The sequence below is a fragment of the Petromyzon marinus genome, chromosome 40 (genome assembly GCF_048934315.1).
Source record: "Petromyzon marinus isolate PM22_M1 ecotype Great Lakes invasive population chromosome 40, UKy_Petmar_22M1.pri1.0, whole genome shotgun sequence".
Taxonomy (NCBI): domain Eukaryota; kingdom Metazoa; phylum Chordata; class Hyperoartia; order Petromyzontiformes; family Petromyzontidae; genus Petromyzon; species Petromyzon marinus.
In genome coordinates this window covers 11,499,540-11,642,747 of record NC_133706.1, presented here as the reverse complement: position 1 = coordinate 11,642,747, position 143,208 = coordinate 11,499,540, and the positions used below count along the sequence as shown (strand labels likewise).

General features: G+C 51.8%; 3 protein-coding genes across 11 annotated transcripts in view; 1 reads left to right on the top strand and 2 right to left on the bottom strand.

The window, feature by feature from the left end:
* Positions 1–61,688, top strand: part of LOC116950763 (neogenin-like) — a 106,626-nt gene extending 44,938 nt beyond the window's left edge. Inside the window, exons 3-28 of one of the 4 annotated variants that reach the window (XM_032968805.2) lie at positions 1–110; positions 347–497; positions 1,306–1,439; positions 5,694–5,848; positions 6,659–6,779; positions 25,872–26,049; positions 26,382–26,536; positions 31,352–31,506; positions 33,439–33,577; positions 34,204–34,253; positions 40,871–41,012; positions 42,484–42,594; positions 44,534–44,728; positions 45,141–45,236; positions 47,254–47,432; positions 48,443–48,581; positions 48,720–48,827; positions 49,384–49,578; positions 50,410–50,493; positions 51,016–51,187; positions 51,615–51,922; positions 52,845–52,952; positions 53,334–53,552; positions 55,613–55,867; positions 57,471–57,598; positions 60,062–61,688. The exon at positions 1–110 is cut by the window's left edge and continues 166 nt beyond it. In XM_032968805.2, the coding sequence (XP_032824696.2) occupies positions 1–110; positions 347–497; positions 1,306–1,439; positions 5,694–5,848; positions 6,659–6,779; positions 25,872–26,049; positions 26,382–26,536; positions 31,352–31,506; positions 33,439–33,577; positions 34,204–34,253; positions 40,871–41,012; positions 42,484–42,594; positions 44,534–44,728; positions 45,141–45,236; positions 47,254–47,432; positions 48,443–48,581; positions 48,720–48,827; positions 49,384–49,578; positions 50,410–50,493; positions 51,016–51,187; positions 51,615–51,922; positions 52,845–52,952; positions 53,334–53,552; positions 55,613–55,867; positions 57,471–57,598; positions 60,062–60,181 (3,907 nt within the window). In that variant the 3' untranslated portion in view covers positions 60,182–61,688. Of the gene's footprint in view, positions 111–346; positions 498–1,305; positions 1,440–5,693; positions 5,849–6,658; positions 6,780–25,871; positions 26,050–26,381; positions 26,537–31,351; positions 31,507–33,438; positions 33,578–34,203; positions 34,254–40,870; positions 41,013–42,483; positions 42,595–44,533; positions 44,729–45,140; positions 45,237–47,193; positions 47,433–48,442; positions 48,582–48,719; positions 48,828–49,383; positions 49,579–50,409; positions 50,494–51,015; positions 51,188–51,614; positions 51,923–52,844; positions 52,953–53,333; positions 53,553–55,612; positions 55,868–57,470; positions 57,599–59,934 lie in introns of all 4 variants that reach the window. The other 3 variants (XM_032968803.2, XM_032968807.2, XM_032968806.2) reach the window with 3 other exon arrangements.
* A 14,207-nt stretch (positions 61,689–75,895) lies between these two features.
* On the bottom strand, positions 75,896–114,184 carry LOC116950786 (mothers against decapentaplegic homolog 4-like). Of its 5 annotated transcripts, none has more exons than XM_032968848.2 (13): positions 113,955–114,184; positions 110,739–111,781; positions 108,000–108,186; positions 105,774–105,803; positions 104,688–104,942; positions 99,802–99,918; positions 99,187–99,243; positions 97,755–97,868; positions 93,945–93,998; positions 92,652–92,838; positions 89,714–89,882; positions 89,441–89,579; positions 75,896–82,091 (listed from the first exon to the last, which is right to left on the bottom strand). In XM_032968848.2, the coding sequence occupies exons 2-13, from the start codon at positions 110,973–110,975 to the stop codon at positions 81,880–81,882; spliced, it is 1,758 nt and encodes a 585-aa protein (XP_032824739.1). In that variant the 5' UTR covers positions 110,976–111,781; positions 113,955–114,184; the 3' UTR covers positions 75,896–81,879. The 5 variants fall into 5 exon arrangements, with proteins under 5 accessions (XP_032824739.1, XP_032824740.1, XP_075929257.1 ...); XM_032968849.2 differs by having other exon boundaries at positions 108,012–108,186; positions 113,955–114,183; XM_076073142.1 differs by lacking the exon at positions 113,955–114,184 and adding an exon at positions 113,330–113,916.
* A 533-nt stretch (positions 114,185–114,717) lies between these two features.
* Positions 114,718–134,739, bottom strand: SELENBP1 (selenium binding protein 1). 2 transcript variants are annotated; one of them, XM_076073140.1, is made up of 12 exons: positions 134,597–134,739; positions 131,651–131,701; positions 129,541–129,653; positions 123,295–123,480; positions 121,330–121,450; positions 120,259–120,441; positions 119,617–119,798; positions 118,283–118,361; positions 117,863–117,984; positions 117,325–117,417; positions 116,086–116,204; positions 114,718–115,349 (listed from the first exon to the last, which is right to left on the bottom strand). In XM_076073140.1, exons 1-12 carry the CDS (start codon positions 134,598–134,600, stop codon positions 115,187–115,189), a joined length of 1,416 nt encoding a protein of 471 aa, XP_075929255.1. In that variant the 5' UTR covers positions 134,601–134,739; the 3' UTR covers positions 114,718–115,186. The 2 variants fall into 2 exon arrangements, with proteins under 2 accessions (XP_075929255.1, XP_075929256.1); XM_076073141.1 differs by lacking the exon at positions 131,651–131,701 and having other exon boundaries at positions 134,597–134,736.
* Positions 134,740–143,208: the final 8,469 nt, after the last annotated feature.

Genomic DNA, 143,208 nt, shown 5'->3' with positions numbered 1-143,208 from the left:
CCTGCAGATCTCCCGCGCCGAGCCCACCGACGCCGGCACCTACCGATGCGTGGCGGAAAACGCGGCGTTCTCCCGGACGGGCGACGACATCCGACTCACGGTGGTGCCTGGTACGACGCGGGGGGACGTGGTGTTTGAGGTCGCCGTCAGCATCGTCGTCATCATCGTGGTCGTCGTCATAATCGTCGCGGTCGTTAATCACAACCAGCAGCAGCAGTAGCAGCAGCGTCAGCAATAGCGGTTGCATTCGCAACAGCTTCTCAAGCTGATGAAGTTGTCTGAAACTTTGCAGTAAATCCCACCATGTACGTTTTGTGCGCGTGTTTATTTGCGCGTGCGCGCGCAGAGCCGGGCGTCGCTCGGCGGGCCGCCTTCCTGCGCGTGCCCAAGGACGTGGAGGCGCTGCTGGGCCAGGCCGCCATGCTGGAGTGCTCGGCCAGTGGGTTTCCCCGGCCCACTGTCCGGTGGGAGAAGGGAGGCAAGGCCGTGCACGAGAGGTGGGACGCCCAGCCCTGGCGGGGGGCCACACTCAGCGCTCGTAGGGCCCCGCTGCCTTTGGGCGCTGTGAGGCCACGGGCACGCGACGCCCGGTCCACGTGACGCGCCCGCCCGTTATTCGGTGCCGCGGTGGCGAGATGTTGACTACCTCGCCCGGTGCGCAGGAGGTCGTGGGTTCGATCCCGGCTCCGACGCTTGTATGTTTTCACCGTGGTTGCGTGGATTTTTCTCCAGGTTCTCCACATTTAGAATCAACGTGCGTTGTAGAGTATTTGGCTGCTATACATTTGCACATGATAAGCCATTTTATTGGGCTATATAGCTCAGTAAGCCTTACCTGGTAAAATAAAAACAACTTTTAGTTTTATTCACAGTGACTCCGAGAATGACCCTCCCCTTGACCTGATAGTCCAGCATAAATCCTGGGGTCACTTGAACGTTTTTTTTCAACCCAAATATGTTGAAAGCGTTATCTTGTACACCTTCTAAGGAACACCCACGGTATGCTGAATGCTTAATGGCATAACCGCTCGGCGGAAAGTCGACAGCTGCTGTCGTATGGATAGACGCGGCCCCGACATAGCAATGTGGAACCCTCATCAGATGGTCTCTTTAGCCGGCGGCCGAGATGGCACCACAGCTCATGAGACGCTGACTGGCGACGGTGGAGCGGCTGGCACGGCGGTGGCGGCGGTGACGGCACCCACTGATGCCAAGCGCTCAACGCACCCCCCCCACCCCACACCCCCCACCCCCCCCACCCCACCCCCCCACCCCCCACCCCACCCCTCACCCCACCCCCCGCAGCGAGCGCGTGAAGGTGGCGGGCGGGGGCCACCTGCTTGTGGAGGTTGTGACCCCGGGGGACGCGGGACTCTACTCCTGCACCGTCGGGGAGGGCGCCGACACCATGCAGGCCAGCGCCGTGCTCACCGTACACGGTGAGCCTCCACCTCCTCCTCTTCACCCAGCCTCCTCCTCACCCAGCCTCCTCCTCCTCCTCACCCAGCCTCCTCCTCCTCACCCAGCCTCCTCCTCCTCACCCAGACTCCACCTCCACCTCTTCACCCAGCCTCCTCTTCACCCAGCCTCCTCCTCCTCCTCACCCAGCCTCCTCCTCACCCAGCCTCCTCCTCCTCCTCCTCACCCAGCCTCCTCTTCCTCACCCAGCCTCCTCCTCACCCAGACTCCACCTCCACCTCTTCACCCAGCCTCCTCCTCCTCCTTACCGAGCCACCTCTTCTCTCACACCCTCACTGCCCAATCCTCCCTCGCATTCACACAGCCGCCTCCTGACACAGACAAAGACGGAGATTCCCCATGTATCCTGAACAGGCTGGTGGGACTTGTGCTGTTAGTGAGCACCTATGAAGGCCGGCAAAGCAACACGAGGGGGTTGGTGGCCAGCACTATGCCCGCCCGCCTTTGTCTCCATGATGGCGATGAGTCGACCTTATTAGAGGCTAGGGGGAGGCCCTGGTCCGGTTTAGATAATTGTCTGCACATGTGTACACGTACGCACATGCACACACGTCACCGCGGCTACCGGGTCTAGCAGAGGGAAGGAAGCGATGGCGCGGTGTGATGGCGTCAGCGGTGGGGAACGTTGTCCTGTGGTTGAAAACAGGATTTTCAAATATCCTTAGCGGTCAGCCACACACACACCAAGGTCACTTCTGTGGCCGCATGAGGTCCGCGCGGTGAAGGAAGTGACTGTGGGTTGTTTCCAACAACCGTAGGTTTCCCCCGCCCCTGATCTGTAACCTCACACGCCCCCTCCCCCCCCCCATTTGTGTTGTGCCGCTTCGTGTGACGCGGTCAGCCGATTCAAACGTCGCCAATTTCCCATTTTAGCCTCTTCGTCATCGAAAAAGACAGAAAGTCGTGGAATCGTGACTACCTTCTGTTTGTTTGTCAGCACGCCGGCTGCTATCATTTTGAACCGATTCTTGGACAGGAACCTGTAGGGAACCGTTTTGTCAGGCAACGCGCGGTCATGGCTGGGTTTGGCGCACCGAGGCACATTAATCGTCCGTCGCGGCAATCGATGTCCTGATCGGCTGCGTCATTGTACACGCGGGGTGTGGGGGGGTGTTGATCGCAACAAACGCGGGCGTGTGTGAAGAACACGAGGGGTCCTTGGATTTGAGGCTGACACAGTCTAGGGTCGTGGTAAAGCATGCAAATAAGCATGCTCTGATTAATATACGCATTAAAGGAAGGCTGTCTCTGGTATAGGCCAATCACTTTCAAAGACAGTGCATATATTATATGAGCATGCTTGTTTGCATTGTTTTGCCACAAATATGAGTGGTTAATGCAGACTTGATGCCTTGCAAAAGGGTATCTAGTTAGTGTTTGAACATCATTAACTTACTCCTGTTTTATTTCCAGAATGGGTAAAAACCTATCCTTGCTTTTTTTTCTTCTCATCATTTTGATACTGGCAAAAACGGTCCCGTAGATAATGGGTATTTAGGAAAAATTGTATTCAATAGTCTTCGAAGAGCTCAATCCAAGTGGACAAAGCCCTGAGTGGGTTGGCGACCTCGCCCCCGGCATGTCACTTGGCTATCTCCACCGCCGTTTCAGTTGAATGTCATCACGCAAATTGAATCCCTCGCGAGCAATTTGGCGCGCGATTGTTCACCAATATTACAGCGCGTTACGTCGGTTCGTTAGCAGCTTTTATCTATATAAACGCAATTATTGGGTATAAGTTGCCGCTCAATGTTGCCGAATTTAATCGTGTGAATGAAATTGTTGCGCGCACGTCTGGCTTCCCGCTGTCGGGGTTCCCGCCCCCCCCCCCCCCGTCGAAGACGATGTTTTGAGAGAAACATTTTAAAATACCGCACTCTCGTGGCAACCCAAGTTTCAGTTCCGTTCGTGGTCTGTCATTCACGATGGTGTTCCACGCGCGCCGGCTCATTCGCCGATCGCGACAGCAGTGGCAGCCCGGGGTTCGGTCGACACCGGTGACCGCGGTGGCCCCATTCCCGTGAGCGGTGCGGTGTCAGAATTCTCCGCTGGGTGCTCAAAGTTGGCCGGCAAGCGAGAGAGCCTTTAGCGATCTCGTACGTTATAGGAATTGACGAGGTGGAATTGATTACGGGGATAATTGTGACTGATGGTAATTGTGATTAGCACAACGATGAATAATAGTTTGAAGGTTTGATGATGATGATGATGATGGCGATTAAGGTAACTGTGATGATGGTAATAAGGAGAGTCATGGTGAGGACAAAGATACGGATATTGGTGAGTTTGCTTTTGGTGATGAAGGTGATGAATGATTCTGGGTCTCAGAGTCCCAAGGAGAGACTGCCCGTGAGTCATGAGAGCCCATTAGTAGCTCGTTCTCCCATTAGAATTCTCGCAGCTTAAAAACAGGGTGCTTCAAAATGTTTTGAATACTTCAGAGAATTTGCAACAACACTGCAAGAAATGTGCTGCTGCCTCCGGGCTCTGGAGACCACCTGGAGAAGGTTCCAGGCACGCGTTGTTGACAATGATGGCGAACAAGTGGGAGACTTTTTGAAGATATTAACATTACATTCGTCATCACGTTACAGTGCATCATCCACTCTTTTTCCATTAAAAACGATAGTCCCATATAAGTGTTAACATTTTTTGAAGCTCCCTGTTTTCCCCGTCCCACCGCACGTTTCCATCTCAAGGGCAACTCTCCGAGGCCTGCCTAGGAAGGCCCACAACAAACAAACAAAAATGTCCGCGCGGCCCGAGCGATCGCTTTTCATTTCTGTTACCGACCCCGCTGCACCGTCGTTGTCTTGGCCGGTGCCGGCCTCCCAGGGTCCCTGCCTCCATCAATTATTTACTCCTCGCGAGTTCATTGGGGACGCCCGCTCAGGCCGCTCCCTCCGCGGCCCCCCCCCCCCGCGCTCGGTCCGGAGGAAACCAGCTGAGCACTTTGCGAGCGGTGCGTGCGCTTTTGCGAGACGCTGTGTTTTTTTTAAACAAAATAAAAATCAATAAATTAAATTCCACAGCTGGCAATCGCGTTGTGCGGCACCACCACCACCACCACCCCCACGCACCGCCCCCGAATCTACAGGATGCCTGAAAGCCGCTGCTACCGCTACTGCCGCTTAAGTAAAGGTCATTAATTAGGTCGCACAGCATGAGCCCTGGAGCCAAAAGGTTCCTGAATTAAAGATGTGACGCGGTCGAGTGTTTTTGTTAGCGCTGCTGGTGATGGTGGAGCTCACTCGCAAATCTTAGAGGCGGAAGAAAAATGAGCGGTGTCGCGAGTGAGGCTACGGAGGGGGAGATGGACGTTTATTGATTCTCCTGTCCAGTATTCCTTCGGGGTTAATGAGAAGATTAGAGAACGTTAATGCGGGGTGGAGGGGATGGTGCTTGTGCTGCTCGTGGGGCCTCCAGGACAAAGAGGAATTTTGTTGTTCCCTTAACCCAGGAGATGAAATAGAAACATTGGGATGCTTGAAACAACAAATGTACATGTATGTGTACATGTACATGTATGTACATGTGGACATACATGTATGTCCATGCTCCTCCGCGGGCAAATCTCCGCAGGTTGGCAACCGTTCAGGAGTGGCTGGCGCTGCTCGTACGCACGGGGCACAGGCTCCATGGCTCCAGTGTATCTGGGCAGCCCTGGCATCTTGCCTCGTGCCAGCCACAGCCACATGGGCATTTGAAATCAACTCTGTCGATGCGCCCATTTACGATCGCAACTCTCCTGGCTTCGTGCGTGCGCTAATGAGCAGCAGTCGCCTGAAGATCTTTCACTATGTCGCTGAATTATAAACAACCGCTGGCGTGGTGAGCGGGTAGTCTTACGACGAGCAGCCTTCTTGATGTGAATGACTGCATTGAGACAGGCCTTGCATTGCTGTGCTCGTCAGCTGCTCTGTGCGTGGATCCCGCCACGCACCGCTTAACTAGCTAAGAGCAGGAGCATCACGGTAAGTAAATGTCCTTATGTCTATAACTGTTTCACAAGAACGCTATTATTCAGCGTGGATAATGTGACATTTTCACGACGCGATTAGCTCAATGCAAAGCATTGAATGAGAATGTTTTGCATGATGGTCTCGCTCACAGGCCGACATCAAGTGCAGACTCTGATAACACGGTAGACGGCGTGGGTCTGAATGGTCGCGCGTGGCGTGCCGGTGAATGATGCGAACGCCGCTGTCCCACAGCTCCCCCGCGGTTCTCCTTCCCCCCGCGGGACGCGCTGGCGCACGAGGGGGCGGACGTGGAGCTGCCGTGCGGCGTGGAGGGGAACCCCGCGCCCTCCATAAAGTGGCTTAAAAACGGCGACACCGTCATTCCCGGCGACTACTTCCACATCGCGGTGAGAACCGCGGCCCGTGGCCTTCACGCCCCCCCCCCCCCCCCCCGTCAATCCGCGGACGGACGAACGCCTCCCCACGACGTGTCGGTCGGAGGGCTCGATTGACCATCACGCTGGTCACCTTGCTGGTCATTGCGGGTTGGTGAAGGGGGCGGGGGGGGAGCCCCGGAACCGGATTCGATGTTGCTCGCAAGGGAGCAAATTCGGGGTGCCGGGTGCATCGCGTCATGTGTGCCAACCGTACCGCCACCACTCCACTGCGATCAATATTAATTGCCCTCAATCCAGGAGAGTCTGACTCATTGTGCAGACTCTAATTGGGCTGCTGGGCCAATTCGTTGTCGGTGTTAACGACCTGCTCCCTTCCGATGCTGCAACGCGCTCCTGACGCAGCGGGCGGTCTCATGTCGTGGAGACCTTTGCGACCCCGATTTTGACCACTTACACTTGCATCTGTTTGACGATTGTTATGTAATAATTATATCAATAATAATAATATAACCATAATAATGAGTGTAACTACACCGTGAAAATATCACGTAAATAATTCAACTAATAATAGTTAAGATAACAGCAGTAATTATAATCATCGTAATATATGATATTAACACACATGGGACAGGCAGGGGCAGAATTCCCTCGCCACCCATCGTCCGCGCAGAGCCCTTGGCGACGGAGCAAGCAGGTTAGCGAGCCCCTCGCCCGCTCGGCACCGATATGTTCGCGGCCGTGCCCGCGACTCGAGCGGAACGTGCGAGGGAGAGACGCGGGCCTCGTTCGTTGACGGTTTCCGCCGCCGCCCCGGTCTAGGAGGAGCACACGCTCAAGATCCTCGGCGTCGTCAAGTCGGACGAAGGGATGTACCAGTGCATCGCGGAGAACGAGCACGGGAACATACAGGCGGGCGCGCGGCTCTTCGTCGCGGACAGAGGTGAGTGAGTCGCGGCCGTGGCACCTGGGACTGTCGGGTCGCAGTACGGAGGGGGGGAGGGGGGAGAGGCGGCGGAGGTTAAGAAGGGATGAGTCTAGCCGCGACCCTTCGTGCCGCGGGACGGAGATTCATCTGGACGCGACGCCGCATTTATCCGACTCTCAAATAGCCTGCTCGACGATGAGGCCTGCACCGCTTCTGCTGCTACAAAAAGAAAAATGCGGCAACAAATGGCGGCTTAATGGCGTGTAATTGTGCCTCCCGGAAAGTCAAATTGCGAGTGCTTAATAGCTTTTAAGAAATGGCCATTTCAAATTCTTCGTTACAGAGTGGCTCGCGCAAAAAAAAAAGGGGGGGGGGGGGGGGAGGAGTTGAAACAACATCGCAATAAAGGACACGTGACCCGTCGTCGCTCGCCACATTTGCGGCTACCGCGGGGGTGTGTGCGGCACGAACGCAAACAACAGCGCCTCTTCACGGCGGTTGCACTCAAGTCGTGGGTCCCCTCCCCCACCACCACCACCACCACCCCCATGAGCCGGCCTGGCGAAGGCGTTTAGAATTCTTTAGCTTCGGAGGAAACGGCCAAGACCGATAACTTGGAGAGCAAATTAAGGAAGTCTATCGGCAGCAATCAGGGTTATGGGAGGAGCACTGGGAGCCAGACTGCACAGCTGCTTTGCTCTACATGCAACAATGAAAGTGCGATCTACAGCTGCGGCCATCCCACCAGTCCTTGCAGGCATCCCTCTCTCTCGCGCGGGCTCGCCGATGATCGCATTTACCCGTGAATCCGGTGATGGCGTTCAACGCGTAATCACGTTCAGCACGCGATCGCTCGACGTTAAATTGCCCCGTCCGTGGGAATGGTGTGAGAGCCGACTGGGCGCGGAGAAATACCAATCCATCGCGGCGCTTAACACCAGCGCCCAAAGAGAAACCCGACTCCGTGTCCCTCTGCCGTTGGTGCCCCCTGCTTTTGCCTTCGATGTCACGGTTTGGGTTCGTGTCTTGGGATGGCCGTGCGGGATCTGTTTTGGTTTTTGGGATCGCGTCCGTGTCTGCGTGTGCGTGTGGGGATCGGTGTGCACATAGCCTGGCACAAGCGCCGTGGTGACGTCACCTCCACCGAGTGGCGAATGGCGGTTGTTGTTGTTGTTGTGGGGAGCGGTGGCGCAGCGGTTAGCACGCCGCGCTGCAAACCCGGCAACCCCGAGTCCGATTCCTGCTCACGTCCGACACCGGTGACGATTTTCTGAACTGGTCCTGGGTCCTCCCCTAGGTCCGTTCGCCCTCAAACGAGTAACCGGTGTGGCGCGTGGTAAACGTCGCCACTGGGGAGACAAAGGCGGCCGGGCGTGGTGCTGGCCACCCACCCCCTTGGCGCGCCGCGCCGCCCTCCGTAGGTGCTACTCGTGAGGACGGCACCTTGTCCGAACCGCCTGTTCCAGGCTACACGGTGGAGGGGGGGGGGGGGGGAGCCTTTGTCTTCTGAGCGCAGGCTCTCGCGTTGGGCTTGTTCGTGTGTTCAGTTTTAAGAAGGGGAAGGAAAAAAAACACTGCGGTGGTGGCGGCGGCGGCGAAGGAATGCGGCGGCGCTTCCTGGCCGCTGCTGCTCGCAGGGCGGCGGGCGCTGTGTGTGGGGGGGGGGGGGCGGGGGGCTTGGTGGGGGGGGGGGGTTACGCCGTGTCGCCCCCATTAGCTCCCATTACGAAGCCCTCGTCGGGACGGTTCACTCGGCCTCACTCGTCGCGAGCGCCAGTTCCCGGGGCCGTGCCAGAGAGTTGTGCGCCGCCCTGTGCGTCGAAGGGTACTGGCGGGTGTTGGGGTTGTCGAGTCGTTTTTCCAACCCAGTTAAAAAACGACGACAACAACAACGACAAAGACAATGACAACAAAAACAACGACAACAAAATCAACAACCCCACGTGTTCCTCGCGTCGTCGCTACCGCTCCTAAGGCCGCTTGGCCGCATTGATTTTCTTTTTGTTAAATGGAGTTTTGCCCAGAAGGCGGATTGTTTACAAAGAATACGAATTAAATCGAGACGCAAAAGCCGTGCTTTTTATTTCTTCACCGGTTCTTTGGTGTCAGTCTACGCGGAGCAGCGCAGCTCGATGGTGGCTTTGGTGGTAATCCGATCCGGCCCCGGCGTCTTGGCAGTTGCGAGCGGCAGTCGGGACGATGGGAGCTCGCATTCTGGTTGAGGGTTTACTCGGCGAATAACTCTTCCGGAGAATGATAAAATGAGCATCGCTTTTTGGGGGAAGTCAACAGTGGTTGTCCAGTGGAGACATTCGCTCCCGCCAAAGGAATGTGGAATTTCCGCCCGCTGCAGCGGGAGATTGCTTGGACTTTTTTTTCCGTAAACCGTACGTGTTCACAGCTACACGAGAAAACCTTCTCTCAAATCTCGTTTCGACACTCCCCAGCACCTCTGATTAGCACGGTTGGCTTCGTGCGGTGCGAAACAAGTTCCGCATAGAAATAAACACTCGACCATGTGGCCTCCCACGTGCCGCATGGCGTGGCTCCTCTGGCAGGCGGCCTCTCCCTCGGCCGCGAGAGATGCGGCCTTCCGGCTCGTTGGGCCGATCGCTCGCTCAGGCGCCGACGCCCTTGGCCCCTGGCAGGGCTCCACGCCGGCGGTGGGGAGCGGCGGTAACGGTCGGCGGCGGTGTTTTGACGCTGGGCGCGAGCACGGAGCGAAGGGGCTGAGCCTGGGGAGGTGGCTCCTGAGTCCACAGGCAAACCCCGAGTTGATGTGACGAGTCACTTCTCAGCCACCGTCTCCTGAAAGAAAAAAATACCGTGTCATAATAATAACTCACAGCCCTTTTCCAGTCCACTGCCGGATGAAGGCCTCCCCGAAACTGTGTCGGTCACGAGGGTTGCGTTGGCCGTACTTCACCACGCTGGTGAGTGCGGGTTGAAGGGTGGAGGCTCAGGACTGGTTCAGATATCACCCCGCCGCTGATCTTAGCCGCGGCCGGGAATCTAACTCGTGCTGCTCGCCCTCCTTCAACACCCGTGGCCCGCGTAGTCGAACAACTCCCCCCTCTCCCCCCTCCCCCCATGACCGACGTGGCATGGGGAGACGTTCGCCCGAGGTGTCGCACCACCCGTGGCCGAGGGCTGGGCACGTGTGCTCCCACCCCTCGCGCTCGAACCTTCACTGCGCAGATGGAACAGGGGATCTGAGAAATCGCGGCCGTGCACGTCCGAATCGATTTTTGGCGGTGGCCGCCGCCGCCGCGACAGGCTTAGCCCCGTCGTCACGTTCTTTTGAACGGTTTGGATTAAGGTTGCCGCGCCCGTGCTGGTTCTCTCGCTCGTGCATCGAGGGTTTTTACCTGTGGAATTGATAGAGTGGGGGTGGGGGGGCAGTTCCATCGGCAGGCTGAGAGAGAGACTAATATTGGCGTAGGCCTTGTAACGCGAGCCTCGCTCTGCGCCCGGAGGAGGCTTCTCAGCTGTTGGTCCCAGCATCTACTTATAAGCGAGCAAAATTCTTTATAAACGATGTTTATTTAACCAGGTGAGACCCACTGAGCTATATAATAGCCCTTTTATTTCAGAAGCGACCTGGCTATTGCAAATTATTGATGAACGAAAATGTGTCTCATCACGTGGAAATTTATAGCAGCCAAACGCCCTCTAAACGCACGATGCTTCTGAATGTGGTGGGAACAAACCGGAGGACCCGGAGAAAAATCCACGCCACCACGAGGAGAGAGAGAGAGAGAGACACGCAAACTCCAGTCGTCAGGGTCGGGACCGAACCCACAACCTCCTGTATACCAGGCGAGGTAGTTAACACCTCTTAGCCACCGAGGCGCCCCAAGCACCTCTGGGGTTGAGCAGCTGCTGCAGTCCGCTTTTGTTGACGTGGGTTCCGTCCGCCTCTCGCAATTCCCTCCTGCGGCTTTGCTCAAGATAACAAACAAGGACGTCGTTAGTTCTACGGAACAATCTCCGTTCAACGGCAACAACAACAACAGTGAAAACGATAGCGCCAACGATAGCATCAGCGATGAGGTGACAGTGGTGGATTTTATTTGAACGCGGAATTCGTATGTGCCAAACGAGCCGTGTGCACGGGGGGGGGGGGGGGGGTGGGCACTCGGCACATCTTTTCGCTGGCTGACGTGGAAATCTGGCCCTGGCCTGAAGCCCCCCGTGGAGTGGCGAGTTTGAGAGCTCCGGGCCAGAGAGCTGCCAGTTGTCCTTTTGGCACAAACATCCCCCCCACTCCCCGTTTCTCACCCCCCCCACTCCCCGTCTCTCACCCCCCCCCACTCCCCGTCTCTCACCCACACTCCACTCGCCGCCGCCCCCTCAACGCAGTGCCAAAAACCATCGCCGCACGGTAACAACTCTGCATTTACTGAGTTAGCAGCAGCAACAGTAGCACCAGTGGCCCCGATTGCTACATGGATAAACCCTCACGCGAACTCCGGTCATCCTCGCAGCAGCTTCTGGCTAACCATCGAAGTAAGACGGTCACTGCATCGCGCGCCTTCATACGCGCTTCTGCGGCCGTCTGGAACGCTCTGCCTTCCGGTATTAGGAAGCCACTGGAGCTATCCACTTTTAAATCAGCGAGATTGACAACTCATCTCTTTTAGAACTGCTTTCTGTGTTTAGTTTGTTGTCCTTCCCCTGCACCTCCGATTAGCACGTTTGGCTACGTATGGTGCGAAAGAAGTTCAACGTACTGTACATATATATGCGCAGCAGTTGCCCACAGAGGTGCTCTCAAAAATGTGCAAAAAACCCCCAGCACCTTTCAGGTTCTTAAGACTCTCCCGAGCCGGTGTCGGGTTTCTGTGATCCTCGTTGATAAGGCAGGGTCCGGTTCTCGCCCGCCCGCCCACCCGCCCGCCCGCCCGCTCGCCCGCTCCCTGGCCGTGTCGTGCCATGCCGAGCGCCGGGCTTGAGTCCTCGCTTTTAAGCACGGGCGCGCGGGGAGTTATCACCAGGGAACATCGCCGCGGCTTCCCGGGGACGCGCAGTCGTAACCCGACACACACACACACACGCGCGCGCAGGGCCCGCTCGGCGCACGCTGATGGACGCGTTCACAAAGCGACATCGCACAGAACACAAAAAGAAAAGAAGCTGAACGCTTTGTCTGTGGTGGGGGGGGTGCAGAGAGACACGCAGCGTGGACGGAGGGTTGCGCTAGCGAGCGCCGATCGCTTGACTCTTCATTTAGCGACAGGCCCTCTCTATCAACAGCAACGGTAATAAGTGCGATTCATATCCGCGCGCAGCATTCGTGCGGCGAGCTGCCAAAGGCCCAGAGGCGAATGCCGGAGATGTGCTTGAGGGCAAAAATCGATCAAAAGCGTTCTCAAGGGAATTGCCAATAACAGAAGTGACTTTTTATAACGTCGACCGCGCGGGGAAGACGTGGCACTCGCGAGGACCTACGCTGAGATTTCATTGGAGCGGGGCATTGTGGGAAGTGGAGCACGGGCGTTGACCACGAAGACTTTGGGATGGATGACATTGGAGGATGTTTAACGTTTCGAACTTACGAAGAGGTTGTTGGGAGAAAGGCAGAAAATATGGAATCTTAAGAAGAGCACGATTGTCATCCTCTGAGTCGAAGATGGAACTCGAACTGGTGAGGGTGGGGGCCTCGCTCCCCTACTGGTGATGATGCGGGCCTCGCTCCCCTATTAGTGATGGTGGGGGCTCGCTCCCCTATGTCCTGAGCGTGTACATCACCAGCGGCGCGTGTGGCATCGCCGTGGGGGTCGTAATGGGACGCCCTCGCTTGCGCGTGTGTGTGTGTGTGTGTGCGGTCGCCGCCTTTGTTGTGGGCTCACGTCTCCGCGCGTCGTTCCCATCGTGCCTTTTTTTTTTGCCTAAAGTTCGGAATGTTGTGCATTTGTAGCCGCGCGCCCGTGACCCTATTTCCACGCCCGGTCGCGCAGCCCGCGCGCCCTGCGTCCGCTCCGTGCGTTCGCGTTGAGGCCGACGGGAGGGTGTGCGGTTTTGATCCGCAACTCGTTCATCGGCGGTGTTGTCGGGGAGATCTGGCGAGGAGAAGAAGGCGAAGAAGGGGTGCTAATGGGGTGGTAGACGTGCAGTGTGGGATGCTGGGCGCGTCGGCTAAGCCCTGGAGGGGGGAATGGGAAGAATGGATTGGGGGGGGGGTGTTGGTGGGATGCCGGGTGTGAGGAGGAGGAGGAGGGGGTACCTGTGGGGGAGGGGAGATGAGGCTGTAATAGTTTGGGGGGGTGGGGAGGACTTGAGGGTGGGGGGGGGGTTGTGCCGGATTGCTCAAATTAGAGGTGCCTGCCCCCACACGCTCATTTTGCCTAATTAGTCACGCCCGTGCGAGCAATGGCTAGCATCTGGCCTTGCCAGGGACAGGAAACAGCAGCAGCAGCAGACTCTCCTCCGGGTGCACTGCCAGCCCACGTGTGCTGCTTGCTGCTGGCCGTGCCATAATCGCATTTTCTCGGGCCGCAGAGGGGCGATCGGCCCAGGTCTTCCGTGGCGAGATGTTAACTACCTCGCCTGGTGTACGGGAGGTCGTGCGTTCGATCACGACCCCTGACGCCCGCTGTGTATTTGGAGTTTGCGTGTGACTCTCTCTCTCTCTCCCCCCGTGGTCGCGTAGATTTTTTCCTCCGGGCCCTCCGTTTTTTCTCCCTCCGCATATAGAATCAACATCACTGCGCGTCCAAAAATACAGGTTTTTTGGGTTAGGTCGCGTGAATATATAGATGTGTGGTTAAACCTGCTACAAGCCGACACAGCCAATTAGTAAGGTTTGTCAAGTAAACAGAACGTACCAATTCGTTACTGGTACAGCACACCGGTGTGTTGGAGAGCAAACCCACAACATTCACAATCTGAGTTTGACGTTTCGCCAGTAATTACAACTAGCTTCATCAGGCGACAGCCAGATTTTTGGATAAATCCTCCGCAAAAAAAAAACTGTTTTATGGGCGATATTGGTCGTGAAAGCCTGCTCCGTGTCAAAGTCAGTCGGCGTGTTTTCGAGTATTTGCCTGTTGATATAAATGAGCCACTTTGTTGGGCTATCATTTGTGATAGTCAGGGCTCTTTCTGAAAATGAGCCTCACAGACGTGAACACACTCCGTGAACACACTCAAACGGAGACCGTCTCAGCCACGCACGTGACACTTGACACGCTGACACCCAGACACGCGCCCAGACACCCACAGACCCTCACACAAAGAGCCACACAAAGACAAAGATCCCCAGTGTAGCCTTGACAGGCTGTACGGGTAACTGCTGTTAGCGAGCACCTATCAAGGCTGGAACGGCACACGAGGGGGTCTGTGGTCAACACCACACCCGGCTGCCTTTGTGTCCTCAGTGGCGATATTTACACACCGTACCAGGTACTCATTTGAGGCTGAGTCGACCTAGGGGAGGCCCAGGACCAGATAATCGCCACTGGTGTTGACCATGAGCGGGAATGGAACCCGGGATGGTCGGGTTCGTAGCGCGAACCGCCACACCACCACTACACACAGACACACACACAGACACACACAGACACACAGACACAGACACACAGACACACACACAGAGACACAGATCCTTACACGCTCACCATAGGGGACTGTTTGTCCAGCTTGAAGCTCAAATCAATTTTCACCCACAGCCCCTGGGAGCTAATCTCCCGGGCTCCCCCTCCCAGCAGCCCCCAACGCTTCAGGGGGACCACGAGGCGGCGATGTTTTATGCATGAGATGATTAGCCCTGCAGGAACCGAGGGAGGGTGGGCGATAGGTGATGCGAGAGATATAGGTACAAAGGCAAAGATCCCCCGTGTAGCCCCTAACACACTGTTGGGGCAATTGCTGTGAGGGAACACTTTGAGCGAGTGGCCAAAACCATTCCCGGCCACCAGTGCTGATGTTACACATCACACCAGGTACTACTCATTTAAAGCTGATTCGACCTCGGGGGAGGCCCAGGACCGGTTCAGATATTTGGCACTGGTTAAGCGGGAATCGGAACCCAGGTCGAAAGGGTTTTGTAGCACGTCGCGCTAACCGCTGCACCACCGCTCCCTCCGCACGCACGCACGCTCACAGATGCTGAACAAAGACACACAGCACAATGCAGAGGCGTGCATAAAGGCCTCAAAGCCCTTTCCACGATATGATCATGAGTGTCGTTGCGAGGCCGCAGGCGACAAACGTAAACATTCTGACAATTCTCTGCGCCACGCCGCCGCGCCTGCCTTGCACACGTCTCTCGATTACCGCACCCCTGCGCGTTTACAGGCGTAAGTGCGCGCACACGGACGCGTTGACACACACACACACACACACGGACGCGTTGACGCACACACACACACACACGGCGCACGCGTGCACTGGCGCGTGCATGCACGCACGTCGCGTCGCGCACAAACAGACCGGTAAGTAGACTCGCGCGGCACGTTGGTGTGCACGCATACGCACGGTATGGCACGCATACGCACGGCACGGTAGCACACGCCACGGATGCGCACGGCGATGGATTCGGACTGGACACGTTGGTGTGCTGACAGAGGAACAAAAGAAGACGACAAAGATAATCCGAATAGCCGAATGCAGACTGCTGGGGCAATTGCCGTTAGCGAGCAGCACCTACGAAGCCCGGCGCGGCATGTGAGGGAGTGCTGTTGGCCAGGAACATACCCCACCACCTTTGTTCTAGAAAGTGCTGATGTATGCCCACTACACTAGGTAGTGGGTATACATCCATTGAAGCTGAGTCGATCTAGGGGAAGCCCAAGACTGGTTCGCTGGCATGGTGACACACATGCACACGCACAGAATGGTAATAAGGCCGGGGCATTTTGCATCAACAAATAATCTAATGCAACAAAGGCCCCTTTGTTCTGATCCATTATTAATGTGCTACTCGGGGGCCTATAAAGCTGCTTGTGAATTATGCGTCAGGCAGCAGATGATGGGTTGGCGTTATGGGTTAGCGAGTGGCACTGCTGTTTTCATCGTTGAGTATCGTCTGGCTCGGGCGCGTCAATTGCGACATGAATTACGGCGCATTAATTAACGATGGCCCGCTAAATGGGGGCCCGTCTGAAGCGCAGCACTTTTCCGCTCACTCCGACGAGGCTCGTCGCAGTTGAGTGCGCCGATACGAGAGGCCCGCTTTGTCCGCGGTTGCCCCGTCGGCACCGGCCTCCACGCGGCACCGGGGGCCTCGGCGGCTCTTGGGCGCCCGCCTGCCCGTTGAAGGGCCGGCGCGGTAATTTTTTGGGCAAGCGGTTTGAACCCCCCGGGGGTCAGCGCGGGGTTTAAACTTTAACCTCTCTTGAGGCCTGAGGGTCTCGCCGTGCTCCACGCGGGAGCGGGGGGAGGAGGGATGTGGCGGTGCAAAAAAAGGCCAACGCGGGTGATGCTCTGCCGGCGGACGCTTCGTGCCCGCTCACTCCCCGGCGGGAAGGAAGATCTCGCGGTGAATTTGGCTGGCTGATGTTGGTGCTTGCCTCTGCAAACGCTCGCTAAGTGCGGGGAAAGGGCGCGCCGCTTTCCTCGGGGTGTGAATAATTCATCGCGGCGATTATTGTGATTGCGTACAAACGCAACGTAGCCGTGGACGCACGGTACGGCGCCCCGCGTCGAGGTTGCTCCGGGCGTCGGCGCGCGCCCCCAGCATCTCCGCTGCAGCTGGCGCTCACGACAAAGGCGCCGCTCGCTGCGCTAATCGTGATGAGGGGCCCGCCTCGCTGGTAACGCGCACGCGTGCTGGAGGGGCTGTAACGATTTCGTGCGAACAAGATTTCGATCGACGCCGTGGTGTTGCGATCGGTACGAAGAGGCGCTGTCGTACGTCGTGCCGCGCCCAAAGTGATTGCGACGGCGTTGGCCTCGTGTGCGCGCTCACTGGCAGCGCGCACACCCAGCACGGCGGTTCTGTCTCGGCGTTGATGTGGCTGAGACCGACCACCTGGCGGTTGAAGTGGTGTAACTTCCTGTGGTGACTCTCTACCGAAGACATCGTCACCAAACGCAGATGTCTCTCCTTGGGTGCACAAAGAGGAAAAAAAAAAACCCCCACTGTGTGTCATCACGCAACAGATATTGCATTGCTCCAGCGTCACATGCCCTTTCACTTTTAATAGATTTGACCTCGGGTGGTGTACGAGTCCACTGATTACATGCGTATGAGTGAACGCACGAAGGACGGCATCAGCAGCAGCAGCACTGGGCAATGAGCGGGGCAGCCTTGTGTCTCCCCCTCCCCCGTCCCCCCTGCGTTGAAACGCAACGGGACACACGCCCGCCGCGCCCGTGACTTCACGTCGCAGATTATGAGCGCAGACGAATGTCATCGCTGCCAGTGATGGACTCGAGCCGACAGTAGAAATTCCATGCCACTTCCTGGGAACGATTAAAATGATGCATCGTCGAGTGTCCTGGCTGGCTGCTGGCTGGGCTCCTCACCACCCCAACGATAATTCTACTGTTAGTAGCTGCTGTGGGGGCCTTTGCCTCCCAAAATTAGCTGGGTAACTGACTAGACGGGATTTTTTCGTGAAACAAGTAAACATTGATTGGAATTTAAGTTTGGAAGCTATAATAATACTACGAAAATATTTTACCAGGTAAGGCCCACTGAGCTTTTTAGCTCTTTTTCAGAAGTGACCTGGCCACAAATGACAGCTCAACGAAGTGGCTCATCATGTAGATATTTATAGCAACCAAATGCTCTAAATGCTTGTTTCTAAATGTGGAGGGAAAAACCGGAGGACCCGGAGAAGAATCCACACGACCACGGAGAGAGAAAGAGAGAGACACGCAAACTCCAAATATACAGTAGCCATCAGGGTCGGGATCGAACCCATACCAGGTGAGGTAGTTAAAATCTCGGCACTGTGGCAACAGCGAAGAGGAGGGAGCAGTGAATACAGGAGAATGACCACAGTTAATTTAAAACTTTTTCAATGTTGTGCTCCTTTTAATGTAATTCTTTCACCGGAATATTCTTCGGATCCTATGGAACGTAACAAAACTTCACGTTACGTATCATCATGGCGGTCTTATCGCGTTATACGTGCACGGTGGCGGTAGCCTGCTGGCTCGGCGAGCGGCTATCATAGCGCTGAGATGGCGCTGCTGAGATCGTGAGATTGAATCCAGGAACCCCCCCTCCCCCTGAGTCACTTGGGCTTCTCATGTGCAGAGAGATGGGCGGTGGTGTCGGTCTTCATCGCCAATAACCGCACACAATGAAACAAAAACAAAAACAACCATAATTAAAAACCGGCTTCCTCGCAATTCCACGTGCGGCGGCAAACACTCTTTGCAGGGCGTCTAGAAGGTGTGCTTCTTCCCGTGTGGATTTGTCAAAGTGACTGCCCGAATAGTGCCGATGGCATCGTCATGCTGGGTACATTATCTGACACGGGCTGGGGAGGGAGTTCTGTTACGTAAATATCTTCATGTCGTGACTTTGCACCAAGAGCACAAGCGGAATAAACTTGTGAGAGAGAAAAACGAATGGAATGGTCCTTAAATGCATTTAGTGACATTTAACAGGCTCTGAACAGCACAGAGAGAACACGGTAATTTCTCCAAATCCAAAACAAATTACTCTGGGTCACGGGGGTGGCTTTGAAAATGCGAGCAGGTGGGTTACCGGCCCGGGGCAGGGGGGTGTGAGAGGGAGCGTGGCGCTTTTTAAACGTAGTGGAAATACCGCGAGGTGACTATCTTGAGCCACCCTCGCCCTTGCGAGGCATCGTTGGTGCAGCGATACCCTGCCGCAGCACGCGACGAAGACTTTTGTCGCCTTTCAGACGGCCACTCGGCGTGTCTTATTCCGCCGGGGATCTCTCGAGCTGGAAGCGGCGTTGGCGAGGGAGGGAGACTCGCCCGCGACGAGAGGCTCGGATCTTGTAGCGAGCGATCGACGTGCGTGCGTGAAGGAAGAAGCGGACAGAACGGGACGGAGCGTGCGTTCGGTGGGAAACGAAGAGCACCGGTGGTCACCGTTGGGTTTACCTCGGCACTCGACCGCTGTTGCGATCTGCGTTCTGTTCTGTTCCGCGCCGTCGCCCCCCCCAAGCGTCGCGCGGCGCTCCGCTGGCGAGTGGCAGCGGCTTGGCGGATCTCGAGAGAGAGGCCGCCGGGAACCCCATGCTCGGAGCGCGGCCCCGTAACCGTGACTCGCACTTGTAGTCGTTGTCACTGCCAGCTGCCCACAGACATCTTGGTAACACGTGTGGTAATCACGTGGTACGCACAGGTTGTGAGTCTTCACCTCGGGCTGGTGCATGAGATATATACGGTAGATCACGTGGACTCATTAACATCTAGAATCGAAGACCCTTTCACTGTGAAGTTCAGCGAATACCCTCCAGGCAAATCCGCGTAGGCCTACGGACATATCTCGTTTCCTATTTGCTCCATCCGACTGCAGACTCGTTTAGCAGTGAAAGTATCTTGATTGCCGAGTCTTAGCAGAGCAAGAGCACATTTGGAACAAGTCTTCCTAGATCCCCGCCAGAACCAACCGGAGAGCTCCTGCATTCCGGAGAGCTCCTGCTTGAAGTGTCAAGTGAGATAATTCTAACATGCTTGTTTTTCTGTTTTTTACCGTGGCGGCCTGGCTTCTGTGGTCATCCTGCCACGCTCGGCAGCTGTCGGTGCGGGCCGGCGTTACTTTGTTACGTTTCTCTGCTCGCGAGCCGACTTCTTTCCGCGGCTTCCTCCCTCCTTCCCCGCCGCTCATTTTTCCCACGGACGCGTCCCTTCTCCCGCCGCTCGCTCTGCGCTCCGCTCACCGTTGACCCTTCCATCGGCCTCCCAGCGAGGAGGCCCAGTGTGGGTTTCGACGCGTCTTAATTAAGAGCGATGCAGAAGCGGGGGGGAGGGAGGGTTGGGGGGAGGAAGAGGGCACGCGTGGCCGAGGGGCCGCACGGGGATAGGGGGCGGCGCGTGCTCGGGTTCGGGGGGGGGCAGGTGGCGGTGGGGCAGCTGGCCCGGGGGTCGTGGCGGGGAGGTCTCGCACGAGGGACGCCTCTCGGCTCTCGTGGAGCCATCTGCCAGGCTGCCGTCTTGGCTCCGGCGATGGCCGCTCCGCTCGCGCTTGGGGCGGCGTGGCGGTCGCGATGGTCGCGATGGTCGCGATGGTCGCGATGGCCGCGATGCCGCTCCCCCGCCGAAAACGCGGCGCGACTCCGCGGTCGACGAGCGCGACGGCGACGGCGGTGGCGGCCTTCGCGCTGCTGCCGGTGCCGGTGGTGCATGATTACATTTGGGCAAATCGGCATCTGCACGTGAAAAGAAAGCAAAACAAAGAAAGGCAATGCACGTTGCTCCATTCTGTTAGCGGTCCCTTGCCGACTCAAGATGCGCCTTGGTGCTTGAGTGGACCGGAGTGCACTTGCTTTTCATTATTTTTCTGCTCTGTGGATGTGTAGAATGTTCTACACATCCACAGAGCGCAGACATGTGTGGCTCCTGTTGCTGCTGCTGCTGAAAGTAAATTTTATTTCATTGTCAGCTCAAATAATAGCAGCAGCCATGCGCCGGGTAGCACCGTGTGTGCATTTACATGATGTGGAAGCCGCACTCGGCGATTTTACAGGGCCCCGATTTTTTTAGTACTCCTTTTGCCAAGTCTTTTTTTTATCTTCGTAGGATCGGAGTGTATGTTGAACTTCTTTCGCACCGTACATAGCCAACTGTGCTAATCGGAGGTGCTGAGCATTTGGAAACTCCTCCGGCTGACTCTGTAAAACAGGATGAGCAGTGTAGGTGCTGCGGATGCTGCTGCTCCTTTGATCCAATTGCCTGATTTCCCCTCTGTGTCCAGACTGCTCACAGAGGCGGGTGACTTACTTTGAATCGGCCTTGATGGCTCAATTCACCTCCCTGGGCGAATTAATGATGAGTCTACAGCAGCGGTTCTTAACCTTTACTGCAGCCTTGCACCCCTTTGATTCTCAATCGTTACACATTTAACAAAGTAGCTGTGCTTACGTGCCCGTGCTTAATTTGTATTTCGATGATTTACCTTCTCGCACCCCCAGGTGGTGCAGCGTGCACCCCCAGGTGGTGCAGCGTGCACCCCCAGGTTAAGAAGCACCGGTCTACGGGGAGCGTTACAAATTGGGTGCCCGCGGTGGGCAGCTTCCCCTTACCACCTCTACCGCCGTCGCTGCGAGAGGCGGCAGAGATCCTAACACGGCCACGACGCTCCCGAGCGTCTCGCACGAGGGCAGCGCTCGACGCGCAGCCCTCGGCACCGTCTCACCGCCCCCCTCTCTTTACTGTGCCTCCATTGTGATGTCACTTGGGTCATGATGCGTCGCCCGCTTCTACCCGACGGGTGGGCGGCGTGGTGACGTGATGCTCTCGAGAGGCACGGGAAGCCGAAGGCGTAGGGGAGCCTCGTGCTACTTAGGGAAACGAGACCCCTGAATGCACAGCGGCCACCGTGGCGACGCGCGGCCTCAACCCGGCAACGTCCTGCGGTCGCGCTCGGTGCACACAAAGCGCGTGCCGCAAATGAACCGAAACGCCCCGCTGGTCTCGTCCAGGAGCGTGAACCATCGCGCCAACTCTGGTCGAACAAAGACGGTCACCGCATCGCGCGCTGTCAGATGCACTTTTGCGGTCGTCTGGAACGCTCTTCTTTTATACCCGATATTAGGAAGCCACTGGAGCTCTGCACTTTTTAAGTCGAGGTTGAAAACTCATTTCTTAAGAGCTGCTTTTTGTGTGCTTAGTTTGTCCCGCCCCCCCCCCCCCCGCACCTCTGATTAGCACGGTTGGCTACGTACGGTGCGAAAGAAGTTCAACGTGCAACGTGGAGCTGTACGAGCGGTCCGATGCGATGCGGTACACGAGCGGTGACCGCTGGCGAGAGGCGCGGTGCACGAGACGCCCCACCCCCACCCTGGGCGGATTGCGACGTCTGCCAGGGCCGCGAGAGAGAAGCCCGGAGCCTGAGAGGCCCCGTTACGTCGCCTTTCGCTTGCGCCGGAGGGCCACTGCGATTATTCTCTCCCCGCCTCGCAAACGCCTCGGGGAGAGCTCTTCCCGAGCATGAGTCCCGGTGATTCATCGAGGCTCTATAAACGTGTCACGTTATGATTGCTGTGATATTACCCACGTGCACACGGCTTTTTTGTTCGTCGCCATGGCCACGGTTTGTTGTCAGGCGTTTTTGCAGCAAACACTGCGGTGTTTGTTCGCAGCGGCGCGATGGCTGTAATTATGCCGCGCGCGGCTCGTGGATTACGAAGGCGAACAGAAACACCGTAGCCCCACCCGCGCTCCCAAAAAAAAAGAAACCGCTTGTTTGTGTCTCTATGTGGTTTCAACAATACACCTCTTGCATGTAACGCAAAGCAGCTGCTGTCCCGGCTGCCTGCCATTTAGCATAAAGAGCGCCCTGTGTGCAAGTTCAGAGCAATCAGGCTGCTATCCACAAGGGTGCCGCGCAATAGGGGGGGTGGGGGGGTGGAGGGGTGGCGTCCGGCTCAGCTGGGAAGAGCTCGGTTCAATTTAAAGGGGCATAAAACCCATAATAGCGCAGCCTCCTCACAGGCTCGCCTAACCGCCCTCCCCCCCTCACACTCGCCGTCCCATCTGTTAGCCCAGAGCCGCATCAACCCCGTGCCCCCTTTAATTGGCGAATGTGTGAACTCCGCGCAGTGTTGCCACCTTCGTGCGCAAAAAGTGTGGCGAGCGACGTGCGGGTCCTCCCGTCGCTCGCGGTAACGGGTCCTCCCGTCGCTCGCGGTAACGGGTCCTCCCGTCGCTCGCGGTAACGGGTCCTCCCGTCGCTCGCGGCGATGGGTCCTCCCGTCGCTCGTGGTAACGGGTCCTCCAGTCGCTCGCGGTAACGGGTCCTCCCGTCGCTCGCGGCGATGGGTCCTCTCGTCGCTCGCGGCGATGGGTCCTCCCGTCGCTCGTGGTAACGGGTCCTCTCGTCGCTCGCGGTAACGGGTCCACCCATCGCCCGTGGTAACGGTAACGGGTCTGCTCCGTTTCCTAATTTGGGGGTCGTTTTAACCCCGAGCGGCGCCGTTGAGCTCGTTGTTATGGGGATGTTGCCGGGGGGTACAGGAACACCGCGCGGCGCTCGCGGAAATTCTCGGAGCGGCCCCATGCATCTCTGCCGCGCATGGTTGCCGTGAGCCGGTGTGAGCCAGCGAGAGCCAGCGAGAGCCAGCGGGCCTCCGCTAGGCCGTCCGGTGCCCATCGGGGCCCGATCTTCTTGCCCGAATCACGACGCCGGAATCGAGATAGGAATTGGGCAAGTTCCGCATGCGAGGTGTCGACCATCTATTTCGGGAGCCACTCCAATCGATACTGGCCAGCTGGTACCCAGATTGATTCCAGTTCAGTAATTTGGCCGATATTAACCGTTTTACATAGCCATCGGCCAGACGTTACAATGGCAGTACTGGTCAGGCCCCAGGGACCATCCCTGAATACCATGGTGGGCTCCACACTGGCCACCCCCCCCCCCCCTTCCATGATTCCATGTTTTTACTGCGCCCAGGATCCACATTCTATTCTCGTCTGAGAATGGGTTCGGAATTGCAGGCTCTAGGAACCATGAGCGTCACGCAGCTCCGCTGGAGGCGTCTGTGGGAAAGAGCCTCGTAGCTCATCGGATTTCTGCAGGATAAATTAAAATATCTGATTCTGATTCGCGTCTCCTGTAGCCCGAGGCACCTCCAGCAAAGCAAGCGCAGTGTTTGTGGCGCCAATCCAGATCTGGCAGCGGTTCTACTTCCACTCGGAATGGACTTGCACGTCAACTTGCAGCGTGAAAGCAATGCCGCTTTATAAATGTAACGATCTGCAGCTATATTTCCTTTGTGCGTCGGTGCGCGCACGCTGCTGCGTGTTTGTGTTTGTGACGAGAACTCTAAGCCCTAAGGGGGATGGAGTCGGCAAAACCAATCACGGGAGGAATGCGTGATTGCAGGGTGGGATTGACGGGGAGCTGACGGTGCCCGTGTGAGTGCGGTGATGCGGTAGCGAGCAGCAGGCACGGGCGCGCCTCACAGGTGTGCCCACAGCCAGCGAGCCGTGCCGCTGGAAGCGTGAGAGCGGGCGAGCGAGCGGGTGAGGTTTGGTGGGTGGTTGAATGGGAGAGCGAGTGAGTGGGACATACGGTGAGCCGGTGAGTGAGTGAGCGATTGGGCGAGGGTGCGTGGGTTGAAGTGACGGGGAGGCAGCACCGAGCACCTCCCTTGCTTTGTCACGCTGTGATACCGCACGGACGCGGTGCTCGGCCGTCCCCGCGCGGCTTGGGTTACATGCGGGATTACCGTCTTATAGTCCCAACGTTTACACAATCGCCGCAGTCTCCCGGCCGGCCCTTACGAGTGCCGCAGTTGTCCTGGCACAAGGCTCTGGGATGGCACGCGCTGTGCGCTGACCGCCGCTACACTCGAATCCAGCGCCGCGTCGCGAGCGTCAGAAGTATCAAGTTGCCGCGGGTCTTCATAAGCGCGTGAAAAGAAACGAATGGCAGTTTGTAAAACGGTCACTCTGCCAAATGCCTGCCGACGTTTACCCTGCTTGTAAGCGAGCGGTACACACGTGGCGTCGCCGCCGTTCTGCGGAGAGATTCCGTCTGACTGCACTTGTGTCGATCTTATCATGCCCCGGCAGCATAACGCTTCCACAGTTTTGATTTTAAGCTTTCGTGACTGCAGGGATTCATACACCCAGCCATCAGATTTACCATGGAAGTCGACGAAGATGGCAAGCTACCTTTTTTGGATGTCCTAATAAAAAAAGAGACCTGATAGTTCAATGAGCCACTCTGTCTACAGGAAAGCTACCCATACGGATGCTTACCTGAAACCGGATTCCCACCACCATCCATCCCAGAAGAATTCCCTCATCAAGACTCTGCATCATAGAGCCCAATGCATATCCGACCAGGAACACATAGCCAGTGAACTCAAGCACGTACACCAAGCTCTTAAGGCTAATGGGTTACTCCGTCTACACAATCCGCAAAGATATCACTCCAACCATGAAGAAGGACCCTCTTGAGGAGCCATTCAAAACCATCACTTTACCCTACATTGCGGGGATCACAAAAACGATCTCCAAAATCTTGAATAAACACAAGATCCAGGTCCGATTCAACACATTACATAAAATCCGTGATCTGGTACAGTACCCTGGCGTCTACAAACTAAGTTGCCTTTGTGGTAGTAGTTACATTGGAGAAACCAAACGACATGTCTCGGACCGCATCCGTGAACACAAAGCAGACCTAAAACACGGTAGGACCAACACCTCGGCCGTGGCAGATCACTTATAATTCAGTAGGCTCACATGAGATTGACTTCTCCAAGACAGAAGTTCTTTGTAAGCCATCTGGCTACCATGAGAGATTCGTTCATGAGGCTATCCACATCTACAAACACAGAGACACTTTCAACCGAGAAGATGGATTATGGCTTAGCAATAATTGGAAGGATTTGATAAACCATTTCGGGTCTTAATTGATTGTTCACGCTCACAGTGGCTTTCAGACCACATCCAATATTTTCGTCTCCCCCCTCCTCTTTTCCGAACATAGATGGACTCGTCCATCTGAACAAACTGCTAAATCGCTCTCCGTGGTGCTAACGTTAAATAAAACGCCACTTTTTTAAAATTTTCTTGCTGTGGTTTTCACACCTGATGATGATTGCTTGTGTTGCAGTCGAAACGTCGTGATAATTTTATTGTTTTATATTTTTATAATTGTATTGTTTCCCTTCTACGTGACTTTACCGAAAGAACCAAGAATATGCTTCCACAGTTGTTACTGGTGGAGCGAAGAGAGCCGCTCTCTCGACTACTTATTAATAACGCACCTTTAAGTGATGTGTCAAAAACATGTGGCATCTGCATCCTAATTTCTCCCTTCGCTGAAATGAACCGTTTATGAAAGAATAAAAAGCAGTTTCCGTCGCCCGCCGATGCCTCGGCCGCATGAGAGCCTTGGCTATCGCGGCAACGGCAGCAGCTCCTCTGCTGCTCCACCCTGTGACCATGGTGCTCCCCCCCCCCCCACCTCTCACCTTCCCCCGCCATCGCGTTGTACAGCTGGAGCTCGGACCGGTGGCGGTTCCGGAGGGGCGGCCCCGGCGCCGTCGGCCCCGCGCGACCTCGTGGCGGCCGTGGTGTCGACGCGCTTCGTGCGCCTCGTGTGGCGCGCGCCGGCCGAGCCGCGTGGCGACATCACGGCCTACGCCGTCTTCCACTCGCGCGACGGCGCCAGCAGGTGAGCGACGTTTTGTGGAGCGTACGCTCGCGCGCGTTCGCAATTACACGCTCGCGCAGACCGGCGAGAGCCCGCGTGGATTTGCTGACCAACGTAGATTCCACCCCCCCCCCCCCCCCCCCGCATGATGCGCTCCTCCTTCGAGCTCTCCACTTGTTTGTCCTGCTGCTGTCACGGGTCGCACCCTTTTTGAGTCCTTGTTCGCCTCTGTCCGTGCGTGTGAGCGCTGAACACAAGTTGCGAGGTTCCCCCTCGCGATTGGTCTGACGGGTGACAATGAGGACCCAGGCTACGGACGGGCGACTCACGACCGTTTGTGCGTGCGGCTGCAGGGAGCGCGTCGTGAACACCAGCAAAACGGGCGACCTCCAGATCACCGTTTCTGACCTCCGACCCGAGACCACGTACGCCTTCCGAGTGGTGGCCTACAACAGGCATGGGCCGGGCGAGAGCTCCGCGCCGCTCAAAATCTCTACCCAGCCGGAAGGTGAGACGGCGATGAGAGAAGGGAAAGGCTGCCCTAGGCCCTAGTGCTCGCCGTGTCTCGCCAAGACGGAGGTTCTTTGTGTTTGTGTCGTGTGTCCCACTGGACAGGTGCTCGCTAACAGCACCTGTTACATCTGGCAGCCTTGAGAATCGTGCAGTTCCTTCCGCTGCCTCTCGGGGCGGCCGGCGGAGATGAGTTCTCGCTGCTCCCATTGCTCGTTTTGAATGGCGAGAAACACTGACTTTTTTACTTAATCGGAAAATATTTTTTTATAGATGTTACGTTAAAAAATAAAAAATGAACAAAGTTCGTTGTCCCCCCCCCCCCCCCACCTTCAATTAGCACGCTTGTCTACGTATGGTGCGAAAGAAGTTCAACATGCTGTACATACCTGGGTATTTTAATGCCCTGTTAGGTTCGCGGAGAGTGGAGAAGGCCGGTGTTGCTTTACACAGAGCCTGTAAATTCTGTATGGCCTTTGACCTCCTCGTAGTCGTGCTGTGGCCCCGAGGGCGAAGTCCCTGCAGTGGCCCGCGTGGCAAGGGGGGTGGGGTGTTACTCGCTGGGACCCAGGCGCGCTTTGAAGAAGTCATACTTCCTTCCATAATGCAGGATTTTTTTGGGGATAGATCGCGTAAGTACATAAATGTGTCGTTAAACCCGCCACCACCCGACACGGCCAACTAGTAAGGTTTGTCACGTAAACAGAACGTGCCAATTCGTTACCAGTACAGCACACCGTTGTGTTGGAGAGCAAAGCCACAACATTTATAGACCTTTTTCATCGACTGCGGGCGCAAAGCGACGTGTGTGCGCACGGCGGACGCTTCGCCGCCATGAAGTTCGACCCATTGGCAGCCACGCCGGCGTTGCGTCATGAGTTACCGGTATTGCGTCATGAGTTACCGGCGTTGCGTCATGAGTTACCGGTGTTGCGTCATGAGTTACCGAGGTTGCGTCATGAGTTACCGGCGTTGCGTCATGAGTTACCGAGGTTGCGTCATGAGTTACCGAGGTTGCGTCATGAGTTACCGGCGTTGCGTCATGAGTTACCGGCGTTGCGTCATGAGTTACCGGTGTTGCGTCATAAGTTACCGACGTTGCATCATGAGTTACCGAGGTTGCGTCATGAGTTACCGAGGTTGCGTCATGAGTTACCGGCGTTGTGTCATGAGTTACCGGCGTTGCGTCATGAGTTAGCGGCGTTGCGTCATGAGTTACCGAGGTTGCATCATAAGTTACCGGCGTTGCGTCATAAGTTACCGGCGTTGCGTCATGAGTTACCGCGAAAACTTTGCTTTTCCTGAGTGTAAAACTTTCTCGCGCCCACTCGCGTGTCCTTTGGTGCAATCTCGGGAACGACGTAGCGTTTGTGCGCGGCTGTCGCGCGGAGATTTTACAGCTGTGCTTGTTTAGCCCATTAAGCGCCTGGCACGTCTCCCAGTATAAACGGTGCACTTAATGTGTCCACACAGCCCAGTGGGTCACTTAAAAAAAAAGTTACTATTTTAATTTGACCAGGTAAGGCCCACTGAGCTATGTAGCTCTTTTTCAGAAGCAACTTGGCCATCATAAATGATAGCTGAACGAAGTGGTTTATGAAATGGAAATTTATAGCAGCCGTATACTCTAAACGCGTGTTTCTAAGTGCGGAGGGAAATACCAGAGAACTTGCAAACTCCAAATATACAACAGGCGTCGGGGTCGGGATCGAACCCACGACTTCCTGCATACCAGGCGAGGTAGTTAACATCTCGTCCCTGCCCCCCCCTGCGGGCCCCTGGCCGCACACACCACCGGCCACGTTAGCCGGCGGCTGCCTTTCGCGCGAGCGTCACGGCGGTGCAGGCGTGCGTGCGTGCGACCATGGGGCCGGCACTGAAGAGACGCCGTGTGCGGGATCGCGATCTGCTGAACATCGTGTTTCCTGTTGGCTGATGCACAGCGGGGGGCGGGGGGGGTAGTGGACTGTCAAACGTGTCTCAGTTGCCCTTTGCGTAATCTCGGAGCCGTTTGTGCCAGTACGACAGAGGGTTGTGAAGAAAAAAAAATTATACCAAAGAAATGACGAACAACCGACCGGTGAATGTGACAGGGGAGAACATTTAATACAAATGTGGTGTTTCCACGCAAGCTCCGTTAAAAACCCCCCGAGACGGTACTTAGCGGTGATCCCTTCCCGGGAATTGGTCAGCGTTGCGTGGCCCATGATTGTGTTACGGGCTGTTAAGTCAGTTTCATTAACCGTCCACGGTGCGTCCATCAAATCGCGCTTCATTCTAACGCAGATGCCAGCTGAGGCGGTTTGATTAAAGCCCGACCGGGTGATGTTTCATGTTCTCCCGCATTTGCCTTCCATTTAAAAGTGGGCGAGAGTCACCCGAATCTGTTTCAATGCTCCTGGGCTGCATGCTGTTCCAATTTGGCCTCAGGAGCAACTGCCGGTGGAGCAATATATTCAAAACGTCGGCTGATGCATTATGAAACCAGGGGACATTTGCCCGAGTTTAAAATGATATCACGTTGCAATACATTCGCACGCTACGAAGGCACGTAAAGCGATTTCTAAGCGAGGCATGTGGAGTTGTATGTATGTGTGCATCATGCCGTAGCCAACCACGCTAAGGAAGGACGATAAACTAAGCACAAAAAGCAATTCTAAAGCAATGAGTTTGTCAATCTAGATGATTATTTAAAAGTGCATCGCTCCCAGTGACTTCCTAATATCGGAAGGAAGAGCGTTCCAGACGGCCACAGAAGCGCATCTGAGTGAACTGATGAGGTGCAGCGCTAAGCTGGCAGAACCCTCGTCTGATAATTAGCAACGTGGATCGACACTCTGCCCCAAGTGCCGCATGAAGGGGCAGCAGCAGGGCCGAGACCCTCTGGCCCTCACCGCTACGGGTAGTTTGAGCCATCCAGCAGCGCTTTTTACCAGCAAACCAGCCGATGAGAAGTTGAGACCAGCCCAGAGTTTTGCTGCTGAGATAAATTTTCAAAAAGAAACATTGGTCCATGAAGGCCCATGAATAGATTTCTTCGTAATTTTTCGATTTGAAGCTTTCGTGACTGCAAGGATTCATCTTCTTTGGTTATTTCGGTAAAGTCACGTAGAATGAGAATAAAATAATAAAATAACACAATAAAATTCTCACGACGTTTCGGCCACAACGCAAGCGGCCGTCTTCAGGTGAAAAGTGCAGAACTGTCGGGACGACAGAGCTTCAATGTCCATCAATGTCCATTGAAGCTCTGTCGTCCCGACAGTTCTGTACCTTTCACCTGAAGACGGCCGCTTGCGTTGTGGCCGAAACGTCATGAGAATTTTATTGTGTTATTTTATTATTTTATTCTTTGTAATTATTTTATTTTGGTGATGTCACAGACCCTTTCCGGTACGGTCTGTTATGTTGTAATTATTTTGTTGCAAATTAATTTGCGGTTAAGTCGAGGAGAGAACCGGGTTAAAGTTCGTACATAATTGGCAACAAACGTGTCGTCTGCTTTAAATCGCAAAATGAACAGACCCTGCGACATCAATTCACGAACAGAGTAGGCGCCAATTACGTACCCCGGCGTCGAAAACCCAAATCCTAAATGGGACATACCTGCAAACTAAATCGCGAAAGGTGACCGCGGGGTTTTCCACTGCCCGGAGGGATCGAGTCCTCAGCGGGCTCGCTGCCGACTCGTCGTTAGGCGCGGGGGAGTATTTATGGAGCCAATAACCGCTGTCAGGATGTGTGCCCGTCTACCACAGCACAGCATGGGGGTTGCATGGCTGCCCTGTTCGGGGAGTAGTGCTGTGGTAAGGTTTAATGCGCGTACGTACGTTGAACTTCTTTCGCACTCTACGTAGCCAACCGTGCTAATCGGAGGCGTGGTGAAAGGACCACAAACTAAACAATAAAAGCAGTTCTAAAAAAATTAGTTTTCCATCTAGATTTGAAAGTGCATAACCCCAGTGGCTTCCTAATATCAGAAGGAAGAGCATTCCAGACGTTCGGATTTGAAAGCGCACGATGCAATCAATCGTATTTGTTCGATGGCTAGCCAAAGGGCCGCTGCTGCGAGACGTTCGCGTGATGGTTTATGCTTCTGTACGAGATCAACAAGGTTATAATGGAGAGCCTTCTGTGAGGGGCACCGTTTATTTGTTATTTATGGGACCGTGTTTCCCAAACACGAGTCGCAACTGCCCAGTCTGCAGCCAACTCGTTCTGCCTCGGCTGCGCGAAGTTGGAAAATTCGCGGAAAGTAAATCCCTGTCGAGAAAGTGAAGCACGGCCTGCGTCGGGCGCCTGCCGCCGTTTGGCCGCAGCGGCGTGCCCGGGTGTGGGGTCGGGTGAAACCTGGGGCCCTCGGAGGGCCCGCTACGTCGGCGTCGTCGTAAAGGTGAACGGGGGGCAAAGGCGGCGGCCCCGGTAATTGCTCGCTCGGCCCCACCGCTGCCGGCCGAAGGGCCTCCACTCGAGGGAGTCGTGGTGAACGCCTCTCGCGGGCACTTCTCCTGCTCGTCTGCACGGACCAGATGTGTAGGAGGAGGTGTGAACGCGCACACTGTACCCCGTCGCACGTGACCTGCCCACATGTCTAACCGTGGCGCGTACCCCGTGTTTTACTGCTGGGTGGAACGATGCGGTGGGCGTGAAGTAACGTGGACGGACTGATTGACATCTCGAGGAGTAGTTGCGAGTGTTATGATGGTTGTTAGTGGTAGAGTCGCGACGGCTGAGAGCCTTGCACGGTTGCGATTGTCAGACGCGGTGCGGAGATCTCACGGTGTGCCCCCCCCCCCGCCTCCTTGGTTCTCAGTGCAAGTGCCGGGCCCCCCCGTGGGCCTGCAGGCGACGGCGCTGTCCCCCACGTCGGTGTCCGTGTTCTGGCAGCCGCCGCTCTCGGGCAACGGGCCGATCGTCAACTACCGCCTCCTCTACGTGGAGCGTGGCAAGGGCCCCACCGGCGAGCAGGTCGGGGTCGCGACCTCACCGTCATGCCGCAGCCTCGGCGGCCGAAAGCGGGCGCACCGCGGCGCTCTGCTCCGCACGGCGATCGTCTGTTTCCGTTCACCGTGTACGCGTATACGGTCAACGGAACGGAATCGGAAGAAAAACTGAAGTAAAATAACTTTGTCGGTTCGTCTTCAGGTCGGAAGACGTACTGAGGCTCCCACAAGGCCATGCGGGAGGACGTGTGGCACAGTTTGGCACCTGCTATCATAGAGTGTGGTCGTGTCGCTACGGTTCTCTGCGGTGAATACAATGTCTTTAAAAACAGCGGCGCTACGCCTCTCTAAATAAAATGAATGCTGAACCGCTTGCGCGGTATTCAGCGGTGAACGGGACACCCACCCCGCAACTTGCAGAAGTCTCAGAACGGGAAAGGGTTTTCGTGCCACACTGAGCCCGTCTAGATCGCTCGCTTTGTTGCCGACCTGCGGGTGTCCTCTGGTCTAGGCAGGTTTGCAAGTTGAACGCTCGTAGAGAATTCCTGTGCCACACGCGCTCTCGCCCGACCGCGGAGTCTGGGCAGGGGGGGATAGTGGCACCCCCGGCGCGTGCTGGCTGGTCCTCGTGGCACGTGCGGTGTAGACGCGGCGCCAGCAGTTGAGATGCCTTCGTGAGCAAAGTGGTCTCCACTTGCCGTGAGCTAAACGCACTGCTCACGGCCTCAGGCTACCTTTGTTATGTTTCTAAAAGCTCTCTCCGGTTGGTTTTTGACCGTCGGTGTTTCAGTCTGCCGGGCATCTCCGGTAAACGTCTTATATTTGGTTTCACGCTCCTGTTTTTAAACACTATCCCTTACCACACCCCCTGCATTTAAACTCGGCACAAAAACGTAACCGCTCTTAAGCCGTGTTTGTGGATTTCCACAAAATTAATGTTGTTATTTTCTAGTGTATACGCAGCTTCATTATGTCAAAATTGTCTTTATTAATATCATTAAAATTTGATGTACAAACGTGGCCTTCTGTGATTAGATATCCTTCCATAATATGATTTCATAATAATTGGTAAAAACAAGGTACGGAGTAAATTGATTTACGGGATATTGATGGATGTTTTCCTCCCGTCAGGCTAATGGATAAGTGAGTTACCCTGATGGGCCTGACTATTGAGCATGAAGAATACGGGGGAGACCCCATCAATAGGAGGATAATAAAGTGGACAGTAATCTGAACGTAACAAGTTTTGAAATTGAAAATAGTAATTTGTTAAGTGTGAATTACGATTGATGAGTGGCCGTTTCCATTCACCCCCCACCGCTCCTCTCCCGTGGACGATAATGGATCGTTAATTAAGTATCTTTGCAGGCAAAGGGGATGGCACACACACACACACGCACGTCCACAACAACAAGGGGCGTACGCCACCAGGTGGCGGCGACGTCACCACAGCTCCTGTGCCAGGTTAGGTGCACCTTGAGGAAGGCCTGTTATGCAGGAGGTCATGGGTTAGATCCCGACCCCGACGCCTTTATATTTTTAATTTGCACATTCTTCCCGTGGTCGCTTGGATTTTTATCCGGGGTCCTCCGGCTCTTCCACTCCACATTTAGAAACCTGCGTTTGGAGCATATTTGGCTTGCTATAAATTTCCACGCGATGATAATCTGCTTCGTTGAGCCATCATTTGTGGCAAGATCGCTTCTGAAAAAAGAGCAACACATATATATATAGCTCAGTGGGCCCTTACCCTGCTAAAGTAAAAAATATCGCGCCAATCGACGTGGTGGTGAAACGCGGTCAAGCAAGCGTGAGATTGCGTGCGAGGCGGTCTTTCGTCCATGGACAAAGAGCCGTAAATGACAGTGTGTTTGTCTTCATCTTAAAACGTCGCCGACTGGGTCTGCGCTAAACGATCGCCCTCCGTGCCCCCCGCGCGCGCGCGCCCCCGCCCCAGGAAGTGGACGTGGAGGGCCTCTCGTTCGTCGCCCACGGCCTCAAGAGGTTCACCGAGTACAGCTTCCGCGTCGTGGCCTTCAACCGGCACGGCCCGGGCCTCTCGTCCGAGGACGTGATGGCGCGCACGCTGTCGGATGGTACGTACGCGAGCACGCACGCACAGGAACAAAGACAAAGGTCCCCTCGTGTAGCCTTTAACAGACTGTTGGGGTAAGTGCTGTTAGCGCGCACCTATGAAGGCCGGCATAGGACACGAGGTTGGATGGCCAGCACCACGCCGGTACGAGCACACGAGCGCAGACGTACGCACGCAAGGACACGCACGCAAGGACACGCACGCACGTACGCACACGCGCAGTCTGATGTGGAGCCAGTCCGGTGCTAAGCTCCATTCGCTCGCTCGCAAGGAGAGGGGGTCCCACGTCTATCCCCGTAAACTCTTGGGACAGTCGTTGGTAGCGAGCGGCCGTCAAGGCCGGCGGGCGAGGCTCACGGAGGGTGGCATGGGTAGTCACGCACCCAGCTGCTTCTCTCCCCTTGGTTCCGATGTTGATCATCACACTTCAGCAGCGAGCTTCTTATTTTTACACCGAGCGACACAGGGAGAGATGGAGGCCAGGATCACGCGAGCCATCAGCTGCTGTCCCCCGCTCCCCCTGCACTGCTCGGTAGAGGCTCTTCCTTCCGCAGCCCCGATGGTGGTGGGGTCAGGGTTTTGATCACCCCCTCCTCGGCTGCCTCTAACGATCGTGTTTGTTTGCAGTGCCGAGCGCACCCCCCCAGAACGTGACGGTGGAAGTGCTCAACTCTAAGGTAAGCTTGGGTCACACCCCCCAACTCCCACACTCCACCGCTCCCCAACTACCCCACTCCACCGCTCCCCAACTACCCCACTCCACCGCTCCCCAACTACCCCACTCCACCACTCCCCAACTACCCCACTCCACCGCTCCCCAACTACCCCACTCCACCGCTCCCCAACTACTCCACTCCACCGCTCCCCAACTACCCCACTCCACCGCTCCCCAACTACTCCACTCCACCACTCCCCAACTACCCCACTCCCACCACTCACTGTCGCCAGACTTGGCTCATGCTGGGCTCGGCTTGGGGCCGGGGTTATGCGTCTGAGCGACAGCAAGCGTAGTAACTTTCTCCGTGCGTGCTGCACGAAAACCTGCAACTCATAAACCGTGCAGACTTTTGAGACACTCCGCATCCTCTGCGTTTCATTTCCGTTCGGTCCCGCGGTAAGCCTTGCTCGCCGGCAAAAACCACAGCGTAACGTTTCGGTAACCTACAATTATCGGCGGTTTCTGATTTATGCTTTCCTACGTAACACTGAAAACCGCCTTTTAAAGAAAGGAATAATGATACCTCGTAATGGAAAGTGGAAAAAAATACAAAACCTCCGGGAACACCGAGGCGTAGGAAAATAAACTTGAAACATACGCCGTCCGGTCGCTGCATCGAATCATCGCCCTGCCGCCCTGGGCTCCGTGCCCGGAGCGACGCCCGCGGCCGCTTGCGGCATCGTGGGAGAGCGCGGCCCCTCGGGCGCGACGCCACCGGCCGGCGCTCACGCGGACTCGCCGGGCCCGCCGTGGTCGGCCAAACGTGGCGGAGAACGAGTTTTGAGAGGGGTTGGAAGCCGTGAACCTTCGCTCCCCTTTCTCCGTTCCGAGAAGCCGAATGTGGGAACGCGCAAAGCCGCACCGTCTCTTTTTTTTGTTTTTAAAGACGTCGCTCGTCGCAGAGAACCGTAGCGACACGGCCGCACTCTGCGATAGCTGGCGCCAAACTGCGCCGCTCGCCCTCGCGCGTGGCCTTTTACTTCGGTACGTGTACGTACGTCGTCGGGATGGGAAAGCGGTGAGGGGGGGGGGGAGAGGAAAGTCTCGAGCCTGGACCTGAGCAGAGGCAGGGAGTCGACAGCACAGGTGGCTGGGGGGGACATGCCATTTGTTTCTCATTAAATGCCGGAAACGTGTCACGCTTGGTGGCATCTGCCGTCATCGTTTTGAGAAGGATGCGCACCTCTCCGCTTGCCCCTAAGGGTGCTTGCAGATGAACGGCGGCCAGACTGCACCAAACCTCTGCTCTCAATCGGTGGTGGTCGTGTTCGGGTTTCGCGGCCTAGAGCTGCTGCACAGCTGCTGTCTCGGTGGGCTCTCACCTGGATTGGTTGAACAAAGGTCTTGTGAATATCCAGGGAGTGTTTGTGGATATCTCTGTAAAGCGAGGGATTGTAGTGAAGTGACTTTTGTATCGAACTGTTGTCAGGAAAGTGGCGTTTTAGGGTTATTTTCTCTCGCTCTCCACCCTCGCTCTCCCCATGCTCTCTCCCCCTCGCTCTCTCCCCCCTCGCTCGCTCTCCCCACGCTCACTCCCCTCGTTCTCTCCCCTCGCTCTCTCCTCGCTCTCCCCTCGCTCTCCCCCTCGCTCTCCCCACGCTCTCTCCCCTCGCTCTCCCCACGCTCTCTCCACCCTCGCTCTCCCCACGCTCTCTCCCCCTCGCTCTCTCCCCCCCTCGCTCTCCCCTCGCTCTCTCCCCACGCTCTCTCCCCCTCGCTCTCCCCCCTCGCTCTCTCTCCCTCGCTCTCTCCCCTCGCTCTCTCCCCCTCGCTCTCTCCCCCTCGCTCTCCCCCTCGCTCTCCCCACACTCTCTCCGCTCGCTCTCTCCCCCCTCGCTCTCCCCTCGCTCTCCCCTCGCTCTCTCCCCCTCGCTCTCTCCCCACGCTCTCTCCCCTCGCTCTCCCCACGCTCTCTCCCCCTCGCTCTCTCCCCACGCTCTCCCCCCTCACTCTCCCCACCCTCTCTCCCCACGCTCTCTCCCCCCTCGCTCTCTCCCCTCGCTCTCTCCCCTCGCTCTACCCCCTCGCTCTCTCCCCTCACTCTCTCCCCCTCGCTCTCCCCTCGCTCTCTCCCCCTCGCTCTACCCCCTTGCTCTCTCCCCACGCTCTCTCCCCTTGCATTCTCCTCGCTCTCTCTCACGTGCACATTGATTGACACCGCATGCCCCACGCGTCTCTTGGGGTGTCGCTGGAAGAAATGAACTTTATTCACGCGAGATGCGATTCTTGTCGGCAGCCCTGACAGGAAACAGGCAGCCTTGATTTAGATGGAATTTCGATGCCCTGGAGATTGGGGTCGGAGGGCAAAGGGCAAATCCATTCCTGCCAGTCATATTCTGCCATTCCTTGCTAATTACTCCAAATACCGAAGAGCCGCACACAATAGGCGTTTTTCCCTGCACTTTATTATTGTTCATCGGTGGTGGGACTTTTTCTATTTAATCATCCCGAGGCGGCACGTACGCGTCGCGTATGCGGGCCCTGGCAAGAAATCAATATGACGGGGGTGGGGGGGAGTGGGGGAGAGGTCTGGGTGGGGAGTCGCTGTCCAGCCGCGGCTGCATTATTAATCACAAACGTTTCCGTGCTCCTCGTGCATCACGAGCCGCCCTCGTTAACATTCGGGCTCGGCGAGCCGTTAGAAATCGCGGCTCCCGGAGCCTCGCTCGCCGTGGCAGCGAGAGCCGCGCCGCCGTCGCGAGCGTGATAGCCGCTGAGGACAACTCGCCAAACGCAACGACGCCAACCGTTGCCTGCCTGATGCTTCATTGTGGCCGTGATGATGACCGCATGCGGGACGTGGCAATGAACCGTTTCGTCCTCATTTTGGGATCGTCAACGAGGTGGAACAATACCCAGAGATGTTGTGGCATTGCACGTTCAAAGGCTCTCGGCCTTTACCCAGACCGGCGGCTCGGTGGCCATTTTTGTCGTTTTGAGAATTCAGAAAATGTGGCCGTCCCAACACGTGAGTTCTTTTGAGTTGGTGGTCTGGGTAAGGCCACGAGCTTTTGTACCTGCAAAGGTGTGCTTTGCAAGTGGTTGAATCCGTTTTGATTTCCGGCCTGCGCTCGTGTTTCCGTGCGCTGCACGGGGTGCGACCGCCGCCGAGCGTGGACGCGCCGTCCGACGAAGTCATTTCGATCATAACGGCGGCAAGCGCGGCGGCCTCCCCTCTCCTTCCTAATGACCTCACGCGATCTTCAATTTTCACCGTGAAGTAGACTGTCGCGTAGTTTTTTTTTACGATCAATACACCCGCGCGGCATTAACCGGGGTCGGATTTGGGCCCGAACCAACGAGCCTCGGTGAACAAGCGGGCGCAAGCGGCCTCCCGCCCGGCCAGGTCACCGTTCCCAAAGGTCCCCCGGGCCCGGCAAGGAGTGGCAGGCCGCGTATCAAACGAACGATGGGAGACGGCGCTTTACCAAGCGGAAAATAAGTCGTCATTTAATCTGAAAGGTGACATTTCACCTCCTCTTATTTTTCTCGGAGGGGTAAGCTAAATATTTAATATCGCTGCTGTCACAGGCCAAAGCCTCGAGCTCTGCAGAGGCAGCATCCAAGGCCTCCTCCCCTACCCCCACCTCCTGCCACCCCCTCCCCCCCCCCCAGGGCCTTGAGCTTCAGCCCGGTAGGGTGGCCCCGTCGGGCTTCATTCAGCGCACAACTCCGCTGGCGAGCGCGAGAGACGTTCACGTTCCTCGCTCCGTTATTAACCTTGTAGCCGTTACCGCTTGAGCCGCGTGGACCGCGTCATTATCAGCCTCGTGTTGTCTACGGCATCAATTGGATTCCGAGTTTATTTCCACTTGGATTCTTGATGGGATCGTACCTAGTCGCCGTGGTCAATTGTAGGTAAAGTGCAGCTAGGAATGCGCTCGTGATGATAAGCGTTCAACAAATGAATCGCAAAGTGTTTTTCGGGCAATCAGAGCGGAACTGCTGAGGCAGCGTGCATCAATAATGCAGGCGTCTCGGGTTCTCAGCGGCCGCCTCGTGTCGGAGGAGGTGTGAGGGACGGGTGTGGGGCAGCGCCCTCTGAGGAGGTGGTAACTCTGACCAGCGGCCCAATGGCCCAGCAGGGGCCCCAGTGTCGATAGGACGGTGGAACCTGGCAGTGGGAAAGCGTTCGGCAGGAACCCATCGCCCTCCGCGTCCACTCCGCTCACTTGCGCTCCAGGAGAGACGACGACGCCTGTCAGATCCACCGAGGCACTTAACACTCTGCCACGCGCGGCGATCGTGGGGCTTAAATATGACGAGCGACGTGAAGGGTGCATGGCACCACGTCCTCCTGCGACACCGGCGAGAGAGGGACAGACGCTCGCACCCCGCGCCCAGAGGCACCCTTCTCTCTGCCTGGGCGCTCGGCGGTCGATCGCCCCCTCCCCCCCCACCCCGTGACCTTCGCGATCTCGGGAGGAAGAGGAAGAAGACCCTGTAACCGCACAGCTGCTTTGAACAGCACTTTAATATTTTATGAACTTGGGCTAAATCGGGCCCATTGTACATTAAGCCAATAGAAAGTAATTAATTTCTGGAGATTGACATTCGGGCAGTTCAAAGCAGTCGGGGTTAAGAAAATTCTACGGACGGCATCGACCTGCTGCGCAGAAACACGGCCTGGAAATACCTCGCCGCCCTCGTCGTGATCGGAGCCACTGGAGTAGTAATAATAATAATAATAGCGCGGAGGTTCTCCTGTTACAGCTCCGTATTCCATCGCTCCCCCCCACCCCCCGCTCTGCCTGCAGTGAGGCCACTTAAGAAATGCAGCTTAATAATCGCATTATTAAGTCATCGGGCCACGTGCGAGTTCCAACTGCGGGGGAAGCGAATCCAGCCAGCGGAGGTTCGGGTTTCCTGGGCGTTTTGAGGATGACGGTGCCACGTGCCCCCGCGCGCCCGCAGCGACGTGGCGCTCCCCTCGCGACGTTTTACCCAACGGATTTTCGTGGAGCGTGGCAGGCGAGGGGGACGGTCCCCGCCGTTGTCCTTTGTGCGCACGCCATCGCGCCGGCGGCGATGACGGCGGCGGCGTTGATCGCCTTCGCTCACGACGAGGTTGGAGCTCGTCCGAGACCGAGGGAGTTTTATTTTTTTCGAGGCCCGGTTGGGAGGGGCGGGGGTGGGGGGGGGGGGCTAACTAAGTACGCGGCGCAGATTCCAGGGCGCAAACGACTCGAATCGCGGATCGAGTGTAATTGGTGGTAGCGGCTCCGACCGCTCTCCTTTCATCAGCCGCCTCTCGTTTGTTTATTGTGTATGAGCTTCACGGAACGGTGAGCACTGTTGATTTTGCATCGCCGGCATGCACGCTTCGGGAGGAATCGCCCCCCCCCCTCTCTCCCCCCCCGCTTCGTAGCCCCCCCGTGGCCCGTGGGCTCCGTCGGTGCAGTTGCACCGCCCGCGCACGGCCACTGCCCTCGTGGTTGCACGCGTGCCTCGCGACCGACGGGGTAGGCAGGAGAGTTTTCTCATCAAGTGCAAGTTTCTCGAGGGTGGTATTTGACCGACTTGCGAACACGTCGGGCCAATTGGCGAATTGCCCGTGCAGTAAATATTCCAGAGCGAAACCCACGGCGTTCTCAGATTTGCCCCGCAGCTTCGTTTTGCGTCTTCATTAACAATGATAATAATAACGGCAGCCACTCGCCCAGGATACCCGCAGTGAGTCTCGGGACTCTTATAGGAGACCCCTGCATCGGGACGTTTGGCTTAAGACCATTAACGATTTTTGGACCTCACTCACGAAAACATTTAATTATCCGGAGAAAAGCCCTGCATACTTTGGAAGAACTCTCCAGGGTCACAGACCGGGCCATATCATGAGAGCGATGGTCTAGCCACTGTTGGACAGTCGTTGAGCACGAAACTGAGAAAATTTCAGTCGCAGGACACTTTGAGAAGGAAAAGGCCCTCGCAGTATGGAGCAGCAGCGTTGAGAGTCGGCGTCGCGGAAACGCACGATGGGACCAAAGTGGCGCAGCGAGATGGAGGAGGTCACGGCGAGGCCCTCGCCCCCGCGTGTGCGTGCGCGGCCGCCGGGGCCGCCGTGAAACGACGCCGCTGGCTCTGGTGATGAATCGGCGCGGCTACTTGAGCCCCGCGCAAGAGGTTGCGGGAACGCGGCGGAGGGTTGTTGTTATGATTGCAGCTTTCCCAGGCTGATAGTCGAGTCGCGATTTAATCCGGACTCGTTTTGCGTCTGGCAATTCGGTGACCGCCGTGAAGCAATAAATTTAGGTGACGGCGATTGAAATGCGTTAGCCTGCGATAAGTCGCCATCTCTCCAAACGGAAGCCTTGGTGCTTGAAGAAACAATGATGATGAAATCCTAATTTTTTTCATGAAACTAACAATTATTGCTGAGTGAGTTTTTTTTAATTTAACGAAAGTAATGTTAAGTCGTTCGCGCATGAAGCGCTATCGTTTCGTCTTTAAGAGTTGGCGAAGCTGTGAGAAAACGGAGGCCTGCGTGTGTGAAACGTGCCTCAAAAACAAGTCGAGGCGTATGAAAAATAAGAATAGGTTTTACCCGACGGGGGCCTCACCGCCGTCCGTGTGCCGCAGGCCATCCTGGTGCGGTGGCAGCCCCCGCCCCCCGGCGCGCACAACGGCGTCATCGTCGGATACCGCATCCGGCACCGCAAGACCGGGCGGCGCAGCGAGGCGGAGGTCACGGAGAGCAGCCAGCTGTGGCACCAGCTCGCCGGTGAGACGCTCGGCGTGCACGCGTGCGCGTTCGTGCGCGCGTGCGTGCGTGTGCCTGCAGAGAGACCCTTAACGCACCCTGTAGCCTCGGCAGGCTGTTCGGGGCGAGCGCTGTTAGCGAGCACCGGTGAAAGCCGGCGCGGCACCACGCCCGGCCTCCTTTGGTCTCCTCCTCAGTGGCGGTGAAGTTTACACTCCGGCAGCAAGTGCTCATTTAAGGCTCGCCCGACCTACGGACGAACCGGAGATCGCTTCGGATATTCCCCACTCGATGTTGGGCCGTGAGCGGGAATCGAATTGGGGTCGTCGGGTTAGTGGCACGGTGGTTTTGGTCAGCCCACGCCGCCGCATACGCCGTGTTTCACGCGCGCAAGCATTTGCGCCTGCGCACGTGCAACATATATACGCTCCAGCGAAACGCGCGCACGCTCGCACGACTGAGCAAGCACAAGGCCCTTCACGTTGTGCGAGGATATGCCCACTCAGTGTTCTCTCGTGTTTATAAAAAGATGCTGCCCTTGAGAATTTCAGGCCCTCGGAACACAACGCTTGTCAGCCAGCTCCCATTACTGCTGCATGCAGCATGGCGGGGTGCGGGGAGCATTGGCGGAATGATTAGCTCACCCGCGCTGTGAAGCCTGCCCTGTTAAAGCAATGCCTCTCGGTATCCTGACGTTATAAAGCAATGTCGTCAATAGATGCCGAGTTTGACTCTGGCCAGACACATGTGGTAAAGCCACATTGCGAAGCAAAAGCATCATTACAGAATCCAGACTGCACACACATAAAAAAAAACGTTATTTTTTTTGGCGGTGTTTGCCACCCTCCAGCTCTTGAGGAAGACCGATTTCTGTTAGCTCGTCATGCAACAAAAACCATTGAGAGGCGGCATAAAGGAGTGGACAAATGCCAATTGAAGCAGCTTGAGAACTAATACATTTTCCAGAGCCGTTTGCCAACGCGGCGCGGTGCCGTGTAGTGTTGGCGGACGTGCTCCGATCGCTACGAACGGGGTGCCTCCTGTCACTTGACAGGAGGCACCCCAGAGTCTAAACTAAACTATTTTTTTTATTTTACCAGGGAAGGCCCACTGAGCTATGTAGCTCTTTTTCAGAAGCGACCTGGCCACAAATGATAGCCCAACGAGAAGTGGCTTATCACGTGGGAATGTATAGCGGCCACATACTCTAAACGCGCGTGGAGGGAAAAAACCGCAGAACCTGGAGAAAAATCCCTGCGACGACGGGGAGAGAGACACGCAAACTCCAAATATACAGTAGGCATCAGGGTTGGGATTGAACCCACGACCTCCTCTATACCATGCGAGGTAGTTGACATCTCGCCACCACGAGTCGCTGCTGACCAACCCGAAGCGCACCACGAATGAGACCAGCGCCAGTGTTTAATCGCCTGCCTGTCGCTGCACGTGCTGCTGCTGCTGCTCTTGTCGCGACGGCCGCCTTGCTCGCCAGGCCTGGAGCGGGGCACCGAGTACAGCTTCAAGGTGTCGGCGCTTACGGTGAACGGGACGGGGCCCTCCTCCGACTGGGTCTCCAGCGAGACCTTCGAGGAGGACTTGGACGGTGAGACCCGAAGCTGCTGCCCTCCCCGCGCACGTCTCCTCGCTATTGCAATCTCACGCGTGTTCCGTGAGTGAGAAAGCCAGAAACACATAGACTTATCCGTCGTAAAGGTGTTTTGGCGAAAGCCTACGTGTTAAACTGCTTGTAAACTGCAGGAAGGCACGACTCCCATGATGCTTTGCATTCACGTGACCGCCACGTTGCACGCGCGACGTTCACGTATTGTCGTGTTTTTGTTTAGTCCAGCAACTCGACAATGAGGGATGACCACTTCTCAATTATTGTTTGAAATTAGTGGTCTCAACAATAATATGGGCACTTGTTCAGCTACTTTGAGTGAGTGGCCTAGACAAGGCTGAGAGCATTGTGCATGTAATGTGTTGGTCACGTGATATGCATGCAAGGCATGATGGGAGTCGTGCGTGTGAACAGCACCCCTCTGCTTATTCTTATTTCCATGCCTTCAATATGTTTTATCTCCGTGTCTTGGGTAGGGTACGCAATGAACACACGTGTGGCTGAGAAAACACCAATCCGACCGAAGAAAACCTCTTTGTTATATTTTATTTTTGATCTCCACGACTCATCGTGTCACATCTCAGAATATACACCGCAAAGTCCAAGAGGATTTGCTGATCCTTGCAAATGCTATCGAGGCTTACTGGCACTGCGCACGGGCCGAGCGTCCAGACTGTAACCTCATCGCTGCACTAAATTTACACAGCTGCTCCTCGTGAATTCCCGCGCCGGGTCATTGTGTGAGCGCGGGCGTTTGAGTCATCGCTGCTGCCCGCCGCTGCTCCTAGCGAGCGATCCCTCCTGAAGGATCTCGCGACGGGAGTCACCGTGGCCCCGTCTCCACGGCCCTTGAAGCCGTGAGCGGATCCGCCGCGGTTGTGTGTCCGGCGCAACCCCCCCTCTTTCCACCCCCGCCCCCTGCCCCCCCCCCACCCGCCAGGGTTCGGTTTGGCTGTCCCCCGCTCGGTGGCTGAGCACGCACGGCAAGGCGTCCGTTACGGTGCGGCCACGATTGGCAGAGGGTCCTCTAGGACCACAAATAACATTGGTCCTCTGAAACCCAGAGAGTTTGGGTGGTCCGAGTGCGTTTAGAATTTCACAAAGTGTGGCAAGTTCTCCCCACCTGTTCCGCACGGGATTTCTCCGATTTTACTCCCATAGCTGCTAAATAACTTAATGAAAAGAAACGCGCAGCTTAAATGGAATTGGCAAAAAAAAAAACATCTCAATGGTGAAAAATGACCGGCGCATTGCTTTCATTTGTCACTACACCGAGCGAGCAACGTCGCTCCCCGACTGTGAAACTGCAGCAGAGACTGCGCCTTCGCGATAGCCGTGCGCAAAACGTGCCCGATACGTTGTTATTATTAAGCCAATAGTTGGATGCTTGTCGTGGGAATTTTCATCGTACTCGGTGGGAGAGGAGCACCGGTGCTGACGGGAGGAACCATGAACCGTCGGGATTTGACCGTAACATGTCTACAAACCTTCGACGGTAAAAAAAAAATAATATATTGGAAACAAATTCGCCAATCACACCGTGACCTTAAAAGCAAAAGTATATGATCGGTGAAGTTTTGGGCAATGGCTCTTCATCACAGAATCCCCCGATGAGCACGGTTGGCTACGTCAGGGTGCGGAAGAAGCCCCACGTTTACACGTACAGCACATGGAGAAGCCGGAGAGGCTATGTTGGTGCACCACCGCTAGACGGCAGCACTGATCACGTGGTGGAGGGCAACGCAAAGGATGTTTAGGGTCACTCATGGAATGTAATTTCGGTAAGGATTGAAGGTAAGAAAATCTATTTGCCCTTTCATTGGACAAGGCGGGTATTCGCACTCCCGCGTCTCCGCGCTCCCCTCCTCGCGCGTCTGCGCCGTCCCACGCTCACCAGCCGGCGTCTCTCTCCCCGGGGCAGAGTCGCGCGTGCCTGAGCAGCCGAGCTCGCTGCACGTGCGCCCGCTCACGACGAACATCGTGGTGAGCTGGACCCCGCCGGCCGGCAGTGACATCATGGTGCGCGGCTACTTCATCGGCTACGGCGTGGGCAGCCCCTACGCCGACACGGTGCGCGTGGATGCCAAGCAGCGCTACTTCACCATCGAGGGACTCGGTACGGGGCACGCTCCGCACCCTTCTTGCTGCGACGCGTAGGCCTGTTGAGGGTGAAACGGATACCAATAGCAGAGAGATGTCGATAAATCGCTCTTGTAACTTACAGCACAACGAGAACATCGTGCCACAGCGGCGCCATATTGTTGCAACCGGCGATATCAGAACAGCTCTCCGATGGATTTTCGGGTTGTACCGCGCGTCGCTTGCCGTTGTCCATGAGGCTTCTGAATAAGCTCCCAGCGCCCGGAGGGAAACTTCGGACGTCGTGCCGGGATTTTTTGTTCGGGAACGCGTGTCGGAGCGCTGTGACCTGTGGCTCAGTTTGCAGGGCGAGGTGCAGGCTCAGCGTGGGCCCCACTCCGCTTGACCTCTCCCCCACCCCCCTTGTGTGCCCGGCCATGCGGTCACAGAGCCCAACCACCAGTACGTGATCTCCCTGAGGGCCTTCAACAACATGGGCCAGGGAGTGCCTCTCTACGAGAGCGCCACCACCCGCTCCATCACGGGTACGCGCGCTCGCCCCTCGCAGATACTCACAGATTTACTCACTCACAGATACACTCACTCATAGGTACACTCACTCACAGATACACTTATTTACAGATACACTCACTCATAGGTACACTCACTCACAGATTTACTCACTCACAGATATACTCATTTACAGATACACTCACTCATAGGTATACTCACTCACAGATACACTTATTTACAGATACACTCACTTACAGATACACTCACTCATAGGTATACTCACTCACAGATACACTTATTTACAGATACACTCACTTACAGATACACTCACTCATAGGTATACTAACTCACAGATACTCACTCATAGGTACACTCATAGGTACACTCACTCACAGATACACTCACATACAGTGACACTCACTTGTGTGTGTATGTATGTATGTTGTACTTCTTTTGCACCATACATAGCCAACGGTGCTAATCAGATACACTCACTCATTCACTCACTCACAGCAATACCTACTCACTCCATGGTACCCTAGAAGGCCGCACAGCAAAGTGTAGATTAATCTCCATCTGTCGCTTCTGTCTGTCGCCGCCTCGCACGTGTAGGTTTATGTTCCGGGTGCTCCAGTTTCCTTCCACATTCATAAACAGTCGTCATTAATAATTGGCTCAAAATATATTTGTTTTCAACTTTTCTTAAATTTGTATTGTTCAAGAACGTACAAAATATCGGCGAGGGAAACGCAGGTCATGAACCCGTCACATTTGGGGGGGCGAAACCGCCCCCCCCCCTTTCAGAAAGGGGACTTGCTTGAAGCACTTGGGGCTCCTCGCAGTACGACCATCGTCGTGATGACGAGTGGCAGCGGGAGGGAAGGGGAGGCTAATAACACCTTAATCTCTGCGCCTCCGTGTGTGGCGGATTGTGCATTGTTGTGTGATTGTGAATGTTGTTGTAACTGTTCTAACCCGCGCTGCTGCGCCAAGCTGTGAACTGTTGAACTGCACACGTGACTAACTGTGACTTCTCTCTTTTTTCATGTTAACATTTTTTCGTTTGCCATCTTTACGCCCCTCGCTGTGCCTTGTCGCCTTGTCCGTGGGTTTTTTTGTTTACGTTTTCATCCATCATGGTGCGATCTGAATCGCCATCTGTCCCACGCGGGCGTACGTACACGTCTCCACGGGGCGGCCCCGCTCCGCGTCGCGCTGCCTCCGTGCACTGCGCGCCTCTCAACCCCTGCCGTGACCGCCCTGCACGCACCCTGCACGCACCCTGCACACACCCTGCACGCACCCTGCACACACCCTGCACACACCTGTACACACCTGCACACACCTGCACACACCCTGCACACACCTGCACACACCCTGCACACACCTGTACAAACCCTGCACACACCTGCACACACCCTGCACACACCTGCACACACCTGCACACACCCTGCACACACCATTCACACACCTGTACACACCCTGCACACTCCCTGCACACACCTGTACACACCCTGCACACACCTGCACACACCCTGCACACACCCTGCACACACCTGCACACACCATGCACACACCCTGCACACACCCTGCACTCACCCTGCACACACCTGCACACACCATGCACACACCCTGCACACACCTGCACACACCCTGCACACACCCTGCACACACCCTGCACACACCATGCACACACCTGCACGCACGCGCCCGCCCGCCGCCCGTGTTGGCCGCTCGCATTCCCGCTGCTGCGCCCTGCGCGTCTCCCCTGTCCGCCCCTCGTCCGCACCGCGTCACTCCGTGGCCTCCTCCTCCCCCCACCCCCCGCACGAACCCCGCGTGGTCGCCGCCACGTGGCCTCCCTCTGGCCCCACCTCCGTCCGTCCTGTTCCCGCCTCTCCGCCCGCTCGTCTGTTCCGTGCGGCGCCCGCCCCCCCCGCCCCCCCGCCCCCCCCGCCCCGCTGCCCCCCGCCGCTCTCCGCCGCTCAGACTCGATGGACCCCTCGGAGCCCGACCCGTTTGACCTTTTCTCGGACGCTTTCACGGCAGTCCCCGAGCCGCCCACGCCCATGCTGCCCCCCGTGGGCGTCCAAGCGCTGGTGCTGGGGCCCGACACGATCCGCATCACCTGGGCCGACAACTCCCTCCCCAAGAACCAGCGCATCCCGGACGCGCGCTACTACACCGCGCGCTGGAAGACGTACTTCACCAACAACGCCAAGTACAAGGTGGGCGGGTGACCTCTCCTGCGCCCGGAGTTCGGGTTCGGTTTCCTCCCCATTCGTGGTCCTGTTAATGCAGAGGCGTTGGCTCGAGAGTCGGTGATTACGTTCGAATCTGAAGGAAAGTATTCTTTCCTTCACGTGTTTTTTTTTTTTCCCCGCGTGCAATCCTCTCGGCGGCTATGTTGCTGGACTGTTTGTGCTCCACCTCCTGGTGAAATGTTAAGCACCTCGCCTGATCTACAGGAGGTCGTGGGTTCAATCTCGAATCTGACACCTGCTGCTGCTGCTGTATATTTGGAGTTTGCGGTGTCTCTCTCCCCTTGCTCGCGTGGACTTTCCTCCGGGTCCTCCGTTTATTCCCTCCACGTTTAGAATCAACGTCACGCGTTTAGAGGATTTGGCCGCTGTCCATTTCCACATGATGGATAAGCCACTCTGTTGAGCTGTCGTTTGTGATAGCCATGTCGCTTTTGAAAAAGAGCTACGAACGGGCTGCCTCCCACCATCGTCCCCTCCCTGCCACCCCTTCACCTCCGGTCCCCTCCCACGCTGCGCCGCGCCGTCCGCTCGCACACGCTCTGCAATTCCCCCCCTGCCGGGAACATAGAAAGCGTCAATATTTCTGACAATGTGATGACGGCCTGTGTGTGTGTGCGTGTGCATGCGCGTGTGTGTTTGTTTGTGTGTGCGCGTGAGGAGCGGTCGGGTAGCAGTTAGCGCACTGCGCTACAAACATGGCAGCCCAAGCTCGATTCCCGTTCATGGCCAACACAACGGTTATCTGAACTGGTCCTGGGCCTCCCCTAGATCGACTCAGCCTCAAATGAGTACCTGGTGCGATGTGCAAACATCGCCACTGGGGAGACAAAGGCGGCCGGGCGTGGTGTCGGCCACCCACCCCCTCGTGTGCCGTGTCGGCCTTCATAGGTGCTACTCGCTAACAGCACTCGCCCCAACATTCTGCGAAGGCTACACGGGGGATCTTTGTCTTTGTGTGCGTGCTGCCGCCGCAGATGGCAAACTCGACGACGCTGAGCTACCTGGTGACGGGGCTGAAGGCGAGCACGCTCTACGAGTTCTCCGTGATGGTGACGCGCGGACGCAGGTCCAGCACCTGGAGCATGACTGCGCAGAGCACCACCCTGGAGGCCGGTACGTCGCACCGAGGAATCCGGTCGCAACCAGGGGGCGGGGGCGGGGGGGGCGGCCGGGGAGGGGCGGCCGCGAGGGGCGAGCGCGCTCCCCTCCCATACGAAATGTAGCCGTCCTTTCTTTTTGTTTGTCTGCCAGTGCCCACGTCCGCACCGAAGGATCTCACCATCATCAGCAAGGAAGGGAAGCCGCGCATCGTCATCGTGAACTGGCAGCCTCCGTCTGAAGCCAACGGCAAAATCACAGGTGAGCCCGGCAACACGCCGCACGGCTGGAACTTCCGACAGCGCCCCCCCGGGGCGAGACGGGCCCGGGTGAGAGACGCTGCTCTCTCGGCGAGTCCTCTGCCGAGTCCCCGTGCGGCGGCGAGTCCCAGGGCACAGGACGGAGGGAAATTGGAGTCGCGGTGCGGGGCTCGGCTCGGGCCCGTCGACCCTCATGGGTCGGCACGGTCGCCGTGTTAACGAGCGGACGCTGTGAATTGGGACAGCGACGCGCTGGCCCTGGCGAGCGTGGTGTGACGGGGCTATATTATATAATACCGTTACATGTGTGCAATGGGGATATGATACAAACTGCTGACTTGCTGCTCATTGGCACCCGAATCTGAAGGGATTTGAACCTCTCCACCTCCCCCCACCGGTTTGTGGTGGGGAGCGTCCGGCTATGGCTCCGCGTGCCCGGACGAAGGCAACGTCCACGGTCACGTGGGGGCCACCGTTGTTGGGGACCCCGGGGGGGGGGGGGGGGTGGGCGGAGTCTACCGCTGACCGTGTCCATCCCCCCTCCCCACGCGTTGCAGGCTACATCATCTACTACACGACTGACAAGTCCGCGGAGCTGCACGACTGGGTGATCGAGCCCGTGGTGGGCGACCGCCTCTCGCACCAGGTGCAGGAGCTCACGCTCGACACGCTCTACTTCTTCAAGATCCAGGCGCGCAACTCCAAGGGCATGGGCCCCATGAGCGAGCCGGTCACCTTCCGCACGCCGCGAGGTCAGCAGCGGCCGCCGTGCTCTTCTCTATCGCACGCACGTCGTGACTCCTACTGGCCTCCAAGCTTCTTCTCGGCGCCCCGCTGCTTTAATGCAGCCGGGCTGGGGGCCCAAGGGTCACATCTGGGGTGACGGGAGGGCGGCTACGAGCGCAGCGTCTGCCGTGGACCCCGACAATGCGCACCGGGGGGGGGGGGGGGGGGTCGCCGGTGCGTTGATGTCGACGCGACCGGGCGATGGCCAACGATTCGACGTTGGCCGGAGGGATGCGGCGGTGCGCGTTCCTCGTTTTGAAGCGGGGGCTTGGGGGGTTGGGGGTCCCGGGAGAGGGAGGGGAATCTCCCTGGCGGATTTGCCGTGTTTTGATTCCGCGTGAGCAGCGCGGGTTTCTGCGCTGTCCCGAATCTGTAAATGACGACAGAGCCGTCATTTGCAAGGTTTGAGAGACGCGCGGATGGCCGAGCGCCTCTCTCAAACCCTCGATGTCACCGGTGCCAGCGGTGAGGACCTGATGCTTCTGGGCTCTGCTGGTGTCGTTTGCTTGCCACCCCACCTCCCCCCACTTCGCCCCCCCCCCCACCTGCCCGCCCCCCCGCCTCCCCCTCAGCCCCCCCAGCCCCGCAGCTTGAGGGCACTGTGTTAACACGGAGACTTGCTTCATTTTAACACGGTGACATCGTCTCTCTCTCTCTCTCGCCCCCTCCCCTCTCGCTCCCCCTGCTCTGCCACACCTGCGTGTACCCCGGACGCCCCCCCCCCCCGCCCACCCTCCCCTCCCCCCTCGACCTGCTGCCCCCTCCTCCCCCCCCCCCCGGGATGTCCCTGCTGATAGCACCAGCTTCTGGCAGGGGCGCTCCAGGCAGTGGCATCGCTTGGGCTGGGAGCCCCAGTCTCCTAAACCGTGCCACTTATAATGGTAAACTCGCTTCTTCTCCTCTCCTCTGCGCACAAAACCCGCGGTACCGTCGCGCCGTCGCGATCGTGCGCGCGCCGTGCGAGCGATGCATTTGAGTCGGTGTGCCGTGCGTGTCGCTGTGCGCGTGTTTCTGTGTGTTGGGGAGCGGTGGTGCAGCGGTTAGCGCGCTGCGCGGTCAACCCCGAGGACCCGAGTACGATGCCCGCCCACGGGCAATATCTGAACCGGTACTGGGCCCTCCCTTGGGTCGACTCAGCCTCAAATGAGTACCTGGTGCGGTGTGTAAACATCGCCACTGGGGGAGACAAAGGCGGCCGTGCGTGGTGCTGGCCACGCACCCCCTCGTGTGCCGTGCCGGCCTTCGTGGGTGCTACCCGCGAACACAGCACTTGCCCCAACAGTCTGTTGAGGCCGGTCATGGAGACGCTGCGCCACGCGTCGTGTCCATCGCTCCCGGCCACGGGCGCAAGCGAGAGTTCTCATGCCCCCCCCCCCCGCCCCTCCCGCTCCCCCGCCCCGCAGACGGCCCCACGGGGCAGCAGCACCCCCTGCAGAGCAGCCGCGGCTCGGCGCTGGACAGCAACAACAACCTCCTCCTCGTCATTGTCATCGTGACGGTGGGCGGCCTCACCGTCATCTGCGCCATCGTCGTGGCCGTGGTGTGCACGCGCCGCTCGGCCGCCGCCGTCAAGAGGTGAGGGCCCCCCCCCGGCCCAACGCGCTCACGGCTACAGCCAGGGCCTCGTGCTCGCCCTCCACCTCGTCATCATCACTCTCCCTTCTTCCCAGCATAACCACGGCTCCAGTCAGACCCTCCCTCTCCCTCCCTCCCACCCCCCTCCTCCTCCTCCTCCCCATCTTCCCACCCCCACTCCTCCCTCTGCCTTCTTCTGGGCAATCACTGAGCCCTTATTGGATCTGTCTGGCTCTTACTGTCCAACCACCTTGCTCTGACTTGCATCTACCTTGCCCCTGTACGGTCCACGTAGCCTCCACATTTTACCGTTAACGTGGAGAGGGGAGGGAATGCCTCGAGGCGAGAGTCGTCCATCCCAAGCCGCACCGTGTCCGCGGTGCCTAACGACGTCACGCGACGCCCCCCCCCCCCTCCGCCTCTACAGCAAGCGAGCCGCGCCAAAGTCTCCAAACGGTGTGGGCAAGCGCAAGGGCAGTCCCAAGGACCTGAAGCCTCCGGACCTGTGGATCCACCACGAGACCGTGGCTCTCAAGCCGCTCGACAAGGCCCAGGGCCCGGGCGCCGGCGGGGGCCCCGTCGGGGGCGGGCCCGGCGGCGGTGGGCCGGGCCCCTCCGGCCCGTCCGGCCCATCGGGCCCGGCCGGCCCGCACGCGGCTCCGCAGGGGGGCGGCGGCGGGCCGGACGTGGAAGGCGGCGACGCCTTCACCAACCACCGGAGGGGCTCCTACTCAGGTGCGGTAGCCGCCCCCCGCCGGGGCCCGGCCTCCTGCGAGCGCCGTGGCCGGTCGCACACGACGTCGGTGGGGGAGGCGGTCGAGTGGATGGCGGGGAGGGGCCCCGGTGTATTTGTTGGTTAGCCGGTTAGCCGCGCGTAGCCGGAGGGGAACCCTCACCGAGTCGGGGCTCGGGAGCCCTCGTCAAAGTCGTTTAGCGCTGACGATTGGTTTTGTATTCGGGCCTGCTCTTCTTTGTATTTTGCGGTTGACACACACCCGCAGTATTAGCCACGGCCGGCCCGTGAGATTAAAACCGCAAACCACTGCAATTAATGCTGAAGAACAATCAGCGTGGACCGGTGAGGTCCCTGGTTTAAATGAGGAGCCTCCACTAACAAGAATAATGATGGGACCAGGTTCTCACGTGGATGGTCTCACGGAAAGAGTTCCTTCCGAGAGCTTCACGCACTTTCAGGGGCTAGCACGTTCGAAGGCCCGGAGGGCGCCCGACGCCGCTCGCGTCGGGCCCCGCAGGGCGGCACCGCGGGTCTTATTTTGGTAACGCGGCGCGGCCAAAGAATGCGCTTCGTCTTGAGCACGGGCGGAGCTTTGTCCTGCCGCCCCATTAGCGAGCGTCGTGGGTCGCACGCAGCGGCCGCACGGCGAGCTCCGTCTTACGGAGAGGCTGTCCAGAGGCGCGGCGCGGGTCACCGCGGTCACATGGCACGCGGCCGCGCGTGTCGCTGTGCGACACGCACGCCGATGACGGCGGCCGTAGCGAGGGTCTCCGGCGAGCGACGGGGTTCCCGAGTAACCGCGCGTGCGCGCGGGCGGGCACGACCTCGAGGCGCCGGTCCGCCCGGAAGCGGAGGCGGTGGAGGCGGTGGAGGCGGTGGCGGCCCCGGCTGAGGGCGGCGCGTGTTGTGCCCCTCGCGCAGGCAAGCGAGGCGAGGACGGCATCTCGTCGTCTCTGGAACGCTCGATAGCGGCGCGCCAAGCCATGCGCCTCAAACTGGCCGTGCCCTCCGAGCACAAACACACGGCGCGTACGTACTCCCACACCGCCGCTCTCCTTGCCATCCCATCGTCGCGAGCACCTTTGTGTTTCTGATTTTATTTTTTATCACGTCGATGTTTGGTTTTATTAATATGTGTGTTTTCCTGCTCTCTCTCTCTCTCCCCACCCCCTGTCCCTCGCCCCCTTCCCTCTGTGCATCTCATTCTGTCTCTGCGGATGTTTTTCTGTTTTTAATTTTAATTTTATCCATACTTCACCGCCACCCTTTTCAAACCACAAAATCTTTCAACGCCCACTTCTTCAAATACGTACAAATACCGTGCATTATTTTACCAATAACGCCCCTTTCGAAAATTGGTTGCCTACTACCCGACCGTTCAAATTGACCCAACTTGATAACCCCTCACAGCGCACCACCACCACCAACAGCAGCACCACCACCACCACCACCACGCGCATCTCGGCCACTCGGCCGCGCTGCTCCCGAGCCCGGCCCCTCCCCCCGTGCCGTCCCCCCCGGCGTCCCCCTTGCGCCACCACTACCCCCCCTGCCAGCCGCCGCACTACGGCGCTCACTACCCGGGCTCCCCCCCCGGGGCCCCGCAGGAGCGTGGGAGTCACCTCGTCGGTGAGGCCTTCCTCAGCGAGGGCGCGGCGCACGCGAGTGTTGTTGTCGTGTTTGTGTGTTGTTGTCGTCGTGTTTGTGTGTCGTGGTTGTCGTGTTTGTGTGTGTTGTGTGTTGCATTCCGTGCATGCTATGAAGCATGCAGAGGCCGCTAACCAGGGCAGCGCTGTGATTTTCGTGGTGGTGCTGCGTGTTAAGTTTTTTGTTGTGGTGCACGGGGAGCGGTGGTGTTGCGATTAGCGCGCTGCACTACGGACCCGGCGACCCGAGTTCGATTCCCGCTCACGGCCAACACCAGTGACGATTATCTGAACCGGTCCCGGGCCTCTAGGTTGACTCAAATGAGTACCTAGTGCGGTGTGTAAAATCATCACCACTGGGGAGACAAAGGCGGTCGGGCATCCTGCTGGCCATCTTTACCCCTCTTGTGTACCGTGCCAGCCTTCATCGGTGCGTCCAGAGAACAGCACTTGCCCCAACAGTTTGTTAAGGCAATACGGGGATACGGGGGATCTTTGTGTTGTGGTGTATGCGTGGTACATGAGGGTGGTTACCTTAAGATGGAAAATCTGCAAAAGGCTTTGTGTTGTTTTCCCTTATTTCCCGTTATGTGTATAGAGGTCACTTTGAGCAATCGACCATTCCATTTCACAGAGGTGTGTTTCGGCCAACTGTCAGCATTAATTTAACTTTAATTACCAAATGCATCGGTGCCCGTGTACACAAAATGATCTTAAGATTTGTCGTGAATCCAGAAGGCTGCTTGTTGTAGCGCGATCACGAATGTTCCGTAGGAGAAAGCTGATCGTGAGTCAGAGTGAAGAAGTGTCAAAGCGAGATTGTGACTCTTACGCGCATAAGGGCCGTTGCTCGGTGAAACGTCATCATAGCTCCCGCTGCCAGTAGGAGACAAACATGGCCAGCATGACATCATAAGCCAGTTGGTGGCCGAGGTTGATGCTCTTAATGTTATTTATGTTGATGATAGTGTTGTTACTTGTGGTGACTTCAAGAGGCCCTCACCACTCACGTTTCTCGTGGCTTCACGGACACGCTCCATATAGCTCCCTTATTTGCTTGGAATTACGGTGAAACTTATCGTAAATTGGACTTGCAACATCGCTACGGCCTCGGCTTTGGCTTCGAATCGGTACAATACAAATGTACCGTACAGTGCTGCGGAGGTGATTAGAGTCTTGTAAATACCGTTTTACTAAGAGACCTCGATGAAAGCGTCGGCAAAATTGCTTTCAAATATCCCTAAGGAAAGTCAATTGAGATTCGTGAATCCACAACAAACCTGGTTTTTTTCTTTGCTAAATCTCACAAAAGCTAGGAGGCCGGATGTGTGCCGGGTAGAGGGTGGGAAAACGGCGCCTCTGGCCTTGATGGTCGCTACATTCGACGTTTGCTTATCTTGCCGCTGCTTGCAGCTCGGCGATATCCAGCCAGGATCGACCGATTCTCACCGCTGCATCACTAAAGCAACCTGTGTGTAGGCAGCAGTGTGGATCTGGCGTGCAAACCGTGCGGGAAACTCTTATTTGGTTTTTTTCTTGCCTTCACTATTCCCCCACGTTGTAATTTGTGTTTTTGGGCGGCAGGGTGGCGCAGTGGTAACACTTCGTGCCTCGCAGCAGGAAAGAGCCTCGGTTCGATGCCCAACTCGGGCGCCTTTCCGTGTGCAGTTTGTGTTCTCAAACTGCACACCGGCGTTTCCTGCGGGTTTTCCGATTTCCGTCCCTTCAGCTACAAACACCACACCACGTGACCTGGTGTAGGCCCAAACATTCCCAATGCTGAAACATTAATCCATCGGGATCGCAAACTTGGCTGGAATAAAAGAATAACGAGGCTCAGGGAGGCTTTTCCCGAGCAAACGAGCGGAATAACAGCAACGATATTAGTCGGCGCCCGGGAAGCCACCGATAATCCTAAGTGAGTTTGCATCGTTTGAGTCCGACGCAGCGGGCGGTGCTAACCAACACGAGTCTGCTCTCCTGACGTACGCCCGTCGCCCCCCCCCCCCCCTTCCCGCGTGTGGCCCCCCTCGGCGCGAGCAGAGATCGTGGGAGTGGACGTGGAGGAACTGCGGAGCGGGGGGCTGCCCCCCCTCCCGCCGGCGGGGGAGGGCCCGTCGAGCGGAGAGTATGAGGAGCCGCGGCCCGTCGTGCCCACGGCACACGTGCGGCCCACACAGCCCCTGCGCAGCTTCGCGGTGCCCCTCGTGTCGGCCCACGGGGGGCTGCGCCCCTCCGACAGCCCCCTCCTGTCCCACCACGCAGGTGGACACAGCCCTCTCGTGTCCCACCACGCAGGTGAGACACGGCCCCCTCTCGTGTCCCTCCACGCAGGTGAGACACGGCCCACCCCCACTCCTGTCCCTCCACACAGGTGAGACACGGCCCCCACTCCTGTCCCACCACACAGGTGAGACACGGCCCACCCCCACTCCTGTCCCTCCACGCAGGTGAGACACGGCCCACCCCCACTCCTGTCCCTCCACGCAGGTGGACACAGCCCCCACTCCTGTCCCACCACACAGGTGAGACACGGCCCACCCCCACTCCTGTCCCTCCACACAGGTGAGACACGGCCCCCACTCCTGTCCCTCCACACAGGTGAGACACGGCCCCCACTCCTGTCCCACCACGCAGGTGAGACACGGCCCCCACTCCTGTCCCACCACACAGGTGAGACACGGCCCACCCCCACTCCTGTCCCACCACGCAGGTGGACACAGCCCTCTCGTGTCCCACCACGCAGGTGAGACACGGCCCCCATTCCTGTCCCTCCACACAGGTGAGACACGGCCCCCTCTCGTGTCCCAACACACAGGTGAGACACGGCCCACCCCCACTCCTGTCCCTCCACACAGGTGAGACACGGCCCCCACTCCTGTCCCTCCACACAGGTGAGACACGGCCCCCACTCCTGTCCCACCACACAGGTGAGACACGGCCCCCACTCCTGTCCCTCCACACAGGTGAGACACGGCCCACCCCCACTCCTGTCCCACCACACAGGTGAGACACGGCCTACCCCCACTCCTGTCCCTCCACACAGGTGAGACACGGCCCCCACTCCTGTCCCTCCACACAGGTGAGACACGGCCCCCACTCCTGTCCCTCCACACAGGTGAGACACGGCCCCCTCTCCTGTCCCACCACACAGGTGAGACACGGCCCCCTCTCCTGTCCCTCCACACAGGTGAGACACGGCCCCCACTCCTGTCCCTCCACACAGGTGAGACACGGCCCCCTCTCCTGTCCCACCACACAGGTGAGACACGGCCCCCTCTCCTGTCCCTCCACACAGGTGAGACACGGCCCCCACTCCTGTCCCTCCACACAGGTGAGACACGGCCCCCACTCCTGTCCCTCCACACAGGTGAGACACGGCCTACCCCCACTCCTGTCCCTCCACACAGGTGAGACACGGCCCGCTCCCGTCACCTGCTGGGAGCCATTCACCGAGTCGACGTAGTTCTCTGCCCGCTGTGAGGATCTCAGACTCGTCCCTGGTGGTGTCACTCGGTCGGGTCCTGTGCCTGAACCAGGCCCTCTGCCACTGCCAATCTCTGTCAGAGTGGTCTCGCTCCAGGAACGCAACTCGTTTCTGAAAATAAAGAAACAACTGCTGTTTGTGCTAAAATTGTTGCCGTAACGTTCTGACCCGCCCCTACTGGACATCCGTGAAAAAGAGCTTTATAGCTCATCGGATTCCTCCAGTATAAGTGACCTCCTGCACATTGCCAGTGGAGTTCCACGTTAAATGTCATTTTGTACACCCGTATTTATAAAATCTACGCATCCCAAGGGTGTTGCATTGAGCTGCGATCGATCCGCGTGCGGAGAGCGCTCCGCTCCGAGCCCCGAACGCCGAGAGCCGTGATCAGCGACGCGTTCCCCGTCGTTGCAGGGAGCGGCTCGCCGAAGGTGGCGACGCTCGGAACCCTGGGACGGCTGCGCGTGCCGCTGCCCGTGATCCTGCCCAGCGCCCCGGACTCGTCGGCCCACGACTCGCAGACCTTCGAGGACTCGGACAGCGTGAGTTCCCGCGCGCCGCCTCCCCCGAAGAGCGTCGTTTTCGCCGCTCTCATTTTTTTTGCTCTTGCGGCCGCCCTCTGCTTCGCCGCCGCTTCGCCGCCGCTTCGCCGCCGCCCGCTTTTGTCGTCCGCTTCGCGACGCGGGCCGCTCGTCCCGTACGGCCGCGCTGTTGGCACCGCCGTCGAGTGGCGTTCGTTTGCCCCGCTCGGCGTGCGCGTGACGGGCAGGTTCCGCGTGCGCGTTTCGTTTCGGCATACGCTGCCGCTGATCCCCAGCGCTGACCCTGAGCAGATGACCCCCGCGTAAACCACTCGCGCGTCCGGAGAAACCCCATCGTGGGTGGGGGGGTTGGGGGCGAGTGGGAGGGATACGTCTGTCATGGTGGCAACACGCCTGATCGTACAGATCTCGGGGCGCCACGGTGGTGAAATGTTAACTACCTCGCCTGGTATACAGGAGTGCATGGGTTCGCTCCCAACCCTAATGCCTGCTGTATATTTGGAGTTTGCGTGTCTGTCTCCCCGTGGTCGCGTGGGTTTTTCCCCAGGTCCTCCGGTTTTTCCCTCCATATTTAGAATCGACGTCACGCGTTTAGATCAATTGGCTGCCACTTCGTTGAGCTATCACTTGCGGCACGCGTCGCTTTTGAAAAAGCGGACCTTACCTGGTGAAATAAAATTAAAGCAATTGTGACATCCTCCAACGGCAGTTAAACCTTGTGGTCGTACGGCAGCTTTTGCCGTGCCGTCGCTCGCTCCGGACCGTGAACTCTCGCGGGGTCTCAGTTTGCGTTGAAGCAAACTTTTGCAGGGGATGTTTCCTGCGTACGACCATTCGTGTGGTGAGAGCGTTCGGGAGCTGAGCCGCGGTGAACATTGCCCTGGAGAGAGGTGCGGGAGGGGGAGAGTCCGTGGGTCACCGCTGCTGTTCGCCCTGAGCATTTGCAGGCTGAGCTGGAAGTGGGCACCCGTTTGCATGCGGCTCAGAATCTCAATCTTTATTTATACTGGAGGAATCCGATGGGCTAAAAAGCAATTTTTTCACAGTTGTCCAGGAGGGGCAGGTCAGAAAGTTACAACAACAAACAGTACGGAAATACGATAGGAGTGCAAAGTATAGGAAAGGTAAGGAAATCACTAAATATATCTATGTTTATTTTACCAAGTAAAGCCCACTGAGCTCTTAGCTTCTATATCAGAAGCGACCTGGCCACAAATGATAGCACAACGAAGTGGCTTATTGTCATGTGTGGAAATTTATAGCAGCCAAATAATCTGACTGCAGCAGACAAGTGGACATTACAGGATGACTTCATCCACCAGTAGATTGACAAGGGCTATAGATCCGTTTAACACTGGCTTTCGCGACCAATATCATCCATAATATAGGGTTTTCTTTTGGGTTAGATCATGTAAATATTGGATTATAAAAGCAAAACATTCCATGAGAATGATTGGCAGTCCTTTTGTCAGTCCGTTGGTGGATAAAGGTCTCCCCATGCCATGTCAGTGACATGGGCTGCTTGACCATGCTTCACCACGCTGGTCAGTGAAGATTGAAGTGCCAGGGCTGGGTAATGGCCGGTTCAGATATCAGCACTGCAGCGAGCCATGACTTGGAATCAAACTCGGCTCACGGTGGGGGGGGTGGGGGGGGAGGTCCATTGCGCAGTGCGCTAACCGCGGCACCACAACTCCGTCCCTGGGAATGGTTTATACAGTAGTAGTGAATGGTTGCCAAGAAATGAAATTTTCATCAGTTAGAAAACGAATGTCCCAGCTTTGCCGTCTCTTGGAAGGTTTGGTAATGCGTCAGCACGCAGGCGTTTTTTGTCGTTGAACTAAATCTTTTTATGCCGCTTTGCGCACTGCTTGTTGTGGACTGAGCTGCCCCCATCATCTCCCCCGCTGCTCCTCATCCTCCTGCTGCTGCTGCTGCTTCTGCTGCTGCTGCTCACGCCCCTGCACGCTTCGCTCCTGCTTCTGGCACTCTCTCTCCTGCTTCTGCACCCCTCCGCTCCTGCTTTTGGCGCTCGCTCCTGCGCCGTGTGAACTCGAGCGTCGTCCCCCCCACTTGATAATAATCAAAGTTTCTTGTGGTAATAAAACTGTTACGATCCACGAACCTGTGCAGTGGAGGCTGCATGTTCTAACCATGTTCTCTTGTCTCTCTTGTCTCTCTCTCTTCACATTGTTTACCTATTTTTTATTTTTGTCAATCCGACATTTATTTAACGTCCTTTTTTCCATGCCCCCTTTTGTCTGTCTCACTCTCTTCCCTGTGACTCTGTCTCTCTCTCTCTCTCTGTCTCTCGCTGTTGCTGCCAATGACGATAGCCGGCTTGGTGAGTCACATTGCTCGAACCAGTCGCCCGTTTCTCCCGACGGCAGCGAATCGGCATTGCCATGAGACCCGTAAACCGCCTCACGCTGTGGCTTTGGTGGCGATCCTCCTTCCTTGCAGACCTACGGGCACGACGACAACGACGACGACGACGACGACGAAGACGACCTCAGCGCTGAGATGGCGAACCTTGAGGGCCTCATGAAAGACCTCAACGCCATAACCTCCGCGGGAATCTGACCCATTTCTTTACAAATGGATCTCTGGGCGAGCGAACGACAGTCGCGTTTATAGTTCACGTTGCACGTCGTTCTGGCGGTGTTTTTCATAGCTCTGGGAATCATAAAGCAAGCCGCCGCTCTCCAGGAGATCTTGAAAACTCGGGAAATCGCGTCGCTCTGCAAGATGTTCACGACGCCGACAAGCATGTAGCGCGCGCGACGGAGCAGCGTCTTCAGAGAGATCCTTCGAGACGCCTTCCGTCCCTGCTGGGGGGGGGGGGGGTGGGGTGGGGGGCACGCGGGCGATCGGCCACGGAGGAGGAAGTGGAGCTGCGGTGGAGCGCCGACGGAGGAGGGAGCCGAAGCGGGGCCCTGGAGCTCACGTCCGATCTCCTGCCCCGGCTGCCCCCGGGAGGCAAGCCCAAGCGATGGCAAATCGGGAATCATGCCGTGAACTTTCTTTATACGTCGGAGGACATTTTATAAATAGGTGTTTTGCTTCCTACTCAAGCCCCGTTTATACTTGTACTTTTATTTTTAAAGCTTGTAGATAGCAGTTGTTGTTGTTTTTTTTATAAATTGTTAAATGTACATAATTATTAAGTGGGTGTTGTTGTTCAATGAGTGCTTTGCTACATTGCATAAAGGCTAACGGTTGGGATTTGCCAGCAGCTTTGGGTGTTACCACCACCTCTGACGTTGCGCCTGTACCGCCGGGGCATGTACAAAGCCATACCGTGAGGTCCGCCGTGATTGTGTTCCCAATATCGCCGTGCGTGTGTTGTGGTTTTTTATACGCAGTGAAACGGATTTTTGATATGAAATATTTCGTTTTTTTTGTTATCATTTTTTTGTTGTAAGTTATACTATGTATAGAATTAGTCTTTACGTAAGTGTTTTAAAATAACTTGTATAAACATGTTTTTTTGTTAAAGGATGTAAAACAACAAACATTTTGAGAAATGTAATATGCGGTTAAAGGGAGTAACCGCGGGGTGGATTCAATCAAGTCAACAAACATTTGGAAAAATATAATATGCGGTTAAAGGGAGTGACCACGGGGTGGATTAATTCAAACCAACAAACATTTGGAAAAATTCTAGATTTGAAGCTTTCGTGACTGCAAGGATTCATACTCTTTGTTTTTTTTTCGGTAAAGTCACGTAGGTGGATCAATTCAAACAAAACAAACATTTTGAAAAATAAAATATGCGTTTGAAGGGAGTGTGAGCGCACCCCGAGCGTGTTGGGTTCGTGCCGCCCTGCCGTGCCGTGCGCGCCACGCCGGGAGTCGTCACCCACGTGGCCGGTGACGATCTCCAGGCCACGAGCGCGCGGCGGAGACGCAACGCGGAGCGAACCGGTGGGGGGGGGAGGGGGAGGGTTTGTGCTAAATTAAAAATTTGTGTTTTTTTTGTTTAAAAGTTGCTTTAAAACAAACGTGTTGTCGTGCAAACCGCCCCCACTACACCCCCCCCCCCCCACAAGTCGAAATAAAGAATGAATATGCAATTGTCTTTCCGCAAGAGACGTATGCCGAGGTGTTTTTTTTCCCCACGTGTTGGTAAGATGGACCACGAGCGTCGCGCCGTTGTTCTATCACTTTGCTGGGGTTTATTTTTTTTGCCTCATTCCACTTTTGCTCTTGTCACTGATGAGCTGCCGGGACACACCGTTAGGGTGGCCGTATTCAATAGGCACTGGAGGCACCTGTGCCTAGGGCCTCAGAAAACTTAATGGCCTACGAAAAAAGATGTGACCGTGTATTTTTGTTTGCATGATAAACAAAAATATTACCAAGATATTCTTGAATAAATATATTCGTATAGCAAGGATAGCACAGTGTATACACAAAGAGGCAGGGTCATGTCAATCTTTAATTTTTTTATATATAAGGTGAGAGAAATTAACACCGGGGAGGAACTTTTCGAGATTTTTGTTCATTGCAAAATTAGCAGGGACATCTTCAAAAACGGTGTTTTTCGCACATTCTCAATAGAGTCGTGCGAGAGAAGACAAAGGCGGAATTGTCCGATGGTTGATCGGGGACAGTTTTAGCTTCGAAAAAGAACGCTCCCCTTCACAATTGGTTCCCAAGATGGCAAGCTACATCCTACAGCAATGTAAACATTCGGAAAGATGCTCATCATCTTTTCAGATATTTGGGCTTTGAGCATATCTATGTAAGGTAAACTGGGGGAATATGGTAACTCATTTTTATATACAGTAATTTTTCACAAAAGTTTGTATTTTAGAAAATGTGTTCATTATTTTTGCCGCTTGATTTATTGGCTGCTCGTTGCGATTTCTTTGTAGTGGTAACAAGTCATTGACTAGTTGGAAGTGAGGCATATTTACACCTAAAATAAGAGTCAAATCTTTAACGAAAGTCAAGCAATATGGCGCTCGCCATTCGGTTGTCCCGTCAGAACATTTAATTTATTATCGATAAAAATGAACGTCGTCCTTATAAAGCTGCTGCGTCATCTGATATGATAATCATAGTTAAAAAAAATAGTTGGAGAAATTTACGCTTGCAATATGTTTTGTCTTACGTTGTTTTTTTGTAATAATTTTAAATTAAATATGCTTATCTGCGGCACCACAGCGCGCAAAGACCAAATAATGAATGTATCAGTCGCGACATCTGTCCAGCGGCTGGACGAAGCCCGCATAAAACAAGCGGAGTGACAGCGACGGTAGTCGTGGCGTGGGGCAGCAGCAGCAGTACCAACTTGTAGAAACATTATCACTGACGGCCTCCGAAACAGAAGTGCCTAGGGACTACAATAACCTGAATCCGGCCCTGAGGGTGAAGGCGTTAATGAATCGTACACACGACACAAATTACAACCGGCATAGACGCAGCTGCCGGGGGAAAAGAAAGCATTTTTAAACAACTTACATTGTGGTCTAATGAACATGGAAAAGAGCAGAGGCTGAAACTGCACAGAGGAGTTTGCATCCAAGGGATTTCCAGACAACGGGAGCAGAAGCCGAGAAGGAGCGACCTCCCGTGGGACGGAGGCTGACTTGCCGGACCTTCAGCAATCCGCACCGAGGGCTTCCCCCCATTCAGTCCAGCCAGCTGAGGTTTTACTGCATCTTCTATTTCGCATTCAAAAGGAACCTATCCAACTTTAGCCATTTCAGCCTCTGGTGAACAGCATTCCAAAGGCATTGCCCTCAAATCAACCGCTTACCACCAACCACCACCAATCCCCAAACATCAACGAACACCGATCAAACTACAGGAGACCTCCATGCAGGGCGGGATTAACGTTCTTGTTGGCCCAAGGTACTTGTGTGTCGTCGGCCTTCAGTGATCACTCTCTACGGTTGGAACTGCCGCCCCATGTTGCTACGACCACCGCTGCCACTCCGCTTGTTTCACGCGCAGAACAACAACGCCTTTGTCTTCTCTTGCACTACTCTCTATTGAGATATGAGGTCCGAAAAACACAATTTGAAGATTTTATTTGATAATTTTGCAGTGTAAAAATCTCGATAAGTTAAAATCCGGTGTTCATTTCACTCACCTTAGGACAAAAAAAGTCGATTGACATGACTCTGCCTACCTGTATACACACTGTGCCTATCCTTGCTAAATAAAACATTTATTAAAGAAAATATCTTGGTTTTAAATGTTTTATCATACGTAAACATTTTTTTTCGTAGGCCCTCGGCAGAGTGCCCGTTGGACTATACGGCCCTGACTTCGTGTCGATGTGGGGAACTCATTGCATTTCATCATCTGCGGGGGTGGCGAATTAAACAACTCCACTTATCCACGGGAAGAAACATCGCAGCTAGTAGAATGAAGCTGTCATGGGGACTCAACTTTGCCTGCAAAAGAAATCACGGGTAAGATGAGTCTCAACTACAGGGGGCCCCTAAAGATATATATTGTCAAAGATGCCTCTTTCTGCAGAGACCTGAATATTCCGCATCTGCAGGAATAGCAGACTCGACCAATGTGTGTGTGTCTATGTGGAGTGTACATATGTTGAACTGTACTCTTTGGTTCTATTCACGTAGGTAAAAATAAAACAACAAAAATCATGACGTTTCGGCCACAACACAAGTAGCCTTCATCAGGTGAAGTAACAGGACTGTCCAGAAGACAGCGCTTGAGTGAACCCTGCCAAGCTTGGCAGCGTCTTTTAAGCTGTGTGGGAGGAACAGAGCCGAAACGTCGTGAGAATTTTATTCTGCCCCCCCTCCCTCCCTTGCCACCCTCCCTCCCTCCCCTGCCCCCCCTCCCCTGCCCCCCTCCCTCCCCTGCCCCCCCCTCCTGCCCCCCTCCCTCCCCTGCCCCCCTCCCTCCCCTGCCCCCCCTCCTGCCCCCCCTCCCCTGCCCCCCCTCCCCTGCCCCCCTCCCCTGCCCCCCTCCCCTGCCCCCCCCTCCCCTGCCCCCTCTTTCCCCGCTTCGCCGTGAATCTGCGCCCCGTCACTCGGGCGCGCTGCTTCAGGAAGACCCCGGGGAGCGGGGTGGGAGGGGGGGGGCTGCTGAAGGAGATGGGGGGCGGGGCTTAGAGGGGCGAAGAGGGAAGGGGGAGGAGGGGGGTGGGGGGGGCAGAAGGGGATGAGGAGGGGAGGAGGATGGAAGAGGGGATGAAGGAAGGAGGGTGAGCGGAATGGAGCAGGGGATGAGGAGGGAACGAGGGGAGGCGGTGGAGGGGGGGGGGGTGAGGAGTAGGGGGAGGGGCTGGAGGTTGGAGAGGGGGTTGGGTGGAGCCGTGGGGAGCTGCAGTGATGAGTTGCGGAGTCGGGGGGGGAGCAGTCTTGTGGAGGGAGCGGGGAATGGTGGGAGATGGAGATGGAGGTGGGGGAGGTGGAGCGGGGGGTGCAGGGCCCGGATTGCCCGAAGCGTGGCGGTGAAGTCTGAACCCTCACGCGTGGGGCTGCAGTCGCCTCAACCTGCGACTCGTGATCGAACCTGGCCCGCCGTGGTTCGTGGCTCGAGTCTGGTGGCCTCGTCCTGGGTCTGGAGTCTCCAGGCCGGGGGTCGGGGCACGGTTCTTGACTTTGCACTTCCCGGCGGCATCGACGTTGGAGTCCGGATTGTGAATCCGGAGTCTCGGACAACAACAATCAGGGACTGGAGCCGCGATCCTGGGTTGGATGTTTGACTCGGGATGAACTCGAGAGGCGTGAGAATCAACTCCGGGGAGTAGTCGCTCGTGACTCTTGAGGGCGAGCGTCACTTGAGACGCGGCACGAAACGTTGACGCCAAATCTGAGGTACAGTAAATCCTCTCAAAGCCAGACCACAGTGATTTTGGGGGGGGGGGGGGTGGGAGGATCCCGGGTTGGATTCCCGACTCATTTGCTTTTCTGCGTAGTGTGTGTATGTGTGTATGTGTGTGTATGTGTGTGTGTATGTGTGTGTATTTGTGTGTATGTGTGTGTGTATGTGTGTGTGTATATGTGTGTGTATGACGTCTCCTGGCCAAACCTCAATTGGCGGAGCCAGGAGATTGAATATCTACCCTCGGGGCTCCTCCAGAAACAGCGAAAAGCCACTACGGGTGGCCACGTGGAATGTTCGAATGCTCACTGCGGAGGAGAGGCTGCCACTCCTCTGTCGAGAGCTGGACTGGTACCGCCTGGATCTCTGTGGCATTCAGGAGGTCTGGTGGACCGGCTCTGGCTCCTGCCACCATGAGGGGTGGACAGTCCTCTACTCGGGGCAGCAGACTGCCAAACAACAGGGTGTGGCTCTTCTTTTGAACAAAAGAATGAAGGGGGTGTGGGAGCGTGGCGGTGAGGTGTGGGAAGCTGTAAGTCCCAGGCTACTTTGGCCTCGCCTTCCCATCAACCGGAGGCGAGGAATGGTGGTCGTGGTTACTTATGCCCCCACCGAAGATGAACATCCGTGGAGGGATGCAGGCAAAGCCGATGAGTCAGATGCCTTCTATGACCTCCTGTCACAGGTGATGGCTAAAGTGGCCCCTCGGGATAGAGTCATCATGTTAGGTGACTTCAATGCCCGAGTTGGTCATGATACTAGCACCTGGTCTGGAGTGATGGGAGGGCATGGGCCAGAGCAGCTCAATAACAACGGTAGAAGGCTGCTAGATTTTTGTGCAGCCCATGGGCTTGTAATTACCAACACGCTGTTCCGGCATCGGCGCATCCACACAACATCATGGATGCATGCCGGGTCCAAGCAAGAACATCTGCTGGACTACATAGTGACGGACCAGCGGATGCGAGCCCATGTCCTTGACACCAGGACCTACCGTGGAGCTGATCTGCCCTCTGACCATCGACTAGTCATCTGTAAGATGCGCCTGCCATTCTTCCACTCCGGTGGTGGGTGTACACCCAGGACCCCATTCCAACCTAAAGTGGCCTGGTCTCAGTTATCTGATGAAAGTTGCAAGCGAGAATTTCATCATCGCTTGCAGCTGGGATTGGCATCGTCCCCGACTCCTCCTGATGTCGAGGGTAAATGGGCGAGGTTTAGGACTGTGACTCATGCAGCTGCAATGGCTGCTTTGGGTACGCGGTCCAGACCTCCCCAGAGACCCTGGCTGACAGAGGAGGTGTTCAGGATGGTTGAGAAAAAGCGAAAGGCCCACTGTCATCGGCTACAGAATCCCACGTCAGAGAATCAGGAGGCTTACTGCAGCCTTCGCTCGGAGGTTCGGAGAGCCGTGAGGCGCTGCAAGGATGGGTGGTGATCGCGGGTTGCTGAGGAGATGGAGTCTGCCTCAGTGGCCCGTGATCACAAATCTCTATTTAACTCCATCAAAAAAGTTATCTGCAGCGCCACACCTATTACCATCATTAGGGAAAAAAACGGTGACCCAATCTCCGACCCCCAGGAACAGGTTTGCAGATTTGCTGAGCATTTCTGTGAGGTCCTGGGGGAGGAAAAATCCCTCAGCCAGGAAAACATCGTGGCACAAAGTGAGGATGACCCTGCTGAGGCTGCGGTGCCTCAAATATTGGAATAAGTCACCCCCTGTGAGTGGCTGGCTGAGGTGCCATCTGTTGAGGAAGTACTCAAGGCGATCCGGAGTCTGAGACCAGGAAAGGCAGCGGGCAGAGATGATCTCCCAAGCGAAATGCTGAGGGAGGGCGGCGTTTGTGCACAGACTGCCCTATATGACATCATAACAACAGTCTCGACCACTGGACGGGTTCCGCAGGATTGGAAGGATGCCCTGGTGGTCCCCCTTTTTAAGAAGGGGGACCACCAGGACCGCACAGACTGTAACAACTACAGGGGCATCTCACTCCTCAGTGTGCCGGGAAAGGTCCTAGCAAGGATTATTCAACATCGCCTTGCCAGGCACGCTGAGGAGAGGCTTGTGGAGCCCCAATGCGGTTTCAGGAAAGGGCGGTCCTGCACAGATGCCATATTTTCTGTCCGTCTGCTACAGCAGAGGTGTAGGGAATTCCAACAAGACCTACATCTCTGCTTTATTGACCTGGTCAAGGCCTATGATACCATCAGTAGGCCTGGGCTCTGGGTTGTTCTTCGTGCTTTTGGAGTACCTGACCCTCTGCTCACGATCATCAAGGACCTTCATGATGGTGAGCGGGCCCGGGTAAAACTACGTGGCCGGGAGTCAGAGCCATTCCCTGTTAACCTTGGGGTGCGACAGGGATGTCCTCTGGCTCCCACATTATTTAACATCTATTTTGACCACGTAGTTCGTGAAGCCTTCAATAGCTGTACCGGGGGAATCTCCATATGGTACAGATATAATGGGAGGCTGATCGACGCCCAGGTGCGGTCAAGGGATGGTTCCCTATTGCTCAACCACGTTATGTATGCTGATGATTTGGTAATAGCTGCTCATTCAGAGGAGGAGTTGGAGACGCTGCTGCTGAGACTGGAGCGTGCCACTAAGCGGTGGGGCCTTACCATCAGCCCCACCAAAATTAAGCACCTGCCTGGGTATTTTGTACCATCGGACACTCCACCCCCACAACTCCCAATCGGTGATGGGGCAGTTGTGGAGAGAGTGGAGAGTTTCCCATACCTGGGCAGTGTGCTTATGACTGGCTCCAGTTTAACAGCAGAGGTCTCACTCCGAATCAGTCGAGCGGCAATATCTTTTCATCGGTTGCGTAACGCTGTGTAGAAGCTACCTGGTCTGTCGCTCCGCACTAAGCTTCAGGTCTTCTCGGCCACGGTCATTCCCTCCCTTCTCTACGCTTGCGAAACGTGGACCCCCCTAATGGAACATCTTCGCGGTTGGAAACATTTAGGCTGGCCTGCCTACGATCCATCCTGGGTTTAACCAGACTGGATTGTGTGAGGAGCTCACAAATCCTTGAAAGATCTGGGCAAGGTCCCATCGGTGAACTCCTCTGGCGGGGAAGGCTGTGATGGCTGGGTCATGTAGCCCGCATGCCCAGCCACCGCATGCCAAAACAGCTTTTGTTCGGCCGGATTGAGGGGGCTAAGCGGGCGCAGCACGGGCTAGAGAAGAGATGGAGTGATGTGGTACAGGAGGACGTGGAGCTGAGTGGACTTGCCGATGACTGGTACCAGCGGTGTCAAGATCGGCCTCTGTGGAGGAGGCTCGTGAAGGACGCTACTGAGCAGTTGGAGGTAGTCGCCCTCCAACAACAACGGAGGGCGGAGGAGCGACGCTCAGAACAACGAGCGGAGCGCCGGGTGGCTAAAGCACAGCAGGTTGGCACAGTAGGGGGCACAGGTGGTGCATCAGCCAGTCATCTCAGTCAGTCGACCCGTGGCACCTGGGTCTGCCCCGTGACCTCCTGCCAGCGGGCGTTTGACACTTCACGTGGCCTCAGGGTGTGCATAGCCTGGCACAAGCGTCGTGGTGACTTCACCGCCACTTAGTGGCGAATGGCGGTTGTTATGTCTGTGTGTATGTGTGTGTATGTGTATATGTGTGTGTGTGTATGTGTGTGTATGTGTGTGTATGTGTGTGTGTATGTGTGACCACGTAGTTCGTGAAGCCTTCAATAGCTGTACCGGGGGAATCTCCATATGGTAGATATATAATGGGAGGCTGATCGATGCCCGGGTGCGGTCAAGGGATGGCTCCCTATTGCTCAACCACGTTATGTATGCCAATGATTTAGTAATAGCTGCTCATTCAGAGGAGGAGTTGGAGACGCTGCTGCTGAGACTGGAGCGTGCCACTAAGAGATGGGGCCTTACCATCAGCCCCACCAAAACTAAGCACCTGCCTGGGTATTTTGTACCATCGGACACTCTACCCCCACAACTCCCAATCGGTGATGGGGCAGTTGTGGAGAGAGTGGAGAGTTTCTCATACCTGGGCAGTGTGCTTATGACCGGCTCCAATTTAACAGCAGAGGTCTCACTCCGAATCAGTCGAGCGGCAATATCTTTTCATCGGTTGCGTAACGCTGTGTGGAAGCTACCTGGTCTGTCGCTCCGCACTAAGCTTCAGGTCTTCTCGGCCACGGTCATTCCCTCCCTTCTCTACGCTTGCGAAACGTGGACCCCCCTAATGGAACATCTTCGCCGGTTGGAAACATTTAGGCTAGCCTGCCTAGATCCATCCTGGGTTTAACCAGGCTGGATTGTGTGAGGAGCTCACAAATCCTTGAAGGATCTGGGCAAGGTCCCATCGGTGAGCTCCTCCGGCAGGCAAGGCTGCATTGGCTGGGTCATGTAGCCCACATGCCCAGCCACCGCATGCCGAATCAGCTTTTGTTCGGCCGGATCGAGGGGGCTAAACGGGCGTGGCACGGGCTAGAGAAGAGATGGAGTGATGTGGTACAGGAGGACGTGGAGCTGAGTGGACTTGCCGATGACTGGTACCAACGGTGTCAAGATCGGCCTCTGTGGAGGAGGTTCGTGAAGGACGCTACTGGGCAGTTGGAGGCAGTCGCCTTCCAACAACAACGGAGGGCGGAAGAGCGGAGCGCCGGGTGGCTAAAGCACAGCAGGTTGGCACAGTAGGGGGCACAGGTGGTGCATCAGCCAGTCATCTCAGTCATCTTAGTCAGTCGACCCGTGGCACTTGGGTCTGCCCCGTGACCTCCTGCCCGCGGGCGTTCGACACTTCACGTGGCCTCAAGGTCGTCACCGCCACTTAGTGGCGAATGGCGGTTATTGTTGTTGTGTGGTGCAAGTGTGTGAGGATGGCTCGGACATCAACCACAATTGTATCATACACACGACACTGTTTGTGATATCCAACCACTTTTATCATACACACGACACTGTGTGTGATATCCAACCACTCTTGTACCATACACACCACACTGCGATATCAAACCACTTGTATCATAAACAAGACACTGTGTGATATCCAACCACTGTTGTATCATAGACCCCACAGTGTGATATCCAACCACTCCTGTATCATACACACCACACGGTGTGATATCCAACCACTGTTGCATCATACACACCACACTGTGTGATATCCAACCACTCCTGTATCATACACACCACACTGTGTGATATCCAACCACTCCTGTATCATACACACCACACTGTGTGTGATATCCAACCACTGTTGTATCATACACACCACACTGTGTGTGATATCCAACCACTCCTGTATCATACACACCACACTGTGTGTGATATCCAACCGCTCCTGCATCATACACACCACACTGTGTGATATCCAACCACTCCTGTATCATACACACCACACTGTGTGATATCCAACCACTGTTGTATCATACACACCACACTGTGTGTGATATCCAACCACTCCTGTATCATACACACCCCACTGTGTGTGATATCCAACCACTATTACAGGTGGAAGCTCCACTCTGCGCGAAGGCGACACGTCCCGGTGGGGACGGCCGAATGTAATTGTCTCAAGGCGTACGCGACATTACCTGGCACTTAACATTCATCACTGACCGAACCCTAACGTGGCGAGTTCCGGGCATGATGGATCTGTCCTGCAGTAATGAAATCCCCATCATGTTTATGGTAATGAGCTTGGGGAAATTGCCAAAGGGATGGAGCGGTTCGGAAGCAATCAGTGTACAATTTGGGTTACGTGCCCTGGGGAATGTGAAATATCCATTTAAAGTTAGCAGGCAATCTATTCGTAACAAGTGCATTTGTGAACTCTTTATATGCAATATTATCGAAATGCAGATTGATAATTATCAAGTACCCATGTACGTACGCACGGCTATTTTAAATACATTTCAAGTGACCGGCATTATGTGGGGTTAATTTGCTGGTATTCATACTCCCACTATTCACTTTGGGAGTCCCGGCATGCGGTGGCATGTAAACCCATCATCCTGCGTGCCCATACCCACCACCAACGAAGATGGGTAGAGCGACTTGCCGACACCACGCTCGCCGGTAAACTCTGACCCTTGCCTCCCTCGCGGCGAAAGGGAAGAACCCGCCAGCCGTGGATATGGATCACTGAAGCAGAAACGGTTGCTCGGCCTGGCCTGCATGAAGCCTGGGAGGCCAACACCCGCCCGACGCGGCGAAGCAACAGTTGTGCTACGCAGCTTTTATTTCCGAATCGAGCACAAGAGACGACAGGGCACGTTCCAGATGTTAGTCTGTGGTGCAACTCAGCTGTCACCGCATCCCTGACGTTTTGCAATTCTTAATGCCACGTTAAACGTTGTTGGATGTGCCGTACTGGAGGACTGGCGGTGGGCCAATGCACGATTTCGTGTCTGACTGTTCTGCCCCACGACAGATATGGGGGTGTGTTTACACAATATCTTCCTGATATGATGGTGCCGAGTTTGGTAACGTGACCAGGACGTTACGAGTTAATGGTGTCGAAGCCACAAGGCAAGGCAGGGGTTTCAGCCATTACAACGAGTACAAAATGGAGGCACAATTAGCGTCTCAATGAAGACAGGTGCATCTGTTCATTGTGGGACTTTAAGAAGCATTGTCTGTAAGTTCGTTTATGTTCTTATAATACTAGGAATGCTGTTATACTGTTATGATTGCTGTTATAATGCTCTACATGCCTTTATAATGCTTTATAATGCTGTTAAATTGTTATGATAAATATGACGCCTAGTTAACAACGAAGCCTGCCACTTGCATTATTGTGAATGTTATTTGTAGTTGGAAAGTCGAGCCAGACTTGTGCCCATGTAACTTTAATGTGTTCTTGAGAGCAAGGACGAAGAAGTATCTCATCCACAGTTCAGTGTTATGTGCAGCACTGTCCATTTGCGCTGCAGTATGGTGATTACACAAAGTGACCTTATTTAACACAGTAGATTATTCTCTTGTTACAGCTATTCAGTGCTAATGTAGGTGCCTGGTCCATCCAGGACCTATTATTCAGATTCAAGTTATCTAAGACAATGTTATGATGCTGCAGTGTTCATTCATTGTATTGATATTGCAAGTATTAATGGATGCTATATTTTGTGCTGTTTTTCCATGAGTTTTACTTCGTTTTAGTCATTTAATACGTTGGAGTCGGATGTTCACCCTGGCTCTGAAAGTTTATTGAATGCCAGGTTAACTACTCGGATAGTGGTGCAACGCCGCGCACAGCAAGACCGAGACACCGACCGACCCCCACCGATGAGTGTGGGTTTGGGGGCATTGAGCAGTGCCGATGTCGGCTGGCGGTTCTGACTCAGCGGTGGGATGGACGCGATGAACCTTATTCCCCCCCGTCGTTTAAACTCTTGACCTTCAGATTGGGCGTTCTGCCAGGGCCGCTACCTCTGTCCAAACGTAATTGCTACAGTAGTTAAGTGGTTTGACATCACTCGGTGAGATGGTAAATGAGGAGACAGAAATGGGAGTGCTGTTTCGACAGGTATTTGCGTTTACACGTAACGTGTAAGCGCATTGTTTTAGCCTGGCAATCCCCTCCATTTCTGAACAGGAATGGGGAGATAATTGTCCGTGGATTTTTCTCTGCCTTGCGGAGGCGGCTGACCTATCTCCAGCACCGCTGAGAGGACTGCGGGGGAACGTGCGGATGCTTTTGATGATTTGTGACACTCGCTCCACCGAGGAGGCACAGTCAACTGAAGGCCACAACACGTGCAGAAATTTGACTGGCGATGTGGGATTTGTTGAAACCGGGGACGGGAGTTACCTCATATGCCAAACAGCTATAATAACCTAAGTTCGATGGCTAACATAGGTTAGTTAATGTTTATCTTGCCACGTTATATTTCCCACTTTTTTTTATTTAATACATCGCATATTAAGCCCAAACACAATGGAGAATGTGAATATATTATTGCGATTTTCACACTTTTTATTTCATGTATAGAACACTATGCTTAAACACAATAGAGAAATTAACTTATTGAAATACGAAGCTATGAAAAAAAAAACGCGGCCGATTTTGGCCGATCTTTGGGTGTGACAAATTATCGTGAAACTTCCCACCTGTTATTTCATGGACAGCATGCGAAACCTGCACACAATGGAGGAGTTCACTTTGGTCAAAACTGCATTGAGAAACCCTACACACAGATTCCGTCCCTCAATACACTTGCATCGATGGTACAAACAGGAAATCAAACGTTCTTATTAACATGTTTTATTTAGTGTATTTAATCTTGAACATTTTACATGCAAGATACTAAAACTGCTATGTAGAGTATTTCAAATACAAAAAAAAAAACTTCTCTCCAGTTCCTTGTTTGTATAAAATGTAAGAAAGTTGCACACATATCTGCGCGAAAAACAACTTTATAATACCTGCAATAAGTACAATAACTTCAAACAATGCACATTCCCTGTAGCAATATACATATCATATCTCAATTATACTGATCATATAGTTAGCAATAACAAGTTTTTATTCGTCAAGAACATAATTTTGTCCATTGGTTGGGTGGAGGGGATGTGGGCACCCAGAGACAACACAGAGCGGCCATCCATTGGTTGGGACGCAGAAATCTGTCAAAACTTGACCCTTCCCCCCCTCCCTGTACGCACGCGGACTTTTTACCCCCCCCCCCCCACCTGCGTACGTACGCCTGACGCAACCCCCCCCCCCCCTCCGAATCCTATAGAACGGCCGATATTTAATCCACGCAGAAACGATCAAGGATTAATAATATTAACGCGTTTAAAAGATGAGATAGTTCACCACCGGACTATTTAACTCATTTGAAGGCCAATGTAGACAAATAATTATTATCGAGGCTTCACCCCTCCCCCCCTCCACAGTTTCCTATGCGTACACTGTCAGTAGACCCCCCATACGCAAGCGAACGCATTTGGGTTAACCCCCCCCCCGCCCCAAATATCGCTCGCCACTCATGTTAGTCTTAACTGGGAATTGAACCAGGTCGTCGTGTTCAGAGCAGGATGTGCTGCTATCCGCTCTTCCAAAAAGAGATGTGACTTCACAATGCATCAAGACATTTATCAACTGTGTAATGAAAACCACTTCTACGCATTTCCTGCGTTATGTATATATGCACGTTTAACTGATTTTGTCCCGTAGGTAGCCAACCGTGCTAATCGGAGGTGCGGGGAAGGATAAACTAAACACAAAAAGCAGTTCTGAAGAAATGAGTTTAACCAACACTAGGACTATGCCTACCTTCTACTTAGAGGCCACAACCAAACACTTTTCGTGTAGAGGTTTCATTTCCTTTAAAAAAAATCAGCATTGGTCCAGGATTTTTAGAAGCATAACATTCCCAACACGGAACTGCCACAGAAAATCAAAGTCCTTTTTTGGGACAATTGAGCGTTTAACGCAATTGGAAAACAAAACCAGTTTCGACTCAAACGTTTCAAAAGAACAAAAGCACATGCTTGAGATCAATAACAAATCTTGATCGGAGAGTAAGATCATTTAGATAGTTTCACGAGGCACGCTATAGAACTGCAGTCGTTTTATTTCTCACCATGCGCAAGGACCAATTGATGCCAACACAGTGACATTAACGCAACCTGCGAGACAATGCTCCGTTGAAATTTCCCATCCCCGACGTGATCCAAAAATGAACACTCGACTGCTGAACATCAACAATTGCCCTCTTACAGGGGGCTTTCCCATAGTGGCCTCTCTGCCAGGGTTTTTGTACAAGACCAACACGACCTGGGCAAAACATTTTTAACTGCAGAACAGTAGCACACCACGGATTGGCTTTGCAGCTGCAGGAGAAGCCTTCTTAAAGTTAACCACCAAGTAATTACGAATGCAAAAGTACGTGGACACGTTTGATGCCATTGTTCTGTACCATACATCGATGAGCGCGATTGGCTACGTACGGCTAAGAAAGATGTGCAACGTGCATGTAATTCCCGATTTGTACATTCATCTGAAAAATCTGAACCTGTTTTTTAGTAATTCATATTAGGAAGTTCGTACCAAAATCCGGATGTTTCTGAACACGTGCCCCTTTCCTGACACAAAGAACGAGCGTCGCGTGGCACCGTCCCACGCTGTTTTTCTCATCGAGAAGACATTTTAAATGAGTACATCACGTGTCGTTAAACACGCTACCACCCGACACAGCCACTTAGTATGGTGCCAATTCGTTACGAGTACAGCACACCGGTGTGTTGGAGAGTAAACCCACAACATTTAGAATTTGATTGACGTTTCGCCGGTAATTACAACCAGCTTCAACAGGCGATAACCAGAATTCCCCCCCTAAAAAACTATTATGGACATTGGTCGTGAAAGCCTACGTGTTAAACCGAGTACATCGTGTTATCCGAAAAAGATCCACATCCGAAATCCAATTATGATGAATCCGACACGCATCGCTAGTACAACAGGCCACACTTTAAAAGACAACAGCCATGAGCAGATGCTATAAAGTTTGTTTATTCTCAGTAACACGCATCGCGGAGGTTATCAGGACACATCACGCACCCCATCCTTTGGACACTGAAAGTGAAAAACGTGTCCACGTGATGGTTTCGATTTGCCTTTGCCTCGGGGATTCGACAGCGGCGCACGCTGCGCAGAAATATACAAACGACGATTGCCAGATCACCCGCGAGAGATGGGAGCGTTACAAATAAAGGTTTCAACAAGTGAAACAAATATGTAGGCTCGATTTCACCCTACGTTTAAAAAAGTACTTTCCATTTTTTGTTTTTGTGACTGAAAATTAATTGCAGTTCAGTGTTTGGTCAGAGGGAAATAAGGCTCGTTGCATTAGAACTCAACTTTGCAGACACAACGATCTTCCTGCATTTGATGTATAATAACCCACTACCACGGTCAGACAGTAAGGCTTATGTCAAATTCGTGTGATGCTCCGACGCCGGTGATGAGCAATGTGAACTAGCCTTGAGGCTGAATACTTTGTACACATAGTTGTAATGCTGCGAACGTTAAGTACTTCAGATTATAGAAAACCGCACCAAACTCGCACGAGTCACTAGGAAACACGACAACTCAAATCGGCCCTTGTGTGCTCGTACAGAAAAAAAATGTCCATCATCAAAAGTATGGAGCCTACAAAACGTTGCATCACATTCAGGTCGATTATGTCAACAATGCATTTTCCGGTTTCAAGGCGAATTGACAATACTTTTTTTACAAGCTGATTTAATGTTCATACTTTTTAATTGACCTTTGGGAAAACGTGACTGCCCAAATTCACCAATGCACCGTTTGCTGACATGTCCAATCTGGATGATACAAACGTGCAAGTGCTCTTAAGAGTATGTCCTCTGCCTTCGGAGCCATGCGGAACAGAGAGAACAAAAACACATTTGGTAACATTTGGAGAATTTTGTCACGTAACCAAAGGAGCTTTGATGACCTTGTATTCCATTCCGCGCCACCGCGTTTTATTAATCCGTGCATGCAAAGCATGTGGCTGTAAGGTAGAGTCGGGTAATATGTAAAAATGTGGGCGGACTGCCGCACCCGTTCCGAACATGTGATTTATGCTTCACAAGTGTAAATATAGCTTGCTTGACTCCACTACTTGCGTTTTACCGTTATTGTACAATTGGGTATATGCAACACTGGTACATTTTTACGCCATTATTTCCATTAGACGGTACTGCACTGGGGTCTGCACTCGTGGTTCTGCAGCTACTGGACATCTGTGAAAAAGCGGTTCGTATAGCTCATCGGATTCCTCCAGTCTAAATACAGATTCTGCTGGAAGATTCTGGGTGAATTGTATTACCTCTGCATCTTAATAAAAAATATCATATTAAAGGAAACCACCTTTGATATGATATTGACACTGTTCGTCTGCATTCTCTTCTTCCCAGTTGTAAAATGTCATTTACAATCCAATTTTCAGATCTAGAGAGAGGTTGCCAGGTTGCATTTGCCTTCAAGGCCGCACGTCACCCACCATACGGTCATGCTCACAGATAAGTGTGCATGCCTCCGATCAGTTAAAAGGGAACATTATTCCAGGCAATTGAAAGCATTTTTTTACGTGAACTTATGTAATAGGTGGCGTTGTGCATTGTGAAGTGTGGTGGTGCAATGCATGGGATATAACGCAACGCAGAAACGGTTTAGTGGGTCTGGTGCAGACGTACTTTGGACATGACGTTTGTGGTTCGATCTCGTGTGGTGAGCATGGATGCACATGTGCAATGTGTTGCGTAGGGTACATTTTCAAATTCACTGCGGTATATAATACAGTTCAATGTATTCACATCATGAAGGATAGCCGATTATAATTCAACGCTCGGCACCGACTTGGACAAGTAACAGTTGGCACGTTAATCAAAACATAAAACATTCCTCATAAATCCTGCCTCTAAATCATATACACTGTTCAATGTCTAACACAGCTGGCTACGACGGCGGGTCACACAAACCTGCATTCGCTATTCGCTTTGTGATTTAAATTGTCATGTGCCACGTGGGGGGGTGGGGAAGGCAGTGATGCGGCCGGCGAACGGTAACGATATTTTATACCTACGTGACTCTCCCGAAAGAACCAACGAGTATGGATCGCTGCTGTCACCAAAACTTCAAATCTAGAACGAGCGGTAACACGTTGGCCGCTTCATCGCGGAGGCTCGCGGTTTCCCCCGGTGCGTTGACCATCATAAAAAAAACACTCCGCTTAACAGTGGCCGGTAAATATATCCTGCGAGGTTCATATGCAAGAGTAGGACGTTGCTTTCTGTCGGCGTCAATCGATCAATAATCGGCCCGCTTTTCCGAAGTTAATTTGGGTCGCGGGGGGGGTAGCGACTCCACCCTCGTGGTCAAACGTTCCGCATTGTAAAATGTACCCGCGAGTTTACTCTGTTGGGAATCTGCGCGACAATAATCGGCCCCTCCCCCCCACTCTTGCAAAAAAAAATTGAATTCCCTGAATTGAAAGGCACATGGCTGTACCCAACTGCCTCTATATATTAAAAAAAAGTGGGATAGCGCGCGACTGTTACTGTGCGCACAACTGCCGATACGCAAAAACACGAGCTCGTTATCGTTGAGGATCAAAGCAAATCCGTTAAGTGGAGTTGAACACCTTTCACGGCAGCCCAAATGTGTCGTGCCCGTGCACAGGGAGCGCGAGCGCGTCGGGTGTCACCACGAAGCGAGCCTCACTCCCCTCCCCACCCCCACCGCTAGGGGCAGTGCCCGTTCATCCAATGCCACGTTTCCACTGGCACATTCGGGCCGCGCCAGCACGGAGCAGACCTCAGGGGAAGGGTGTTTTTTCCCCCCCCCCACTGGTTATTTGCTGGGCCGCACCCAGAAGTAAACCCTGATACAGCTTGGCCTCGAGACATCTGAATCTGGCTCTGGGCTATGCCGGGGCCAGAGTTGTGGTGAATCATTATTTTCGTCACACGTTTTGTCAGTCAAGACAATTAAACGGTATGACGCGGTGACACTGCGTTCACCATAAGCGGCTATGATGCCACGCGATTGGTTCTTCCGCTCAGTTGTGTTAAGTTTACAAACGACAAGGCAAAGAAATATAAAATGAAGGCTTTTTATACAATTATGCTAACCTAACCTACCATTACATTATTGTCTTTAGAGCTGCTTTTTGTGTTTTCAGTTTGTCCTTCGCCCGCACCTCTGATTGGCGCGGTTGGCTACGTACGGTGCAAAATAAGTTCAACATACGTATATACATTTGAAGTTTGCTTAAACCAAGTATAAAAACAATATATTTTACCTACTACTACCACCCACCCCCTGGCCACAGCAACATTTCTACCCAGGTCACTCTTGCATATCACTCAACCTGGTCTCTGGAGTTCTCACCCCGAGCTATCCAAGAGAAGTATGCCATCTCGAGGTGGATCACGAAGGGGTGCGGAGTGGGAGCGGCAGGGGCACGGTTTGGGTAGTATCGGTGCATTCCGGCCTGTAGATGCATTCGGGGGCTGTTCCCAGTCACGAATGGAAAGAATCGGCCCATTTTAAACTGCTCATAAAACATACCATGCATGTTCTTAATGGACACGCCCATATTAATGCTCCCAGAGACAGATTCGTCGCTGTAGGATCCTATCGGAGGGTGTCTATGGCAGATGACAAATATTTAACATCGACAAGATGCCGGTGACAGGGTGAGAAGAGCTGTATGCCCGGTGCCATGAATGCAAGCACAGAGGCGCCTTGTGTGTGAAGGCAAATGCCCGGCAATGAACTCATTCACTAGCCAAACACTCGTGGCTCAATTCGTGCTACTGCACAGTTTCGTGTCCCACAGTGACATGTAGTGTGTTGCTGTACAGTTCATGAACGGGAGATATATTCATACCACACGTGGATACACGACACTCGCTGCACGATTTTGGGACGCGTTCAACCTCGGCGTCGTTGAAGACCTTTTCGGTGAACATATTAAGCACTCGCATTGCACGAGGATGTGCAGTGCCTTTTACATTACCCACGAGCAACACACGTGACGTTAGACTAACCTATGTCTTCGCGCATAATTGGGATGGATATTTATTACAAATCGCCTGGAGTGGTAAACTTTGTGATGCAGCCGCCGCCGCAGTGATCCAAATAAACCGAGTGCCAAGGGCCCCGATAGGTTCCGCTGGCCACAAGTAGAAGACACTTCGGTGCCACTCCCAAGACTGCCACACTTCCTAGAGACGCTGGATGTGTTAAAAAAAAAAAAACCTCGTTGCGTTGGTTAGAATTCACATTGCTGACGGGCACTGCTTTTTTCATAGCATCGCAACATCTGCAATAATACCTTGTACCGTGAAAAGACATTCGTAGCTGACGTGTCAGGATGGCAAAGAAACTAAAATGTATTCCAATGTGTAAAAAAAAAAGGCGCGAGGTGTCAAAATATATAACGAGCTGGAAATCCGGACACTGCAATGAACACACATCTGTTGCTCTTCACCGCACGGCAGGGCCGTTCGCTGCCTCACGCGGTCACAGAGAGCGAGGCCGGAGCAGGGGGCCCACTGGGCCGTGCAGCAGCTGTTGACAAACACTGCGGAACGCTACGACGGGCTGCGACCTCGCACGACGCGGCGGACACGCGAAGATGCAAGGAGAACATTTTCAAACAGCTCTGCTTCCCCGGGTCCAGAAGCTGAACGGGGTGAATGGAACAGAGATGAAAACGGAGCTGAACGTCGCGCCTCCGTGAATGACGACGGGGAGCAGTTACAGCGGTGCGCTTCAATTGGATTCAAGTGTGATATAGTGTAGTCGTGGTTCAGCATTGCGCAGTGTTGTGTAGAATGTATTGCGTTAAGTGTAATACAGCAACAATCCCAGTGTGATCCATCATTAACACCTAATAATAATTTGCATCGTTGTCGAAAATACGAGCAACGAAACAAGCAATGTGCCTCCTTCACACATCTGTCCCTTCTTATAATCTCCACGCTGCTCATGATTATTTTGTGTAATTTCTTATTTAAAAAAAAACCTCAATTTTATTTTATTTAAGACATATCTCTAACAGAGGATCCTTGCGCACAAATGGCAATTCAGCAGCACCTCCGATCAGCACGGTCGGCTACGTATGGTGCAAATGAAGCTCAACATACATAAGCCTGATTGGGCTGCTGATAAGACAATGAATGTTGAGAGCGGTCCAGTTTGCTTGTGATGGGATATGTAAAAAAAAAAAATACACGGAGGGATAAATATACGAAGGAGACGTATCGTCTGCTTATTTACTTTGTTCTCTATATTCTCCACAACCACGGCGAATGGTTATTCTGCTCTATGATGTGTTGCAGCGTTTGTATACACAGCAAGACTCTTGTGAGACCACACCACACAGCACATGCACCACCCAGCACGAGTGCTGGGCGATGTTTCAACTGAGGGTGCCCATGGAAGGCAGCACAGAGCCCTGTGTCTGTGTCCCCCTACATCCTGCTGCATTGCTGCTGCACCACTCCCCCCAGCCACTGCCTCTGGCACTCAACACGATAACCCTGTCCTTCTGTGAACAATCACTTTCGTCATCAATAATGCTCCCTTACCCGCGGCGCGTAGGGTCTCCCTCATCGAGTGTGGTTAAAAAAGTCAAATACAGAAGGCTGGGGGGAGTGTGTGGTGAAGAAAAGCGACACCTCGTGTTTAAGTCGACGGGTTCATATACGGTTTAGTGTGCGCTGCGTTGCACCACAATCATTCGCAGCGTCATCTTTTCACGTACTCCTCGTCTGCGAAATAAACCAAAACGTTCCCTTCTCCGCAGAAGCCAGGCGAGTGACGAATCCTTCGGGGCGCCCACCACCGCGGCGCCACATTGGACGATGACGCGGCTCGTTGGGACACGGCTCGTCGGCTCGGGCGGTACGCGAGGAGTCGCCCCCACGCTGCCGCGTGCCGTGCCGGCGCCGCCCGCGAGCTCTTAGTCGAGCGGGGTCGGGTCGGCCATGGGCATGGTGTGCAGCACCTGGTCCAGCAACTGCAGGGCGCGGTGCAGGTGGATCTCGATCCAGCACGGAGTTTGCTTGATGCTCTGCCGCGGGTAGTCGGGACCCCAGCCCTTGACGAAGCTGAGGCGCAGGATGCAGAGCCGGCGAAGGTCGTCCACCCCGATGCCCGCTGCCGCCGACAGGCCTGGGAAGGAGGGGTGGGGGGGGGGGGCGGCACGCCTCTGTCAGTTGCGTGAGGAATAATGAGACGAATGACGTTGTGGTGTCACATAACCATCGTGCTGTCAATTATTCTGGAACATAATTTTTTACGAAGCACTAGTGTGATTTGTAACAGCTATTCCCGCTCCGTTTAGAATTTTGTGCCATTTCTATTGCATACATGTTTTGTGAGACAATAAAAGATGAAAAAAAAAAACGACGATAATCCCAAAATAATGATATTTTGCAATAACAATAAACCGATACAGTGATCGCTGACCTTACATCGTACGATACATCATATTACCATATTGTGCCAGGGAGGGTGGAGCCTAACCAGTCTGCCAATGTGGCTTCTGCTATATAATCCAGCTCACAATTTATCAAACAAAAAGCTCTTGGATTTCGATTTAAAGCTTTCGTGACTGCAATGATTCATCTTCTTTGGTTCTTTCGGTAAAGTCACGTAGAATGAGAATAAAATAATAAATTGATAAAATAAAATAACACAATAATATTCTCACGACGTTTCGGCCACAACACAAGCGGCCTTCATCAGGTGAAGGGGGCAAGACTGTCTGGTAGGACAGCGCTGGAGTGAGAGAGCCACGTTCAGATCACGGCTTTTAAGCTGTGTGAGAGGAACAAAGAGCCTTGACAAAGGGATTAGCATAAAATTTAGCATTGAAATGGCTGAATGATTAGCTTGTGACTGGTCACAGAAATAGCTATGTTAAAAGTTAAAGCACACATCCGCAGAGGCACCCATTGTTAAAAGGAATTAGCATAGAATTTAGCATTGAAATAGCTAAGTTAAGGCATACACATCCGCAGAGGCACCCCTTGACAATGGGATTAGCATAGAATTTAGCATTGAAATGGCTGAGTGACTCGCTGGTAACTGCTACAGAAATAGTTACGTTGAAGTCAGAGCATACACATTCACCGAGGCACTTAGTACAAATCAAACAGGAGAAAAATGGGTGGATTCTTACCCTCAAATTTCCGTACCACGGATAGCTACGGGCCCCGTTCAGACGGACGAGTTCGTCCATGGTCGGAACAGAGGAGGGGGAGAGAGACAGCTGCGAAGCCCTAGTATACTCCATGTTGTAAACCATACCATTAACCGTGGTGTGAGAGGTATTAAGAGGCAATGCTGGCGAAAGAGCTGCGGTCTGAAGGTCATCGTAAAATTACAATTAATTAAGAACAGAAATGATTTAACACATCTTTCCAGTGGTTACTAAGCCTGAATCCATCTTCTCGGTTGAAATTGTCTCTGTGCTTGTATATGTGAATGGCCTCATGAACGAATCTCTCATGGTAGCCAGTTGGTTTGCAAAGAACCTCCGTCTTGGAGAAGTCAATGTCATGTGAGCCCACTGAATTGTAACAGTGATCTGCCACGGCAGAGGAGTTCGTCTTACCGTGTTTCAAGTCTGCTTTATGTTCGCGGATGCGGTCCGAGATATGTCTTTTGGTTTCTCCAATGTAGCTACTACCACAGAGGCACTTTAGTTTGTAAACGCCCGGGTACTGTATGTCTGGAAGAGCATCTTTTACAGATGGAACTAAATCACGGATTTTGTGTACTGTGTTGAATCGGACCTGGATCTTGTGTTTATTCAGGATTTTGGAGATCTTTTTAGTGACCCCTGCAATGTAGGGTAAGGTGATGGTTTTGAGTGGCTCCACAAGAGGATCCTTCTTCATGACTGGAGTGATGGCTTTGCGGATTGTGTAGTCGGAGTAGCCATTAGCCCTGAGAGCCTGGTGTACGTGCTTGAGTTCACTGGTAATGTGTTCCTGGTCGGAAATGCATTGGGCTCTATGGTATAGAGTCTTGATGAGGCAGTTCTTCTGGGATGGATGGTGGTGGGAATCCGGTTTCAAGTAAGCATCTGTATGGGTAGCTTTCCTGTAGACAGAGTGGCTCATTGAACCATCATGTCTCCTTTTAATTAAGACATCCAGAAAGGGTAATTTGCCATCTTTTTCGACCTCCATGGTAAATCTGATGGCTGGGTGTATGGAATTGATGTGGTCGCGGAATTGGTCTAGAGCAGGCTGGCCATGTGGCCAGATGACAAAGGTGTCATCAACGTACCTCTTCCATAAGGTCGGGCGTAGAGTGGCAGTCTGGATGGCGTCAGTTTCAAATTTTTCCATGAATACGTTGGCTACAACCGGAGATAGGGGGGAGCCCATTGGGGTGCCCTCAGTTTGTTTGTAGAAAGTTCCATTCCAGGTGAAGTATGTGTTGGTTAAGCAATGTCTCACCAGGGGGGGGTACATCAGTATGCAGTCCTTGATGAACCAGGTCTTCAATGATAGCGATGGTGTCAGGTACCGGGACTTTGGTGAACAAGGACACCACATCAAAACTGACAAGCAGGTCGTTTGGGGACAGGGAAATGTCTTTGATTGTCGATACCAGGTGAGTAGAATTTAGTACCGCAGAGGTGTTTTTTCCAGTGAAAGGTCGCAGTATATCAGCCAGAAAACGTGCCAGTTTGTAGGTGGGGGAGCTGATAGTAGAGACGATGGGACGAAGGGGTGTATCTTCTTTGTGTATCTTTGGAAGGCCATATAATCTTGGTGGTCTGGCAGCAGAGGGTTTCAACGAGAACTGTTTGATCTCATCAATTAATGCTGTTGAATCAGACATAATTTTGTTCGTTTTGGTGACCAGGCTGTTGGTGGGATCTCTTTTTATTTTTGTATAGCTGCCATCGTTGAGTAGTTCTTGAATTTTGTTGTTATATTCTGTTTTGTCCATGATGACAGTGGCATTGCCTTTGTCGGCTGAGAGAACGACAATATCATCCCTCTTTTTTAATTGAGATAATTCAAAACGTTCGTCTTTGCTGATGTTGCTAGGTGGCAACTTAGCGTTTTTGAGGGTTGCAGCGATTTCAGATCTTGCTACGTCTGCAGAGATGTGACTCAAGCCCTTGAGTGCAACGTCGACATGGGCAATGATATCATTAACCGGTAAGTGTCTCGGTGTGACAGCAAAGTTTAGACCTTTAGCTAAAACGGATTTCAGACCATCAGAAATGGAACTGTTACTGCGATTAATTACGACTTTGTTGACGTCTATCTTTTCGGTGTGTGGATCCGATTTTTTGCTGGAGAGGTGATTGAATTTGGAAGTCAAATTGTCCCTACATTTGTTCGACATAGTGGCAGCCGAAGAGGTAGTCATATTGTAGACATGTTCCCAATCCGATGTAGACATTGTTGCTGTCAATTTTAAGTGTGATTTGTAGAGTGTCTTGTCTAACTGATCGAGTTCGGTGCGTGTAAGTCTGATTTTTTCCGAGATAAGAGCGAAGCATTCAACAGACTTTGGGATAAGAAGGCTCAACTAATCGAGTCTCTCACCTTTCTGAAGAGATGCCGCGACTCTAAGGTAATACCAACCGCATTTACACTAACCTCTGCTGTTGCAACTTCTCTCAATGCAAAACGAATTCTAGCTAGAACTAGCTTCGCTCTTATCTCGGAAAAAATCAGACTTACACGCACCGAACTCGATCAGTTAGACAAGACACTCTACAAATCACACTTAAAATTGACAGCAACAATGTCTACATCGGATTGGGAACATGTAGACAATATGACTACCTCTTCGGCTGCCACTATGTCGAACAAATGTAGGGACAATTTGACTTCCAAATTCAATCACCTCTCCAGCAAAAAATCGGATCCACACACCGAAAAGATAGACGTCAACAAAGTCGTAATTAATCGCAGTAACAGTTCCATTTCTGATGGTCTGAAATCCGTTTTAGCTAAAGGTCTAAACTTTGCTGTCACACCGAGACACTTACCGGTTAATGATATCATTGCCCATGTCGACGTTGCACTCAAGGGCTTGAGTCACATCTCTGCAGACGTAGCAAGATCTGAAATCGCTGCAACCCTCAAAAACGCTAAGTTGCCACCTAGCAACATCAGCAAAGACGAACGTTTTGAATTATCTCAATTAAAAAAGAGGGATGATATTGTCGTTCTCTCAGCCGACAAAGGCAATGCCACTGTCATCATGGACAAAACAGAATATAACAACAAAATTCAAGAACTACTCAACGATGGCAGCTATACAAAAATAAAAAGAGATCCCACCAACAGCCTGGTCACCAAAACGAACAAAATTATCTCTGATTCAACAGTATTAATTGATGAGATCAAACAGTTCTCGTTGAAACCCTCTGCTGCCAGACCACCAAGATTATATGGCCTTCCAAAGATACACAAAGAAGATACACCCCTTCGTCCCATCGTCTCTACTATCAGCTCCCCCACCTACAAACTGGCACGTTTTCTGGCTGATATACTGCGACCTTTCACTGGAAAAAACACCTCTGCGGTACTAAATTCTACTCACCTGGTATCGACAATCAAAGACATTTCCCTGTCCCCAAACGACCTGCTTGTCAGTTTTGATGTGGTGTCCTTGTTCACCAAAGTCCCGGTACCTGACACCATCGCTATCATTGAAGACCTGGTTCATCAAGGACTGCATACTGATGTACCCCCCCTGGTGAGACATTGCTTAACCAACACATACTTCACCTGGAATGGAACTTTCTACAAACAAACTGAGGGCACCCCAATGGGCTCCCCCCTATCTCCGGTTGTAGCCAACGTATTCATGGAAAAATTTGAAACTGACGCCATCCAGACTGCCACTCTACGCCCGACCTTATGGAAGAGGTACGTTGATGACACCTTTGTCATCTGGCCACATGGCCAGCCTGCTCTAGACCAATTCCGCGACCACATCAATTCCATACACCCAGCCATCAGATTTACCATGGAGGTCGAAAAAGATGGCAAACTACCCTTTCTGGATGTCTCAATTAAAAGGAGACATGATGGTTCAATGAGCCACTCTGTCTACAGGAAAGCTACCCATACAGATGCTTACTTGAAACCGGATTCCCACCACCATCCATCCCAGAAGAACTGCCTCATCAAGACTCTATACCATAGAGCCCAATGCATTTCCGACCAGGAACACATTACCAGTGAACTCAAGCACGTACACCAGGCTCTCAGGGCTAATGGCTACTCCGACTACACAATCCGCAAAGCCATCACTCCAGTCATGAAGAAGGATCCTCTTGTGGAGCCACTCAAAACCATCACCTTACCCTACATTGCAGGGGTCACTAAAAAGATCTCCAAAATCCTGAATAAACACAAGATCCAGGTCCGATTCAACACAGTACACAAAATCCGTGATTTAGTTCCATCTGTAAAAGATGCTCTTCCAGACATACAGTACCCGGGCGTTTACAAACTAAAGTGCCTCTGTGGTAGTAGCTACATTGGAGAAACCAAAAGACATATCTCGGACCGCATCCGCGAACATAAAGCAGACTTGAAACACGGTAAGACGAACTCCTCTGCCGTGGCAGATCACTGTTACAATTCAGTGGGCTCACATGACATTGACTTCTCCAAGACGGAGGTTCTTTGCAAACCAACTGGCTACCATGAGAGATTCGTTCATGAGGCCATTCACATATACAAGCACAGAGACAATTTCAACCGAGAAGATGGATTCAGGCTTAGTAACCACTGGAAAGATGTGTTAAATCATTTCTGTTCTTAATTAATTGTAATTTTACGATGACCTTCAGACCGCAGCTCTTTCGCCAGCATTGCCTCTTAATACCTCTCACACCACGGTTAATGGTATGGTTTACAACATGGAGTATACTAGGGCTTCGCAGCTGTCTCTCTCCCCCTCCTCTGTTCCGACCATGGACGAACTCGTCCGTCTGAACGGGGCCCGTAGCTATCCGTGGTACGGAAATTTGAGGGTAAGAATCCACCCATTTTTTCTCCTGTTTGATTTGTACTAAGTGCCTCGGTGAATGTGTATGCTCTGACTTCAACGTAACTATTTCTGTAGCAGTTACAAGCGAGTCACTCAGCCATTTCAATGCTAAATTCTATGCTAATCCCATTGTCAAGGGGTGCCTCTGCGGATGTGTATGCCTTAACTTAGCTATTTCAATGCTAAATTCTATGCTAATTCCTTTTAACAATGGGTGCCTCTGCGGATGTGTGCTTTAACTTTTAACATAGCTATTTCTGTGACCAGTCACAAGCTAATCATTCAGCCATTTCAATGCTAAATTTTATGCTAATCCCTTTGTCAAGGCTCTTTGTTCCTCTCACACAGCTTAAAAGCCGTGATCTGAACGTGGCTCTCTCACTCCAGCGCTGTCCTACCAGACAGTCTCGCCCCCTTCACCTGATGAAGGCCGCTTGTGTTGTGGCCGAAACGTCGTGAGAATATTATTGTGTTATTTTATTTTATCAATTTATTATTTTATTCTCATTCTACGTGACTTTACCGAAAAAACCAAAGAAAAAAAGCTCTTGGGTATCATCATGAGTTGGTGACAAGTCAGAGAAATGAGGGCCCATTGAACTTAACAATTCTGAGCCACAATCATTACAGATGAAGCATCACGAGTGACGAGCACAACCTGGTGGCTCATAACGGCAACAAGTGCAAACAAAAGTCCAAATCTCCTCCCAGTTACAGCAAAAAAGAGCACCGGTAATGTAAATACCACATTTCTATGACATCGGCCAGGTTCTCCAAAAGGGGCAATCACTATTGGTTTCCAACAAAGTGGTACTCATTCAATTGTCCCCAGAATAATGATGGGCCGCCAAGTCACCCACTATCCCCTCCCGAATGGCATTTGAAGCTCATAATCGTGAGGAGTTAATTGGACCCATCATCTCTCCAAGTTGTTTTTTAGCAAGGGACTTCATTTCATTTTTCTGAGATGGCAGTGAGATTTTCACCCTAGCTGAGGATGCCGACCAGATGAGTAGCTTCCCACACCTGTCTGTGTACTGTACACGAATGCATACGAGCATAACGTGCAACAACAAAAAGGCACTTGGAAGTGTTCCTTTAACATTGTATTCAGACTATTTCTGCTATAACTTTGTTTTACCGGGTAAGGCTCACTGAGCTATATTCCTTTTTTTCAAAAGAGAATTGTCCACAAATAATAGCTCAACGAAGTGGCATATCATGCAAGACATTTCTAGCAGCCAAATACTTGTAAACGCATGTTTCTAAATCTGGAGGGAAAAACCCAGAGGACCCTGAGAAAAATCCACGCGACTACGGGGAAAGAGAGACACGCAAACTGGAAATATGTGGGCGTCAGGGTCGGGATCGAACCCACGAACTGCTGTATACCAGGCGAGGTAGTCATCTCTACTACCACCAACGTTCGCATAGACAATGCTGCGTTGCCGACGAAGACGACAGCTGCCGCTTACTGATGGCAGGAGCGATGCCCCCAACGGAGCCCGGCCCGGGGATGTTTCCGGCCACCGCCGCAGCCTGCGCCGCTGCAGCCGCCTGCGCCGTGGCCGCCTGCTGCTGCATCTGCCGGTGGCACTGGCGAAGGTCGAACACCTGGCGGGCACAGCGAAACGTCCAAGACACGGAAACGCTCGCACGCAGCGGGCGGTGCCAGAATTGCAGACAGGTTCCCCCGTTTCAGCCTTCGATAGAGGAGTTAAGGCGACGCGTCACGCCCGCCGCGGTACCTTGATGTAGGCGCCGGGGTAAATCTTGTGCACCGCGTCTCCCGGCGCGCGGCCTGCCTCGCGGTCCAGGTAGTAGCTCTGCACGAAGACGGCGTGATCGCTGAGGCAGCGCACCCACACGTCCCCCTCGCCGCGGCACTCCAGCTGAACGCCCTTGCCGATGTGCAACCTGCCAGCGTCACCCCGTCAGTTTGTACGCAAACCAAATGCATCCGCTCTGTACAAGCAGTGATCTGTGGTCCTCTTTGTTTATTTATGGCGGCTGAAGCTAAGCTCTTCCCATCATCCGCATTATCAGCAGATAACAGAAAGCATTCGGAAGAAGGCAAAGCTGAAAATATTTTTAAATGGTGAGTTTTATATCGCCCACTACATAGACCAGGGTGTCACAGGCAAAGTGCCCATAGCAACTACGATCTCATGGCGCGGTGATGTGGCCCAGCGGCGGCGCGTTCGCTGTTGAGCAGTTCGCGGTTCGAACCAGTCGATATGAGATCCGAAACGGTAGGCCGTTGCGTGCCGGTGTCAAGGTACAAATATTCCCAAATTTGAAAAATTACCCATAAATTACAAATATACATAGCAATCACTGGCTCCAACTGAGATTAAGTGAAGCTTTCCTGGGTCTAAATAATTGTAATAATTACAATAATAATCATAATCCCTTGTTGTCACATCAATCTGTCTGGTAAATTATTCTGCCACGTAAAATGTCGAGACGTTACAATCAAAATGTGTATATTCTTCAAAGGTCCTGGCTGTTTTCAGTACGTTACATGGGAGGTTTGTATTAGGATGGTGTCGGATGAACAATTACAAAGGTTTAGAGTACACAGTGATAATTAGCCAGTCTCAAAGTCACTCTTGGTTACTACTGACAAATGTTTGATCTTAATTATATTTGAAAAAAAAGTGTCTTTGCAAACTTAACTGGCATCAAATGTTTGATTTTCGTAAGCTTTCTCTTCCGTAACCCAGAACTTTAAGCCAATCTAGTTGAGAAGATGAACGTGCTTATCTCGTTCATCCAAGAAAATAGGAAAATCAATACAAGTGAACAGTCCATAACCGGTGACACAGAAAAAAAGAGAGGGCCTTCCTTTATGAGTAACAATATTCTCATGTGTAACACACTACGCCGTGAAGGACTGAAATCCTGCAGCGCCCGCAAGGTCCCCCTGCTCAAGAAAGCACATATACATGTCCGTCTGAAGTTTGCCAATGAACATCTAAATGATTCAGAGGACAACTGGGTGAAAGTGTTGTGGTCAGATGAGACTATAATGGAGCTCTTTGGCATCAACTCAACTCGCCGTGTTTGGAGGAGGAATGCTGCCTATGATCCCAAGAACACCATCCCCACCATCAAACATGGAGGTGGAAACATGCTTTGGGGGTGTTTTTCTGCTAAGGGGACCGGCCACCTTCACCGCATCAAAGGGACGATGGACGGGGCCATGTACCGTCAAATCTTGGGTGAGAACCTCCTTCCCTCAGCCAGGGCATTGAAAATGGGTCGTGGATGGGTATTCCAGCATGACAATGACCCAAAACACACGGCCAAGGCAACAAAGGAGTGGCTTAAGAAGAAGCACAGGTCCTGGAGTGGCCTAGCCAGTCTCCGGACCTTAATCCCATAGAAAATCTGTGGAGGGAGCTGAAGGTTCGAGTTGCCAAACGTCAGCCTCGAAACCTTAATGACTTGGAGAAGATCTGCAAAGAGGAGTGGGACAAAATCCCTCCTGAGATGTGTGCAAACCTGGTGGCCAACTACAAGAAACGTCTGACCTCTGTGATTGCCAACAAGGGTTTTGCCACCAAGTACTAAGTCATGTTTTGCAGAGGGGTCAAATACTTATTTCCCTTGTTAAAATGCAAATCAATTGATAACATTTTTGACATGCGTTTTTCTGGATTTTTTTGTTGTTATTCTGTCTCTCACTCTTCAAATAAACCTACCATTAAAATTATAGACTGATCATTTCTTTGTCAGTGGGCAAACGTACAAAATCAGCAGGGGATCAAATACTTTCTTTCCTCACTGTAACAGAAGATTCACCTCTTCATCTAGTTGGTTAGGTTTGTGTTTTGGACATTCAAATATGGGAATTAAAAGAAACGAGTAATTCTAATCATATTTTAGAAAGTAGTTTTGCTGGCTGACTGGCTTCCTGGCTGCGTGAGTTGTGGACAGATGAGCGTGCGTGTGCGGTGGTGACATCACCGCAACAAGTAGTTCCTGAGCAGTTCTTTAGAACTGCTTATCATGTTAAGTTTGTTGTCTTTCCCCCGCACTTTCCCCCGCACCTTCCCCCACAACCGATTAGCACGGATGGCTACGTACGTTGCGAAACAAGTTCAACTTTCATGCATACCACGCACGTCCGCGTGATGAGGTCACCCGCATCCTACAGCGTAGGGGCAGGGTTCATGCTGACGCCTCCCCTCCCACCCATCCTCCACCCTGGCCATGTATCCCTAGCAAATGCGTGGGATACGCTATCATACTATTACATCATACGCAATGAGAAAAAAGTGTGGCTGGCTCGTTGGCTGGCGGGGGAGGGAGGCGTCGAAAGAATGCGTGGGCTGTTAGTTTCATTGAAATATATTTGTCAACATGTGATGACAACCTGACTTACATGGCTCACGGGAGTGTTTATTTGGCCAGGAGGCAATGCTGGTGGAGCCACTCACAAGTTGCGAGTTCAAATCCAGGTCAGAGGTTTTCTCAGCACAAGGGTAGAGAGAATGGCTCTCACCAACAGAGGACTTTTCTGTTGTTACAACGAAAGTTTTAATCCACCGGTATACACGGTTTATTTCCCTGGCTCCGACATCACCGGTAATACAAGCAGCGGTTTCCCTATAACCATTCGCCATTGTTTGTATCGAGCCCTGGCAGCGGTAGAGCACAGGTGAACGCACGCACGCTCACCTCGCTCTCTCGCTGGCATCGGTACGGTGGACGTTGGACAGCTGGCCCAGGCAGAAGCGGTCTCCTCCCGATGGGTCCACGTAGCCGTCCACCGTCACCACGGGGCAGCTGGAGGGCACCTTGAAGGTCTCCCCCACTTGCACGTCCATTTCAAAGTAGGCGATGGAACACCAGAACTCTGGCCCCGCTGAAGGTGTTCAACGTAAACAATACACGGGTTTTACGTTGCACAGAGCTCAAATGCATGCAAGGTAACTTCCAATTGAGACCGATAGCAGGTCATTTGTTTATTCAAAGGACACCTCAAAGAGTCTTGTGGGCTGTTCCTAAGAAGGGTCCCGTTTGGGCTGTTCTGCTACGTCCTTGGCCGCCTGACAAACACCCACACGCGACGGGATAACTCAGAATCCACATCCGGTACTGCAAAACACCCAGCGGGCGATGTTCACACCGGACTCCTTGGCACGGCGTTATGTGTGACACCTCATACACCGTATGGTGCCTGGATGTGCGTGGATAACCTCGGGCCCGCACAATCTGCACAATTCCAGGCTGCAGCTGCACAAATCCAGCCTGCAGCTGAGCAGTGCTCAGCCTCACTCCCCCATGTGCCTTCACGGTGAAATAGCCAAACATAGCCACCACTTGAGCATCTCGCAAACAGGACGTTACTGTGCTCTGTTCGTTTTTTGCATCAATGCACCCAGAGCTGTGTCGTACCTGTGACCTTTCACAGGATAAGGGCATGGCAACTCCCCCTTCCATCTGTATATATTTAGAAATTTAAGCCCGGTCGGGATGACATTTTCATGCATTAAATCATTCAAACTGGGAATCTTTTTAGTGTCCACGAACTCTAAGCAGAATAACAGCAACGACACGTTCAATTGATTGTAAAACAAAAAGTGACACCGAATGTCTGTAGAGGTGAAGCCCTGTGCTCGATTTTTGACGCCAATGCTGGCGGGAGGGCCCCCCTCCGCCGCCAACTAGGACGGTATTTGGCCTACTCTTCCACACTCGTCAGATGTCTTGGAAGAGGTGGGAGTACCCAGAGCGTACCTTACCAGACGCGACTGCTGGATGTGTCTGTAATATGAATTTCCATAAGCATTTATTATTTGTAAATTTCCTGGACCGTTGCTTGTAAAACAAACGCAGCCAAGGCAAAGTAACGGAACGGCTTCACACCGCTGGCCACAAGGGCTCCCATGTGGTGTTGACGACAGGGATTGAGAAGGCCCTCGTCTCAACGTATCAATCAATGTATCGTTGCAGGCGCAAGCCCCTCACCCGGGTGTGCAGAGATTGGCGGCTGGAAGGTGAGCTCGTTGTGATGAGAGGGCCCTGAAAACAAAATGTTCCAGACAAACACGTTTAGGCACCTCGACTCTTCGCAAAAACACACGTACACACCGTTCAACACGCAGGCTTTCACGACCAATATTATTCATAAAACAGGTGTCTGGGTTAGATTGCCTAAGTATAAATGTGTCGTAACCCTCCACCACCCGACACAGCCAGTAAGGTTTGTCATGTAAACAATGCGCCAGTTAGTTACGACTTCAGCCCACCGGTGTGTTGGAGAGTAAATCCACAACATTTACAACTTGAGTAGTACGACGTTTCACTGGTAATTACATCAAGCATCATCGGGCGATTTGCCAGAATAGTGAAGCAATCCACTGTGCAATCATAAGAGGCGGTAGATAATTTTAAACGTTTGCACACTCATATTCTTGGTTCTTTCGGTAAAGTCACGTAGAAGGGAAACAATAAAATAATAAAAATCTAAAACAATAAAATTATCACGACGTTTCGACTGCAACACAAGCAATCATCATCAGGTGTGAAAACCACAGCAAGAAAATTTGAAGAAAAAAAAAACGCCACTTTTTTAAAATTTTCTTGCTGTGGTTTTCACACCTGATGATGATTGCTTGTGTTGCAGTCGAAACGTCGTGAGAATTTGATTGTTTTATATTTTTATTATTTTATTGCTTCCCTTCTACGTGACTTTACCGAAAGAACCAAGAATATGAATCCCTGCAGTCACGAAAGCTTTAAATCAAAAGTTTGCACACTCGTCGAGTGTAAAGGAACCCGCTGGGTGACGAAAGGGACAAGTCGAGTTGACGTAATTGCGACGTACGACCCACAGGGCTCTATCTGAAAGAATAAAAGCTCGACGAACTGGAGCATGAACTCGGAAATAAACTGGGACATCGTTGCCATCAGCGAGGTGAGAATGGGGGGGGGGGAGTGCATTTTCATGCATTCAATCAAGTGCAAATGTCCTAAAAGCAGCAGACACATTTTAGTAAATTACAATAATTAAGGTAACGAAAGAGATGGCTGAGAATCGTGAAGGAGTCGAATTCATTGTCTGTGAATTATACAGATAGACATGGTGAATAGAGGAAGAGGTTTTATGTGGAACAAAGCACATTTCATGTGGGCGGCAGACTCCACTGCATTCCGATTCTCTTTCAATAGCACCACGACAATTTTTTTGTAAAATGTTCTGATCATTCAACTTGCTCGTACATGCTTTTGCAGATGCCAATGAGTAATTGTGTTGCCTTGTTCCAAGGATTTTCAGAGACTCTTCAGCTACCCCATCTATATACTCAGCCTTGCTGTTTCTTCTTGTCCTTAATGGTTGCTGTTGTTTGGCTGTCTAAAGTGTCAGGCCCGTTTGTTAACAGCTTCTACTTATTCCTCTAAACCTCCACGCTTGGCCTTCCTTATCGTGAAGTGTCTCAATGAATCTACATCGAATCTCCTCTGGCCCTGTCAATATCTCCCCATTCTTCGCCTTTATTTTCCCTTCGCTTGTTTCTCGTCTCAAGATATTCCTGCACCTCCTTGAGTTTCGCAGACATCAGGTGTATTTGTTCTCTCCTGTGAAGCTTGTTATTATTACGTTTGATCAGACTCCTTCTAATCAGGCACTAGGCCACGAGTCTTTGTGAATAATGGAGGAAGGAGTCGGAGAAGAGTAAACCCAAACGAGAAACCCACCGTTAAGTTATTCATTCTTTTCTGCTTTTCATATTTGGCAATTTAAGGTAAGGTTTAATACGTTGAACACATCCTGATCTGTACGATCGCTGTGCTGAGATTTATATTTTTACAATACCCGCAATACTGTTGCCATGGTATTGTTGTTGACAGCAGTCGGTTCATGAATAGCAAAATACAATGCCTGTAAATCGGTCAAATTAACTGTAAAGAATGCTGCAATGCAGAAAAAAACTAAAATCACGAACAAAACCAAGCCAGCCCTCGTAAGCACGCACTGCATTCGCAGCCCACAGTCCAGAAACAAACAGCGCTCGTCGATGCCACTTCCATCCCATTACGCAGAAAGCATCTGCAGCAGACATTTGGCGTCCTTTTTACTCAAGAGTGAAGGTCTGCATAAAGCCTTGGGCTCTTGTTATTTCCTATTTGGCAGCGCAGTTCAATACAGGTCAGGTCCCCCGATGCGAACACAAATGCACCCCCCCCTCCCCACTTGCGCTTCGCCCGGCCGTCCCCAGCCGCCACACCGCCGTCTCTTCACCGTCGCCGCCAATCGGATGCGCGAGCGAGCGGTACACAGCCGCACGAGCGCACGGCACGTCCTCGCTCGGGTTTTAGTCAAAAAGGGGTCGCTCGAGTTTCGTCTGCCGAGATATGTCACGCGACAAAAGGGAGCGTTCCCAAACGGAACACGATGTTCTATGGCATTGTCCGAGCGTGTTTTTTTTCCGGAGAGCGCCGGGGGAATGGTAAACACTTGAATTACAATGCACGACGTAAAATAATGCCTTTGGCTCTTAACAAAAAAAACAGTCATTGAAATTCTGTAAAGTAAAAGAAAGAATCAATGTAATTACAGGCGACTATGTTGAAATCCTGTACATGTAGGATGTCACAAGGTGTTTTGATAGTGACCTTTATTTTAAAAAAGAAATTATAACATTATTTTCCAAGGGTTGACACCAACACAGATTCACAATTTACTCTCATAATTGGATGTATTGCAATTCTATACAGTTATGGACGATTTGGTAATGTTAATGGTTTGTAACAAAGGCTGTGCAGGAGACTCTGATCGTCCATTATTGAACTGCCAGATGATTTTTGGTTTTCCTAAAGCCACAATGCGTCACTAACAGCAGCGGACTAACAACAGCGGACTAACAACAGCAGACTACTCTTATCCACCATCATTGAACCTGAACACCCCTTCGTGTGCTATGGCAAGCAGCTCTCTGTGCTTTTTTAAACTGATGGTTGACATTCATTCAATTTAAATGTTGGCTATTGTGTTTGGCACCGATTACTGCATTGATATATACGTGCTGAATCTCGCCTAAATGCATACACTGAATGTTAGATATTACATATACAAAAAAAAAGGTATTAGTTTATTAAAAAAAACGTATATGCTTTTAATACTGTGTTTATAGATCTCTTTAAAACATAAATAAAGGGAAAAGATTGTTAAGTTGCATATTACATTTTTAACAGTGTTAATACAATACAAATTCACAATATTTCAAACGTAATTTGATATCTTAAAAACTCTCTCTAGCCATGCCGCACAATTAATAAAGTAACCCGCATATAACCGAGGCTTCCAGAATGGAGCATAATGATGCGTGACATAGCGTATGTCACGCATTATGACATACACTTGCCTGGCTTTAAGTTTTCCCTGTGGTAACCACCTCTGGGCACCACTCAAATGCCTGTCTTGGGAACCTGTCAATCCAGTATAGGTGCGCGCCTAGCCATTGCAACCTCCTCTTGTTGGGTCAAATTTTTTTTTAATTTCGATTTGTACCACTCATAAACTTTCAAGTTGCTTACCGTGTCCTGCCATAAAATCCTCCGAAGGCAAAACACAAATTTTATAGTTTTTTTGTTCCTGTTAAAATCAGCACGAGACAACTGACACGCCCTTAGTACAGGTAAGGAAATATGCAATTTAAAAGTGGGTTTTCCTTATTAAAATACTAAACACATATTTAACGACGGCGGTACAGTGAGCCTCCAAGAGTCAATTGTGCACACAGCCAGAGTCCACCTTGTGGGATGAGTAAAACTCACAGTAGTGGTTGGGGTGGTGCAGGGGAGGATGATGCTGCAAGGGCCCGTTCTGATGGTGGACCATCGAGGGGGTGTAGGTGGCTGTGCTGCTGCCCGTCCAGTTTGTGACGCTACCTGTATCAAGATACGCACACGCGGGAAATGTGACAAAAAGCGCACCGCCACTTCCAAAAGTGGTGTAACAAATTCTAACACACAATGCAAACCGTTTGCAACAATGCCGCCTAAATATCGCACAGATTTTAAATCAAAGCCAGCCTGTTGGAGATCTCTGGATCTGAAAGATTGCCCACGGATATTTTCCTACCATAGCCGTGGAAATGCATCTCTCTCAATGACAATTATAACGTGTTAGCACATGCCATATTGTCTATAGAAGAGTGTGGGAATGACCAAAATAATCACTGTACAATGATGGTAACATGCCACATCCTATAAAGCGCTGCTCTTTTTAAGTTCTATTTTCTTCCCACCATTATCTGTGATTGGTTTGCTGAACCTGCATAGGAATAGAGCCAAAGGGAACCACACACCTAAATTTTGATTTAAAGCTTTCGTGACTGCAGTAATTCATATTCTTAGCTCTTTCGGTAAAGTCACGTTGAAGGGAACCAATAAAATAATAAAATATATCAGTTTGTCGATGGGGAAAAACAAACACACAATGGGAGAATGTTGCATTTATCGAGCAAGCAGACACGTGCTTCTGTGGACATGGCCTTCGGTACCACTTTTCCACTCGTGCATCCGAGCCGAGAAAATGTGCGGTCACCATGGTGGCTGAGTTGGAACAAAACCCTGTTGAGATACAATGGTCAAAACAAGACATCTGTATCTCAGAATCAGAATATTTATTCATACTGGAGGAGTCCGATGAGCTATAAAGCTCTTTTTCACAGATGTCCAGTAGACATTTGGCTCAGGGTTAAGCAGCCAAGGCTAGTGACATGTTCATTGTGCGTAACATCAGTTGGTACACAACGTGAACACAGCGTCACCCATAACCTACGTGTGTCCCACGTAACCTAATTTATTGCGTGTGTTGGCAAAGGCACGGCTCGGCTTCTGCACTGGGAAAACACTACCTGGTGCCGCCTCCGTAGCCGAGCTGAGTTGGCTCGGCACAGCCCCAGCGTGGCTCGGTTGTACAGTGGAAAAGGGGTACGAGTCTGCACACCCAGCAGGAATCTCCTCCGATTTTTAGTTAACGCGTTTAAACAGATGGTAACCGGTAATTCACCAGCAGTAACGGGACCGTTATTTATGCTCCTATTGTGTTTTTCTTGGACCCAATGGTGAAACCTACATAACAGCAATGGGGTTAATGGCTGCACTGACAGAAGCAATGGGGGGGGGGAGGGGTGCACAAGTGGCTACATGCAAGCCGATAAAATTAGAAGACAGAGAGTGGAGCTTGAAGCACAGGACTCACTGGCAGGGGACGGTGTAGTTCCTGCTTTGGGGCTTACGTTGGTTACCTCCTCCTCCTCTGAGACAGCAAGCCAAAGGACTTAAGCGTTAATGTGCAATTAATCAGGGTCGATTGGTAATTAATAATTGTGAAAATAAAATAAAATGAATGCTACCGCGCGCCGGTTCTCGTTCTGCACATCTTATTTTCTTTAAAAAAAAAGAGCAAATTTAGATTGACGCAAGGCAGTGTGTGTTAAATAGCGCTTTTCAAAAAAATGTTTCATCAACCGTGCTTTTCGGTCATACCTTCTTCATAGGTAGCTACAGCTCCGAACATCAGAGTACCCAGTGAACATTGCTTCAACAGGGAATAAACCTCATCGTGACTCAATAAAATTGAATGCGGTCTAAGATTGCCTTCTTTCAACAATATTAATTTGTCATTTAAAACGGATGACGCGTATTTGATTTGATCATTAAACACTCACCTTACTTTTTTCTGTAATTAATGTTTATCTGACAATTATTCAAAAAATAATTTAAATGCCATTGCTTAAAAATTGGCAGAAACATGCCAATTAGACAACCAGCGCAAAGTGCAAACATCTGGTGTGTATGAAGACCATGCACTCACTGTGGAAAGGCTGCGATTGAGCTGCAAATCCGTTGGGTTGGTTGGCTTGTTGCTGGCTGCTCGATATGGGTAGGATCCTGTCTCCCTGGACCAAGGGCAGTAATGAGCCACTTTGGCCTGCAATGCATGTTAACTTAAAATTAAGAGGTCTGCTTTGACCATGGCCAACTATGTTAAATGTTATTATAATACAAAGGCCTTACCACAGTGCAATATGTTAAATGCAAAATCCACTTGCTGTGACTTCTTAGACATCCGCTAAAGAAGACTAACATTCATCTCAATTATTCTTGACCGGCTCGTGTGTTCAAATGACAAGTCCAAAATGTAGCAATACTTTTAATTGTATTGATTAAAAAAACACATTAATTCCTAATCACTACAATCAAATGTAAATGTGGTTACATCATGAGAAAATGCAAATGGTAGCAAACAATCCTCACGGCAGTATCAGGGAATGAATAATCATAATAAAACTTTATGCAAGAATGACATTTAAACAGAAGCAGCACATGCAGTTACAGCAGTTGAAGCAATACATTAAGTTGTTATTTGCTGACATTGGCAGTGGTGGCCTTTATTCATAGCACATATATCTCTGGCTTCTATGTGCAATGATGAAGGGCCATTGCCCAACACATCACTTATTATATATATCTTAGAGCAGTGTTATTTTACATGTGTTTAGTTGTCATTTTAAGGATAATGGTGAACAAAAATAACAATAATGGGCATCACAACAAAAAAGCAGTAAAGAATTGGCATCAGGATGGTGGCCTGGCAACTGTAGAGGACATTATAGATTCTGCTGTCAAATATGCTGAACTGCTACTTAAATTATTACAGGGTCAACCCAAAAAAAGACAAGTATAGTTCACCTATTCTGTAGATACACCAGATACACAATTGTGTCGTGAATGCTGGGCCGTCTGACCCACGTTTGAATCATAATTGAGAAAATTAAGCTTTCTATTGGGGGGAAATCCCAAAATTATATGTCACCACCACACCCTCTCTGGCTTTGAAGGCCACGTGAAATATATAAATATATATATTTTTAGGACAGGCTCGCATTTGGTGGCCCAGCTGAAGGCACATCTGCAAAAATCTCAGCAATTATGTGGAGTCAACTTCTGGGACCATCTACCGATGAAGCGATCAGTGCCATCCTTACGTATTCACCAAACCGTGCCTTGATCTGCCCAGTGTGGTTACTCGAATTCAAGGGAGATAGAGCTAAAAAAATACATACAGCTGTTATTTTGGTGATACATATCAAGGCTCTTCATCAAAAGCAGCTCAACATGGCTGTAAGCTTCTTGTCAAACCAGTCTCGGACAAGGGCCTCCATCGCTGCAATGGTCACGGGGGTTGTTTGACCATTCTTCGCCATCCTGATCAGTATGGGTTGGTTAAGCAGGGGACCCAACATCGGTTCAGATATCACTCGGCACTGAAGTTAGAAGTGGCCCGGAAACGAACTCGGGTGGCTGGTTTCACCGGGTTCATAGTTCGCTCGTCACAACCACGTGACTTTCAGGATGCACCACTAGAGCGCCGCTAGCGACATCACAGCCAGGCTAAAGTTTCCTCGCTCTCGTTCACGACGTCAGAGCCCACTTGACCCTGGCGACGTGACGGTGAGCGTGCGATGCTGCAATGTGCTCCACGTTAGTCTATGGAGCCCGGCAAGCAGCGGGGAAGGCCCTAATGTAATGGCTACATATAAGAACGTCCACCGGAATGCAACCGATCTCGTCAGGTCATGCAAGCTAAGCGGTTTTGAGCCTGAACAGTGCTTGCATTTGTGACCACCATGCACAAAACAGATGATGTGGGCTTGCTGTGGGGCTAATTTGCTAGCAGAGGGCAGTAATGCAATTAAGTGCTTGTACTGGACTATGCTCCAACGTCTATGCTTCCCACCTTCAATCAACCCACATTGATCAAGTCTTACGTAAGTCAAATTAACTTTCATGACCCGCACGGTGTTGGGAGGCCCTCATCTAGCAGTGGACTCAAGGGCTCTTGCATGAGGGCTGCACCCCAACCCTGCAGCCAGAAGCATGGCTTTAATAATTAAATTATCAGATTTTTATTTACACAAGCAGCTTTCAACTTTTTTATTTAAAGCTTTCGTGACTGCAGGGATTCATATTCTTGGTTCTTTCGGTAAAGTCACGTAGAAGGGAAACAATAAAATAATAAAAATATAAAACAATCAAATTCTCACGACGTTTCGACTGCAACACAAGCAATCATCATCAGGTGTGAAAACCAAGAATATAGCTTTCAACTTGTGCCATAGATCAATATTACTTGTAATAATGGAATAGAAAAGCACCCGGTTGTTTTATTGGATTTCTTCTTCATTCAATACCATGAAGATACATTACTAAACATGACAGCCAATTATAATTGTTAATAAGCACCTGAAATCATCAGCAACTGTAATTAATATAGCATCCTTCTAGGTAATGAAACAAAGTGCAGGATAATCATGAAGCTGAATGTAATTATAAAACATGTAGTATCAACACTCTATAGAATGATTATATATCATGTCCATTGTCATACAGTAATGCATGGTAAATGAAACGAGAAAGACAGATGTAAACAGGATCACATCGGTGGAGAATGGCAAAGTGAGCACGAGACAGGATAGCCTCAAAACTGTAGTAAATTAAATTCTATCATTCACATCTAAAACGTATTAATATTGTGCTCTACAAATGGATTTGCATGCAAAATGTGTTCATTCATATTCAGCAAGTACCATTAAAATGTAATTAAATGTACGTTCGCTCTTGTTCTGGGCTCGCTTGACAACCGCTGTGATAACTGAAACATTTCTTCTCAGCAGTTTGTATTGCGTAATACTCTCTCCACAGCAGCTACGATAAACGCGTTCCCTACATCGGAGCCAGGGGGTTCGTGCGTTGTGCCAATAAGCCCCCACGTTTAGGTCAGGTCCTGAAGAATCTCAGCACCCTGTGGGGACAGACACCGCTCACCATTTGGTCCTTTTCCTGCAGTCTGCCCTCGACTTCAGAACCCAGAAAATAAATGTCAGCATGTTTCCTGCCACTTAAGCGCATTAGGAACAATTAGCTGGCAATAAATTGGCAGTATTAGAAGTGCCACAGTCAATTAGCTACTTAGCTGGCAATAAAATGCCAACGGACACAGAGAACAAGCGCACCACTTAAAACAGTAATGGCTCTAAGTATAAAGCAATGCTCACTAATTTAACAGGGTATGGTCAATACATGTTCATCCGTCAAATATAACCATTTTCATAACAAAATATGGATCTAACGTCATTACATTTAAAAGAAGGCGTCAGTAAATGCAATCAATAGTTTCAATAAAAAAAACCTATACTTGAGCAAAAAAAGCTTAAAGCGAGCGTTTCCTCAGAAAGCTCGAGCGGAATGAACACAGTTGGCCGTGTGTAATTTGCTGTTCCATTGCAGGGCCCTGGAGTGGGCAAGCGAGAGTCGCGACACTGCCATGGTGGGGTGGAGGTGAGCCAAGGGGGGGCAGCAGTGGGGCTGGAGGAAAGTACTTTGTGCTCTTTGCACACGCGGCCCCTGTTTCTGGAGGGTGCATCGCTAAGAACAGTCTGGTTGGGCCCTGGAACAGTGTCTCGGATAGGATGAGGACCATTAATAAGATTTTACGTTTTTATATTTGTTTTGTGTTCCTGTTTAATGGTGTAAGTCTTGTTTGCCTCTTACCTGTGATTCTTAAATGTGTTTTTGTTGTAATGTTACGTCAGAAACAGTTGGGCTGCGCTCTCCAGTTGCCTGGGTGAAAATTGGGCTAAGTTTTTCCAAATTCCGGCCCAGCTGCCTCAAAAAACTAACAGCGTGATACATCCTCATAGACCGTATTGTGCATTATCACATCACATTTTGGACTATAATGGTCAAGAGTGTCAAGAGAAAGCTCAGTTAAAAGAACCACCACCATTAGGCACACGCACAAATAGCAAGCCACTGTTGCGCAGGAATCATCAGCAAGTGTGATATTTGTTGTTTAAAGGATAATACAACTCACATCTCAAACGGTGCTCATGTTGTAGCAACACACCGAGGCTCTGTGTCCAGGGCTAACTTGAATGTGAAGCTTCGTTTATGACACAGAAAAACCTTAACGCCACATCAGCCACGTCATAGAAGCACTCTAATGATATCGCTCCCGTAGGTTTTAATACGGCAATGTAGCGATGTCTCAAAGAGCGCATTATGGTGGCTCAGCAGAGGAGCGGCTCAGGGCTGCGAATTCAAATCCCAGTTTGCGCTTTGACTCAGCCCATCATCCCCCCAGGATCGATAAATGTCTATCATTTTGTTGGGAAGGCAACAGTGGCTGTCTACTGGAAAGACTTGCCTCCATCGGAATATGTAATTTCCACCGCTGGTTCTGAGATCTGAAGGGAAAAGAGCACTGCCTTAAGGCTCATTTTAGTTGGAAATTACTTTGACCGAATAAAAAACAAATCTTAAATTCTTGTTACTGTTGAGGTATGTATGTGAAACTTCTTTCACACCGTACGAAGCCAACCGCTGAGAACGCAGCCCAGGTAAGTAACTACGTCATAAACAATATTTTGTTGGGGTCGCACGTTCAGTTGATACTCTGAGTTGTTGGTAGGAAAGCAGTCTAACTTCCATCCTGATGTCTGCAACCCTTGCTGTAAAACCATTAATCGTTAACAATGCTCTCTTTGTTCAGCCGCCACTCCCTCATTTATAGATTATTTGCATGCAGGAGCGGACCAAGCTTGACCTGAATGATAAAACCGGCCAAGGACAACTGCATGAAGGATCTTTATTGCCCACGTCAAAGTCTGCCCCGTGGGTGAAGAGACCGCGGCAAACCTGCAGGCAGAGCGGGGAATCCCGAGGTAGATGTGGAGGTTGACGGCTCCCCGCTCGAGGAGGAGGGGGTTGCCGGGGGTTGCTGAGAGGAGGGGGGCCCAGAGGCTGGTCCCACGGGCAGGGCGCCCCCCCCTGGCTGGTGCTGGATAATCTGTATGGACGAGTGACCGTCGGGGACGTGCAGCGATGGGCCGGGACCCTCCACCGGAACACACTCCGGCATGAACTCCTCCTTAACTAGTCGCCCACCCGGTGCTGCAAGAGTGGGGGACGGCAACAAAATAACAACGCCACGGTGGCGAGATGTTAACTCCCTCTCTCGGTATGTGGGAGGTCGTGGGTTCGAACCAGACCCCTGAAGCCTGGATATTTGGAGTTTGCGTGTTCTCTCTCCCTGTGGTCGTGTGGATATTTCTCCGGGTCCTCCGGTTTATCCCTCCACATTACGAATCATGCGTTTAAGAGTATTTGGCTGCTGTACATTTCCATGTGATAAGTCACTTCTTTGAGCTATCATTTACGGCCGGCTAACTTGTGAAAAAGAGCTATATAGCTCGGTGGGCCTTACCTGGTAAAATACCAAGTTTTGTATAGTTTTAGTAAAAATTACTTCATTTCGTCTGGAAAAAAATATATAAATGGGTATCAAGACTTTTTTCAGCAAAGTGTCGCACTGGGAAATTTGGCGATTACTGATGCAAAAATTCAACAACACAATTAGCTGGTGATCCAATATCCAGATGACCTGATTGTAATTTAGTAGTAATAACAATACATCGAGTGACCGATTAAATTATATTCTTACACTCAAATACATACATTTTGGATGAATACAGATGATGTGCAGAGTATATGTTGTTACATAATGTTGCACTTGGGCTAATAGAGAGGGCACAACTTTACCAATGAAACAAAGACAGAAAATCTAAGAAATAACCGGAACAACACAAACACAATATTGCGAATAAAATCGTGACAACAGATCGCAGCGATGTATTGAATGGCACTTGGTGTTGGGGGCGGGTTGTTATCGGTTACACACTTCTTAAACTATTTTATAATTTAACAGACAAGGACAACACTTACGAGATCCATGAAGTGTTAGTTGTCCAAGGTCTGTGAACAGAACATAATCGACAGTAAAACACAAGTCAGAATACAGCACAAGAATATTAAACAATAGTGTGCAATAAAATACAACAAAAATGCCCTTTAATGAGAGTTCATTGCATCCAATGAAAATCTATGTATCTACAGTTGCCTGGGTAGGTGTATTTACAGTGTGTAGAGATGGCAATTATAATTTACTGTCACACCAAATTTTCAAATGTGAGACCAGTCATTTGAAACTGAAGACATAATGGCCAATCCCTGTGGAATTATGATTTTCACTGGATATTTTTTCCCATTTTACAGCAGTGTGCTCTAGTTCATTCCTTGCGGAATTCAAGAGGTTACTGAGGGTCTAGAACTTTTTACTCCCCGACATCTAGCTCCGTGGCAAGTAGACTAACAACTATACCATCTAGGTGCTTCAATATGTGGCTACAGTAATCACATATCGTATATTAGAACTCTGCATACTTTCTACTGTAATTATGTAAATCAATACAAAACTAATTTCAACCTTTGACACGCCATACATTAATCGATCACTCTCGCTAAGCGACTCAAGATGCGTGAGAAAACACAGGCAAGCAGGAACGCAGCCACGTGATAAAGCGCAAACAATTGCCCAAGCTCTGCGGTACTCTATATATATTAAGATGTTATCGGCCAAATAATGAAGAAATCGCAGCACTGGAAGAACACTCACACGTGCGACGAGGAAACACTCGATAATATAATTATTGTTTCATGTAGTCCATAAAAAAATTAACTTGTTGATAATAACCATTCATACATTTCACACCATTTAAAATATTTGCTTCCGATTTCATGGGTTATACTAGCCTATTCAATTTTAAACCCATAGGTCTCTGCGAACAGATTCATAGATGAGATATTAAAGGCGTTCTAGTGTATTGTCAGACCATGGACTGAATGGCAGACATGGGAGAGAACGTCGCCGGAGATGAAGCGATGAAATAAGCTCCTGTACAGAAGATATATAAATTTGCAGCTTGCGGAGGCTTTCATCCAGCAATGGATAGACGCCCGATAAACACATTCCTGCGGCGGGAGCTAGTAGGAACGCTGGGTTGCTCGGTCAATGGCCAGGTTCAACGGCGGCACCACGTGGTGTATTCCGCAAATATGCCCGACTGTGAGGGCGAGCACAAGCCGGCGAGAGTAGGTTAAACGTTGAGTTGTATAAGGGCACCACGGGGTGACCAGCCCCTTCCCACCCAGCCCCACCCTCCCCACCCAGCCCCTCCCCACCCTCCCCACCCAGCCCCTCCCCACCCTCCCCACCCAGCCCCTCCCCACCCAGCCCCTCCCCACCCTCCCCTCCCCACACAGCCCCTCTCCACCCAGCCCCACCCCTCCCATTTTATCCAGGTGTCCGGATGCATGTGGACCGATATCCACAGACATACACAATTCATCCCCTGCCTCCTGTGAATTAATCCCGGTTGGGCTTCCAGTCCACTACGTTTCCTACCAGTAATGCCCACTAGGAGCGCATTTGTACTGGTAGGAAACGTAGTGGACTGGAAGCCCAACTGAGATTAATTCACAGGAGGCAGGGGATTAATTGTGTATGTCTGTGGATGTCTGTCCACGTGGGAGGGGTGGGGCTGGGTGGAGAGGGGAGGGTAGGGAGGGGCTGGGTGGGGAGGAGAGGGTGGGGAGGGGCTGGGTGGGGAGGGTGGGGCTGGGTGGGGGGTGGGAGGGGTGGGGCTGGGTGGGGAGGGAATGGTCACCCCGTGGTGCCCTTATAAAACTTAACGTTTAACCTACTCCCGCCGGCTTGTGCCTGCCCTCACAGTCGGGCATATTTGCGGAATACACCACGCCGCCGTTGACCCTGGCCATTGACCAAGCAACCCAACGTTCCTACCAGCTCCCTCCGCAGGAATGTGTTTATATATCCGGGTGTCCGGATACACGTGGACAGACATCCACAGACATACACAATTAATCCCCTGCCTCCTGTGATAATCCCGGTTGGGCTTCCAGTCCACTACGTTTCCTACCAGTACAATTAATGTATACCATAAATGCATACATACTGCACACAATTAACATTGTTATAAAGTCGTGGTTAATCCCAAGAGATCACTGCACTGTCTATTAATTTGACGAAAACGTGGCGAAAACTGGATGAAACACCGTGTGTCTGTGAATGTGTGACAAAGGAGAGAGTACCTAAGCCAGTACCTAGGCCGGGAGACACGACCCGCTCGTAGTGGTACGGGTTAACGCAGACGCTGTCGGCCTTCAGGTCAAAGGCGTACTGGCAGAACTTGAGATGCTTCAGCTCATTCTTGTGCAAATCAGGCCACCTCCAGATGCGAGCATAGATCACGTGTGGGAAGCCTTTTCGACCGGCAACCTGAAACCGGAGAGAAAGGGCACGACAATTAAGACCGTGCGTACTGTTAGATACCGTACACGGCTGATGATGAAGATCATGAAATTAAAAAAAAAGTTTTAATGCTCAAGGACGAAAAAAATAAGTGACAAAACACACTGGAAAGTATTTGATAACTAACTGCCTGAGACGAAACCACCCAGAAATAGCCTGATCTCATCAGGTCTTGAAAGCTAAGAAGATTGTAAATCATCATGCATAAAAAGGCGCCAAAGGCTGTGGCAGAGCTCAGGGGCGGAGCCACAGGGGGGGCTTGGGGGGGGGCTTAGCCCCCCCTTGAAATTTTGGAAAAGTCGGTAATCGGGATAACCGGATATCCAGCTGCTGCAAAATGCTGGCTGCCACCTCGTGCTGCCCTGCAGGCTGCTTGAGTGGCAGCCTTTCGAACTTATCGAGCTTATTAGCCACACCAGCGGCTCCGACCTATTAATAAACTCCGCATTCAAATCCAATAAAATTTGTTTTATACATTTGTGGCGCCCATTGGAAAACATACACTGGATATCTCAGAAAATTTAAGTCAGCACCTCCAAAGTCAAAATCCTGGCTCCGCCCCTGGCAGAGCTACATTGTCAGCAGAGGGCAGTTGCAGAAAAATTTTGTACTGTACCATGCTCTTGATTTAAAGCTTTCGTGACTGCAGGGATTCATATTCTTGGTTCTTTCGGTAAAGTCACAAACCACAGCAAGAAAATTTTCTCGCTGTGGTTTTCACACCTGATGATGATTGCTTGTGTTGCAGTCGAAACTTCGTGAGAATTTTATTGATTTATATTTTTATTATTTTATTGTTTCCCTTCTACGCGACTTCACCAAAAGAACCAAGAATATCTGTACCATGCTGTTTATGGATTCTTAAACCATAAGCTATTGGTTAAGAATGAATTGTAGATGTTCAACTGACTTAAATATAATTGAGGCTGAATATTTAAGCATTATCTGCCCACTTAAAAATACATCATTTATATGGCCATGAATGAAATCACAAAATTGTGCAAATAGGTGGCATACTTGATCAGTAATAAAATGCTTGCTGAAATAGTTTTGCTGTGGACACTGACACATCGACAGACACCGTGGCGAATACAAAACAAGTGAGAATCACAACGAGCCTTCAAAGCAAAAACGCACGAACCTCTAACACGTAAATACAGTTTACTTGGGTACCGCGAGCAACGGATGTATGATTGAAATAGAGGAATAGTTTTACTTATTAGAAGCGTTTAAAATGGTTCACCATCACGCTGAATGAAATAAAGTGGTAAATTGAAAGCTGGACACAGATTTTGGATGGAAAAGTAAAATAAACGTTGGAAGAGGGAAAAAAACAGAAATATGAATCTACTTAATCATCGTAGATCTTAGGAGATCGAAAAAAATATCACATCAACTGGTCCCCTCAAATAACATTGTCTGCAGACATGAATTATGGATTAAAGTTACTATGTTAAGGTCACCTATCATCAAATGCAAAATACCCAGAATACTTTACAAACCTCCGCCCCCCTCCAGTTGTTGTGAATAGAAGCTTTAAGCCACCAGCCTCAATAAGTCTGAAGCATGCCCCTTCCAATATCTGTGGCAATGAATCTACAAGCCAAATATTGATACTTTTTCGCATAAGGACATTTTGCAGTAAGTTTTAACATTTCCTGAAGGTGCTGTTGTCATTTTCCTCTCCAGACTGTGAAATCTCCAATTTGCATCAACAAAAAAATCAAATGTCAAGCTGCAGGTGTTGAAGCAGGGGACAGAAGCTGGAGCATTAATCTCCCGGGGCTTCTCCCCACCGTGTATAAGCAGGATTATTTTATATGAACAGCTGCTACACAGAAAACCCTGCAGAAATGACACGTGTGAATGCATGGCAGCAACTGCACTCTTCATACTCGTGGGCGCAGGATCAACAACTTGTATCACTGCACTCATGATGCTTTGGCATCGTTTTGGAAAGCTTTTGATTTCTATTTTATTTTCAAATTGGAAAAATTAACACTTAAATCTGACCCAAGAGTGAACCTCTGCTGGCTGAAAACAAGATTAATTTCACAAAAGCTATAGGCTGGTAAATGATAGAATCATAAAAATAGGATTCTATATTTACTGCAAGACTGTTATAAATGGTTTCAGATGCAGCAACATGATTACCACCGTAAGTCATATTCACAAACAGGATCAGATATTTCTCATGATATATGTTTATAACTCATAAGCCTCCGAAGGTTATAAACATGTGGCTTTTTGTTTCCGATGCAGCTTCTTTAGAATATAACCGATGCATCACTATCAATGTGATTACTTATTTCATTATAACACTCATTTTTGGCCCAGCAAGCAAAAACAAGTCGGATTTGATCATTAATTCACTCAAACCACACAGTCCCACATCATTTCTTTACAGCACTTGACTTTATATTCAATTAAGAAGCCACAAAGAAATATTCGTTGAAAAACAACAGCCAATATGTACGGCCTCCGTGGCAACGTGGCGCGGAGTTGGTCCCACGACCCACCTGCAGCCGGCCATCAAGCGTCCGCTGAATGGTGACGCACTTGCTGGGGTGAGCGCCATTTGTGGTGATGGCCGTGATGAGAGAGTCCAACTCGTCCTTCTTTTCCTTCAGCTTCTTGACGAGGCTTTCGATGGCCCTCTTCGAGAAGGACTCACTCTCCCCGCCTTGCCGGTGGCACATGAGGCTGTGCACAATGCTGAGGCAAGCATCGTTGCTCGTTGGTGTTCCCAGCGACATTTTAGGAGCTCTTTTTCAGACTAATAATCTTCCGTTAAACGTCTGCAGTACCGGAGAGATGTAAAAACTGAATGTATACTTCTTATCTCGTATATTCCAGGGTGCTTTACAACACTTACTAAATTGTACATAAGATGATAGTGGTTGAAGATTGGGGTTATTAAAAGTGGTGGTGTGGTTATGTTGACAGAAGAGGCGGGGAGTAGTTAAGGAGGGGTTTGGGTAGTGATAGGGGTCAGGGTAGGGGTAGTGGTAGGCCTGGTCGTAGCTTGGGGGCGGGGGCAGGGAGTAGCAGTAGGATCGGCTAGGGAGAAGAAATGGGTTTTAAGGAAGGTACGGAAGCAGGTTAGTGAAGGTTACATTTAAAAGTGTATATCATAAAAAATATTTAAAAAAATCTTCAAACACAAATTCTAGTCTGCCGATGGCTACAGACCGTCGGAGACAATATCAGGCTTTGGCGTCTCTATCGGCTAGAATGAAATTCTAACATGATTATTAGAAAAGTATTGCGTTGCAGTATGATGGCTCTAACCCCATGACCTTCCGACGAGTGTTCAGGAGGAAGGCGTCACAGAGAAACCCAATCTCTCCATCCACTCCGTCTTCTCAGAGGAGTCACCATTTACATTTGGCCTAATGATATCGAAATGACCCCATGTCCCACCACCGCTGCATAAATATCAGACTCTTTCACAATCTTTATTTGTCTTTGAGGAATCCGATGCTATGAAGCTTTTTTCACAGTTCCTCTGGCGAGCTCTCTTTTCCACGCGTCACAAATATTTTGCAGAATGAAGGCGTCTCTGAAAAAAACAACAACGGTAAGACATGAAATATTAGAACTGACAAATTCTGACAGATGTATAGTTTGCTACAATGTTGTCAGTAGAACAATAGTAAAACTTTCCAGCAGCATACGAACAAATGCTTAACATCCATATCATGAACAACGTGCAGTCATTTCATGTCCAGTGTAGAGCCATTTACAGAGACCAGCAGTTTCTGACAGTTGCCAGGAAACTCCTGCAAGAAACTACCAGACCTGTAAGTTGAACTCAATGAACTCATAATACCAGCAACTGCATGAGCCTACTACTGTTGAGTTCCAGCATTGTGGTCCAAACATCACATAAAACACATTACCAGGAAATACAATTGTAAACAAAAATTATGCTATTTATAGAAAGTGTGCGCTCACTCAAATTCAGGAGTTCGCTATGTGCATTTTGGTTTTCTCCATCAAGCAAAACAATTAAGAATGTGATCCATCAATCTCAATGCAGGAGCCTGCTCCAGGGATTGAGTGTCAGTGTCATTTCCGTGGGTGAGGGAATCACCCACGAGCGAGCCATAACCAGAACTCATCTATGCTGCCTCCCCCCCACCCCCGGCGAGCCATTGATGGAAATTCCACATTCCTTTGGCGGGTATTTGTCTCCAGTACACGACGAGTTCGGTTCCCAGACGCAGCGATTGCTACCGTGGGGTGGATTTTCCACCACTGGCTCATGACCACCAATAATATATGAGCAATACTGCTCACGTCGTCAAGTGTGATGGTACGAGGTCACTCACGCGTCTATCTCGCCCCAGGCAAGCCTCACCCCGAAACTCCCTTCACGTGGTCTCATGGGTAAAACCAGTCCCAGATTAAGCTCGTTCGGGGGCCTGTAGCATATGTTATAGAGGGGCTCTAAATAAATAAATATTACAAACACACGTTTTTTTTTAACTTGCATAGTCAATTGTATTTTTTCATTTGCTCTACAGCCAGATAATACGACAAATCGATAACATTAAACACCCAGTCGTTCATAAAAGGCGGTATAGTACTAGAGTAACAGAGCAAGTGCAGAATAACTGAGCCGGAATTGACAGCGCGGGGCCCTTGAAAGTGCGGGGCCCGTAGCGATGGTACTGCCAGACGACATCGCCCAGAGCGGAACTCGTGGCCTCGTCACCTGCGGGTCGAGGCCACGAGGATCAATTGATTAAAGGGAGTTCCCCCGCACGAGACGATCTTCGGCTAAGAAGGGCTTTACTGAAATCCCTCAACATCTGCACTCGCAGGAACCATTCTCTTCAGGAGCCCCGGGGTAGACGTCACACATCCCCTTCTATCTACCCCGTGTCCCTCGGATCTTCGTGGACGGGGGCTCCTCTATCTAACACCCTCCTCCAGTCCACTGACAATCTCCCCCCCCCTCCTCCTCCGCCTTCCTTGCCGGCTGCGTTCCCGTCGACCCCCCCCCCCCCCCAATTTATATAAATCGGGCTGCTGCCGCTGTCCGAGCCTAGCCAAAGAGTTCGGTGTGTCCTCCCCAAAACAAACTTCACAGCCGGGATCTTACGGCGATAACACGCGGGCAGATTACAGCCCCACGGGATGCGTTTGATGCAGCTCCTGTGGCCACCACAGCTCCCGGAGACAGCCACATTCTCACCACCACGCCGCCGCTGTGAGCCGTCACCCAACGCGTCCATCACACCCAACAACAACCGCCCCCATTCGCCACGAAGTAGCGGTGACGTCACAAAGGCGCTTGTGCCAGGCTAGGTGCACTTCGAGGCCCCCCCGGTGAAGGCGGGTCCCGTGACCTCTAAGAGGACTGTCCGATGGACCACCGGCTTTGCCCGACTGCGCAAACTTGTTCCGTTTTAAATCCGCTCGTTGTTGTGAGCGTCGCTCCTCCGCCCTGTCGCCGTTGCTTGAGGTCGGTCGCCTCCGGCGGCCCAGCAGCGCCCTCCACGCACGACACATCGCGACACCGCCATCGGCACCACTCACGATCCTCCCGCGCTACGCGCCACACGGCGGCACCACGCTCCAGCAACTCGGCGGCTCGAACTCGGTCAATCTCGCGTCCCACCATTGGCGAAGGACAGACTAAAGCCACTTTTAAACCCACAGAATCGCCACGAACATCACAACAACAGCAGCAGCACGCGCGCATCTCCACCACCATCATCGCTCACCTCCAACCACCACCACAACAACCTCGTCCTGCTCATCACACGGGCGCGAGGCCGTGCCTGCCCGAAGCAGAAGACCACGCGCGGTAGAGCGCCGAGTGGACGGTGCGAGTTGTTGTTGTTGTTTGTTGTAGCCGGTCGGAGTTTTGTTGTTGTGGTTGTTGTTGTGGCGCTCATCAGCTCCTCTCGGCCCCCCACCCACCCACCCCGCGTCTTGGCCACCCTCTACAATCCCTAGCGCGCACAGGGCCGCTCGGCTCGCGCGATTGGCTGGCGCTGCGTCGCGTGACGAGGCCGCGAGCCAATCGCTGCGCGCGCGCGCTCCTCCACGCCGCGAGCAGCGCCGATCCGCGGTGGGAAATATAAAGCGATTCACGTTCAGGGGCCGCAGGCGGGGGGGGGTCCCGGAACGTGAATGTTGGGGCCACGGAATCTGAACAGAGCCCCCCCCACCCCACCGGAACGTGAATTACCGGATCCCGGAGGGGCGGGGGAGTGGGTATGAGGAGGGGCGGGGGAGTGGGTATGAGGAGGGGCTCCAGGGAGATGCGGGGTGCTGCATGGTGGTGGTGGCTTGGTCGAGACTGTGCCAGTGGCAATGGGAGCGAGGTGCGGCAAGGCGTGCGGGCCTCACCGGGTCGTCAGCACAATTCTTTGTTTATAGTGGAGGAATCCGATGAGCTATAAAGCTCTTTTTTTCACAGATGTCCAATTAATGTTGCTCATTCAAAAACGCAACAGCAAAAAAAAGAGACGCTAAGGCGTATTTATTTTGCAACTTGGATTTATTTTCAGCAGGAATTACGACATTGTATTTAAAATGACGTAAAATGCACTTTATTAACAACATTACCAGAGCAGATGTTGTTGGCACCACATAAGATAGCAAAACAACAGTGGTTCTCATTTTTTTCCGACCAATGAAAGTGAATCATTTGACACAATCCACCAATTCCAAGTGATTATCACACACACACACACAGACGTCACTGTTGTGGGCAACACGTTAAGACACATGAAGCCACGAAAGTGATGCCACCTAAGGCGGTGTGACCCACACAAAGCGAGACAACTGCTGCTCTGGGCTCGTGGGCCTAAAGCTGAGGTCGTAGAGCCGGGACTACGAGACTAGCAGGGGGGGGCAACGGCCGCACGAGGTGGAATCTTGCGCCGGTGCTCGTTCGTCCAGAAGGTGCTCCGGTCAAACCCGATGTGGGGGGGGGATGGTTGAGAGGCTAGAGCCAAATGTCGGAGCTGCAGTCCCCGCCCGGATAGCGCACCTCGTGGGCGAGCACGGGACCGTCCGGCTCCGTGCCGTAATCCACCAGGAAGCGCTTGTTCACGGAGAGGCCGCCCTTGTGGGTGTCCACGTCGATCTGCAGCATCACCGAGCCCTCCCTGCGCGGCGCACCACAAACACAAAGATCCCCTCCCGTGTAGCCTTGGCAGGGACCGCTGGGGCAAGCGCTGTTGGGCGAGCGGCCACGGAGGCCGAAACGGCGCACGAAGGGGGTGGGTGGGCAGCATCGGCACGCCGGGTCACCCTGGTCTCCCGAGCGGCGGTGTTTACACACCGCGCCAAGTGCTCAACAGAGGCCGAGTCGACCCAGAGGAGGCGCAGGACTGGTCCAGATAACTGTCACTGGTGTTTGCCGTGTGCGGGAATCGAACTCGGATCGCCGGGTCACGCACACACACACACACTCGTACATTTCGAAATAATGCCTGGACAATGCCGTCCTGCGCCATACTCCCGTGCATAAGCCGGTTGTTCAATCGGTATATATTGCGAGACAAATTTGGTTTTACAATAAATTCTCAAGTAGACTGTAATAGTTATCTGCCGGCTTGCGACTAGTAAACAGTTAGGCGTGACGTAGATCAATATTTTGTTGCACTTGCTGGAAGATAATCTCAGGTAAGTGCACCGTTATATGCGTCATTACTTCTGAATGGAATGCATCTGAGAGGATGTTCCACTGAGGAGATGGAGCGACAAAGTCAGCTGGTGTGCAGGTTCCGGGTCGATTATCACATCGCAGGATAGCGAAATGTGAAGAAGGCTTGGGAAGGCCTTCATCCAGCAGTGGATTGATCATGGCTGACAATGATGATGGTGACAACTTCTACGTACTTGATCATTTCAGGGTAGAACTGCTTGTCCCAGCCGCTGTAGAGGGAGGTGGTGACATAGAGCCGCTTCCCATCCAGGCTGAGCTGGATCATCTGGGGCCCGCCAGGCACCCGCTTGCCCTGCGCACGGCAACCAGGTGTGAGCTCGCACTAAGTAGATCCTGCACCTCTGATTTGCACAGTTGGCTACGTATGGTGCGAAAGAAGTTTAACATACGTACATACATCCGCTCGATTCACAGGACTAAGCCTCAAATCGTCATCATCACAGCCAAGGATCTGAGCTGCGATTTAACCTACGGGATATGCAATGTCGCCGATTCAAATGGCATTGTGTTGTCTGTACAGAGTGCTCGATAGAAGTGTTTAATTTACGGTGCTTGGTTGGTGAGAAGGAATGAAGAAATAAGGGAACAAGGGTCACTGATGATGATGCTGCTGCTGTTAAAGCGAAATAAATTACTGGAGAAACGTCGTACTCAAATTGTGAATGTTGTGGATTTACTCTCCAACACACCGGTGTGCTGTACTAGTAACGAATTGGCACGTTCTGTTTACGTGGCAAATCTTACTAGTTGGCAGTGTCGGGTGGTGGTGGGTTTAACGACACATTTATATTTACGCGATCTAACCCCAAAAAACCTGTATTATGGATATTGATCGCAAAAGCCTGCGTGTTAAACTGAAAAAAATGAAGTTTAATTGGGCAGGAGAGGTCACGAGCACGACTGACGAGAGAGACGAAACTAACTGCCGAGTGGAGGCCAAGAGATGACATCACAAAGGGTTCAGAGGCCTTGACTGGAGAGAGGGGAGCTGGGGAAATGGAGGAATGTAAGGAAATACTGTGGGAAGTGACCGGCTGACAACAAAAGGGAGCTTGGCCCTGGTGTGACGACCAAACAATGTATGCACAAATAACTGAAGCTAATTGAAGGAGGGCCTGCCAGCTCTCTATGCGTCCGGGTCGTATTTCACACTCACGGCGTGACGAGGTGTCAGTCAGCTGTCCGAGGCAGTGTGTTTTTTTCCGCAACATGCCGTCAGCCCAAAACTGGTCGCGACATTCACTTGAAATGTGTGGGATGATCATTTTGATGTAGCATATAAAAAAACCCCCACAAATTTGGGCTTTAAGGAAAGGAAGGTAATGGCTTAAATTAGCCCTTTTGGATGCATTTGTATTGAAATGAATTATACTTCTTTCTGGTAAATGTAGCCAGCAGCACTGCTTCCTCACCTGCACCACCAGAGGTTTAGGCCGCTCCTTCAGCTCCTTGTCCTCGATCACTCGCACAGGGCCGCCCTTCAGAATGCTGCCTCCAATAAACACCTGCACGCACGCATCCCCACTCACACTACTCAGCTGGTGCTGTTAACAAAGACATAGATCCCCCGTATAACCTTAATAGGCTGTTGGGGCAAGTTCTGTTAGCGAGCATCTATGAAGGCCAGCACCACGGGGCACACGAGGGGGTGGATGGCCAGCACCACGAGGGGGTGGGTTGTCAGCAGCAGGGCACATGAGGGAGTGGGTGGCCAGCACCACGCCCTTGTTAACAAGCAGGTGATGGTGAATTATGAGGTCAGCACCATGTCCGGGGGGGGGGGGGGGGGGGGTTATCCACGGGTGACCCGTAAAGTGGGTCGCAGTCGTAGGTCTGGCCCTCCCACTTTGTGGGTCACCCGTGGGACACCCATGGGGTAAACCCAGTGGTTACTCGGCCCTGGTGGCGAGGATGCGAATGCGGGCGCGCGGTGTGCTTGTTGAGCGGCACCTGTCCCACGAGCTTGGGGTGCCGCGGGTCCGTGACGTCGTACTGGCGGATGTCCCCATGCAGCCAGTTGCTGAAGTAGAGGAAGCGGTCGTCCAGCGAGAGGAGAATGTCCGTGATGAGTCCTAGAATCAGCGCAGTGCGTTCGGAGGGCTCGTTCCAAACATCATGCTTTCATCGGGCAGCACGGTGACGACACTCATGCCTCGCAGCAAGAAGTACCTGGGTTTTTATTCCCAACTCGGGATCCTGTTAGTGCGGGGTTTGTATGCAACCCCCCCCCTGTTGTGTAACTGGTGTTGGCCAAACGTCTCAATGCTGAAAATTACTTGCAAATGACTCAATTGGGGATTTCACAAAAATCACTTTTTGAGTGTCTCCCAGAGCAATGTCACGGACGACAAACCTTGTGTGTCAACGTACCCGGCATCTCTGGCAACATCCAGCCCTCCACCTTCTTACTTGGCACATCGATGACTTTCTCTGCAGCCCAGTCCCCCTTCTGTGTATGACACGCATGCATATGCACGCACACACGCGCACGCACAATGCGTGTTTGGGCGAGAATCTCTGGGCGGCAGCTGGCAGCTGTACCTCGCCTGCTGCGACAGTGGAAGCGTGACGCCGCGGTGCTCTCGCTCAGTTCGACCGCGACCCTGCTCACGAGCCGAGCTTCCGTACACGGCGAGCAACACGACAAGTAACTCATTTTTACTGCCGATACGAAGAAACCACCTGGAGCGCACTCAATCCCGTTCGCCGCTTGTTGCGGAAGATAAATAAGTTGCACGGTGGACCTGAAAGAGCCCGTGGACGTCATTCGCAAGAGTAGGTCTTTTTTCGTTTAAAAAAAAAAACTAACGAATAACCCAATTGGGATCGCCCACGGCAGCAACACCGCCCCCTCCTGCAAAAACTTGGCCGGACGCTCCTGTAGAAGGTTACTGAACCAAACCGTGTCCACCAATCATAACAACCCGCTGAACTCTGGGTGAAGGGAGCAGAGCAGGTGTGTGCAGAATGCAGTGTGTATGAGCATCGCACCTCTATTTAGCACGGCTGGTCACATACGGTGCATAAGAAGTTCAATAAACAAACAATAAATAAGTTCAACACATTCATTGGCACTGCACGCCCTCTCCTCCTGCCACTCTACGCAGGGGACTGCAGGTGGCGCTAGTCCGATGACTGAATGAGTTACAATACTTTTTTGATTCGTAAAAAAATATGCATGAGACTGCAACTCAAGAGGTTGTGCAGACATAAGGCCATGTTTATTTATAGAGAGAAAGAGAGAGACAGTCAGTGATAGGCAGAAGGAAACAAGGGAGGTCTCGAGTCTGGACTTGAACAGGGGCAGGACAGTACAGACGGCTTGGGGATGGGAGTTCCAGACCTTGAGGTCAAGAGAGGAGAATGAGCGACATCCCGCCAAATAACATTTATGCAGGGCTGAGATAATAATAATAATAATAAAAGCATTGTTCACTAGAGTGGCGAGTGAGTGGAGGGGAACTGAGCGAGGTGAGAGGCAAGTTTAGAGCGATCTCCAGAGTGGTCTGGGATGGTATTTTTGTTTTTTGTGTGTAACTTTCTGGCCCGTCCTTACTAGACATCTGTGCGAAATGGGCATCATAAGCTCATCGGATTCCTCCAGGATAAATGAAGAATCCAATTCTGGGAGCCAGCGGAAGAATTCAGAGGATGTGGTCTCTTCTCGTTCACGGGTGCGTCTTGCGCAGCGTGGCGGCGCTAACCTCGGTCTTGTAGAAGCGGAAGACGTTGCTGGAGAGGGCACAGCCCACGAAGCCCTGGGGGGCGCTGGGGTCGTGCAGGAAGCGGACCTCCAGCGGGATGTCGCCGTCAGGGCCGAGGTCCAGGCTCTGCGTGCACACGCGGCGCTCCCAGTCCCACACGTGGATGCTGTGCCCGTAGTGGCCTGCGGCGAGAGGTCAGAGGTTACGAGGCGGGGCCGGAAGGGGGGGGGTGCCACATCGCCGGCATGACATTGACGGCCACCGATTTCGTTATCGCCATCGTCGTCGTCACCGAATATTCACACGAACGTGCCCCATCTCGCCAAGATTTCGGAAAGCCAAGCAGGTTCGAGCTTGGACAGCGCTTGGATGGGCGAGCATCACTGGCTACAGCAACCAGGCGTAGCAGAGAGCAACAGAAGGCCGCGCAGCAAAACCGACCGTTGTTCTGTGCTCGCCACCCGCTCCACCGCACCACCTTCACCACCGCGCACCGACCAGCACGGTCAAATGCGATCAAATATCTCCCCCGCGTGCCGCAAGGCCGTGGGCAGGCCTTCGTCCAGCAGCGGATTGGCAAAACGCGGGGTGTGCGTGCACGGGCGCATGATGTGGCGGGGGGGAGAGGCGTGCGAGGCTCACCGGCCTGGTGGTCCTCGAGGCGGAATCCGGATGCCAGCACCTTGGGCGTGCCCCACTCGGTGCTCACCATGACGTTGTGCCGAGGCTGGTACCAGAAGTCGTAGCCGAAGGGGACGCTCTCTCCCTCCGCCTGCCACTGCCCTTTCACCTCGAAGCTTTCGCCGTCCAGAAGGATGAATCCCCCTGCGATCGCACCCGGGGGCAGCGTCGTCAGCGGAAGCTCGTGGCTCCAGGCTCTCCTCTCACCTGGTCAAGACTCTCATCTGGCCCAGGCCCTCACCTGGCCCAGGCCCTCACCTGTTCCAGGCTCTCACCTGTTCAGGTTGGCGCACGATGGACTTTGAGCTCTGGCTCTGCGCCTCCGACTTTGTGAAATACGCACGCGTTACACGTCGTGTTTATAATCACTTCGTAACCATACGACAGTTAACCCAAAATGCGTGTTTTCGCAGCCAATAATTTTCGCCATACGTCAGTGTGGCGTGACGGTGTCACTTGCTAATCCGACCTTGTCACGTTTAGCATCGCGTTCTTAACCTCACGTAACGTCCGCTCCCAGAGCACTTCCCCGCCGCCGGCTGGTATTTAATGAGCGGTTCGCGCTTCTCCCCGAATCCGATACAATTAGCCCAAAGGTCTCGATCCGGCGTTTGCAACGTTTCGATGCGGAACTCATTTTTAGCACAACGACGCTGTGCCACGCCACCGTGGCCAACACAACGGACTTGCGATCCAGAGGTCGCCAGTTCTATCCCCTGTTCAGCAGCAGGGGGAAAGTTATCTTAAACCCCGTACCCCCTGCCACCCCCTCCCCCATCTGAAAATATGGGAAGAAGACCGCTCTGGAGTGGCTCTCTCGAGCTTCCTCTGACCGGACATTCCTTCCGACAGCGGTGGTGCAAGCGAGTGATCGCTGGGCCGGACCTTTGCCTTCCCCTCTACGGCTGGAGGCAAAAAAAACCCTGAAACTAAAACCAACCCGGAGTTTGCGAGCACGGCACGAGGGGGCGAGCGTGAACGCGAGCCGGGGGGGGGGGGGGGGGGGAGCGCGCAGGGAGGATGGTCGCTGACCCTTGCCATTCCCGGCGGGGTCGCCCATGGTGCTGATCATGACCTCGCCGCTCGCCAGGCAGTGCGACGTATGTGGGTGGGCCTGTCCCGTGCGCCAAAACATGTCGACGGGCTCCACCACCTGCACCGGGTGGCATTGTCACAGCGCAGCACACAGCAGCAGAATGCAGCAGCAGCACCCAGCAGCAGCACCCAGCAGCAGCACCCAGCAGCAGCAGCACCCAGCAGCAGCACCCAGCAGCAGCACCCAGCAGCAGCAGCAGCACCCAGCAGCAGCAGCACCCAGCAGCAGCAGCACCACGCAGCAGCAGCAACAGCACCCAGCAGCAGCAGCACCCAGCAGCAGTACCACGCAGCAGCAGCACCCAGCAGCAGCACCCAGCAGCAGCAGCAGCACCCAGCAGCAGCACCCAGCAACAGCACCCAGCACCCAGCAGCAGCAGCACCCAGCAGCAGCACCCAGCAGCAGCAGCCCCCAGCAGCAGCCCCCAGCAGCAGCAGCACCCAGCAGCAGCACCCAGCAGCAGCAGCACCCAGCAGTGGCAGCAGCACGAACATTGTTTGAAGCACCATCGGTCGATGGATTGTCATCCTAAGGACAGTGTGGCAAACACAGCTCAAGTTTGATCAGACCGAGGTCGTACGGTCAGTTGTCCCTCGCCAGTGATGTTAGTCGTGGCCGGGAATCGAACTCGGCATCACAAGGTCACAGCGTGGGTTCGTTTAGCGCTACAACGCTGCTCCGCATTCACATTCGGGGGGAATTTATTCGCCTTAACTACACGTCAATGTAGTTCACTGCAACGTGTGCTTTCACATCCGCTTCTGCGGCCGTCTGGAACGCTCTTCCTTCCGATATTAGGAAGCCACTGGAGCTGCGCACTTTTAAATCTTGATTGGAAACTCATTTATTTAACACCGATTCTTGTGTTTAGTTTGTTGTCCTTCAACATACATACAATGGCCGTGCCAGCCATGCGCAACGCATCGCGAGACAAACCTGACACGCATCGCTGGCGACAGCGCCGTCCAATGGAATAGGGCAACAAGCAGCTTCACCACAGATTTGATTCCGCCTTGGAATGCCCTGGCCGTGCGAATATTCTCATTCACAGTTGCTCGAAAGATTCACACGGAGCCCGACAAACTGAGCCCCCGCGTTCCAGCTCCTCCTAACCCACTCCCCCTTGCAGTTGTCATTTATCAGAATAAACTTTTATAGAGGACTCGTACGAGGCTTAATGTGAGGCGACATCTTTATGCGCCAGTCACACAACGAAGCTGCTGCCGCGGTCTAACGGTCGGCACGCTGGCTTTAATAATCCACAGGTTCCTGGCTCGATCTCCCGGCGTGGCATTTGAAAACAACGAGGCGTGTTTTTTTTTATCCCAACCCCCACCGCATCTGCCCACCCAGCAGCATACATGGGCACAACCAGGCAGCCGATTCGCAAGGTCACATGTGGTGGGGTAAAGTGTGGGTACTCCCATCTAAACTAAACTAAACTGGAAACGAATGATACAGCTCTTTGTCAGAGGTGACCTGACCACAAATGATAGCTCAGCGAGGTGGCTTATCACGTGCAAATGTATTACGGCCAAACACTCTACACACACGACGATTCTAAATGTGGAGGGGAAGAACCGGACTACCCAGAGAAAAATCTATGCAACCACGGGGAGATAACATGCAAACGCCGAATATACATGGGTGAGGGTCGGGATCGAACCCACGATCTCCTGCATACCAGGCGAGGTAGTTAACATTTCGCCACCGTGGCGCCCAGATGTCTGGCCACTGTTATTTCCCCCGGTCTGGCCAGATGTCTAGCCAGACACGGCAGAGTAGGCCAAACACCCTCTCTAGCAGCTCCCTGGAGCTGCCTGGAGCTGAGGGCCCTTCTCCCAGCGGCGGCGAGACACTGCAGGGGGCCGCCGAGCCGAGAAGCGCGTGACGGGCCGGACCTTGTGCATGCGGGGCGCGCGCGGCTCGGAGCCCGTGTCGACGACGTAGATGCGCGAGGAGATGAGGCTGGGCAGGATGAGCTTGTCTCGCCGCTTGCTCGAGTCCCCGTAGCAGCTGCTGCACGCGTTCCAGCCGCTGTGGTGCAGCTCGTCCTTGACGCACGGCATGGGCAGGCGGTGGATCACCTGCGGGAGGAGCGTCCACAGCACCGAGGCTCAGGCCTTGCGCCCCGGGGGGGGGCGGTGGGGGAGGGACGAGGAGCTACGTGTACATCCATAATAAAGGTCGCGAAGGCCTACGTGTTAAGCTACGTGCACGGTGGCGCTTGCGTCGATGCCCCCGGGCAACTCGGAGCGCCTTGCATCTCTCGTCCCATCTCAACCGTGGAGATGCCCTGCTGCGGTCGGGCCTAGGGGACCAACGGTGGCAGCTGTCCCTGTGTGGCACAACTTGTAGGAGGCAGCGTCGGCCTGCAAATGAGCATTACTCTGCCAGTAGGGTACGGTGTTGCCACATGCGTGTTTGTTTTTCCCCCCCAATATAGAGATTTGTGAATTATTGATCACATTTGGACACGTTTTTAAAGAATGGGGGCAGAGGTTAGAAAGCAATAGTCTATTCACCTCATAAAAAAAAATGTTTAGCTCCATTAACCTATGAGCCTTGTCAACACAATTTGTTTTAGAAAATTTCGGACCGGTTTTGACTTTTCTGGGTCTCATCAGCAGTGTCAAGTATTGTACCGAATTTGCTCGAAAATGATCAGTTGTTATTTCCTCGGTCCCGTTAACCCGTAAAGGGCAGATTTATCTGCGAGCGCATGATTGCCTCTGTTCACAAACGAGAAACATTTTAACTCATTGCCACAATGCAGTGAAATGAAGCTGTCGATGTAAAAGCTAAGAGTTGTGTTTTTGTAATTAAACTACTTTTATTTTACAGGCAAGTCCCACTGAGCTATACAGCTCTTTTTCAGACGCGACCAGGCCACAAATGATATCTCAACAAAGTGGCTTAACACGTGGAAATGTATAGCAGCCAAATACTCTAAATACGTGATGTTGATTCTAAATGTGGAGGGGAAAACCCCGGAAAAAAATCCATGCGACCACGAGGAGAACATGCAAACTCCAAATATACAATCGTCAGGGTCGGGATCGAACCCACGACCTCCTGTATACCAGGCGAGGCAATTAACATCTCGCCACCGTGGCGCCCCACAGCGGCGCCACTTCACGGAAAAACAAAACGAGCCACGTCTCTGTCGTAAAGAGATACGCAGAGGAAAATATAAATGTCATTGTAAAATATGATGTCCTTCCGTACAATCGCACTCGCACATAATGCCACAGGAAGCTCATGTCAAAGCTGCAGCTTAATTTAATGCGAAGATATTTTTAACACCGGAAAATTCCCACAGAGTATTTGACACTTTTATTTTTACAAATACTGTATGACATGCTTATGCACTCTGCTTGTTGCTCGCTGTACGTTACACACACACACCCTGTGCTCCAGGTTCCGCTATCAAACTCGAGTATTCACTGAAAGGGAACCATTCAAACTCTGACTTCCACCGCCTTTTCCAGACCCATTCCAGAGATATTTTATATTTGGATTCCCTCGTTCATGCCACTGCATTTGGCTTCCAGTAATACATAACTGGCGTGTGAGATATCCGATTCCCTTGAGACATTAGTGGAAGGAGCCTTACGAATAATTGTAAATTCTTATTATTAATCTGCAAGTCGCCATTCGGTAGTGGACTGACAAAGTGCTGTTCTAAAAACAGAATTAAAAACATGGAGGGTAGCAAGGTCTTGCCGTAAAGCTTTTGTGACTGCAGGAATCCATACTCTCTGGTTCTTTCGGTAAAGTCACGTAGATAGAAATAAAATAATAAAATAAACACACGACGTTTCAGTCACAACACAAGCGTCTGTCTTCACGCTTGTCTTGCGACTGAAACGTCGTGTTTTCTTTCATTATTTTTTTCTATCTACGTGACTTTACCAAAAGAACCAGAGAGCATGGAGGGTAACAATTGAAAAAAATATTTTTAAAAGGTTTAGAATCACGAGGCAAACACACGTTGGATGGCGTACAGCTAAGAGCATTCGCACAGAAAACATGTGATCAGGGACAAAACATCAATAATAGAGGTTTCCGGGTTAGATCGTGTAAATATAAATGTTGTGTCGTTAAACCCGCCACCAACACCCGACACGTGAACAAAACGTGCCAATTCGTTACGAGCTGAGCACACCGGAGTGTTGGAGAGTAAACCCACAACAGCATTTACAATTCGAGTACCGTGAGATTTCGCCAGTAATTTAGAACCAGCATCATCAGGCGGACAACAAATACAGTGAGGGAAAAAAGTATTTGATCCCCTGCTGATTTTGTACGTTTGCCCACTGACAAAGAAATGATCAGTCTATAATTTTAATGGTAGGTTTATTTGAACAGTGAGAGACAGAATAACAACAAAAAATACGGAAAAATGCATGTCAAAAATGTTATGAATTGATTGGCATTTTAATAAGGGAAATAAGTATTTGACCCCTCTGCAAAACATGACTGAGTACTTGGTGGCAAAACCCTTGTTGGCAATCACAGAGGTCAGACGTTTCTTGTAGTTGGCCACCAGCTTTGCACACATCTCAGGAGGGATTTTGTCCCTCTCCTCTTTGCAGATCTTCTCCAAGTCATTAAGGTTTCGAGGCTGACGTTTGGCAACTCGAACCTTCAGCTCCCTCCACAGATTTTCTATGGGATTAAGGTCTGGAGACTGGCTAGGCCACTCCAGGACCTTAATGTGCTTCTTCTTGAGCCACTCCTTTGTTGCCTTGGCCGTGTGTTTTAGGTCATTGTCATGCTGGAATACCCATCCACGACCCATTTTCAATGCCCTGGCTGAGGGAAGGAGGTTCTCACCCAAGATTTGATGGTACATGGCCCCGTCCATCGTCCCTTTGATGCGGTGAAGTTGTCCTGTCCCCTTAGCAGAAAAACACGCCCAAAGCATAATGTTTCCACCTCCATGTTTGACGGTGGGGATGGTGTTCTTGGGGTCATAGGCAGCATTCCTCCTCCTCCAAACACGGCGAGTTGAGTTGATGCCAAAGAGCTCCAATTTAGTCTCATCTGACCACAACACTTTCACCCAGTTGTCCTCTGAATCATTCAGATGTTCATTGGCAAACTTCAGACGGGCATGTATATGTGCTTTCTTGAGCAGGGGGACCTTGCGGGTGCTGCAGGATTTCAGTCCTTCACGGCGTAGTGTGTTACCAATTGTTTTCCTGGTGACTATGGTCCCAGCTGCCTTGAGATCATTGACAAGATCCTCCCGTGTAGTTCTGGGCTGATTCCTCACCGTTCTCATGATCATTGCAACTCCACGAGGTGAGATCTTGCATGGGGACCCAGGCCGAGGGAGATTGACAGTTCTTTTGTGTTTCTTCCATTTGCGAATAATCGCACCAACTGTTGTCACCTTCTCACCAAGCTGCTTGGCAATGGTCTTGTAGCCCATTCCAGCCTTGTGTAGGTCTGCGATCTTGTCCCTGACATCCTTGGAGAGCTCTTTGGTCTTGGCCATGGTGGAGAGTTTGGAATCTGATCGATTGATTGCTTCTGTGGACAGGTGTCTTTTATACAGGTAACAAGCTGAGATTAGGAGCACTCCCTTTAAGAGTGTGCTCCTAATCTCAGCTCGTTACCTGTATAAAAGACACCTGGGAGCTAGAAATCTGATTGAGAGGGGGTCAAATACTTATTTCCCTCATTAAATGAAAATCAATTTATAACATTTTTGACATGCGTTTTTCTGGATTTTTGTTGTTGTTATTCTGTCTCTCACTGCTCAAATAAACCTACCATTAAAATGATAGACTGATCATTTCTTTGTCAGTGGGCAAACGTACAAAATCAGCAGGGGATCAAATACTTGTTTCCCTCACTGTACATCTGTCAGGTGTGGTCAGTATTGCTGTGGACCCGAAATCTGACCTCTAACCTTGTAGCGATAACTTACACAAGCCATCCAAATTCCTGCATCATATCTGTATGCATTCCATCTGCCAAATATTGACAGGGAAACATTACTTACTTTAATGAAAGCCATCTTGCCCACAGCCCTAGCTTACTTTGAACTCAGACTTGACAAGCGACAAAGATCCCCTGTGCAGCCTTTAACAGATTGTTGGGTCCAGTGCTGTTAGTTTGGCATCTATGCAGGCCGACAAGGCACAAAAGGGGGTGGGTAACCAACACTTTGCACCAGGAACTCATTTAAGTTCCAGTTGATCTCAGGGAGGCCCGGGAACAGTTTAGATATTCGAATGAAACTCGTTTTTCCAGGTTTTGTGGCGAAGCTTGCTAACCGCTAAACCACCCCTGCTCACAATATACAAAGATCCCCCGTCGTATAACCTTAACAGACTGTTAGGGGCAACCGCTTGCACAATATACCAGTGCACATGTACACGCACCTGATATACACGCGTGTCTGGAATTGTCGACACAACACTGTGCAGGACACACGCGTGCGCATGTTGACGAATCGGACACCAATGAGTGGGTAAAGGTGTTCTGGTATTTTGGCCAGAAATATATAAATACATAATGTGAAAGACCACCAGTCCATGGCAGAGAGAAAGAAAAAACAACAAAACCCAGAATGCCAGAGCATCTCCCAGAGCATCACTCTGAGTGCTCTTCCAGTTGAATGTTTTTTTTTTTAAAGATGCCAGCAGCCGCCCGTGTCGACACTCAGCAGACTACTCGAGCACGCAAGCGGCACGGCATTGAGAAGCTTTTTTCTGCTGACAAAATACCGTACACCAAAGACAAATAACCTCCATATAGCCTCAAGAGGCTGCTGGGGCAAGTGCTGTTCAGCAAGTACCTACGAAGGCTGGCACTGAACACGAGGGGTTAGGTAGCCAACACCACGCCCGGCCGCCTTTGTCTCCCCAGGTACTCATTTGAGGCCAAGTCGACCTAGGGGAGGCGCAAGACCAGTTCAGATAATAGTCACAGGTTTTGGCCGTGAGCGGGAATCGAACCCGGGTCGCCCGGTTTGTAGCGCAGCGAGCTAGCCGTTGCACTGCCGCCCCCCCCACACGCATCGTGGACCCTGGCACACGCGATAGCAAGGGCTGCCACACGAACAAGGTGACCCTCATTCATCGGAACCCCAAGCCAGAATAGTCTCGTAAAGAGTGTTCTGTGTGGGTTCTTGGCAACAGCCACGCATCACAGCAAGAAGCTCCTGGATTTGAGTCCCCATTGGGGCACCGATGTTCCCCCCCCCTAGTCTGCATGGGTTTCCTCTGGGTAACTGCACTCAACGCATGGTCGAGTAATATCACGCAGTGCACTCCAGCTCTGATATTCAATGCAACAAGAGGCAATGCGCCCGTCGCAAAATCACGTGGGATGTGCTCAATCTTGCGTGCCAGAAGCTTAAGCAGAGTTGAGCCGGGATTAATGCTTGGATGGGCGACCACATGTTCCCACCGCGCTACGGAACTCTGCGCGCGGCAGCCTAGGGCGGTGAATAAAAATGCACCATCGTACTGCACTCTCTAAGCGCCCTTGCCAACAGCAACCCTCACTGGTCAGCGTGGTGAGGCATCGCCAGATGTCCTCGCACAGGCGTGCAGAGGGCCCTCATCCAGCAGTTGCCATTTTATCATCTTGATGTGGCCCGGGACTAAATGTCGGTGTTGTTTTACTGCCTTGCCCAAGCTTGGTAAATTGGACTCATTTCATGAATTAATTAGTCACTTTTTATTTATTTACCTTTTTCTCAATTTTTGCACTCGTATTGTTTGTCGCATTGTTTCCTGTTGTAACTTGCTGACCCGCCCACACTGTGGACGTCTCGTGGGAAAAGAGCTTCATAGCTCATCAGATTCCTCCCGCAGTCTAAATACCGATTCTGAATGAACTGAGAAAGGGCTTAAACAAAGTGAAGGTGATGTCATCACTGTAAGGATATCTGGGATAATATAGTCATATGAATTACGATGTATTATGTTAATCTGATAATATTCAGTACATATTTCCAGTTGGATTAGTAACAGTTAAGCAACATATGATAACCTTACAAACCTTACTAATCGGCTGTGTTTGGGGGTGGGGGGTTAATGACGCATTTATATTTACACGATGTAACCCACGAGACCTTTATCCTTTAACAATATTGGTCGCGAAAGCTGACGTGCTAAACGGACCTTGCAGTAGGTGGGAGAGTTCGGGTCCACGTCCACTGTGGACAAGTAGTCTGGCTTGTCCACTCCAGTGTTGCGGTAGATGCAAGGCACGTAGACTATCTCCTCTCTGGGCCCTGGGGAGGAGAAAATAAAAAGAACCGGGAGGTTAATGAATGAGCACGGCCATGCGTATACAGTAGAGCCCCTCCACCAGTGTTAACGACTAATCAGTTAACGACGGGCCTCCATAGAGCCCAATGTGTAGTGTATAGTGTATAGTAGTGTATAGTAGTGGTGTATAGTAGTGAATAGTAGTGAATATTAGTGTAGTGTATAGCAGTGGTGTATAGCAGTGTATAGTGTATAGCAGTGGTGTATAGTAGTGTAGTGTATAGCAGTGGTGTATAGCAATGTAGTGTATAGTGGTGTAGTGTATAGTAGTGTTTAGTGTATAGTGTAGTGTATAGTAATGTAGAGTTGAATCCCTCTTAACGACCACCAGTGTGAACGACTAATCAGTTAACGACGGGCCTCCATAGAGCCCAATGTGTAGTGTATAGTAGTGTAGAGGTGCTAACTACTCACTGTTCAGTAACCTGCATTGCCACTAGGTATCAAAGGGGCAGTGCAGCGTTACCTCTGTGTGAATAACAGTTGGGGTCAGACGAGGTGAAGCGGATCGTAGCCACAGTTTGGTAAGAACCAATCAGACAGTTCCACGTGGGAATGTGGGATTGGTTACATCTGGCCAAAAACGGGTATAAGAAGGGTGACCGCGCAGAGCGCGGGGAGTTCTCTCCCTACACGAAGACCGAAGCCCGGGCTGAAGATAGACAGGACCCTGGACCCAGCCTTCCAGCCCTTCTGAGGGCTAAGGCTCGGTGCATCCAGTGGTCAAGACCCGCCGGGCCAGCGGTGGGTCAGATAGCCTCCCCTAGGTCCCAGCCGGAGGACTCTAGGATAGCGGTAGATGTGTGAGTAAGTCCCGCCAAGATTGGAGGCTGTACTTCCTTAGGTTAGGAAGAGACATGTGTGTAGGTCACGCTAAGTCCGGAGGCTGTACCTTCTTAGGGTATCGGGTGAGGGGACCGTATACCCCTCTGTGTGTTAAGGACTGTGTAAAGAGAAGTATTACAATAAACAGAGTGTGCCTCATAAGAAGTTTATTCGTCATTATAAACACTACAGTAGTGTGGTGTATAGCAGTGTATAGAAGTGTCGTGTATAGTAGTGTAGTGTATAGTGTAGTGTAGAGTAGAACCCCTCTTAACAACCACCCCTGTTAACGACCAATTGCTTCACGACGGGCCTCCATAGAGCCCAACGTGTTCGCTTACCGACCATTCCCCTGTCAATGATGGCATGCTGTAGCTAGAGTATTGGTAAATATTAATTAATGAATTGGTTAGTAATGTTTCTTTTAATATCATGTGTTTATAATGTTGTTAGTATCTTTATGTATTAATATCCATTGTTCACATATTATAAAGTAGGTTTTTTGGGGGAAAACGTGTCACTTTTGATGCTAGCGGAACGAATTAAGCATTTAACGTGCATTCCCTATACTCATGGAACTATTTAGCGTCGACTGCACAGGCATAGATTAAAAAATGTGCGTTCAAGATTTTTATTTTTTCGTGTTGCATAAAAAAATTTTGGAGGCAAATGCACATTGTAAATAGAGATTACGTGTCATTATTGTCTGGTCCATGGGCCTGGAGGTGCCATTCTGCAACGCGCCATGCTCTTTATTACAATTAAACAACGTATGCCTTCATCACATATATTTCCCCTCCACATACAAATAAATTATTGGATTTTTGTTACACTTCCCGTCAACCACAAGACCTTCTGGGAGTACATCAAGTCAGCAGCAAACTCTGAACGTGTTTTGACATACGATGTCTCATCAGTCGAGTCAGCCTTACTTGAGCCAAACGCGGGTCAACCGCCAGATATTGCAGGCAAAGGCCCTCTCGTTACAATATGGAATTTGACACCAGACATGCTACGATTCCATCACAACTTGGCAAATGATGCTGGGCGTTACCTCCGCATTTAATTACAACAACGGCGCCTTGAGCGTCGTGGCAAGGGTAAGCCATTACAGTGGTACAGTCGACAGTACTACCTTTCATGGCATCCAGGGGGGTCTTAAACCCAGGGCCGCAGTGTCCACAAGCTGGTTTGGAGACACAATGGACAACACACCGAACAACAATGATAATTATTAACACGTGGGGACAGGCATAGTGTGATGGCAGAGTTTGTTATTCATGGCCAGAGGTAGGGCAGTGGTGGTTAACAAACTTTGCTCATTGTTTTGACCGCCGAGCCAGGAGAATTAATTGTCCAGCGTGCTCACACCATTAGAAGCACGGCAGCACCATGATGTATCAAAGGTCAGGTGCATGTTGAACTTCCTTCACATCGTACGTAGCCAACCGTGCTAATCGGAGGTGCGGGGGATGGACAACAAACTAACTACCAAAAGCAGTTCGAATGAAATGGGTGTTCAGTCTGGATGATCTAAAAGTGGACAGCTCCAGCGGCTCCCTGATATCGGAAGAGGGTTTCCAAATGGCCGCAGAAGCACATGCTAACCAAAAGCTGGAGCGAGGGTGACCACCGGAGTTGGCGTGATGATTTATGCTCCTTGAACGAGACCAGCAAGGTGGTATTGTGGTTCATTGGTGGTGGGCACTTTGCGTGCAATGTTAGAATATTCTATACAACTGTTTTATTATACCAGGTAAGGCGCACTCAGCTGTATAGCTCTTTTTCAAAAGCGACCTGGCCACAAATTAGAGATCAACGAAGTGGTTGTGTTCATGTGGCAATGTGTATAGCAGCCATATTCTCTCAACGCAAACGTGTCTAACTAAATGTTGCGGGAAAACCCGGAAGACCTGGATAAAAATCCACTCCACCACGGCGAGTGAGAACATGCAAACTCGAAATATTCAGGCGTCACGGTTAGGGATCGAACCCACGACCCCCTATATATACACCAGGCGGACTATATATACACACCAGGCGGACTATATATATACACCAGGCGGACTATATATATACACACCAGGCGGACTATATATATACACCAGGCGGACTATATATATACACACCAGGCGGACTATATATATACACCAGGCGGACTATATATACACACCAGGCGGACTATATATATATACACCAGGCGGACTATATATACACACCAGGCGGACTATATATATACACCAGGCGGACTATATATATACACCAGGCGGACTATATATACACCAGGCGGACTATATATACACCAGGCGGACTATATATATACACCAGGCGGACTATATATATACACACCAGGCGGACTATATATATACACCAGGCGGATTATATATATACACCAGGCGGACTATATATACACACCAGGCGGACTATATATATACACCAGGCGGACTATATATATACACCAGGCGGACTATATATATATACACCAGGCGGACTATATATATACACCAGGCGGACTATACATATACACCAGGCGGACTATATATACACACCAGGCGGACTATATATATATACACCAGGCGGACTATACATATACACCAGGCGGACTATACATATACACCAGGCGGACTATATATATACACGAGGCGGACTATATATATACACCAGGCGGACTATATATATACACCAGGTGGACTATATATACACCAGGCGGACTATATATACACACCAGGCGGACTATATATATACACCAGGCGGACTATATATATATACACCAGGTGGACTATATATGTACACACCAGGCGGACTATATATACACCAGGCAGACGTAGTTGAACTATGAACTATGAGTTAACATTTCTCCATCGTGGCGTCTGGAAGCCAATGCAGCTCGGCGAGCACTGGACGGACGCAGTTGCAATAATAACGGCGACTTTACCGAGAGAACCAAAGAGTATGGATTCCTACAGTCACGAAAGCATTCAAATCAAGATTCAGGAGGAGAGTTCGACATGGGTAGGGAGAGAGAGAGAGAGTTGGCGGTGGGGTGTGCAAGGGGACAAATTGGGGGACACCTGGTCGTGCCCGGCCACAGCCCAGACCTACCCGACACGTGCTCGCATTTAACTGCACAGCGATTGGGTTAGGGGAGAGGAGAGGTCACCATCATCGCGCGTGTGCCAAGTTTCGCCATCTATGCGGGCCAGCGAGCTGCCCTCTCGCTGGACTTTGCACGGAGGAGGAGGAGGAATCTGCAGGCATATTATTTGCTTGCACGGATTAGTCGGTCTGCACTTTTGAGTAAAAAAGGGGGGAGAGACAGAGAGAAAAGCCGCCAAACGCTACAAGAAATAAATATAGTTTAAAATCACCACTCTGTAACGATGGCTTACAACAAAGGGACATCCCCGGAATTGAATTGACCGACGCATCGCGTGCATTTCTTCTGCACAGCACAGTTGTAGTCACGCACTAAAGCACGGCAGCACAACAACAACAACTACAGAATGTTGCTTAACAGCAGCAGCAGGTTTACAAATGAAATCGTGGAGGTGTGTCACGGTGTATGCCATGATGGTGAATCACGGGGTATGATGGTAAATCATAGTGTAACGTGGTGAATCACGGTGTAACGTGGTGAATCACGGTGTAACGTGGTGAATCACGGTATAACGTGGTGAATCATGGTATAACGTGGTGAATCATGGTGTAATATGGTGAATCATGGTGAATGATGGTGAACCATGGTATAACATGGTGAATCATAGTGTAACATGGTGAATCATGGTGTATGATGGTGAATCACGGTGTATGATGGTGTATGCCAGTGCACCATGGGGCCTGGTAGTATATTATTGTAAATCGCAGCGAATCATGGTGTAGAACTGTAGATGGTTCAATGGTGATGTACCATGGTAGTGTATCTAGGGTGTGTCATAGTCTATGGTCGTGAATGACGGTGTGTGGTGGCGGTGTACGATGCGTGTGTGATCGCCATCTATTGCGATGGTTAAACACGGGTTGTGCCGTGGAGTACGATGGAGTTTCGTTGATGACGCATGGTGGAGGGAGTGAAGACTCTCACCCATGCTGCTGCTGTTTCTGCAGCTGCTGTTGCTGCTGCTGCTGCCCGCGCTGTCCCGAGAGAGGAGTGCGCAGAGTGAAGTGGAGAGAGGGAAAGGAGTGGAGAGGGGGAGCGAAAGGCGCTGGCCAGCGATTGGACGTGAAGGGCGAGGCGGCTCTACAAGTTTCAGTATCAATGAGCCGTCGCGGATGGGGGATGAATGTACGTGGGACTTCTTTCGCACCGTACGTAGCCGAACGGATGTGCGGGTGCGGGGTGGAGAACAACAAACTAGACACAAAGAGGAGTTCTAAATAAATTAGTTTTCAATCTAAGATGATGATTTAAAAGTGCATCATGACTCCTTGTGGCTTCCGAATATCCGAAGGAAGAGACTCATAGAGACCCACAGAGATCCAGACTCATATGGAAACACAGAGACCCACAGAGACCCATACAGACCAATAGAGAGCCACAGAGATCCAGACTCATATAGAAACACAGAGACCCACAGAGACCCATACATACCCATAGAGAGCCACAGAGATCCAGACTCATATAGAAACACAGAGACCCACAGAGACCCATAGAGACCCACAGAGATCCAGACTCATATGGAAACACAGAGACCCACAGAGACCCATACAGACCCATAGAGACCCACAGAGATCCAGACTCATATGGAAACACAGAGACCCACAGAGACCCATACAGACCCATAAAGACCCATACTCATGTATGTTGGACTTATTTTGCATCGTACGTAGCCAACGGCGCTAATCAGAGGCGGTGGGGGAAGGACAACAAACTAAACACAACGACAACAAGCAGTTCTAAAGAAATGAGTTCTCAATCTCGATCGCGTGTTGTAAAATCAATTCACCTCCAGGCTGTAATTTTCAAAACAAATCAAAGTGATCGCCTTGTCAAGTGAACAATGAGGCGTTGGTCATCTCCTACTTAAAGCCCTGATTCAGTGGAGGCAATTCCACATTTCCTGTGGCAGGGAGCGAGTTTTTATTTTCTCTCCTTGGTGTTTCCACTTTTTGACCTTGTTCTGCCCCACGGCAGATATGGGGGGGTGTGTTTACACAGAAACTTCCCGATATGATGGTGCTGAGTTTGGTCACGTGACCAGGAAGTGACGCGTTAAGAGTCTCTGAGTCACGAGGCCAGGCGGGGGTGTCAGCCATTACACAGAGTACAAAATGGAGGCACAATTAACGTCTCAGTGAAAAGGGGTGCATCTGTTCATTGTGGGACAGCACTCACCATCAAGTGGTGCTCACTTATTTTTTTTTATCATCTCCACAGATGTGATGAGCTAATCAATCGTTGGCCTGGCCCGGTTAAAACAATATTTGGGCCCAAATTCGACGTTTGTATTTTTGTCTTCTTTGTTTTCTCTTCTTTGTTTGTATTTGTCTCCTTATAAACAAACGCTCGACTCAATCTGTGCTAGATGTCAGCTTTCTAACCCATGTAAGAACATCACCAGATTGACATCATCAAGTCGCTTAGCCCATTTGACGCTTGGACAGAAATTCTCACGTATTAGAGCGTTTAAACTCCTCAAATTATTCCTGTAATTGTATTTCCTTTGCAAATTCACAATGAGCAATAATAATTCCAGTTTCCACATGGCATGTGTCCCGAAAAATATGTTTGGACATAAATCGCTGCAAACATTTAACTCTTCGCCCTGCTCTGCCACTAAAGGAATAATACTCTCATATCCAGGCCGTATATGATTAACGTGTGTGTGTGTGTGTCTGTGAACTCGTGTACCCTGATTGCAATGGGAACTTCATGTTTGGCCACGGTTGTTCAAAGAGGCATTTTAGGGTCGTACCCGATATATAACAAATTGGTTTAAGTTTCCGAAATAATGGTTTCGCATCGAGTCGATCAGCAGGTCGTGTGTGGTTAAAGCGTGAGGACTCCCACCGCTTCCAAGATGTCTCGACTAGATACCCCCCAGGATCCCCTGAAGTGGAGACCCTTCCACCAGCAGTGGCATGAGCAGGCAATTGCAGAACTGTATCTTTACTCTTGATTTAAAGCTTTCGTGACTGCAGCGATTCATATTCTTGGTTCTTTCGGTAAAGTCACGTTGAAGGGAAACAATAAAATAATGAAAATATAAAACAATAAAATTCACACTTTTTTCAAAAAAATATTGCTGTGGTTTTCACACCTGATGATGATTGCTTGTGTTGCAGTCGAAACGTCGTGAGAATTTTATTGTTTTATATTTTTATTATTTTATTGTTTCCCTTCTACGTGACTTTACCGAAAGAACCAAGAATATGAATCTTTACTCGTTAACCATTACAGTATATTTGATAACGAGTTTCTTTAGAACTGATTTTTTGTGTGTGTGTTGTCCTTCCCCCGTACCTCCAATTATCACGGTTGGCTGCGTACAGTGCGGAAGAAGTTCACCATTCATACATATATAGGTGCCGCGGTGGCGAGATCTTAACTACTTTTCCTGGTATACAGGTCGTGGGTTCGGTCTACGCCGACGCCTGTATATTTAGAGTTTGCGTGTCTCCCTGTAGTCGCGTGCATTTTTCTCCAGGTCCTCCGGTTTTTCCTTCCACATTTAGAATCAACATCACGCATTTAGAGTATTTGGCTGCTATAAATTTCCACGTGATAAGCCACTTCGTAGAGCTATCATTCGTGGCCAGGTCGTTTCTGAATAAAGAGTTATGTCATGAAAGTCAGTCTGAAACTATTATTTTCACTTTCGCTGTCATGCCTGATGGGGAGGGGGAGGTATCAGATTATGATTTGAATGGAATATTTCTCAAAACCAAGTTCATAATCTACTCGTGCAATCCCACAAACAAAACGAAGTAACTGTTTGTCTACACGACGGCACCTTTCCCATGTCTCGCCAAGTGCGTAAGGGAATTCTTCCGTGGAAAATGGAAACGTATGCATAGAGGGTTTACCTGCAGCCAGGGGGCGGCCCGTCCATATAGACGAATGAGGTGCCTCGGGCGCCACGTTAAGTGGGGAACCAAATTCGAGAGAAAAAAAGTACAAATTACAAAAAAGTATACAAATTAAATGACGAAGATGTCATAATTTAAATTCCTGTCCGTGTACAGAGGGAATATGAATTCTAATTAATTTCTCAACAGTCCTGAGAATGTATTGGTTGAACAGACGGACGGACCGAATCATTGTTGTGCCTCTGTTTAAAAAGAAAACGCTTGCAGAACATTAAACCAGAAACATGGGCCACATGTGTCCCAGTTTACTAAAACAAAACCTCAGCCGAGATTTTCACTTTGGGGTTTGGGAGTGGGGGCGCGGTTTCCGTGGTTCGCCGAGGGTCGCCAGTTGCGGGCAGCTCGGCTAAGGCCGCCCCTGCCTCCACCTCCGTGCTGATAGAAATGTATTTGCAAAATGTTCCCTCGTCGTATGTGCCTGCAAGACGAACTCCAACCCCCCCCCCCTTGCAAGCACATCGGCACCATCTGGAAACGTTCAGCAAGGCTTGTTTATCCACTACGTTCCATTTGTTTAAGTTGTTTTAAGCGCAGAAATATGCAAACAGAGATACAAAAAAACATAGATCTGGACGTGCACATGATGTGCTTCGTCATGCATGCGAGGCTCTTTCAGGGGTGTAAGTGTGGTTGGCACGGATCTTGATGTAAGGGATACAAATGGGTCAATGTTCCACTCTCCTCGTTGTAGGCCGGGAGCCGCGGTGCAGTTGCACCGCCTGCACCTTCGATCGCCACGCAACTAGGCCTTGTATCATACAGCCAATTGGGAGTTTGTGCTCAGAATGTCTGCTTATTACACACAGCAGGTTTGTGATACCATTTTTTCTCTCTCTCTCTTTCGATTATCTACTACTCATCGTCCCTCTACGGGCGATACAATGAGCACCGCTTTGTGTGGATAAAAATCAACAGCGGTTCTCCAGCGGAGGAGACTGTCCCTGTGAGAGGGATGTGAATTCCACCCCCTCCGCCCACCCTGGATCAGCACCAGAGCTTGAGTTCACGTGATGACACGCAGGCACCACCGATCGCTGTAGAAAATGTTCACAACGCGTCTTGTGAATCCAAATGCCTCTGCTCCCGATCACCGTCAGACCATGAAAGCCACGCAGCGTTGAGCCCGGAGAGTGCTTGGAGCGGTAACCCCCCCCCCCCCCCCCCACGTGTGACGACGACAACGAAAAAACCAGGTGCCATTGGCATTGTGGGCAGTAGAGGGCCGCACAGCAGAATCCGATATTGTTTTGTATTCCCCAGCCAGCCCGTCCCTGTCCCGACCAAGTCTTCACGTCTGAGCTGCCATGAAATTTGGTTCAAAGGGAGACGCATGGTGCTCGATGGGTTTTTTTGACTCCCTCTCCAGATCCGAGTGTATCACCAGCTCCAACACGAACACGCCCATTGTGCTGTACAGATGTTTTTTTTTAATTAGGAAGCCACTGGAACTACGCACCTTTAAATCTCGATTGGAAAAACAACTAATTTGTTTAGAACTGATTTTGTTTCCTCTTCAGTTTGTTGTCCTAACCCCTCCCCCGCACCTCTGACTAGCGCGGTTGGCTACGTACGGTGCGAAAGAAGTTTAACGTTATACATTTCAGTTTCAGTTTATTTTGGTATAGCCCTGTGAGCCATTCGGCTCTTGAATCGGGTGCAACGACAACAAACACAAAAACACGAACAAGAAAAACATCTTAAAGTGACTATGTGACTGTGCAAACAGAAAATCCATGGAAAAAAAACTGCTAAATCCTGAAAAAAGCACCGTACACCAACGCTGTGTGCAAAAAATCCCAGTGGGATGCAAGTCAAACAACAACAACCACAAGAAAACTTTGATTAAGGCCATCAGTCTAATTCCGTACTCCAACAAAACAAACATGTCCAAACCAAAAAACATTTTCGAAATCACCAAAAAATAAAGCCATAATTGCAACGTAACAGCAGGCTTCACTCATTTGCTGTCGGCTGCACAGGAGGCGCGTTACTTGTGTAGTGTTGTAAGGACGAGCAGACTTCTTAGGAGGCACACTCTGTTTATTGTATTATTTCTTTATACAATGCTTAACACACACAGAGGGATATACGGTCCCCTCACCCAATACCCTTGGGAGGTACAGCCTCCGGACTTGGCGGGACTCACACGTATACCGCTAACCTCCTTGATACCTAAGGAGGTACAGCCTCTGGACTTGGCGGGACTCACACGTCTACCGCTAACCTCCTTGATACCTAAGGAGGTACAGCCTCCGGACTTGGCGGGACTCACACGTCTACCGCTAACCTCCTTGATACCTAAGGAGGTACAGCCTCCAGACTTGGCGGGACTCGCACATCTACCGCTATCCTAGTCCTCTGGCTAGGACCTAGGGGAGGCTATCTGACCCACCGCTGGCCCGGTGGGTCCTGACCACTGGGTATGCCGAGCTTTAGCCCTTAGAAGGGCTGGAAGGCTGGTCCAGGGTCCTAGCTAGGCTTCAGCCCAGTCTTCTGTCTTCGTGTAGGGAGAGAACTCCCCGAGGTCCGTTGGGTCACCCGTCTTATAATCCTTCGTGGCCAGGTAGAACCAATCATACATTCCCACGTTGAACCGTCTGATTGGTTCGTGCCAAACCCTGGCTACGATCCGTTTCACCTCGACTGACCCCAACCGTTGTACCCAGGGGTAATGCTGCACTGCCCTGGTGGCAATGCAGGTTGCGCAACAGCGCGTAGTTAACACCTCTTCACTTGTCTCGCTGATGGAGAGGATGATTATTTTATCAATGTTGGGGGCTAGACTTAAGAAATGCTGCACCTTGGGTTACCTCTGTCCTGTGAGTGAGAGCAATCAACATCTGGGCTCTAAATCTTGCGGTCGCAAATTCTGAATGTTTACTTTTCAAATGTTCGTAGATACTTTACAAGCATACACTTGACTGTAAAGTATATGGGCTTAACGTTAATTGTGTAACCCTTCTACGTCATTAGAATTGACATCATTCGGTCACAGTCACCTACTAACCACGGTGTGAGGGAGGCAGGAGGGACAGTCTGAAGGTTGGCGGTTGACGAGGAGCAGATGACGCAATACTGCACCAGTTAGGGGCCGTCCATAAATGACGTCACGCGATTTTGGACGATTTTTGACCCCCCCCCCGTCACACGGCGTCACAAAAAGTCAGACCCCCCCTCAAATATGACGTCACAAAGCTCTGCCCCCCCCCCCCAAAAATATAAAACATGCTTCAAATGCGTGTTAAACTATTGTCAATGTAGTGCGTATTTAATGTGGCGCTGAACTCTGATGTTGTAGGAGAAACAGTTATTCAAAAGTCTATTTAAGTAAGTGGAACGTGTTGTCTATATTTATTTAAAGTTGCGCATTTTGATGTGACGTCACATTTCTCACCCCCCCCCCCCTCGTCACACATCTTCACAAATGTCTGACCCCCCCTAGGTGCGTAACGTCATTTATGGACGGCCCCTTATGCATTGAGCATGTGCGCTAAGAACACAATACCACTGGCGGTGAAAAGCCACTGGATGGCACCTGAAATCGCCCTTTGAAGACAACAAAATGCCCTAAAATTTTACCTTATGTACTCTTAAAGCTGCCTGCCACCTAGGGTTAACTACTCCTGAGGTGCAAATACCCAGAACATATCAAGAAGGGAAAAGGGCAGAACTACACGCACATGCATTGTTGTCGCGAGTGTTGTGTTTTTTATCATCACGAAACTGGCAAAAGACGGGACGAACAATCTCCCGGGGAAGAGGTAGAGATTTCTCAGGACAGTTGCCCCAAAGAGAGGACGATCCTGGGAAATCCAGGATAAGGTGGCAACCCAACTCCCACTCTTCTAGCTGGCTACGAATGCTGTTCACGCGGCACCCAGCTGCAATTTTCATTTGTTTTCTCGATTTATTCTGTTTCCCATTCCTTTTCCAAAGTCCCACCCCGCCACCTGAACTGGTTCCACCCACCACCTGAACTAGTCCCACCCACCACGTGTCCTAGTCCCACCCACCACCTGAACTAGTCCCACCCACCACCTGTCCAAGTCCCACCCACCACCTGTTCTGGTCCCACCCACCATCTGTCCTAGTCCAACCCACCACCTGTCCTGGTCCCACCCACCACTTGAACTAGTCCCACCCACCACCTGTCCTGGTCCCACTCACCACGTGTCCTAGTCCCACCCACCACCTGTCCTGGTCCCACCCACCACCTGGCCTAGTCCCACCCACCACTTGTCCTAGTCCCACCCACCACCTGTCCTGGTCCCACCCACCACCTGGCCTAGTCCCACCCACCACCTGTCCTAGTCCCACCCACCATCTGTCCTAGTCCAACCCACCACCTGTCCTGGTCCCACCCACCACCTATCCTAGTCCCACCCACCACCTGTCCTGGTCCCACCCACCACCTGTCCTAGTCCCACCCACCACCTGTCCTGGTCCCACCCACCACCTATCCTAGTCCCACCCACCACCTGTCCTGGTCCCACCCACCACCTGAACTAGTCCCACCCACCACCTGTCCTAGTCCCACCCACCACCTGTCCTGGTCCCACCCACCACCTGGCCTAGTCCCACCCACCACCATCCTAGTCCCACCCACCACTTGTCCTAGTCCCACCCACCACCTGTCCCGGTCCCACCCACCACCTGTCCTAGTCCCACCCACTACCCATATTACAGTCCCACCCACTACCTCTTCTAGCCCGCCCACTACCCATCACAATCCCACCCACCCACTGCCCTCGTCCCATCTTCAAATTGTTTAAATCCCAACCACCACGTATTTATCCATAATTGGTGGCACACACCTGTAATCCAACACATTGGAAGTGGGGTTGGTGGATGATAGGGAGATCATTGATAACACACCCTAAGCAGGGCCCTACTGAAAGCCTCTACTCTATGCAGCTGTCTTGTAACAATGTGCACATCCATGGGTCTTGCATACATGTCAACCCCAAAGGCTTCAAATCCTGATGAAAACCCAAGCAATTGAGAGAAACCCCAAATAAAGGGAGGCACACAAACATTGATACGTCAATGATAATGTAAAATCACCTTGGATAGTTGTGATGAGTTTCCTGCTGCTTCATCAGAGCAAGGCTGTGAGTAAAGACAGCACCTTTGGAGCTGATCCTCACATGAGGCATGAGCCATCGGCAGCATCCACCGGTGAGATACGGCAATACATAGGGCTGAGTTATGTACGAAAGGTAAACAACAACAAAAACAACAACGTGAGAATCCATTGCACGGCCACGAGACGCTCAACGTGTGAGTGTTAGGGATAATAATCCTAGAAAATTGACAGTCATCGGTGATCGGACTGATACCATAAACTCACCACACTTGACAAATGGGTTTAATCACAACTCAGACCCTGTGAGTATATGGGTCTCTGTAATTCTCTGGGTCTTTATGTAAGTCTACGGTTCTGTATTTACATCTATGGCTCGCTATATCAGTGATTGTTGACAGGGCTGAGACCATCGACTCAACCAAACTTGAGAAGCAACTCTGTCTACACAGGTCTAAGGTTCTGTGTGGCGAGATGCTAACTCCCTCGCCTGGCACACCGGGGTAGTGGGCTCGATCCCGACC

Coding starts and splice junctions, on each gene's coding strand:
- LOC116950786 (XM_032968848.2), bottom strand. CDS start 110,975: ATGTCGCTGGGAACACCAACGAGCAACGATGCTTGCCTCAGCATTGTG. Junction 104,943..105,773: donor ACTAACACTTCATGGATCTC/GTAAGTGTTGTC, acceptor CCACTCTTGCAG/CACCGGGTGGGCGACTAGTT. Junction 93,999..97,754: donor GCACCACCCCAACCACTACT/GTGAGTTTTACT, acceptor TTTTGTTTTCAG/GGCCCTCTCATCACAACGAG.
- SELENBP1 (XM_076073140.1), bottom strand. Junction 121,451..123,294: donor GCGCGCCCCGCATGCACAAG/GTCCGGCCCGTC, acceptor CACCCGGTGCAG/GTGGTGGAGCCCGTCGACAT. Junction 119,799..120,258: donor CCTCGAGGACCACCAGGCCG/GTGAGCCTCGCA, acceptor CTCTCGCCGCAG/GCCACTACGGGCACAGCATC.